The sequence below is a fragment of the Sus scrofa genome, unplaced genomic scaffold, assembly GCF_000003025.6.
Source record: "Sus scrofa isolate TJ Tabasco breed Duroc unplaced genomic scaffold, Sscrofa11.1 Contig1878, whole genome shotgun sequence".
Classification (NCBI taxonomy): domain Eukaryota; kingdom Metazoa; phylum Chordata; class Mammalia; order Artiodactyla; family Suidae; genus Sus; species Sus scrofa.
This window is the reverse complement of record NW_018084968.1, coordinates 1,793,811-1,935,718: the sequence shown is the minus strand read 5'-3', so window position 1 is coordinate 1,935,718 and position 141,908 is coordinate 1,793,811. Positions and strand designations below refer to the sequence as shown.

At 49.6% G+C, this 141,908-nt stretch overlaps 2 protein-coding genes and 1 long non-coding RNA gene across 15 annotated transcripts; all 3 read right to left on the bottom strand.

Annotated features, from left to right (window-relative positions):
- Positions 1-3,695: 3,695 nt before the first annotated feature.
- LOC110258311 lies at positions 3,696-19,219 on the bottom strand. 2 transcript variants are annotated; one of them, XR_002341051.1, is made up of 7 exons: positions 19,054-19,219; positions 8,695-9,170; positions 8,171-8,543; positions 8,007-8,080; positions 7,541-7,634; positions 5,450-6,207; positions 3,696-3,956 (listed from the first exon to the last, which is right to left on the bottom strand). It is a non-coding gene; the product is annotated as an uncharacterized LOC110258311 (long non-coding RNA). The 2 variants fall into 2 exon arrangements; XR_002341052.1 differs by having other exon boundaries at positions 8,695-9,167.
- A 25,023-nt stretch (positions 19,220-44,242) lies between these two features.
- TOM1 (target of myb1 membrane trafficking protein) lies at positions 44,243-85,653 on the bottom strand. 6 transcript variants are annotated; one of them, XR_002341064.1, is made up of 16 exons: positions 85,374-85,554; positions 82,961-83,123; positions 65,653-65,737; positions 64,029-64,107; positions 62,728-62,877; positions 62,286-62,420; positions 62,028-62,174; positions 59,117-59,233; positions 56,600-56,733; positions 54,823-54,856; positions 54,349-54,448; positions 53,537-53,657; positions 49,241-49,316; positions 46,055-47,140; positions 45,165-45,204; positions 44,243-45,081 (listed from the first exon to the last, which is right to left on the bottom strand). XR_002341064.1 is itself a non-coding variant. In XM_021081486.1 (16 exons), exons 1-16 carry the CDS (start codon positions 85,423-85,425, stop codon positions 44,927-44,929), a joined length of 1,539 nt encoding a protein of 512 aa, XP_020937145.1. In that variant the 5' UTR covers positions 85,426-85,610; the 3' UTR covers positions 44,243-44,926. The 6 variants fall into 6 exon arrangements, 4 of the variants coding, with proteins under 4 accessions (XP_020937145.1, XP_020937146.1, XP_020937148.1 ...); XM_021081486.1 differs by lacking the exon at positions 82,961-83,123 and having other exon boundaries at positions 46,055-46,114; positions 47,087-47,140; positions 85,374-85,610; XM_021081487.1 differs by lacking the exon at positions 82,961-83,123 and having other exon boundaries at positions 46,055-46,114; positions 47,102-47,140; positions 85,374-85,610.
- Positions 85,654-88,477: 2,824 nt separating this feature from the next.
- HMGXB4 (HMG-box containing 4) lies at positions 88,478-117,167 on the bottom strand. Of its 7 annotated transcripts, XM_021081482.1 has the most exons (12): positions 116,261-116,362; positions 111,616-111,714; positions 110,827-110,975; positions 110,487-110,565; positions 110,265-110,379; positions 108,747-109,702; positions 98,737-98,818; positions 97,792-97,856; positions 96,148-96,253; positions 95,548-95,717; positions 91,053-91,175; positions 88,478-90,581 (listed from the first exon to the last, which is right to left on the bottom strand). In XM_021081482.1, the coding sequence occupies exons 6-12, from the start codon at positions 109,632-109,634 to the stop codon at positions 90,537-90,539; spliced, it is 1,479 nt and encodes a 492-aa protein (XP_020937141.1). In that variant the 5' UTR covers positions 109,635-109,702; positions 110,265-110,379; positions 110,487-110,565; positions 110,827-110,975; positions 111,616-111,714; positions 116,261-116,362; the 3' UTR covers positions 88,478-90,536. The 7 variants fall into 7 exon arrangements, with proteins under 7 accessions (XP_020937141.1, XP_020937139.1, XP_020937142.1 ...); XM_021081480.1 differs by lacking the exon at positions 110,265-110,379 and having other exon boundaries at positions 116,261-116,385; XM_021081483.1 differs by lacking the exon at positions 111,616-111,714 and having other exon boundaries at positions 116,261-116,365.
- Positions 117,168-141,908: the final 24,741 nt, after the last annotated feature.

Genomic DNA, 141,908 nt, shown 5'->3' with positions numbered 1-141,908 from the left:
TGAAAGCAAGAATATTTCAAGGCGTCAAAGACTGTAAAAATAGGTACAAAATTTATTAGAAACAGTTCCAATGTGTGGGAGAGCACAGATATACAGTCTTAGTCTATTTACCTAAGGCAGAAATAAAGCCGTAATACACACCCCAAGGAGAAGTGAGGGTGCAGGTGTCCCCCTGAATGAGGAGTGTGACAGGGAGGTGATTTCACTTACTTATATAGGACGGTGCTTCTGGGTCTTTGGCTTCCTTTGGCCAGTTACCTTGTTTTATGTTTCACACCTGACCAGGTCTAGGGCCCTCCCCTGATCTGCATGCACATCTTTTGGCCAAGACGGATTGAAAGCATAGCACAGCGAGGAGGTTATCCAGACTTATTATGGCCTGGCACGTCTCCTTTTCTGACGCAGGTCTCTCTGCACATGCGTCGTTGGCATCTCCCTGACCCTGAGGGTAGGGAGTACGGGACTTCTTTGTTCTGTCCAGGCAGGGCTCAGCCTCTCTTTTGACCCTGTCATTACAATTGTTGAACAGTTTACAGAAGACAAGTACCAGTTATTTGCTTTATGCCTGTTGCCTGTTATTTCTGTGTTGAAGCATAGATTGGTGGCTGGTTGTAAAGGTTTATCTTGGAGTCCATCTCTCTCCTGCCTCAAGAAGTGTAAATAAGAGGCTAGTTGCAAAGGTCTATCCTGGAGCCCATCTATCTCCTGCCTCAAGGGGACTCTCCTTTCCTGTAACCCCAGAAAAATAGCTCCGGCATGGAAATGTCTAGAAGGAGTTTAGATCTCTAGTTTTACCACATTGATACTGTTAGGAAGTCCTCATTCCCTGAGGAATTCAGGAGAATTAGCCAGAAACCCAGTCTGGAACTCTCACTTTGGGGAGACCTGTAGCCAGGTAGCCAATTGTCTCCTTTTATCTAAGTAGGTTTGCATTTTCGATGTGGTATTAACAGAGACACAACAGGAGCCATTGGCCAGTACACAGCTCCTTTTTTTTTTTTTTCTGCTAATGTCTGATCTAAAGCAATTTCATTGTCTTAAAAATTAATAATTGCAAGAGGATACCTTGAAACCATGAAGTTGCAGCAACGGCTGTCAGCCAATATTGCTTTAAGAATGGCTATTGGCAGCCCGGATCTGACACAGCTCAGAAAACTCAAGTTCCCAGCAATACAAGGACTTGTCTGAAATCAACAGTCATAATGCCACTTAGCATTACTTTGGGTTTTGTTTTGTTTTATTTCCTTTTGTCTTTTGTCCTTTTAGGGCTGCATCCATGGCATATGGAGGTTCCCAGACTAGGGCTCTAATCAGAGCTGTTGCTGCTGGCCTACACTGGAGCCATAGCAATGCCAGATCCTAGCCGTTTCTGTGATCTACACCACAGCTCACGGCAACCCTGGATCCTTAACCCACTGAGCGAGGCCAGGGATTGAACCCACAACCTCATGGTTCCTAGGCAGATTCATTTCCGCTGAGCCCTGATGGGAACTCCAGCATTACTGTGGTTTTTCAAAAATTTTAAAATATTTTTATTTTTCTATTATAGTCAATTTACAATATTCTATCAATTTCTGCTGTACAGCAAAATGACTCAGTCATATATAAATATATATATATACATTCTTTTTCTCACATTACCTTCATCATGTTCCATCACAAGTGACTAGATGTAGTTCCCTGGGCTGTATGTACAGCAGCACTTAGCATTACTTAGTAGCTGTGGTCTGAACCATGGCAACTCCATTTTGACTTTTTTTTTTTTTTTTTTTGTCTTTTTGCCATTTTCTTGGGCTGCTCCCGTGGCATATGGCGGTTCCCAGGCTAGGGGTCGAATCGGAGTTGTAGCCGCTAGCCCAGGCCCAGAGCCACAGCAACGAAGGATCCGAGCCGCGTTTGCAACCTACACCACAGCTCACGGCAACACCGGATCCTTAACCCACTGAGCAAGGGCAGGGACCGAACCCGCAACCTCATGGTTCCTAGTCGGATTCGTTAACCACTGAGCCACGACGGGAACTCCTCCATTTTGACTTTTAATAGTGTTTTTCCTTAATGTCCCGAGCCGATATCACTGTTAATGATTTTACTGTTTTTCTAGATACGAGGAGATGCAAGAACTAGGCTGATAAAATCATTTCCTAAAAATATCTAACTATCCGAAGATCTGTTCTGCCCCTTTTCCCAGAGCACAGACAGCCTCACTCCTGATCACTGCCCTGAGCTCTTTCAGGGGATGTTGAGGGTGGGCAGCTGCAGGGGCTCATGACGCAATCCACGTAGAGGCGGATGGCAAGTGCCATCTCCAGGTCACAGGGCTCCCCCAGGGTCATACCTTTCACCATAGTTTTGGGCAGCATTTCATGACCATTTTGTCCTCTGTACTAGGACTGCTCATTGCCAGGTCTAGCAAAGAGTTCATTGACAGGCCACAGAATGTGCTATGGCTGGACTAGGCCTTATTAACAGTTGCCAAAAGTCTCTGGACCACCCGTCTACTAGTCTGTTAGGATCCATGAAAATATTCCCTCTTGTTGCTTCTTCCCACAGCAAGAGTCACACCGTTGTAGTCATTGGTCTGGTAAAGAACTGTGTATGTGGGAGTTCTCATTGTGGTGCAGGGGCAACAAATCCGACTAGCAACCATGAGATTTCAGGTTTGATCCCTGGCCTTGCTCAGTGGGTTAAGGATCTGGTGTTGCCACGTGCTGTGTGTGGTGGTGTAGGTCACAGACATGGCTCAGCTCCTGCCTTGCTGTGGCTGTGGTGTAGGCCGGCTGCTGCAGCTCTGATTTAACACCTAGCCTGGGAATCTCCATATGCTGTGAGTATGGCCCTAAAAGGCAACAAGAAACAAACACCGAGACAGTTTTGGCTGAAAGAAAAAAAAAAAAGGGTTTATTGCTTTGCCAGGCAAAGGAGGCCACAGCAAGCTTTGAAGACTGCTTTAATTCTTCCCTGGGAAGAATTGCAGGGAGCTTTATAGTAAAAAGGAGAAGAACAGGCTTTCAGATAGGAATCAGGATTGGGGCAGACATGCATTCTTCTTTCTTTGGGGGAATCGTGGTCATTGACGCTGGCGTCAGGAGGTCTTGGCCTGATCTCGATGGTGGTCTCCTGGGTTATTGCCTAGAATAACAGCACTTGCAAAAAGGGCGAATTGACCAGAGATTGGAACAAACTAGGAAAGTTCCTGAAAAACAATCTTTAACCCACAGGCAATTGTGCTCAGGGTGCTTAAATCTTTAGCTTATGAATGATTGTGTTTAGGGTGCAATTAAGCCAGGGAGAAGCCCAAAGAAGGACGCTAAGCTGTTCAGTTTTAAAGTTTTCATTTCTAAAAGAAGCTTAAGGAATTGTCTGTGTCGTTATGTGTCTCCCTTGAGAGGGACCCAGGACCCTGCCCCGAGGCTGTACTATTGTCTCCTGACTATTCGCCTGGTCTCTGCATCCCCTTCCTTCCCTGCTCAGCAACTGTCTGAACCTGCCCCTTGGAACTCAGGGAAGGTATGGAGGCTGAAGGAGGCCCATTTCCTAAAACCAAGAAATGGGGGACCCAGAAAGGCTGTTGTGCCCAGGAGCCCCACAGAGCCCTGCTCGGTTACAAGTTAAGCACTGAAAATCTGAGGATTCTCTTCACTATAGGCTAGGCCAGGACAACAGACTTCCGTACCTTTTAAGAATCACAAGATCCATTTCCATTCTTTGAAAACGTTTTATTATTAAAATGTCTAGCGAACACAGATATACTGGGGTACCAGCCCTCCCATCCTGGATACCAGGTAGCTTCAGCCTTGGCAGGCATGGGACACATGCCTTGGCAATTTGTGTTGGCTTGTTACACATCCTTGTCAAATCTCAGGGGGTCTTGTGCTGGGGATGGAGGAAGCTCAGACAGCATGGTCGCAGGTAAAAGACCTCCCCAGTTGCTGACACGGGCACAGCGACACAAATCCCTGCATACAAGAGAGGGCCAGTGTGGGCTGCAGGTTCTTGCCACCTCTGATTCTGGTTGCACCCTCTACACCTGCCATGTCGGTGGGCTGGGATCACAGCATGCTGCATGTGCCCATCTGGACAATGCACATGGCGTGGCCATTTAAGGACAGGCTGAGTAATGCGGGGCCAGCGATTAGCCTCCTCCTTGGGCAAGGAGAACCATCGAGAACTTTTCCTCTTTTGGATTCTTGTCCTAAGATAAGGATATAGAGGAGGTTTGGAGGAAAAAGTTGCGAGAAAAAAATTTTTTTTTTTCTTTTGTCTTTTTTGTTGTTGTTGCTATTTCTTGGGCCGCTCCCGCGGCATATGGAGGTTCCCAGGCTAGGGGTCCAATCGGAGCTGTAGCCACCGGCCTATGCCAGAGCCACAGCAATGCGGGATCCGAGCCGCGTCTGCAACCTACACCACAGCTGACGGCAACGCCGGATCGTCAACCCACTTAGCAAGCGCAGGGACCGAACCCGCAACCTCATGGTTCCCAGTCGGATTCATTAACCACTGCGCCACGACGGGAACTCCCGGGTCTATTCTTATAACTCAATCTCTGCCCTCAATAAATTGAGGACTCCTCTCACATTCAGCTCTGGTAATTATTAAGTTCTTTGAGTTAAGTAAGCTGGCTGCTTACCTCTCTAATATAACAGAACCTTCTCTCTGCAGCAGGAGAAAGGCAGGAACTTGGCACACCATGCGGTGCTCTCTATTGTCGGCAACCTCCGCTCTCAAAAGCAATCCAGTCTGGAGCTCCCGCGGTGGCTCAGTGGTTAACGAATCCGATTAGGAACCACGAGGTTGCAGGTTCGATCCCTGGCCTTGCTCAGTGGGTTAAGGATCCAGCTTCGCCGCGAGCTGTGGCGTAGGTCGCAGAGGTGGCTCGGATCCCGTGTTGCTATGGCTCTGCGGAGGTCGGCAGCTACAGCTCCTATTCAACCCCTAGCCTGGGAACCTCCATATGCCACAGGAGCAACCCAAGAAAATGGCAAAAAGACCAAAAAAAAAAAAAAAAAAAAAAAGCATCCCAGTCCAAGACAATATTTATGATTTATATACTGGCTCATACTGTCCCAAACAGAGAAGGTTCTTGGCTTAGCAGTGCCCTGGGTCAGGTATCAGCAAAAAATTGTTTCCAAAGGCTCAGAGAGTAGGTGAAATCTGTTTCTTAGAAACTATTCAACTGCTTTTTATAATGTGAAAACAGCCACAGACAATAGACATAGCACTATAGATGCATAATTAGGCATGGCTCATACCAAAACAGGTGGCAGGCTGGACTGGATCTGCAGGCGCTTATTTGCCAACTACTAGTCTATATCATAATGACTCCATATGCCCGCTCTCTCAGCCTCACCATTGTATGACAGACCTCCTTCGCTTTTCAAGGGAGTGCCAAGAACTGGTGAGAACAGGTGGGAGATGGAGGGTAGGGTGAAGGAAGCAGAAAGAACCTTACATTAACGACCAGGTCCCTGGCATCCATGAGAAGGGAGCCTCCAGCTTTTGTTCCATTCTCCATCAATATCTGACTACAAAAGGGGAAAACAAGTAGCCCCAGATGACCTGAAAACATACATGTCAGGAGCATTAAAAGAGCATCCATAGACAGAGCTGGGGTCCTCAAGGAAATGGGCATTATATATAAGACGAGGATGGAGACCCTAAAACAGACACAAAAGGATCGATGCCAGGGAAAAATGGCCAAAAAAGAAAGACAAGCTGGGGAGAAGGCCAGACATGAAACCCGTGAAGTCCTTTGCAACTTGAAGGGAAAAAGGCATTCCCACTCAAAAATGACTCGTCTTGGGCCACAAAGTTTGGACAGCATCCGTGTGGTCAGCCTTGCTGGGTGGTTCACTTAGAGAAAAGGCTGAGGCCACCACATCGCATTGTACCTGGGGCACAAGTCAGACCTGACAGCATCTTCTAAGAGGACAGCAAAGGTCTATGTCAATACATGTCTTCTGCTTTCTTTGATTTCCTAACACTCCACGCTGGGTTTCAAAGCGGAGACCACAGTTTTCCCACGGCACACTCCCCATTTAGCATCCTTGAAACACTGCTGCTTGCTTTGGGTGATACAGGTAGAAACTGTCTGAAAAATACACCTGGAACATAAGGCAGCCCAGATTCTGAACCATCTGCGGAGGACAGTGGAGATGTGGCAACGATGAGTGGATAGGTATGAAATGAAGGGACATCCTAAGAAACATCCTGAAAATAAAGAAAAATGCTAGCTGAGGGCAGGATGTAACAGAGTGAGCGACTGTAAGAAACAGCAGAGAGATTACTGGGTCTCAGTCCTGTTAAACTTCATCCATCCACAGTCCAACAAAGGGCTCCAGCACCTTCTGCCTGACCTCAGTACTGGAATATCAGACTTACCTTTGATTTTTAGCCCTCTCCGCTCTTCCAAAATAAACTTTCTAGTACTCCTTGGCTTGTTTAACTCCTTCGACTTTAGAAAAGCCCTTCCCTGTATTTTTCCTCACCTTTCAGTAGCTTTTCTACCAAATCCAACGTAGCAGCTGAGCCGTCCATGCACATATATTTACGAAGGCTCTGGCCCCAAGATGGCAAAAGCTATAGTGCCAGTTCTCATGACAAAGAGTCGTTTCTACAAGAAACCCCTTTGTCCCCAGCCCACCCTTGGAGAAACAGACTGCTGTGTTAAAATAGTTGGAAAAACTAAGAATGTTCTTTTCTTTTTTGGTCTTTTTAGGGCTGCACCCAAGGCATATGGAGGTTCCCAGGCTAGGGGTCGAACTGGAGCTGTAGCCACCGGCCTACACCACAGTCACAGTAACTTGGGATCTGTGCCATGTCTGCAAACTACACCACAGCTCGAGGCAACCCCGAATCATTAACCCACTGAGCGAGGCCAGGGATCGAACCTGCAACCTCATGGATACTAGTCAGATTTGTTTCCACTGAGCCACGACGGGAACTCCCCAACAATGTTATTTTCTTTTTTTTTTCTTTTTTTTTTTCGCTATTTCTTGGGCCGCCCCTGCGGCATGTGGAGGTTTCCCAGGCTAGGGGCCGAATTGGAGCTGTAGCTTCCGGCCTACGCCAGAGCCACAACAACGCGGGATCCGAGCCACGTCTGCAACCTACACCACTGATCGTTAACCCACTGAGCAAGGGTAGGGACCAAACCCGCAACCTCATGGTTCTTAGTCGGATTCGTTAACCACTGCGCCACGACGGGAACTCCCAATGTTATTTTCTTATTTCATTTACAACTTCTTAAAAAAAGGCAGGTTCAAAGAACTATTTGTACACAAAAAGTTTTGGTGATATATAAAACCTAAGACTAAATTCCTTTCCCTTTTATCCTTCTAAACATGGGTGTTTTTGTCACTTGATATTTCTTTAAGTTCTGCCCCTAATGAATATACCTTCTCATGCCTCGTCTAATCTCAGGGGAAAAAATTCTAGTTCCCAACTTTCCTGTTCTCTCTCTGGTTCCACTCTCTTGATATTGGGATGGTGTAAGCATGGCCCTTTAGAGCTGCAGTTGGCAGAGATATAGAAAGATACTCACCAGGTGACAGAACCAGTACCTGAGCCAAGTCCCATTAAGGTTTGAGGCTGGATCTCCAGAATTGGAGCTTGGATCTGAAAAAATACACAACATCCTACAGGGGGAAAGTAGATACTTATTTAGGGTCTTGGTAAATATGAACCGCTTAGATCTGATGTTGCTATGGCTGTGGTACAGGCTGGCAGCTGTAGCTCCAGTTAGACCCCTGGCCTGGAAACTTCCATATGCCACAGGTGTGGCTAAAAAAGAAAAAGAAAAGAAAAAACAAAAAACAAAATAACTTTTCTTGGACCACAAGATCCTTTTACAGGATAAAGAGACCTCTTAAAAAAAAAAAAAAAAAAAAAAAAAAAAAAAAAAAAAAAAAGCACATGCAATTTCCCAAGTAACCTACCCCAGAAGATTCCTTTATGAATAAGGGGACTGACCCTAAAGAGATTGTGGTTGAAAGTTGAGGGAACGTCACCTGATGGAATGCCCTGGAGACTGCTGCAAAGCCACCATCCAGTCTTGCTGTCATATACATCAGGCTCAGTCCCTCTATTTAAGAGATTGTGAAATTACTTCTTGCATTTCATTTCCCACTGTTTTTAACTTGGTCTACTCGTTAATTAAATTCTTGAACCTTACCTGCGTTTTCCAAGAATTTTTTCTCAAAACGTATAGCACATCTTTGCAACTCTTCCGGCTCTACAGATAAATGCTGTCTCCAGAGATAACTGGTCAGTGCTTGCACCTGCTTCTCCATATTGGCCATCGAGCTCTCTAGGGACCAAGAATGAAAGCGGAATCACATGCACGCAGGCCCAGTCTACGCTTCTCTAGCCTCCACTTCCCATCGTTACTCATCCAGCAGTAATAACGGCGCGGCATCAACCAACGCTTGCGGCGGGCGCACGAGCGACAACTGCAGGATGCCAGGGTGCCGGCGATGGGGCTTCTTCCCCAGGAAATCGAACTTGTAAACCACCTGGGATACGCCGGGCACGAGGGCAGCGAGCGCCTGCAGACCGGGAAAGAAGAGCTGATTGGGAGGCAGAAAGGATGGCTGTGGACCCTTGCTAAGGGAGGGGCTGCCGAGAGCGCGCCTCCTCGGAGCGCGGCTATTCCCGAGATCCACAGCCTCTCCGAAGGCAGGGAAAGTAGGCACTCACCCTGGGGAGCAACTCCAAGGCCATGGCGCCAACCGCGTAATGTCAACAGACACCCAAGTCCTCTCGCGGTCGCCACGGCGCCTGAAAGAACTGGAAACCTACATTCAGGTGCCAATGACCCGCCGTCTCACTCGCAGCAGCGAACATCCTCCGCGGAGCATCGACACGGAGCCCAATCAGCCAATGAGGAGGGCGAGTGCTTACTAGTAGCCAATAAACAATCGATATGTAAATCACCTTGGAGACAGTTCGTGTCCCTCAGTTCCATCTAACCAGCGGGAAGCGGGGTGGTCTCAACGTTGCGTTGGGATTTGTCCCCGGGTCCAGAAATCGAGAGCGCGAAAGGTAGGGGCGGACTCTGTCCAGGGACGTGGAGAAACGCTTCATAGACAGGCGAGGAGTTTGGGCGTGTGTTAGCTACCTGTGTTCTCTGTTTTTCTTTCTGGAGAACTCTGAAGTCTTGGAGTCTTTGCCTACTTGTGTGAAAAGGAGAGATGAAATAAAAACCAGCACAACATTGTAAATCAACTATCTTTTGAATTTCAAAAAGAAAAAGCACGTTGTCCCCGTTGTGGCACAGCGGAAACGATCTGACTAGCATCCATAAGGATCTGACTAGCATTCATAAGGATGTGGGTTCATCCCTGGTCTCACTCAGTGGGTTAAGGATCAGGCGTTGCCTTCAGCTGTGGTGTAGGTCATAGACGTGGCTTGGATCAGGAGTTGCTGTGGCTGTGGAGTAGGCTGGCAGCTGTAGCTCCATTTGATTGGACCCCTAGCCTGGGAACTTCCACATGCTGCAGGTGCAGCCCTAAAAAGCCAAGCAGAAAACAGGACAAAACAAAAAAACACCCCTGAGCAAGTTTCCTGGTGGCTCAGTAGGTTAAGAATCTGGCACTGGCACTGCAGTGGCTCGGGTCACTGCTGTGGCTCAGGTTCCATCCCTGGCCTGGGAATTTACATATGCCATAGGCATAAGCCAAAAGCAAACCAAAAATACCTAAATAAATCACAATACGTGTCCACTCTTAGTTGGTTGGCATCCCTTTGACTTGTCCCACATGCTTTAGAGCTATAAGCAGCTTCCTATCATTACTCAGCCTTTCCACCAACCGAGGACCACAACCAGGGCCAGACCCCCACAAGGGAACAGAGTTCCCATCCCTGGCTCCTTGTCATCAACCTAAAGGAAACCTTTTGTGTGTTTGTTCATTATGTTTTTAAACATTGCAATTTTTCAAAACTTTCTTAAAATGCTTAGGAGAGTAAAGATCATACGATGTGACAGGGGACAGATGTAAGTGGCTTAGAGCAGACACTCCCCCGTAGGAAAAAATAATGCAAGGAGTATTTCCTTGCGAGGTTGGGGATGGGAGCTGCAACAGCATGTCTACACTGAAGGATATCACTCACTAAGTTAAGCTGTGCTGTCATCTCTGAAATCTGGCAGAAAGGGAAAATAGTGATCATGTGTATAAAATAGGTAAAGGAAAATTCCCACATCCTCATGGATTCTAGTCGGATTGTTTCCACTGGGCCAGGAAGGGAATCCTGAGCAGGCAGTTTTGTTTCACCATCGGTGAGGTATGTAAACTAACATTCCGTTAACACTCTAACCAGAAACAAAGAACAAGGACTTTAAGGAGAACGAGTCCCCACCCTGGCAATCCCATGCGCTTGAAAGAGCTCATCGGGAAAGGCCACTACCACCCAGGGCAACCTTTCAGTTATCAGCTCGCAGGTCGCTGTCCTGAGTAGGGGGAAGAACTGAACTGCTCAGCGGTAGGAGGAAGGTTAACCAAGTGATGGCACCGGTGTAGGATGGCAAACGCTGCGGCCCTAAGTCACACCCCAGGAGAACGTTCACGGGAGTGGGAAAACATTCCCTTTTATATTGCGGAGCCAAAAAAGCAGAACATGAAATTATATGTATCATATGATACATTTGAGTTTTAAATATCATTAGAAAAAAAAATACCAGTTGGAAATGTGCAAATACAAAGAACGTCCTAGGTTGGTTGCCCTAAACTGACCAGATTTTTCCCATATTTCCTATCATTTCTGGATTGAGTATACATGTGCTGCTTCTCTAAGTACAAACAAGGTTTTCAATGTTATTTCTTATTATTAAAATTATTACCCCCTAGGAGTTCCCGTCATGGCTCAGTGGAAACAAATCCAACTAGGATCCATGAGGACACACGTTTGATCCTTGGTCTCGATCAGTGGGTTAAGGATCCGGTGTTGCCATGAGCTGTGGTGTAGGTTGCAGATGCGGCTCAGAGTTGGTGTTGCTGTGGCTGTGGTTGGAGGCCGGCAGCGGCAGCTGTAGCTCGAGGATTCGACCCCCAGCCTGGGAACCTCCATGTGCTTCGGGTGTGGCCCTAAGAAGACTAAAATAAAATAAAATAATTAAATAAAATAAAACATTCTCCCTTTCAATCAGACATTCTGAGGTCCTTTCCAGCCTCACGAGATCCTTTTCTTGCCTAGAAGTTAGGACTCTTCCTGGAGGCAGATGCGTTTGCTAGAGGAATGTTTGGAATCCCAGGGCTGCTCAGAGAATTCTTGACTACTTTTTAGGGGGCCAGCTCCCTTCTTTTCCCCAGGCACCCCTCAGAATAAATGCTTTCCTCTCTACCTAACTGAAATTTTCTCTTTGTTTTTCAAAAGGCTGATTGTGAACACACACCATCTAAGGCCTCTCTCCCCCCCACCGCCCCCGCCACAAGGGCTTTTAAGATATACTCTCTTAGAAAATTGAAATATGCAGCACGAGGATAACTGCAGTTGCCATGCTGTTGGTACATCTCCGTGACTTACTCATTTTATAACTGGAAATTTAGACCTTGTGACTCCCCATATTTTGCCCACCCCTGCCCCCCAATCCTCTAATTTTAATTTTTTTTTTTCGCTTTTTAGGGTCGCACCTGCAGCATTTGGAAGGTCCCAGGCCAGGGGTTGAATCAGAGCTACAGCTGCTGGCCTACACCACAGCCACAGCGATGCGGGATCCAAGCCTCGTCTGCGACCTACACCACAGCTCACGGCAACAGTGGATCCCCAACCCACTGAGCAAGGGCAGGGATCAAATCCACAACCTCACGGATAGTAGTCAGGGTAGGTTTCACTGTGCCACAATGGGAACTCCCATGAAAACCCTCTACTTTTGATCCAAGAGTATTTTTTTCCAAGATAAATCATTATTCACTTCTCTTGGCCTCCTGCCATTCTTCTTATGAGGCAAAGCTTGGTGTCAGGAAGGACACACCATATTAGGAGAGCACAGAGTATCATTCAAAGTCCTGATGTTGTTAAGCTGTGGCAAAACAGGAGGAAAAGGCAAAGAATTCCATCTAGCATCAGATGGGACTGGCAGTGGCTGCTGTTGTTCCTTATGGGAGGCAGGGCAGGTCCTCTCAGTACATTTGCCTACAAAGATGACACTGTTTATCAGGCTCATCTTCGGAAGAGGGAGTAAATGGATCTATATGTACACATGAGAAAGTGGCATCAGGCCCTTTCCGCATTCTTGGGCAGCAATCCAATAGAAACGAATCTCCACTTCCACGGGACTCTGAGGCAAGCAAAGCTTTTTAGTAGAAGAGATAGCTTAGGGAGTTCCCATTGTGGCACAGCAGTAAGGAATCCAACTAGGATCCACGAGGATGCGGGTTCAATCCCTGGCTCTACTCTGTGGGAAGGGGATCTGGCATTGCCGTGAGCTGTGGTGTAGGCCAGCAGCTGTAGCTCCAATTCCACCCCTAGCCTGGAAACTTCCACATGCCGCACCTGCAGCCATAAAAATAAATAAATTAATTAATTTAAAAAATAAAGGCTCCTGGGACGAGAGGAGACAAAAAGCACATGACCCACACATGCTTGAAATCTCCATCCTTTGCTCATCGACCGCATATGCTGATAGAATCAATGACCCCGAGACATATGAAGAGCCTGGAGTCGAATGTGCTTCTTCTCAAGCCTCCTTCCTATGGTGTGACGCCTCTGTACCAGAAATAGCTCCCTAACTTCCATGTAATCCTCTCCCTCCCAATCCCCCTTCCAAAGTCCTGGCAAGAGCACTTGAGTTGAAAGCAGCAGAGAATCAATGACAGGTGGGATGTCTTCTGTTTAAAGGAAGGAGCACAGACAGAATGACCTTCTAAAGGCAGAGCTAAAAAATTTATTTTGCCCTCATTTCAGCAAAATCACTGTTTTTTTTTTTTTGTTTGTTTGTTTTGCTTTTGTTCTTTGCTTTTCAGGGCTGCACCCAAGGCATATGGAAGTTCCCAGGCTAGGGGTTACAGAATCAGAGCTACAGCTGCCGGCCTACACCACAGCCACAGCAATTCAGGATCTGATCTACGTCCATGGCCTACACCACAGCTCACTGCAATGCTGGATCCTTAATCCACTGAGCAAGGCCAGGGATGGAACCCTCATGCTCATGGATCCTAGCTGGGTTCCTTAACCGGTGAGCCACAAAGGGAACTCCACTGTGTTCTTTTTTTTTTTTTTTTTTTGCATTTTTAGGGCCGAACCCATGGCATATGGAGGTTCCCAGGCTAGGAGTCAAATCGGAGTTGTAGCCACAGCCACAGCAATGTCAGATCCGAGCCACGTCTGTGACCTACACCATAGCTCACAGCAATGCCAGATCCTCAACCCCCTGAGTGAGGCCAGGGATGGAACCCGCAACCTCATGGTTCCTAGTCGGATTCATTTCTGCTGCACCACAATGAGAACTCCTGGGTCCTTATAGTCTAGATTTTTGCATAATTTATGTTCTTTGGACAACAATAGATGTCAAATTAGCCAATTTTTCTTGAATAATTGTAGTTATTTTAAAAATGAATTTAATTTGAAAATATTTTGTTCTGTTAAGTCCATAGCAACTGGTATTGTCAGTACAGTTCTTAAAGCAATACTTAGAACAGGTAGTTTTACAGAGCGTGTTCTAACTCCATCATGGGGTTGCATGTGTTAATTGAACATTATCACATCACATATTAAGGATTATTTTAACTGTACTATATAAAGTGCTTTAACGTCTATTGTGATTTTTACCACTTCCTAAAGCAATATCTAAATACACAGAGAATTATAAAAAATTAGTATCAAGTTGACGCATGTTGTCCAAACCTACATATATACACATTTAAGAGGAAAGAGATTGTTGACCATTACAAAATGTGCCTCAGCTGCCATGTACAGTTATTGGGAATATTGTGCTAATTTCTGAGTACCTGCAGACCTGTGCATCGGAACCCAAGGGGTAAAGGAAAATGGGTGCTCGGCCCCGTGATATGTCATGACATGAGAATGCATCCCAGGAGTTCCTGTCGTGGCTCAGCAGTTATAAACACAACGAGGAACATGAGGATGCAGGTTTGATCCCTGGTCTCGCTTGGTGGGTTAAGGATCAGGCGTTGCCTTGAGCTTTGGTGTAGGTCACAGACTTGGCTGGGATCTGGTGGTGCTGTGGCTGTGGCGTAGGCCTGCAGCTGTAGCTCTGATTCGACCCCTGGCCTGGGAACTTCCATATGCTATGGGTGTGGCCCTAAAAATACAAAAAAAAAAAAAAAAATGCATTGCAGTCATGCTCTCTGAAAGAAAGAATTTGGCAAGTTCATCTTTTCATTTACCTACATGCTTCTGCTGCCTCGTCCCTGTACTTGGAAACAGGGTCTGCGTATGTCTCCTCTCCTGGGAGAGGCACAATCTATTAGCAGTCTCGTCATTCAGACCTAGTCACCTTTAAGGATGTGGAAAAGCGTGTCCCTTGGATTAGAGCCATGTCAGTCCCTAAAGCAGAGGTTTAGGCGTATAGGTTGCAGTGGATCCTAAGTGACAGAGGCACTTCTGTTTTCCATAATAAATGCATTATGCACGTGTCTACATCACTTACATATGGGACTTTCCTTAACTCGAGGCCCAGAGAAGGGGCGCCTCGTTCCTGGGGCTCTGGCTGTATCTTCAGCAATTAGACAAAATCCGGCAGGTGCACATAGCAAATTCCTAGTCAGAGCTGTGTCTGATCGAACATTTTTTGAGTGAATTGGATGAGTTCCTGAAAGAGCTATATTGCTGGCTCTCTGGCTATCTTATAGTTAGTGAATTTTTTTTTTTTTTTTTTTTTTTTTTTTAAAGAAGAGTTTAGTCAGAGGACAGATAAGAGAGAGAAAGTTTTCAGGGCAGGAAAAGTTTAGGGTGGTCAGCCAAGAGACGTGTTTAGAAATGTTCTCCAAACAAAGTACAGATGAACTCTCGTGTTGACTGTGTGTGGACCTAAGAAAAATAGTGTCTGCTTGAAGCATGAGGGCCGGGCCCGGCGTTCAGACTGAAAAAAAATCTTGTTTCTTCAGAGATCCAGGGATCAACAGCTCGGGCCTAAGACGGGGACTGGCAGTCCGTGCAACTTCGAAATGAACTGGAGCAGCTTCAAAGCCTGAATGGTGGGTGCGATTGTGGCAAGCCAAATTGGGTGGCTTGAGATAGTATCTATAAATTTTCCCTAATGCTCTCTAGTATGTACTGGGAAAAGTCATTGTCACCAGGGTAGGAAAAAAAGCCCTTTACACAACCATCTATCAGAGGAAACGGGAGAGGCCTCCCTTGTACCAGGGATGCATAGAGATAGAATGAGATCTCAGGCCACGATTTTTGGAGAAAAAGACGTTGCCCTTCACGTTTAGGTCACAGCGGCTTCACCAATGGACAGCAAAGCTGGCTAAGAAGGTTTCAGCGTGGGCATGTCCTTGACCTGTGCTCTGGCAACGCTGGCTTTCCCTCCCCATCTAGAGGTTTAAGGGGAGACGTTCTGGAGAACAGACTTGGCAAATTTCATGGGATAGATGGGATGGACTTTTCTCATGGACGTACAGTATTCCAGACATTTTAGGCATCTACCAAGAAAATAAAGTCTGTACGGTGGAAAATCTTAACTATCTTGGACCTTGCAGCAAGCTTAGGTGGTCTGCTGCCCTCTGGGGCTCGTTGAAATGGATCTTCTTGCTCAAGACACAAGTGCCTCATTCAACAGCAAGGTTGGGCCTGTGGCTCCTTGCTTAAGGGGAGAAAGAAATTTGGCTGTAGCCTTGGTAAGCTGTCAGGAAATGATAACTAAGGTATAAAGAGATAGTTTAAGGTGTTCCTGTCGTGGTTCAGTGGTTAACGAATCTGACTAGGAAGCATGGGGTTGTGGGTTTGATCCCTGGCCTTGCTCAGTGGGTTGATGATCTGGCGTTGCCGTGAGCTGTGGTATAGGTTGCAGACGTGGCTCGGATCCTGTGTTGCTGTGTCTGTGGTGTAGGCTGGTGGCTACAGCTCTGATTAGACCCCTAGCCTGGGAACCTCCATATGCCGCGGGAGTGGCCCTAGAAAAGCCAAAAAGAAAAAAAAAAAAAGAGAGAGATAGTTCAAGACTTGGGGTTGCCAAGGGGGCGGGGAGGGAGTGGGATGGACTGGGAGCTGGGGGTTCGTAGATGCAAACTATTGCATTTGGAGTGGATGAGCAATGAGGTCCTGCTATACAGCACAGGGAACTATATCCAATCACTTGTGATAGAACATGATGGCCGATAATATGAGGAAAAGAGTATATATATGTATGACTGGGTCACTGTGCTGTATAGCAGAAATTGACAGAATATTGTAAATCAACGATAACAGAAAAAATAAAATTCTTTTAAAAACTTGAAAAAGAGAGAGTTTACATTAGAGGATTATAATGAGTGAAATAAATAAACATTGGACACAACCACTATGGAAAGCAGTAGGGAGGGACCACAGAAAACTAAATATAGAATGACCATATGACGCAGCAATCCCACTCTTGGGCATATATCCAGACAAAATTTTCCTTGAAAAAGGCACATGCACCCGTATGTTCACTGCAGCACTATTCACAATAGCCAAGACATGGAAACAACCTAAATGTCCATCGACAGATGAATGGATTAAGAAGATGTGGTACATATACACAATGGAATACTACTCAGCCATAAAAAAGAACAAAATAATGCCATTTGCAGTAACATGGATGGAACCAGAGACTCTCATACTGAGTGAAGGAAGTCAGAAAGAGAAAGACAAATACCCTATGATATCACTTATATCTGGAATCTAATATACGGCACAAATGAACCTTTCCGCAGAATAGAAACTCATGGACTTGGAGAACAGACTTGTGGTTGCCAAGGGGGAGGGAGTGGGATGGACTGGAAATCTGGGGTTAATAGATGCAAGCTATTGCCTTTGGAATGGATAAACAATGAGATCCTGCTGTATAGCACTGGGAACTCTATCTAGTCACTTGTGATGGAGCAAGACGGAGGGTAATATGAGAAAAAGCATGTGTACATGTATGTGTGACTGGGTCCCTTTGCTGTGCTGTAGAAAATTGACAGAACACTGTAAACCAGCTACAATGGAAAAAAATAAAAATCATTAATAATGATTATAATGGAAAAAAAAAAAAACCCATTGGGGAAACTAACCTCACTAGCAAAGAAATACGTGTTAAGACATTAGGACAGAGTTTCTCCTAATAAAATAGCCAGGTTACGTGACTGTTACATACGGTGACAAGGGCATCGTAAATAGGAGTCAACTTTTTGGAGGGCCTTTTGGAGAGCCTAAAGGATTGTTTGTGCCCTTTGGTCCACGGATCTCAATTTTGCTACTCTATAAACATTTAGAGTCCCTTCCATGTGACAGATAACATTCTAGGTAGAGACAGCAGAGGCTGGTGTTGCAAATTGTGGCCTTCAGGGACTGGCCGCCTTCTGGGGGAAAACACACTAATATTCAGATAATAATAATAATGCAGAGGTGAATGGGTTCAATCCCTGGCCTCACTCAGTGGGTTAAGGATCCAGCATTGTCGCAAGCTGTGCCGTAGGTCATAGACAGAGCATGGCTCTGGTGTGGCTGTGGCTTGGGCTGGCACCTGCAGCTTTGATTTGACACCTAGCCTCAATGCCGTGGGTGCGGCCCTAAAAAGAAAGAGAGCAAAAAACATAAAGAATTTGCCTGGGAGTTCCCCCTGTGGCACAGTGGGTTAAGGACCTGACATGTAGGTTGCAGCTGCAGCTCAGATTTGATCCCTGGCCTGGGAACTTCCAAATGCCACCAGTGCAGAAAGAAAGAAAAAAAGAAAAAGAAATTTTCCAGAAATGCCATGTATATTTAGGGAAATTGTACTTCTTTCCAGGTCTTTGCAAGCTCTTTTATAGACGGGGGGTGGACAGTGAGCTAAGGTTGCCCAACAGGACTTCATCTCCTTCCTGTTCACCAGGGACAGCTCTGGTGGACTCGTGGTGGGTCACTCATTGATCTCTAGTTCTTGGGGGCCTTTACTAAACTGAGACAAAAAGAATCCACTTTTTGGGGGGAGGTGCACAGGTGTGCCATGTGGAAGTTCCCAGGCTAGGGGTTGAATCGGAGCTGCAGCTGCCGACCTACACCACAGCCACAGCAATGCAAGATTTGAGCTCAGTCTGCGACCCACACCTCAGCTTGAGGCAACACCGAATCCTTAACCCACGGAGCAAGACCAGGGATTGAACCCGTATCCTTGTGGATATTGGTCAGGTTGGTTTCTGCTGAGCCACAAGAGGAACTCTGAAAGAATCCACTTTGAACATACTTCTTTACTCATAGAATCAGAACAGACAGAAATAAATGGTCACAAGAATTACTTCTTTCATTAACTCCATGAAAAATATGAGCAGCTGTTCTAGCATGTGTCCTAGAAACACTTCCATGATAATGAGACTATAGAGCCTGCTTGGTTTAGCCTCTTTTCTGAACAGAATTGATTAAATATGGCCAAATCTTTGATCTTGGGCTTCATTTTTCTGGGGTTTTTAATTCTGTGAAAGCATTTTTTTTCCAGATAGTATTTTTCAGCTTAAATCTTGAGATATAGCTGTTTGTAAAAATATGAAATGTATACAACTGGTGGGAAGGGAGGGTACTGGAGTTAGGAGGACACAGATAAATATCTAAGATGTTAATTGTTATGTGTTTATGTTAATGTGATGAATAAACAGTGCTTCAAATCTATGATTTCGTATGTTTGATTCCTTAGAACAAAACTGTGTCAAAAACTGAGGTGATCAAAAGGAAATATGGGAGTTCCCTTGTGGCTATCGGGTTAAGGATCTGGTGGTATCACTGCTGTGACTTGGGTCATTTCTATGGCACGGGTTTGATCCCTGGCCTGGGAACTTCCACATGCCATGGGTGCAGCCAAAAAGAAGAAAAGGAAATATGAGCAAATACTACAGATGGGTGGGAGCTATGGTGCAGAATGTCTGGTGTCAGGGAAACCCTGAGACACACAATCAGGCTTACCTGGGTCCACATCTTAATTTTCCGGTGTCTCAGATTGAGCCCTTCCACCTGTTTCTTTCTTTCTTCCTTTCTTTCTCTCTTTCTTTCTTTTTTGATCTTTAGGGCCACACCTGCAGCATATGGAGGTTCCCAGGTTAGGGGTCCAATCAGAGCTATAGCTGTCGGCCTACCCCACAACCACAGCAACGCCAGATCTGGGCCAGGTCTGTAACCTACAGAGACCTAAAAAGATAAATAAAATAAAATAAGATAAAATAAAAAGACAGATCGGAGTTTGAGTCACAGCTCTTCTGTTCACGACCTCATGACCTTAGTCAGGGAGCTTGCCTTCCCTTTTCTGACAGGGAAACATTTGATTATTTTTTTCTTTTTTCTTTTTAGGGCCACATCCACTATACATGGAGGTTCCCAGGCTAGGGGTCCAATCGGAGTTACAGCTGCCGGCCTGAACCACAGCCACAGCAACGTGGGATCCAAGCCGAGTCTGTGACCGACACCACAGCTCACGGCAACGCCAGATCCTTACTGCATTGAGCAAGGCTGGGGATCGAACCCGCGATCTCATGGTTCCTAGTTGGATTTGTTTCTACTGCACCACAAGGGAACTCCATGGTAAAATTCTTTATGGCTACACGGCCATCCTAAGTCTGATGGTTCATCATGTTGGATATTGAGCACAGGGGAAAATACTAGGAAAGCTAGAAAGTATAGAGAATGGTACCTACTGGGAGTGTCCGTTGTGGGTCATCAGGTTAAGAACTTGACTGGTATCCATGAGGATGTGGGTTGGATCCCTGGCCCTGGGAACTTCCATATGCCATGGTTGTGGCCAAAACAAAAAACCAAAACCAAAACCAAAGAGTTACAGAGGCTGGCAAGTTCTGAGATCTCTAGAGTGAGTCTGCAAGCTAGTGACCCAGGAGAGCTGGTGATACAGTTCCAGTCTGAAGGGAGGCAGGCTTGAGACACAGGAAGAGCCGAGAGGAAGGGCCGAGTTGGAGGCAGAAGGCAGGAAAAATTAATGTCCCAGTTTGAAGGCCATACAGTCAGGAGAATTCTCTCTTATTTGGGGGAAAGGATCAGCTTTTTGTTCTATTCAGGCCTTCAAGTGATTGGATGAGACCCATCCGCATTGGGGAAAGCAATTAGTTTTACTCAGTGTACAAATTTAAATATTAATTTCATCTGAAACCACACTCAGTGTTAAAGTGAATATCTAGGCGCCCCATGACCCAGTCAAGTTGACACAAAATTGGGAGTTCCCATTATGGCACAGCGGACACGAGTCTGACTAGTACCCATGAGGATGTGGGTTCGATCCCTGGCCTCACTTAGTGGGTCGGGGATCCGGTGTTGCTGTGAGCTGTGGTGTGGGTTGCAGAAACGGCTCAGATCCTGTGATGCTGTGGTTGTGGTGTAGACTGGCAGCTGCAGCTCCAATTCAATTCCTAGCCTGGGAACTTCCATATGATGCCCTAAAAAAAAAAAAAGAGTTCCCATTGTGGTGCGGTGGAAACGAATCTGACTAGGATTCATGAAGATGCAGGTTCGATCCCTGGCCTTGCTCAGTGGGTTAAGGATCCAGCTTTGCCACGAGCTGTGATGTAGGTCACAGACACGGCTCAGATCTGGTGTTGCTGTGGCTGTGGTGTAGGCTGGCAGCCATAGCTCCAATTAGACCCCTAGCCTGGGAATCTCCATGTGCTGCAGGTGAGGCTCTAAAAGGCAATAAAGGAAAAAAAAAAAAAAAAAAAAACCACGCAAAATAAATAAATAAAACAATAAAACGACTCAAAATTAACCATCATATAAACATACATATATGTATACATAATACAATCATTTGATTTCAGATAAACAAGCTACTTCTGGATTTAGGCATAATCTTTTAAGAAAGTCAGGAATCTGGAGTTCCCGTTGTGGCGCAGTGGTTAACGAATCCGACTAGGAACCATGAGGTTGCGGGTTCGGTCCCTGCCCTTGCTCAGTGGGTTAACGATCCGGCGTTGCTGTGAGCTGTGGTGTAGGTTGCAGACGTGGCTCGGATCCCGAGTTGCTGTGGCTCTGGCGTAAGCTAGCAGCTACAGCTCCGATTAGACCCCTAGCCTGGGAACCTCCATATGCCGCGGGAGCGGCCCAAGAAATAGCAAAAAAAAAGACAAAATAAAAAAAATTTTTAAAAAAAGTCAGGAATCTAATATCCAGCACAAATGAACATCTCCTCAGAAAAGAAAATCATGCACTTGGAGAAAAGACTCGTGTCTGCCTGATGGGAGGGGGAGGGAGTGGGAGGGATCGGGAGCTTGGGCTTATCAGGCACAACCTAGAAGAGATTTACAAGGAGATCCTGCTGAGTAGCATTGAGAACTGTCTAGATACTCATGTTGCAACAGAACCAGGGTGGGGAAAAAAAATGTAATTGTAATGTATACATGTAGGGATGACTTGATCCCCTTGCTGTACAGTGGGAAAAAAATAAAATAAAATAAAATAAAATGGAACAATCCCTTTTGAAAAAAAAATAAATAAAGATGATAAACTAAAAAAAAAAAAAAAAGAAAGTCAGAGTTACATAGTAGAAAAATTCAGAAACATGGATTGCATCTTCTGTAGACCTTCCTCTACACACACACACACACACACACACACACACACACACACACACACACACACACACATACACCCTACTCCTTTGTCAGGAATTCAGAGAATTGCAAGAGTCTGAGTTGGAAGGAACTTGGACTTTTGTTCCAGGTCCTTTAACAGCTGGGGACTAGAATGCTGGAGGGATTTATTTAGCGGACACAGAAAGGTAGAGCTCGAACTGGGAATTACACACACGGCTCCTTGCTTCGAAGCTTCCGTGAGGTCTGCGTGCAACCTGCAGAGCTCGCCAGGAGAACGTGCAGAGCCGAGGTCGTGGGTTGGAGGGAGGAGCTTAAACCGAATGCAGAGGAGGAAGGAAGGCAGGACAAAGTGAGCTCGTGGAGTGAGGACTTGGAGGAGGGAGGAAGATGGGACAGCCGGAGAACACGAAGTCCTGACGATCGGGAGTCTGGGGAAGGAGGGACCGGACACCAGGGGAAGTGAGACCGAGACGCCCGACTCTCCCTCCGCTCTCCCAGGACAGAGACCATGCCTCAGCTGTGGATCATCTTCCTACTCACTCCTGGACAAGACTGTCTTCTTCCAGGCCAAGGCCTCTGTAAATCTCAATCAACGCTTGGGCTCCATCACTAGGAGTCAGAGGGCGCTTCTTGCACTTGAAGTAAAACCCCCGACCTCCCGTGGGGTAGATGCTCCAGGCTCGACAGCGACAGGCACCGTTGATCACTTCCCTCTTCCTTTCCGGGGCTGATCTGGGAATGGGGCTTGCATTCACAGAAACAAGGGTGACGCAAGACTGAACCGCTGGGGCCAGCGAAGTAAAGATCTGGCATTGCCCCAGCTGTGGTGTAGGTCACAGCTGTGGCTGGATTTGACCCCTGGCCCGGGAACGTCCATCTGCCTTCGGTGTGGCCAAAAAAAGAAAGAAAGAAACAAGGCTGAAAAGCACGGTGAGATCAGAGCTGGTATCCTCAAGACTGTCATGGCCAGCTGCAGGCTGGTCTCTGAGACACCACTGTCCCCTAGCTCTTTCAGGACCCCTTTTTATTCATCAATTAATTAATTAATTTTCTTTTGAGGGTCACACTTGCGGCTCCCAGGCTGGGGTCAAATCAGAGACCGGCGCATCAGCCACAGCAATGCCAGATCCAAGCCACGTCTGCCATCAACGACCCAGCTCATGGCAACGCTGGATCCTTAACCCACTGAGTGAGTCCAGGGATGGACCCTGCATCCTCACGGATACTAGTCTGGTTCTTAACTCTCTGAGCCACAAATGGGAACTCCTCCTGACCCACCCAACCCCAGCCCCCATTTTAAAATGCTACGGGTAGCTTCTCCTTCCTGCTCATTGCTCTAACCATCTACACAACTTACACACACACACACACACACACACACACACATGCAGAATGTTTACTGTCTCGCCCTCTTTTTTGCCTGCTGTATTCTCTGATGACGCCCACATATCTTTAACAGTGTCCCACATATAGGTACTCAAGAAATGTTTGCTGAATAAGGCTCCTCAAGTCATTTGCCACTGCACCGTATTCTTGAGATGTCAAGGTCACTGATTTAGGCTCCATGACAGCCCTTACCAGCTGCTTGTGCAACTGAAGCTCCACACTGGTCCCTAGTAGGTCAAGTACTGGTAATCCAATCCCTTTTATCTATGGGGAATCCGCACGCTCCGCGGACCCGGCTCCGGCCTCTTTCAGGGCCTCTGCAGGGGCTGAGGGCCCTGGGCAGCAAAGCGGAACCACGTGTAGATGCGCCTTCCTGCCAGCAGAGGGCAGGAGCTGCTCCAAAATTTGGGGCTGGGCTGGGGCCTGGCCAGTTTTCTGGACTGGTTTTCCCTCTCCCTTGTACTCGCCGTCTTCCTGGGCGGTTCGGAAAGAAACAGGGGGCCCGGGGAGTCAGCGAGTTCTTGGGAGGGCGCGCGTGTGATGATGAGGTGATGGGCATCTATTCGGAAATGCCATGCTCGCGCCCTGGGGTGATGCTCTTCAGGCTCCCAGACTGGCCTCTGAACGCGTCGCTCTATTAGAATTTCGATGGCGCTGACCCTGAGCCCCGAGGGACCCGGCCAACAACGTTTTCCTTTGGGTCTCTCCCCCCACCCCAAACCTCTGCCACTTCGGGGGCAGCTCACGCGCACCTGAGAGGGGTCTGGAGGCTCTACCCGGAGGGCCTCCGCTTCCTGCTTCCTTCGTAGACACAAACACCAGAGATGCAAGCACAGCCCAGGAACCAGGCACTGCCAGGAGAGGAGGGGGCGAGCTGGGGCGACCCCACCGGTCCCTCTCCGCACCTTCGCTCTCCCGGGCGGGGTTCCCACGGCCGCCTTAGCCGGCAGGGGGTGTTGCGCCACCTGGACCCCTCGGGCCGAGTGGGACCAGAAGTTTTACCTCCTGGTTCTTAGGGATGGCTTTGAACGTTCCAGAGCCTCTTTTAATCACCGAGGAAAACCTCAGGATAATAAGCTAAGAGGCTTCGAGTAATGAGCACCTACTGTGTACCACGAAGGCGGCTGGTGTGCAGAAGAAGGGGGGGTTGTCTTGGGCATTCTGCTTCCCAGAGGTGGGGGTTTTGAGGTCGTGTCTATGCTGCATCACCAAGGTATTTTATTTCATAATTTCATTGTTTAAACTTTCTATTACCAGAGAGCCTCTTCCCTACTCGATTGAGAAAGGGCTTCAGTGAAGGAGTCTGACTTTTTCCTTTAGTATATGTCCAGATGCATTTTACACATGTAAATGGCAGATGTGAATTCAAACATTAAGAAAGCAAATTGGAGTTCCCATTGTGGCTCGGTGGTTAACGCATCTGACTAGAAACCATGAGGTTGCAGGTTTGATCCCTGGCCTCCATCAGTGGGTTAAGGATCCCGTGCTGCCCTGAGCTGTGGCGTAGGCCGGCGGCTACAGCTCGGATTAGACCCCTAGCCTGGGAATCTCCATGTGCCGTGGGAGCGGCCCTAGAAAAGACAAAAAAAAAAAAAAAAGAGCGAATCTAGTAAGAAGTAAGTCTTGTCTTATGGGCCTAAATTTTAATTTCCAGGCGCAATAATTATTCAGCTTTTTGTATACTTTTACAGTCTTTATATATTTGTGTATGTTTACACCTTTGTAAGTTTGTTGACGTGTGGGTAGATAGACTGCGAGTGTTTATCTCCTCTTTTTTTCTCCCAAACAATGGCAACTTTTTTTTTTTTTTTTTTCCTTTTTAGGGCCGCACTCACGGCATATGGAGGTTCCCAGGCTAGGGGTCGAATCAGAGCTACAGCTGCCGGCCTACACCGCAGCCACAGCCACGCCAGATCCGAGCCACGTCTGCAACTTAAACTACAGCTCACAGATGGATCCTTAACCCACTGAGCGAGGTCAGGGATTGAACCTGCAACCTCATGGTTCCTAGTTGGATTCATTTCCGCTGTACCACGACCGGTGACATTTTATATGTAGGGTTCTATGCTGACAATATATCTGGAAGACAAACAAAGATACCAGGATAGATATCTTATTTTTATATCACTCTGAACATATTATAGAGGAAATGGAAAGATCCCATTTGCAAAAGCAATGTCTTTATTCAAAGCGACCCTCACAATAGTCCATAAGGCAGGTATGATTATCCACATTTTTGAGATTATATCAAGGTCCAGAGACTCACAAAGCAGTAGCAGGTAGAAGCAGAGCCATGGGCGACTCCCTCAAAGCGTGAGGATCTCCTGTATTGTAGGCGGCTTCTTCGAGGGGGGCAGGATGCTGAGAAGGGTTAGAGGTAAATTTCACCCATTCAGGTTGCCTCTAAGTCTCGTGTCTTAGGATGGGCATATGGGCATAACGCAGGCTGGAATACCTGCTTTATCAGAGTTTTATTTCCTTGGTAATACTATTGTTTCCTTAATAAAAAGGATGTATGGAACGGGCGTCTCCATTCTAATGGTTTCCTTACCTTTTACGCCCTCAAGGACCCCTGTCCTTCTTCCTTCATGCAGATGCTTTGGTTATAAACAGAGGTAAAAAAAAAAATCGTTTCGTAGTTCCCATTGTTAAGACCTCAACTGGTATCCATGAGGAAGTGGTTCGATCCCTGGCTTCACTCAGTGGGGTAGGGATTGGCATTGCTGCAAACTGCAGTGTAGGCCTGCAGCGGCAGCTCTGATCAACTTTTCATGTGCCCCAAGTTCGGCCCTAAAAAGCAAAAAGCAAAAACAAAAAACCCTCAAAAATTACTTTTGCCATTTTATTATTATTATTATTATTTTGTCTTTTTTGCTATTTCTTGGGCCGCTCCCACGGCATATGGAGCTTCCCAGGCTAGGCATCCATCTGGCCTACGCCAGAGACACAGCAACGCAGGAGCTGAGCCAGGTCTGTGACCTACACCACAGCTCACGGCAACGCCGGATCGTTAACCCACTGAGCAAGGGCAGGGATCGAACCCACAACCTCATGGTTCCTAGTCGGATTCGTTAACCACTGCCCCACGACGGGAACTCCCACTTTTGCCATTTTAATTGATCACTTATGTACGTATATAATGTATATTCTATGTATGGTTATCATGAGATCCTCTTGAGTTCCTGAGCTAAAGGGTTTTACCACAGCGTAGATACTTGCTGTTCAGCTGTTTCATTAGCCTCCACCATTCATCCCTTTTATTTATTTATTTATTTATTGTCTTTTTGCCATTTCTTGGGCTGCTCCTGCGGCATATGGAGGTTCCCAGGCTAGGGGTCGAATCGGAGCTGTAGCCACCAGCCTACACCACAGCCACAGCAATGCGGGATCCGAGCCTCGTCTGCGACCTACCCCACAGCTCACGGCAATGCCAGATCCTTAACCTACAGAGCAAGGCCAGGGATTGAACCTGCAACCTCATGGTTCCTAGTCAGATTTGTTAACCACTGCGCCACGACGGGAACTCCTATCATCCTTAATATGGGTAAATAGATGCTTCTTGTGGTGTTTGCAAATTCATATAGTTTGCTACTCAGAGCCTAGGAAACCATTTATCAACGTGTGGCCCAAGGACCCGGATGGCTGCAAGGAGATAAATTCTGCCAACAATCTGAATGAATTGGCGAGTAGATTCTCCATAAATCAAGCCTCTGGATGAGAATGCAGCCTGGCCAATACCCTGACTGCAGCCTTGTGAGACCTTGGGTGAAGGACCCAGAGAAACTGGGCCTGGATTTCTGACCCACAAAAACTGTGAAATAAAAATTATATGTTGTTTTTAAGCTGCTAAGTTTGCGGTAATCACTTAGGCAAAAATTAAACATTGATGCGATCCATGTGTCTTCATTTGTTTAAAAATTTTACTTAGCAGGAGTTCCTGACATGAGTCAGCAGAAACTAATCTGACTAGTATCCATGAGGACACAGGTTCTATCTCCGGCTGGCCTCGCTCAGGGGGTTAAGGATTTGGCGTTGCCGTGAGCTGTGGTGGAGGGCACAGATGTGGTTCGATCTGGCATGGCTGTGGCTGTGGAGTAGGTTGGCAGCTATGGCTCCAATTTGACCCCTAGTCTGGGAAGTTCCACATGCCTTGGGGGCAGCCCTAAAAAGGCACTAACTAACTAACTAAATAAATAAAAATTTTACTTAGCATCTGCTTGGTGCTGGGTACTATTCTAGGCACAAATGATAGAGCAATAAACTGAGGCTTTTAATTGTGGGTCTCGGCCAAAACCTTTGATTATTTCTCCCTTCACTGACTGGGAAAATGCTGCAGTGACAGATGGGTCAGTTGGAGGCACTCAGGTGATGACTGGGTCAAGTTAGCACAGGCTTATGCTGAGATAGAGATGCATGATTGCAAATGTCCATAGTTGGACTTGTCTTGAGCTGCCAAGGCAAATGGCACTTCTGCTCCCTCTCACCTTGGAATAGCCTCAATACTGAGACATGATGCATTTCCATCATAAGATTCTGAAGTCAGGATCAGTTAAAGTGAGTCCCAAACGCCAGGCTGGGGACAGGTTATGAAAGAATCACCTGAAGAAAGATTTGGAAGTGCTGATTCCTGAGCGCCCAAACTCTGCAGGTTTCTCTCTCTCTATTTTCTCTTTAGGGCCGCACCAGTGGTATATGGAAGTTTCCAGGCTAGGAGTCGAATTGGAGCTGCAGCTGCCAGCCTACGCCACAGCCACAGCAACACGGGATCTGAGCCACATGTGCGACCTACACCACAGCTGGTGGCAACGCTGGATTCTTAACCCACTGAGTGAGGCCAGGGATCCCCCGTCCTCATGGAGACTAGTGGGCAGAGGTGGCAAATTTAAATTTAAGCGCTGCCTGTGCTTGCCCTGTAATTTTCGCCCACCACCCCCGACCCTGAGACAAAATCTGTGGTGCACAAGAGGATGAGGCAGGGGTTTTGGGGGGAATGATGGGAATGGGTTCCCAGAGAAGAGGCAGAAGTTTCAGAAGCAGGAAATGAGAGCAAGGGGGTGGCCTGTGGGACTGCGGGCTCCCCCACCAGAGATGCCTCGGGGGCATGGGCTGGGGGCTTTGCGTTTGAAAATCCAAGGACAAGATGCTCCTATATAATTCAAGAAGTTAGGGTGCCAGGGAGACAACACTAGGTTACATATCATTTTAAATAATAATAAAAGGAGTTCCTGCTGTGGCGCAACAGGGATTGGTGTTGCAACAGGATGCAGGTTTGATCCCCTGTGGATTAGAGGATCCAGAGCTGTCACAGCAGCTTGGACTCCTTGGCCCCGTGTGGTGGCCAGAAGGGGTGGGGGAAAAAAAGGCACATCTTTAGGCCAAAAGGGTTTCTTGCATTTTTGATTGTGAGTTTTGATAGAAGAGCAGCATGACTGGGTCAAAGCATAAATTTTTTTTTTCAGGCTTCTGGAATTTTTTTTACCCGACTATAGGTCAAACCAAGTTATTGCTTTTTAAAATTTTGAATATTTCCCACATTCTCTAGAGTACAATATGACTTTTATTATTAGGGCGGAGGGACAGGGGGTTTGCTTTAGTTAGTCTGAGTGACAGCCTGGGCGAAGGACCACCTCAGTGTCTTGCAAGGCTGGAGTAAAGGCAGCGAGGGGTCCGGGACCCACCCCTCTAAGGAAAGGAGAAGAGACCCTGGGGCTCCAGGAAGAAGCCTGTGATGCTGCGCCCAGGGGAGGGAGGAGACTTTTCATTTGGCACAACTTTGCCCTTGGGCAGCTGGGTATATGCATATGATGTCGGTGTGAGTCAGTGCTATGCGGGGACGCGGTGGGGTGGTGGGGAAGGCGGCAGGGCATGGAAGAGAAGCTTGGGGGTGGTTGTCTTGAAGGTGGTGAAAGGGTTCTCCTCCCCCACGCCTCCTCCTTCTGCCCGGAGTTCTGCTCTGTGAGAAGGGGAAGCAGAATTGGCTGAAAAGGCAGATCTGTGCCCCTGTGGATCTGGGGTGAAGTTCAAGGTAGCCTTCTGTAATAGGGAAGAACAAATCTCACTCCATATTGGATCTGTTTCTTTTACTCGAACGTGTTCTATTCCTTTGCTACAAGTTAGGAGTATTGCCTCCAGCCTGAAATAAACAGGAATGCTCATTCCTAGCACTTTGACCTTTAAAGGTATAACACTTTCTCATTCATATAGAGATAAAAAGTTGCAGCACAGAGAATAACATTTATCTTGATGGAGGGTTACGGAAATATCATGACCTGACCTAGGTGGAGAAACTGCAAGAAGAACAGATTCCAGCACCAAGAAGTTTGCAACAACCAGGAGTTCCCGGTGTGGCTTAGAAGGTTGAGGACCTGACCTTGTCTCTGCGAGGATGTGGAGTCCATCCCTGACTTGGCTCAGAGGGTGAAGGATCTGGCATTGCCACAAACTGCAGCATAGGTCACAGATGTGGCATGGATTCAGTGTTGCCCTGGCTGTGGCGCAGGCTGCACCTGCTGCTCCAATTCTATTCCTGGCCCCGAACTTCCAAACTGAGCCGGGATCCCCGACTCTAAAACCCAGAGAAGCGCTGGGTGATCAGACTTGTGCAACTCGCCTTCCTCCCCTCTCCTCTCCCTGTTGTTGTGAAAACATTTCAGACGCTCCCCAAAGCTGAACAAAACAGCGAGTGAGCACAGCACACCCCACCCTCCCTGAGGTCACACACAGGCGACATTTTGCTGCTTTTGTTTCTCTCCTTCCTTTTCCCCTTAACCAGCAGACCTCGGAGATATTTGCAGGTTTGGTTCCAGACCCCCACAATAAAGTGAAGATCGAGATAAAGCCAGTCACAAGAATTTGGGGGTTGTCCCAGTGCATATAAAATTTATACTGGTGGAGTTCCCGTTGTGGCGCAGTGAAAACAAATCTGACTCATATCCATGAGGATGCAGTTTTGATCCCTGACCTTGCTCAGTGGGTCGGGGATTTGGCATTGTGGTGAGCTGCGGTGTAGGTCACAGATGCAGCTCAGATCCTTAGGTGCTGTGGCTGTGGTGTAGGCTGGCAGCTGCAGCTGTGATTCAGCCCCTATCCTGGGAACTTCCGTATGCTTCGGGTGCAGCCCTAAAAAGCAAAAAAAAAAAAACCAAAAAACAAAAAACAAAAATAAAAAAAAACCCAGTTGTATTGGTACTACATGGTAATCTGTATGTGCAATAGCATTATGTCTAAAAAAAAAAAAAAAAAAAATTCAGAGTTCCCGTTGAGGTTCAGTGGTTAACGAATCTGACTAGGATCCATGAGGATGCGGGTTCGACCCCTGGCCTTGCTCAGTGGGTTAAGGACCCAGCCTTGCTGTGAGCCGTGGTGTAGGTCACAGACACGGCTCAGAATTGGCGTTGCAGTGGCTGTGGTGTAGGCCGGCAGCTGTAACTCTGATTAGACCCCTAGCCTGGGAACCTCCATATGCTGTGGGTGCGGCCCTAAAGAGCAAATAAATAAATTAAAAAAAAAAAGCCAATGTATTTACCTTAATTTAAAAATACTTTAAAAATAGTTTATCATTAAAAAATGCAAACCATTCTGTGACAACACAAGGTTGCCACAAACCTTCAATTTGTTTTTTAAAAAAATGCAGTATCTGCAATTACAAGAAAAAGAGGTATGCTCGTATTTTTTTCCAGCCCCGCGTGAAAGGAAGTTGCAGACATTATGACTCTCCACCCGCGGGAGCAAGGGCTCACGCTCATCATCACACTAAAAAAAGTGACCGCTGACTCCAATGATGTCCCTGGAACCGGCTCTTGAAAAGATGCTCCCCTTCCCTGCAACCCGGTCCAGACCCACACCTTCCTTTTGGTGTCATGTCTTTTCAGCGTCTTTTGTGACTTTAATTTGTGAAGAGTTGTTGTGAAGAGTCGGGTCAGTTGTCTTGAAGATGTTCTGTGTTCTAGATTTGTTCTTTTTTATTTATATATTCATTTCTTAAAATTTATTTTTTGGGAGTTCCCTTCGTGGCTCAGTGGTTAGCGGATCCGACTAGGAACCATGAGGTTGCGGGTTCGATCCCTGGCCTTGCTCAGTGGGTTAAGGATCCAGTGTTGCCACGTGCTGTGGTGTAGGTAAAGACACGGCTCGGATCCCGAGTTGCTGTGGCTGTGGTGTAGGCCAGTGGCTACAGCTCCAATTCGACCCCTAGCCTGGGAACCTCCATATGCCGCAGGAGCGGCCCAAGAAATGGCAAAAAGACCCCCCCCCAAAAAAAAATATATATATATATTTATTTATTTCCCCCAACACACTTTTTTTTCCCCACTGTATAGCATGGGGACCCAGTTACACATACATGTATACATAATTTTTTCTCCCATTGTCATGCTGCGTTGTAAGTATCTAGACATAGTTCTCAGTGCTACACAGCAGGATCTCATGGTTAATCCATTCCAAAAGTAGATTTGTTCTTTTATCTCATGATTAGATTCTGGCTAAGCATTTTTTGCAAGAATAGCGTAAGGTTATGTGAAACCTCCTCATAAGGTAAATAAGGAAACTGAGACCCACCTGGTCGGTGGTGAGTTTAGATGCTTTTTTTTTTTTTTTTTTGGCTGTACCCGTGGCTTGGGGAAGTTCCTGGGCCAGGGATCGAATCTGTGCCACTGTAGTAACCAGAGCCACTGCAGGGACAGCACCAGATCCTTAACCCACTGAGCACAAGGGAACTCGTAGATGTGTTTTACTACCAGATTTTTTTTTTCTTTTTAGGTCCACACCATGGCATACGGAAGTTTCTGGGCTAGGGGTTGAATAGGAGCTGTAATCCTCAAGGATCCTAACTAGTCAAGTTCATTACCAATGAGCCACAGGGGGAGCTCCTATTACCAGATATTTAAACTGCCTTTATCAGGCCTATGACTAATTACGTAGGACAAAAATAGCCTTGCTGAACAAAGGGAAACAGGATTTATTAATATACACGATGCTGTTCCCTCCTTACAAAGTCTGGCGGTTAAATGAACCTTGACCTGGCTTTGCGTCCCATTAGTAATAAGCCGTGTGACTTGGCCAGATTTTTAACTGTTTTGGGGTCTCAGTTTTCTTATCCATAAAATGAGGGTAATAATAGTTCCTTTCTCCTAACCTGTGTAAAATGAAATCATCTATGTCCACATAGTTTGCATTGTGCCCGGCTTGTTGTAATTGCTCAATAAAAAAGTAATGATTTCCATGGATCTGTTTTTCCTTTTTCTGTCTCTTTAGGGCTGTACCTGAAGCATGTGGAAGTTCCTGGGCTAGGGGGTCAAATCAGAGCTGCAGCTGCTGGCCTATGTCTCAGCCGCAGCAGCACGGGATCCAAGCCTCGACCGCAACCTACACCACCGCTCATGGCAATGCAAGATCCTTAACCCACTGAGCGGGATCAGGGATCGAACCTGCATCCTCATGCACATGAGTCAGGTTCTTTTTTTTTTTTTTCTTTTTTGTCTTTTTTTGCTATTTCTTGGGCCGCTCCCGCGGCATATGGAGGTTCCCAGGCTAGGGGTCGAATCGGAGCTGCAGCCTCCAGCCTACACCAGAGCCACAGCAACGTGGGATCCAAGCGGCGTCTGCAACCTACACCACAGCTCACGGCAACGCCGGATCGTTAACCCACTGAGCAAGGGCAGGGACCGAACCCGAAACCCCATGGTTCCTAGTCAGATTCGTTAACCACTGCGCCACGACAGGAACTCCTGAGTCAGGTTCTTAATCCACTGAGCCACAACGAAGACTCCCATGACTATGTTTTTCTAATTGTGATTTTTGACAAATAAGAGGGCCCTGGCCCCATCCCCTGCCTCCTTCCCTGAAGAGGGTAAGCAGGAGGGAGGGGGAGGAGGGAAGAAATTGAACTTGAACTTGAGGCAGCCCACACAGGGAGACCCAGAGGGACAGGGGTTGTGTCAAGGTATGAGGACTGCATCTCATTCGTCTGTGTCCCCAGGAGACACCTGCCCTCCGCCCTGGACAGAGTGCCTCACCCTGACAGGCCGAGCCACCAGGGACCCACCGGCTCCCTTCCCTGCACAGGCGAGCCCACCTTGCTGCACATGCAGCAGAGCCACTCTGGAGCTTCTTTGGAGGAAGGGAGTGGGTGCTGGGTGAGTCTAGATCTTTCTGGTCCCAGATGAGTTCCTTCCTGGGAAAGTCACTTACCCTCTGGGCCTCATCAAACTCCTCTGTGACACAGTTGTTGGATCAGATCAGAAATCCTGAACTCGGAGGCCTCCAGGGGCCCGGCAGGCAGTGCGAGGGAGGGGGCGATGCTTGGGGAGGGGGACTGTGGCCAGTTAAGGCCCCCGTGCCTTGTCCAAAGGGGCAGGTGGAACTGGAGCTCTAACCAACTCTTGCCATGTGAGACATCCTCTTTTATTATCTATTTATTTATGAAAGAGAAATGAGAAATTTCATTATTATTTTGCACATGCCCGCGGCATGCGGAACTGCCCAGGCCAGGGATCATACCCATGCCCGCAGCAGCAACCCAGTGCCCCAGTGGTGACAAAGAGAGATCATTCACTGCTAGGCCACTTTTTAAATTTTTTTTAACTTAAATTGTTTCATTTTTAAAGGTTTTACTGAAGTATAGTTGTTTACAAACTCCATGTTTTTTAAACATTGGCAATAAATACAATTGGGAAAAAAAAAAAAAAAACAGCCCTCTACAAGGCTTGGCAAGGCCCAGGAGCTGCCCGCGAGAGCCCTCTGGGTTGGCTGGGTTTTCCGTTCCCTCCTGTTCTCCGTCCCATTCGCCGATTGTTTGGTGGGTCTGTGGTTCCTGGGGGTGGGGGGCAGGTGGATTCAGGATGAAATTCCAGAGACAGTGATTTCTGCCTCCTGTCCTTGGGCATCTTCCCGTGCTGTCCTGTTGTCACTCCACATTCCCAGGAGGCCACAGGCTGCTCCCCATGAACCTTCCGCGTGCTGAGCGCTAAGGGTCCAGTGTCAGCTTGTGCTGCTGTCGTCACTGTACCCAGGTGAGGTCCTCAGGGATGGAGCATCTTGGTCCAGCCCTGAAGGAGTTTAGAGCTGGGCCAAGTTTTGTTTTTTTTTTTTTTTTTTTTCCTTTCACAACCACACCTGTGACATATGGAAGTTCCCAGGCTAGGGGTTGAATCGGAGCTGCAGTTGCCAGTCTACACCACAGCCATGGCAATGCTGGATCTGAGCGGCTTCTGCTACCTACAATGCAGCTTATGGCAATGCCAGGTCCTTAACCCACTGAGCGAGGCCAGGAATCGAACCCACATCCCCATGGATACTAGTTGGGATCTTAACCCACTGAGCCACAGTGGGAACTCCCAAGGCCGGGCCAGGTCACATGGAGACAAGAGCCCGGTGGGTTTTTTAACAAAAAAAGAAAAGAAAATCTGGCTGCTCCTGAGAGTCGGGAGGACAAGGGCTGACTTATCTCTTGACGCAACCTCCGAAGCACCTAGCACACACTGGCCCGTGGCAGGAGAGAGTCACAGTGACCAGAGTCCTTCCAGGGACAGAGGCAGGACTTGAAGCTGGGAAGGCTGAGCCCAGATTTCTGAGCTGGGGGGACAAGACTGAATGAAAGCAGATCAGGATCAAAGAGGGTGGGATGCGCCTAAGAGTTTGCCTTGACTGTCAATTAGATTTTTTTTAGAGTAATTTTTTTTTTTTTTTTGGCTTTTTAGGACCGCACCTGTGGCATATGGAGGTTCCCAGGCTAGGGGTCTAATCGGACTACAGCTGCCAGCCTACATCACAGCCACAGCCACATCAGATGCAAGCCACATCTGCCACCTGCACCACAGTTCGTGGCAACGCTGGGTCCTTAACCCACTGAGCGAGGCCAGGGATCAAACCCGCATCCTCATAGAGACAATGTCAGGTCCTTAACCCACTGAGCCACACAGGGAACTTCTTTAACCATTTTTAAGTGTATCTTTTGGTGGCATTAAGTCCATTCACGTTATGGGGCAACCATCACCACCATCCATTTCCAGAATATTTTTATCATCACAAACTGGTAACCTGGTACGCATCGAATAATATACCAATGAGATTGGATGGCATCATGGCTGGGTCAGTGTCGGGGGTCTGGCCAGGTGAAATGGGCTTCTGTGGGAGGTGGTGGGTGTCCCATCACTGGAGGTGAGCAAGCCACAACTGGGTGTCAGAGACAGGGATTGGCTGGATGGCAGGAGCCTATAACGCCGTACTCATTTTTGCCAGGTTTCTGTCAGAAGATGAGACAAAAAGCCTGTTGCTAACTGGGGTGAGAGGTTTTGCTGTGCGGGTTTTTGGTGTGTCCCAGGGGATATGATTTGACCTAGAGTTTACCTGTGTGGAGAACAGGTACTGAGTAACGTCTGATAATGAGGCTCCATCATCCCTCACGTAATCCACAGTCTGGTTGGGCCAGTCTGGGTCCAGCCCCCAGGCGTGGTGAGTTCATTTCTGCTCCTGTCCTTGCCAACACCACTGGTTGTCCACTCAGCAGCCACCCAACTCCCGCTCTGGAACAGAACCTAGTCTGTTTGGAATTCAAATGCAAACACACTTGGGAACGGTGTGCCTGGTGCCAGGATATGAATCATGAGTGTCCTCAGGCGTGGACTCTGAGCCGTCTTGTGGCTCTTCCATCCCCCTTTGCGAGTGCACCCCTGGAGGTCAATTCCAAGCATGGATGAATGACCTGGTCAGTAGTTCAGGAGTGGCTTGTCTGAGCTGAGCCCTGAAGTTACTCAGGGGTGGGGCAGGGCATTGGCGGTTGGGTGGGACAGTTCTAGAGGGAACAGCATGTGCAAAGGCCCGGGGGTCAGGGTGTGAAACTTCCGAGGTGAGAAAGCCAGTCCGTGTGTCAGGAGCTCAGAGAATCTGGAGAGTGTGGCAGGGCACAGACCCCGGGGGGCCTTGGAGGCTGGGCTTTCTCACCTCGGAAGTTTCACACCCTGACCCCCGGGGCCTTTAACCCGAGCATGAGTGAAGGGTTCTTAGGTGTGTGTGGTGGGGTTTGGGGGTTTGGGGTTGGAAAACACAGTCAGATCCACCTTTTGAAAATCATTCTGGCTGCCTGTGAGGAAGTCACTGGGGGGCGGGGAGGGCCAGTGTGAGGCTTTAACCCCCTGACTTTATGTGGAGTAAAAGTTCAAAATCCTCCAACATTTCAGGGATCCCTGGATGCTTGTATTTGCCACTTCCCCTGCTGATCTTGCTGAGTGGCTTTCACTTAGTTCTGTGCTGACTCAGACGTGAAACTTCACTCCTTCTCCATTTCCCAAAACTCTACTCTTGACAAACACTTGTAAGCAGAACATAGAGATCTTGGGGTCACAGAGAGGGATGACCTCAGCTTCCCCACAGGGGATGCTTTACATGGCCTCCTAGGTCTGACCTTCCAGGAGTTTTGGGGATACGCTCTTCCCTCCCCCCTCTCCCAGCCCCGCACTTCCTCTCTAGATCTTCCCCCAACCTTTGCAGGGTGAACCCTGGCTCCCCCCACCGCCCCCTGTCATCTCCGGGCGCCCCCTCCTCTCCCAGGGGACCTTGGAACTGTAGGTCGCGTCTCCCTCTGACACACAAAGCAATTCCGCTCTCCCAAGCTCCCCCAGCTTGCAGATCCCAAGTCCCTGTTCACAAATCTGACCGTGACATTGGTTCATTTTCTCTGCCCTCTGCCTTCCACCAAGCCCGGCCTCCCATTTGCAGCCTTTGTGACACCTCTGGCAGTTTTGCTAACTTACTTTCTTTCGGCTGTGCCCATGGCCTATGGATGTTCCCAGGCCGGGGTTTGAACCCATGCCACAGCAGTGACAACACCAGATCCCTAACTGCTCAGCCACCAGGCTAATCTTCTTGTTACTTTTAAGCATGAAAAGGTCCAGTCTCAAAGTTCAATCTCACATCTCCTATCTGCCCCTGGGCTTGGCTCCCAAGGCCTTGCTGGAGGGACTTGGAGGGCATGGGCGAAGGTGAGGGTGAAGGCTGAGGCCCGTGGGAGCCTGGTGGAGGCCCTGGCCCTCGGTGAGCACAGCTGTCCTTAGCTCCTGCCCCTTTGCTGGAGGTGGGGTGGGGAGGGGTCGGGGCTGCCCCACACAGCGGGTGGGCCCACTGGACAAACTGGCTGTGCAGTTAGTTCCCAAGGTCGAGGGGCCAGGGCACTTCTGGCTGGAATGAGAAGCTGCCTCGGTATGTGACGCAGTCTGATTATGACGCACAAAAGGTAAAGAATTAACTTCTCCATGCATTGCAAACTATTGTGTAGACTCAACACCAAGACCACCCAAAAAAGTGCAAATCCACGCCCCGGGGAAACAGTGATGAAAGAGGTCCTGGGTGAGAAAAGGTTTACACCCTGCAGGCCAGTGGGTCTCTGAGGTTTAACATTCTGTGGGGGCCGGCGGGGTGTGGAGGGGCCAGGAGGTGTTTCCTCGCTGGGTTCTGCCACAGATTTGCTGTGTGGCTTTGGCCAAGGCTCTGCACCACTCTGGGCCTGAGAAGGGACCCTGTCCTGTCCCACCCGGCAGCCCCCTCCCTGCAGGTGACCAGGAAGCTCCTGCTCACCAGGCCTCGAGCCACACTCACACTTACCTGTGCAAGCCTGTGCGTACACACGCACAGGCGCACACACACACAGAGCGATGTTTCTAGCTCCACAGCAGCCCAAGGCATGACCCCAGTATCAGACTACAATGCACCTCATCTGAACCCCACCCCACTCCACCAGAACCCCTTCTTCCTAGAAAAAGAGGGCCCAGTGAAGCCAGTCCAACTCCCCAGCTGTGTGACCGTGGATTGAGCAGCTGACATTTCTAAGACTCATGTCTTTCTTTCATAAAGTGGAGATACTTTTTCTCTTTCTTTTTTTTTTGGGGGGCGCACCCCCAGCATATGGAAGTTCCCAGGCTTGGGGTCCAACCGGCAGCGCCACAGCCACAGCAACGCCAGTGGCATCTTTGACCTGCGCTGCAGCTTTGTGGCAACACTAGATCCTTAACTCACGGATCGAGGCCAGGGGTCGAACCCACATCCTCATGGTTACTTAAGTCGGGTTCTTAACTCGTTGAGCCACAGTGGGGACGCCAAGATGCCTTTCCTTTCCATCTCAGGAGCAGCAGGGTCTGATCATCAGCAACCCCCCACCCCCGGGCAGGAGCCCTCCTCCTCCTCCTCCTCAGTGGACCACGGCTTCCCCTTTCCAGGGGCTGTCCTGGGGCTGGGCTTGGCGGCAATTGCAAAGATGATCCCAGCTTGGGTTTCACTTCTTTCCTCCCCATGAGGCCACCAGCTCCACCTCCCGAGGCCATCAGCTCCCCAGCAGGCAGCTGCTATACTGGCCAGGAGGCCCCAGGGCCTTGTGACTCACAGTCCTCCCCCCCACCGCCCCCCAAACCTGTCCTGCAGGTGTTTTCTCACTCCTGTGGGTCCTGGAGCGGGAGAAGAACCCTGGCGCCCCAGGGTACCACCTCTGTTATTAGGATTTCTGTCTTTCCCCCTCCCTTCTTTTTTTTTTTTTAGGGCTGCACCTATAGCATATGGAGGTTCCCAGGTGAGGTGCTGAATAGGAGCTTCAGCTGCTGCGACAGGGACCTGAGCCTCATCTGCGACCTACACCGCAGCTCACGGCAACGCCGGATCCTTAACCCACTGAGTGAGGCCAGGGATCAAACCCGCATCCTCATGGATACTAGTCGGGTTCATAACCCACGGAGCCCCAACGGGAACTCCCCTATTATTACGAGTTCTTGCATCGCATTTCTTTTTTTCCCCCGGGGGAGAAATATAGAATCTGGGGCTTGAGGCAGCAGGACAGCAGAGTGAGAAGCCTCAGGAGAACTTAATTCAATCTCCTTGGGTAACAGTTGGGGAAACTGAGGCCCAGGGAGAGGAAAGGACTTACCTCCAATCCAGCTGTAAATCAGTGGCTGTGTGGCCAGAAGCTGCGTCTGCTGACCCCCAGCCAGTGCTGGGGCCTCCATAGCCCTTGGTCTGACAAATGCCAGCCCCCCACGCGCTGGCCTCCCCCAGTCCTGCTGGGGGCTGCCCTTCTCCAGGCCACACTGAACTTGGAGCTTCCCCGGACTGTGCTCTGGGCAGGGAGGCAGGCCGCCTCCTTTTCTGGGCTGCTGTGTCCCTGTTTGGGATCCCGCTGTGACACTGACCTACTGGGGATTTGGAACTTTGGTGCTCAGGTCTGTGAGCTTCTCCCCTCTGTCGACCAAGGCTGGAGGTGCAGCCTCGGCATGGAGCCGGCCTGGACTGTGGGGGGAGGATGGGTAGAGGCTGGCCTAGGGCAGGGGCGGGGAGGGACCAAGGGGAGAAGAGGGGGCCAGGGGAGAAGAGGGGGCCAGGGGACCTGTTGCACACCCCCCCCCGGCAGGGGGAGAATGCTAAGTGCATCCTGCCATCTCACTGCCTTGGCTCTGCTCTGGAACATGGCAGGTGACAGTGGGGACAGAGACAGTGCCTGGCCCAGGCTCTAGGTGCCTGTGGCCCAAGGATGGATCAAACCACCCTCAAATCCCCACCGGGGGTGGGGACAGGGGCCCGCAGGTGGTTCTTACACCAAGTCACCCCCCTGCAGAACCTGTGTGCATCAGGGGTGATGCTATCCCAGGATGGGGTCCCCAGGTGTGCCCTGGGGGATGGCCAGAGAGATGTTTGTCTATCTGACCTCTATGGACTGAATTGTGTCTCCCTCAAATTCATCTGTTGATAGTCCTAACCTCAAAGATGCCAGAACATGTGGCTGTATTTGCAGATACAGTCATTTCATTTTTGTTTTTTTGACCGCACCCTAGGCATACGGAGTTCCAAGGCCAGGGATTGAATCTGAGCTGAAGCTTCGACCTACAGCACAGCTGTGGTAACCCTGGATCACTAACCACTGCACCAGGCTGGGGATCGAACTCACACCGCTGCAGTGACATGAGCTGCTGCAGTCAGATTTTTTTTTTTTTTTTTTTTTGTCTTTTTAGGGCCACACCCAAGACATGAAAAGTTCCCAGGCTAGGGGTTGAATTACAGCTGTAGCTGCTGGCCTATGCCACAGCCATAGCAATGCAAGATCTGAGCCTTGTCCGCAACCTGTACCACAGCTCATGGCCACGCTGGATCCCTGACCCACTGAGCGAGGCCAGGGATGGAACCTGCATCCTCATGAATACTAGTTGGGTTTGTTACTGCTGAGCCACGAGAGGAACTCCCTGTAGTCAGAGTTTTTTTTTTTCTTTTGGCTTTTTAGAGCCGCACCTGCAGCACATGGAGGTTCCCAGGCTAGGGGTCAAATCGGAGCTACAGCTGCCAGCCTGTGCCACAGCCACAGCCACGCCATCTCTGAGCCACATCTGTGACCTGCACCAGATCTTCGACCCACTGAGCGAGGCCAGGGATTGAACCTGCATCCTCACGGATTCCGGTCAGGTTAGTTAACCATTGAGCCACAAGGGAACTCCGCTGCAGTCAGATTCTTAACCCACAGCACCGCAGTGGGAACTCCTAGAGAAAGGGTCTTCACAGAGGAAATCAAGGTAAAACGAGGTGGTGCGGGCACGTCCTAATCCAGTCTGGCTGGTGTAAGGAGAGGAGATTAGGATCCAGACACGCACGGAAGACCATGTGAGCACGTGGGGAGACGACGGCCATCTGCAAACCAAGGACAGAGGCCTGTGGGCACCTTCGCCTCTGGGCCCCAGAATTGTGAGACAGTGCGCCCTGCTGTCTGAGCCCCCAGTCTGCCGTCCACTGCGATGGCAGCCTTTGTGGACGAATACACTGACCCACGATTTTTGTGGTGCTTTCTGAGGCAAGAGGCAGGCAGGGTTTGTTCAGAGGAGCAAATACCAGAATTTGCACAAAATCTAGATGGTTTGAGGGGACAATGGGACTCAGACGTCACTTCAGAGAGGCTTTTACTCTGACCACACTTATTTTTTGTTTTCTTTTTCGGGCCACACCTGTGGCAAATGGAAGTTCCCAGGCTAGGGGTCTAATTGGAGCTGCAGGTGCCGGCCTACCCCACAGCCACAGCAACGCGAGATCTGAGCATCATCTGTGACCCACGCCGCAGCCTGAGGCAATGCCAGATCCTTAACCCACCAAGCAAGGCCAGGGATTGAACCTGTATCAAGTTCTTAACCCACTGAGCCACACCGGGAACTCCTGAAGGTCCTTAGAGCGAAGCCTCCTCCTCCGCTCCAGTCCTGCATAATTGGTCCAAAGCCATTGATGGGACCAGGTAAGGCAGGTAGCAGCCTTGAGGTGGGGCTGGGTTGCAGTGGCCCAGGTGGGGTGTTGCAGCCTGTGCTGGGGAGAAGGGGGCCTGAGCGGGGGCTCTGGGGTCCATGCAGGGATGCTGGGACCCAAACAAGGTGAGGACACCTGTAGGGCTGGGGCTGCTGCTGTTAAGGACTCACAGGGAACGGGAAAAACCAGAAGGAATCTCAGGTGTCGGGTTGTCATTTGAGTTACTGGGGTAAACTTGGGCTTTTCTGCATATACAGGTAGAACTAGAAATACGTGTGGATTTGAACCCTGTCCGCTGAACAGGACCACAGGAATGCGTACACTTGGTGCTTCGTAGGAGGCACTCACAGCTTCAGGGGGTCAGAGGGCCAGGGCTCTGTGATGCCCACCCAGAGCTCCCTTTTTGCCAGCCTTCCAGCTGGTCAACTCGGTGGTGCTGGCCTCGTGGCCCTGGCCCACGCAGCGCTGCTGCCCTCTCGTGGTCACTGTGGGTCACTGCCCGAGCCAGAGTCCCCCCTGGAGGGGGTGGGCGGGGTGGGGGTGGGGATGGTAGGGGCAGGGAGGGCTTCTGGGAGGGCCCACGGTGAGTCACCAGTGGCTGGTCCAGGACCCCTGGGCAGGTCCTATCTCACTGCCATTGCTGAGATGGAGGCACCATGGCTCCACTCACGGGCAGCGTCCAGATGTCAGGACTGAGGTTGCCTGGGGGTCAGCGAGCAGCCTTGAGAGCTGGGAAGCCAACACCAGGGGTTAAGCTGGGGTCTCTGAAATTACCCAGGAATCAGGGCAGCACACTCCCTGTCTGGGTGTCTGCAGCAGAGGATCTTCTGGGTGGAAGGGTGCCATCCTTGACGATATGTTTGGACTATTTCCTTGACTGGTCCTCACAGTTAACCCTCATGACAACCCTGTGAGGCAGCAGCTGCTATTAGCATTCAGAGGTGAGAAAAACTGAGGCACAGAGAGGGTAAGCAATTTGTCTAAGGTCACACAGCTCAGAAAGGCTGCACCAAGAGCTGCTGCTGTATGACAACTGGAGAGGTTGGATGTTTTGGGATTGGGGGTGTGGGGTCAGGGTCCAGGCCTAGGGTGGGGTCTGGTGGGTCAGGGAAGCCTGGAGGGAGTGGAGGATGGAAGCTCTGCCAAGAGGTTTCCAGGCAGCTCTGGTCAGTGCTTTCCCCAGGTTCCAAGGACTGCCTCTTGGGCTCCCACTCCACTGCCCACCTGCCTGGCTCCGATCAACACCCTCCCCCGCTCCCCTGGCTGGGTGCCATTTCCGAAGCAGCTGGACCCAGCAAGAGCCACAGGGTGCCTGGTTAATCCCGACCTGGGGCCAAAGCCCAAGGCCCCCCACCTGCAGCTGGTTTATGTGGGGCTCCGTGACTTCCTGCCACTGTGGAGTGACAGGCCCAGGGCCTGTGGCCTCAGACACTGCCTGGTGCCAGTTAACCCAGCCTGGCCAGCGCTGGTGGCTCCTGCCAGTGCTCTCTTGCTATCCCTCTGAAGGAGGGGTCCTTGAGGCGGGGCTGTCCGGTGCTGCCCCCCCGCCCCAGGGGAGCGGCACAGGGGTCACTGCCCAGTAACCAGGGGGGACTGGACCACGTCCAGATAACGCTGGATACCTTGTTAAAACTGGAGCCTTCCCGTTACCCGGGCAAACACACAGCTGCTTTATACAGGACGTGGGAGGGAACCTTCATTTGGACATGCTGAGCTGGCTGTGACTGATGGGTGAGGACCCAGGGCGCCTGCGTCTCCTCCAAAGCTGTCAGGCCAGGCTGATGGCTGCTCCCCACAGGGGCAGAAAGAAAAACAGTCGTCAGCGTCAGGCCTGGCTCCACTGTAGACTCTGACTCTCGGCCTGGACGATAAGCGCCTCCTTCCCAGTGAGGGGACAAGGCTACGGTCCCATCGCACCTGTCCCCAAGCTGCTTTTCTTGCTCCGACTCCACGTGGAGGGCTGGCTCCAGGCCACACCTCAGAAGGCAGGTGCGCCCGGCCACTCGAGGGAGCAGGTGGTGCTCAGAGACTGGGAGGCCCTGCTCCAGGCCCGGGCCCCCTGGACCCAGGCATTCAAACGTCCGCTCTCCTCCGCCGGCTCACCTTTTGCACAGGGCAACCGCTGCAGCCCCACAGCGGCCCCTTCCCTTCCACTGCCTGAGGCAGTGGCCCTTGGGAAGCCTGGTGTGGAGGTTCCAGACTGGAAAAGGCGGTTCCCCCAGACCCGGGGCTCCCGAGCTGCTGTGGAGATAAGCGCTGACACCTGCCCCTGAGCCGTGGCCCAGCACCTTGAACCGTGAGCCACGCACATCATCCAAACTGAGCACCAGTGTTGCCGTCTGAAAAATGGGGACAATGCGTGGGTGCCTCAGGAAGTGCCTGGCACGTGATAAATGACTGCACCTCTGCCTCTGCTTCACAGCTGGGTGGCTCACCTGACCCACTGTCGGACTCAGCCTTTGTAAAACGAGATGCAACTCTGCTTTGCCCAGGGTTGTGGTGCCAATTCTATGAGCCCACGTATAGCTTGGGAGAATACCTGGCACCTGGGCCTGGCATGGGATGGCCGGTCCCCTCCCTGTAGGCTCACGGCCCCACCAAGCCGACACCGTCCCCAGGTGCTCCCTCCCTGGGGTCCCACGTTACTGCTGCTGGGCAGAAGCGGTCCCCGGGGGGACAGTAGTGTGAGGTGCCTACGAGGGAGAGGCGTCACTCCCTTGTGCCCATCTTTTCCACGATATGCCTTTTTCGGTGAGCAATGGGGCCTCTTGGCGGGCAACTCGGGGCTGGAGCTGCGCTGTGGCCGGGGGCCCAGTCCCGTCTGCAGACGCCGTCTCCTGGACGGCCCCCAGCCCAGCCCAAAGTAGTCCCTGCCCCTGGCGAGACCAAGAGGTCACTTCCTCCTGGAGACTGAACACCACTGCTAGCAGGCTGCTTTTCTACTTTTAATCGGGGGTACAAAGGGCACCTCTCCCAGTACAAGAGGGTCAACCAACAGCTGGGTGGGCCCAGTGCCCGGTGGAGGCCTGCGCGGGAGGAAGAGAGAAAGGATGGAGGGAAGGGCGTGGAGGTCGTGGGTGACATGGGTGCGCCAGGCACCCCCGCAGCCTCCCCCTGCGGCCGGGGGCTGGTGGGGCCTCCCTTCACCACAGCACACCCCCGGCCCTCCGCAGTGGCCAAAGCCTTTGGGCCCCAAGGCTGCGACAGAAGCATCTGCGGTCTCCAACCTCAGGCTGGGCCTTAACTGGCAGTGAGGGCTCTGAAGGGGGCTCCTCTGGGGATGGGTCACCATGGCCGGGGCAGTCACACTGGGGCAACCACGAGGCCAGCCTGTCTGTGCCGGGGCCTCCAGCTTTCCAGCAAAGTTGTAGTGGTTGGTGGGGGTGGGGAAGGAGGCAGGCGTGGCCAGGATCCAGCATAGAACTGACTCGCGCTCTCAACTTGTCCAGCTGCCCCCTGTACCCCCAGGCAGCACAGCCCAAACCTCAAAGGGGAGAGAAGAGGGCGCAACAAGCCACCCCCAAAGCAGCGAACACCAAAGGAGGAAGAGGCCCCAGCCACGCAGTGTGGGAACAGCGGGGGCCCGGGCTCCAGGACGCCAGGCCCCACACTCATAAGGCAAACAGCATGTCCTCGTCCTTCTCCTGCGCCTTCTTTCGAGGGACGGTGCCAGATGGGGGACCCGGGGGCCCCTCGGCCGAGGGGCTGGAGAGGTTGGGCAAACGGTCGGCCACTTTGGCCCGTTCTTCCAGGAACTTGTCGAATTCTAGAGGAACGAGAGGGAGGCTGGGGGTGGGCTCCAAGTCTGGAGGGGGGCAGGGTGGGGGCGGAAAGGGCTGGGGCTGCTACCTTCACTGGTGACGCCCTTGGGCTCCTCGGCATCATTGCCCTGAGAAGCAGAAGGAGGCAGGTTAGCTGTGGGCCAGGGTGGGGCTCAGCCTGCAGACCAGAGGGGCCCAGACCCCGGCCCCACCCCTTCCTGAGCCACCTGGCCTTGGATGTCACCTGACCTCTCTGAGCCTCGGCTTTCAGCTGGGTGGCACTCACGGGGCTGTCGGGGAGACCTGCTGGCCGTGTGCCGAGCACAGGGTGTGGTGCCCACTGGGCCCTCAATGACCCTTCCCTCCAGTGCCTAGAGGGATGGGCAGACTCGCCCCATGATGGACAAGCTGACACCCGAGACCGAGGCCACGCGTGCTTGGGCTGGGGGCTGGGGTGGGGGTAAGCCTTCCTCCACCAGACACAACGGACACTCTCCTGACCATGGGCAGAAGCGTGGCCTTGCCGCTTGCAGAAGGCAGCCTCTGGGCCTGGAAGCGCCCAGGCATTTGGTCCTCAGTGCCCACAGGTAGGTGGTGATGGCAGACGCGGGGCTCTGCAGACCGCCGGGCGCGCCTGCCTCCTCCAGGCACCGCACCCCTCGCAGCTGCCTGTCAGTGTCCTGCTCTGCAAGTGGGGCTGCAGCGTGTCTCCCGGGGCCACTGCAGGTGTCCCCTGCTGCCCTCAGTCCACCCGTCCTGCCCACAGCGGAACCCGGGGTTGGTGGTGGCAGGCTCGGGGAAGAAAGGCTCCAGCAGCTGTGGGGGGGTGGGCCGGGCCCAGTGTCCTGGGGGGGTGGGGGACACACTCCCGGCTGCTGAGGTGTCCTCCGTGCATGCTCTCTGCTCCCCCTGCCCCCCAACTTCCTCGTGATTAAAGTGGGCTTCCTGCCAGGTGGGTGAGGGGCAGGCCTGACTCACCACGTCCGTGGACAGCCACTGCTCGATGTCCTCCATGAGGCAGGCCTGGGTGACAGGGATCTGGGGGGGAGAACAGTGCACTGGACCAGAGGGAGGCCCCACCAGCCCAGGGCCCACCGGCTGAGGCCCCGCGCAGTCACCTGCCTCGCGAGCCCCTGACACAGTAACACTCAAGGCCCAGGGAGCGGCCAGCTGGCAAGGCTGGGGCAGGGGGGCGACTGCAGTGCCACTGCACCCCTGCAGACTCAAGAGTTTATGGTGGGAGGGGGCAGAGATGGGCTGGAGCTGAGGGAGGTGCCGGGACCACCAGCCTGGTGGGTCCAGGGGGCTGCGGTTCTGCGGGTACATTTCACCGGGGGTAAAAAAGATACGAGTTCTGCCACCGAGGCTGAGGGTTGGACTGGGGCAGGGCTGGGGTCTCGAGATGCATCTTGAGTGGGAGGATCCTGCTGGAGGCTCTGGGCACAGACTCCGGGGTCAGAAAGCTGGCGCAGTGCTGGCCTGCGACTTTGCGCAGGTTGCTAAACTCCCCGAACCCTCGCCTCGCTCACTGCAACGGGTGATGCTACCTACCGTCCAGGCTGCTGTGAGAATTAAAGGAGATGAGGGAGGCAGAGAGCTTAGCACAGCGCCTGGCACAGCTTAGATGCCCAGGAAACGCCAGTTACCACTTAGCTACTTTGGGAAACAGAGGGAGAACGAGTCCTTCTCCAACCAAAGCCAGGTCAGTCCCCAAGCTCTGTCCTCGGCAGGCAGCGAGGACCCCGGTGGGCGGCAGGAGCGCCCAGAGAAGAGGCAGGAGCTGATTCCCCAGCAGCACCAGCAGCAAGTTCCCAGCGCTGCCCAGCTCCCTATGCGGACACTCAGCCCAGATCCAGGCCAGCCCCGGTCACCTCCCAGCTGCCAGAGCTGCACGGCCGTGGAAGCAAGGGCCGGGGAGCGGGGCTGGGCGCCCTGATGCCCCTCGCTCTCCTCGGGTCTGATGGACAGCACCGCCGGGGTGGCCCTGCGCGGGTGCCCAGCCCCTCTCACCATGCCTTGTCTCACCATCCAGTCACTGAGGCTCTTCTCACTGCCGCCTCCCACCTGGGTGAGAGAGGGTCACGCTGAGGGTGGTGGGAAGGCCAGGGCCAAGTGGCCAAGGCTGGCCTCCGCCTTTGGAGCTGTGCTGGGGTGTGGGTGTGTGCGCGCGCACATGTGCCCACACCTGTGCAGGGGTGATGGCCCATGAAAGGGGACAGGAAGCAGCACAGGCTGTCTCCCTGTGGGGACACCAGGGCTGTAGACGGGTGGGGCAAAGCTTCCTCCACCTCTTTACCCCAAGGAGCCCAGAGGCTGGCCCCAGCAACCCCGAGACGGCGGAGTGGGCCACCATCAGCCCCGCTGGCCCTCGGGATTCTGGCGGGCACTGGGTTTTGGAACATCGCTAGACTGGGTCCTCTCACGTTTATCAACAGGCAGACAGACCCCCGGGGCCCTGGCTCGTAGCCCATCACGCCGTGACTGCCTCCCTGCTGGACGGACCCTGCACGGGGCCTGGCAGATACTGCCCAGCATCCCCACGCCCCAGGACTCATCAACCCTGGGGGGCAAACACTGGCTGGCCACAGAGTGGGCACTAGATTCCGCCCTGTGTACTGCTGCCAGGAGTCACGTTCTGACAGCCGGAAGGGAGAAAGCCTTACCCGCCGGCCAGAGAAAAGCACCTTGGGAGCAGATGTTTGTGACCCGATTTTAAGGACGTCATACCCTGAGCTGGTGGAAGTTGCTTACGTCTCTGCAGGTGTCGCAGAGAGAATGTATTGGCACCTGCTTTTCTGCAGGCAGAGGTGTGATTCCTCCCTGTGGCTTATTGCGAGGTGGGCAGAAGCCAGGACACCTGCAGCCCCTGAGTCCCTGTGTCCCCCTGGGCAAGCGCACGTCCCCGGGCCCAAGTGCCCTCCTGTGTAGCAGGAAGGGGCTGGCTGTGCAGTCGGCGCTGCCCAGGGAGGCCAGGTGGGGTGGGAGAGAGGCACTCTGCACGGGCTTCCAGAGTGTCTGGATTCATCTGGATCTCTGGAGCCAAAACGACAGCCCTCAGGAAAGAAAGGCCGAGAGGGGAGGACCTCGGCCCCTCCCAGCTTTGCGGGCCACCCTGGGCTCTCATTACCAGCACTGGCATCAGAGCCAGACAGACCAACAGCTTCGAGACGGTGAGCAAAGGACCTCAACCCTAAGCCCAGTGATCTCCTCTGTCAGTGGGTAACCATGCCAAGGTACCGTGGAGGCTAAGTCCTGTGCCACGTGCCAGGCACTGCAGCACGATGTGACCTCTGTGGTCGCACTAAGCCCCTCTGCCCCTAGTTTTCTCATTTTGAAAGGGGCCACCCCAAAGGTTTGTGTGATGACCCCAAAGGTCTGTGTAAGTGGGGCTGGGTACAGTGAAAGACAAAAACGATGGGGGCGCCGAGGCCCAGGCAGCGGTCCTTCGCTGCTCCTGCCTCCACAGCACCCCCTGTTCTGACATGGGGGTGATTCCTGAGATGCTGGGGATGCCTTTGGGGTGGCTGAGAACCCTTCCCGCACCTCCTGCCTCACTTCCCGCTCTGGCAGACTGGGTGGCTTCCACGGCCTCCAGACGGCTCTCCCCGCTCCCGTGCTGGGGCCTTCTGATGTCCCCCTGTGCTCAGGCCCGCCCCGGGCTCCTCCCAGCGGCCAGTCCCGCCCCAGCCCCGCAGCCCTGTGCTGTCCCCAGCCCTTGTCACTGCCCCTGTCTTTCCCACTGCAGGTCCTGCAGTTTCTAAGCACCTCCCAAGGAGCTGCTCGGCCCACTTGCTCGGACAGAAATTCTCTGACTGCAAGTTGTCCCGTAACAAACTCCGAGGTGCCAAGACTGTGCATGGGGCTCCTGCCGAGGGGAGGGGTCACCCACAGAGCATGCTCAGTACGGGTGTGTGGCTGACACTTAGTACACAGTCAGCAGTTTAAACGGACAAAAATGCCGCCCGTGGATGCCACCCTGTGGTTTCGGGGTCTGTTCCCCTGTCCCCCCTGCCCACACGCCTGCAGAGAACGGGTCTCTAGGAGGCGGTGGGGCCCGACACTGAGCTATTCTGAACGCCTGTAGGCACTGCTATACCCAATTGGGGGCCGGTGGGCAAGCGTGCCCTGGCCTTCCCTCCGGATAGGCTCCCAGGCCCCGCTTACCGCGCCAGTGCTCTGCTGCCGGGCATCCAGGGCTCCAGCCAGGCCGTCTGTTGCTTGGGGGGCTTCATATTTTACCCTGAAACACAAGAGGCCACCACGGCCATCACATGCCATGACCAGGCACGCCACAGCTGCTGTGAGGACGGAGGGGGCTGGGTGGGACACGCTGGACTCCCATCCCGTGTGGACTTGGTGGGTGGGGGCGGCGCAGGCCCCGGGAAGGGTGCCGACCCCTGCAGGCTGGCCCGGGGATGGTAGAAAGGGTCTCCTTTCCTGCCTCCGGGACCTGGGATCAGAGATGAAGCTGCCTGACAGGTAGAGCAGGGCTGGGGAAGCGAGGGAGGGCGCCGGGGCCAAAGACCCCGAACAAGATCATCGGCCTCCGAGGACCAGCACTGGCCACACTGCAGGGAGGAGAGAGTGCCAGTGACCCTGCGCTCGTGGGGAAGTCACACCCAGACCCCCTTCCGGGTCATTCCCGTTCCATAATCGCAGAACTCGTGGTTCTGTGTAAGTTTGCGTTTGAATGAGGGATCGCCCTTTTGCTGCCGAGAAGCAGCGTGCAGGCGTCCCTCTGTGGCTCAGCCAGTTAAGAACCCAACTAGTACCCATGAGGATTTGGGTTTGATCTCTGGCCTCACTCAGTGGGTTAATGATCCTGCACAGCTGAGAGCTATGGTGTAGGTCACAGAGGCAGCTCAGACCCACACTGCTGTGGCTGTGATGTAGGCCGGCAGCTGTAGCTCTGATTTGACCCCTAGCCTGGGAACTTCCATTTGCCACAGGTGCGGCTCTAAAGACAGACAGACAGACGGACGGACAGAAAAGCAGCATGCAGACCGTGGGTGATGGGAATTCTGAACCCTCTTGGGGAGGCTAGTGGTGGGCAGATGGGAAGGCAAGACCCGAAACTTCCGGGCAGACGAGGAGAGGGAAGGAGGCATCGGTCGGGTTTGAGGTGAAGTCGTGGGCAAGTGAGAGAATAACCAGGAGCAGGAGGGAAAGCTGTGCTGTGAGGCCGCCGGGTGACTCTCCCGGTTGCTGCTAGAGGGACGTCCAGGGAGACTGGGCCTGTGGCTCTGGTGTTGGGAAAGGGTGGTCGTTCCCACCCTGCACGGCGGCAGAGAGGAGGTAAGGCTGGGGCAGTCCTGGAGGCAGAGATGACAGCCTCGGAATTCCAGCCTCACAGCGGGGAAAGCCCTGCGTGGTCCGGGAAAGAGGGAGCCTCCCTGGGGACCGGGAGCTCCTCATGCTCTGCTGAAGCCAGCGCTGGTCCAGCTCGAGGCCTTGGCAACTGGGACCACAGCATTCAATGCTTGCCATGCTGATCTGCCCTCCCGCGAACCAGGCAGCCGGCAGCCTGGGGCTTAAAGGGGGTTCTGGGATAAATCCCCCAAATTCCCAGGCAGGCTTTTTTTTTTTTTTAGGGCCACACCTATGGCACATGGAAGTTCCCAGGTTACTGCTGAATCAGAGCTGCAGCTGCCTGCGTACATACGCCACAGCCACAGCAACGCAGGATCCGAGCCGCATCTATGACCTATGCCGAAGCTTGCAGCAACACTGGATCCTTAACCCACTGAATGAGGTCAGGGATCGAACCCACATCCTCGTGAATACTAGTTGGATTCTTAACCCACTGAGCCACAATGGGAACTCTCCAGGCAGCACTGAAGGGCTGCCTTCCGTTTCTCCCGCAGAATGTGAAGTTAGCCAGAACAGCTCCGTCATCAGCGAGTCCCTTCACACGCCTTGATCAACGCAAGTGGGCTGGAGCCATCCTGACAGCTCGGCAGTGGGCGGGGTGCTCACACCCTCCTGGACAGCAGCTTGGTACCCCTGGTTAATCCGGGCAATGAGAGCTGGCGAGGAGGAGGGGATGCTGAAGCCTGAGCGATGCATCCTGTCTTGAGAGGGCCCGCTCACTCCAGGATGGAAGCCACCGTGCACCAAAGATGTGACAGGTGTGCTTTGGGAACAGGCAGAGTGGGGCACATCCGGCCTGGAACACACAGAAACTGACGCTGCCCTTCACTCAAAGGAACCACACGTTCCTTCCTAATTACTCCCTGCCACCTTGACTTTTCTGTCTCTCATTTTCATGCTCACACACAGCCCCAAGGTCAAAGCTCGGCCTTCCTGGGGCTGTGCCTGTAGCAGTGGAGCCCATGTGATGCTCACGGGGCTGTGATCCTGTGCCCAGTGGAGGGAGGAGGGCCCGCTCCTCAGATGGTCCCGGTGAGGCTGGTGGGGGAGGGTGACCCTCTCAGTGCCTGGAGAAGACAGAGGCCCTGGGGAGAGACTGGAGCATGGAAGAGGTCCAGGGAGAGCATCGTGCTTCTGGCCAAACCTGCCTGGCTAAGGTGTCCCTGAACTGGCCTGCCCTGATGCCCCTACGGCTCTCCTTGGCATCCCAGGTAGAAGAGCCTGGTCAGCTGGAGAGGCTGTGATTGTGCAGGTCCATTGGTGGGGGTGTGGGGCCAGAAGCTAGACACTCGATTAACAGAAGAGGCCTCAGAGGGTTCAAGAGCCTCAGGGGACAGGGCAAGGACGGGAGTCCAAAGGCCAGCCAGGTGACCCAGATTAGAAGATCTGGCTGAAGCATAGAGAGGGCCAGCTAAGCAGCCTAGGACAGCAGAGAGGATCCTGAGGCTCGGCCACACTCCTGTCCCCGTTCAGCATTTTCTTTTTTCTTTTTTTTTGTCTTTTTGCTTTTTCTTGAGCCACTCCCGTGGCACATGGAGATTCCCGGGCTAGGGGTCTAATCGGAGCCGAGCTGCCAGCCTACGCCAGAGCCACAGTAACGCGGGATCCGAGCCGCGTCTGCAACGTACACCACAGCTCACGGCAATGCCGGATCCTTAACCCACAGAGCAAGGCCACGGATTGAACCGCAACCTCATGGTTCCTAGTTGGATTCGTTAACCACTGTGCCACGATGGGAACTCTGCCATTGGGCATTTTCTGCTGGGGTGGACACCATTCCCCAGGAAGGGCCTGCGGAAGGACCTACACCCTGAGATGGTACACGATGCCCTTGGCCCCGGCCTCTCACACTCTCCCCTGCCTCTCACCCTCTGCACGTGCTGTTCCATGGCCTGAAACGGCCACCTTGACCTCCCCACAGCCCCGCTGTGAGTGGCCCCACCCTGAGTTCCCTCCGCAGAGCTGCGTGCCCCTCCTCCGTGTCTGCAGAGCCAGGCACATGGTCCAGGACAGCACCAGCCGCTGCCCAGCAGTGGTCTGCGTGCTTGTGACCCTCCCCGGGAGGCTGTGGGCCCTAGAGGGCAAGCTCAGGGGCGCTCTCACTGGCCCTCGGGGCCCTGCTCTCCAGAGGAGTGACAGTGCGGCAGCAAACCTCAGCCAGGCTGGTGGGCCAGGTGCCAGGGCTCCCTGAGGGGCCGCTCTCCTGGCTGCAAGTCCCACCAGACTCGTCAGCCTCTAGCCCCTAACTCCATGGCAACCGCGAGCACCTGGGCCTGGGAGTACTTACCTTGCCCTAGACCAGACACGCGGCTCAGCGCAGGGCTGGCCAGGCCAGTGTGGAGGGGGCACCCCCGGGCCCTTTGGAGGCCCATCAACAGTTTCCAGAGACACCAGAATGACCGCTAGGGAGCCAGGGGACCTGCTGGGAAGGTCTCTTAATCCAGAGCTTTCCTCGGCTGTACAGCCTGGTTGCCCTGGGGTTATAAGCAAAGGGCTGACAACACCCCCGAGTGCACTACCCGCCGCCACCAGCCTGTACGGAGCAGTCCTGGGAGTTCCAGGCCAGGAGCCGGCCCTGGTAGACACTCAGCCATGTGCCTAGGCGGCTGAAAGCATCTCCCTGAGAACGGACAGTCCCAGGGAAGAAGAGAGCCCCAGCTCCAGCGCACAGCAGTAGGCTCAGGTGCGGCAATAAGGGCATCTCTGGAAACTGAGCCCTGGCACAGAACAGTGGAAATGACTGGACCAGCCCCCAAGGGCTTGGTACACGGTGTGCAGTTGGGCTGGGGACAATGGGCTCCCAACCCGGCACCATCAAACACTAGCTGCCTGACCCGGACGAACACCCCAGCCTCTCAGTGCCTCCACTTCCTTGTCTGATCGGATTATGTAAGACGCTGGCACCCGGTCAGTCATCGACGTCCCTCCCCCGTCCATCCCCGCCCCACTGGGCTCCCAGAACCCTGCACGGCTGACGTGGGGTCTGGACCTCTACCATCCTGATGGGGTGCAGGTGGGGGGGCTGGTGTGTCCGCCAACAAACTGGGTTCAGGGGCCTGCAGGGGCCCAGGGCAGGGTCCGGCCACTCACTCTTTGCGCTGGTCTGCCAGTGAGCTGCCCCGCGTCAATGCGAACATGTCAAACTCGTCTTCCAGTCGGCCAGAGGCCTCCAGAGACTGCAGGCCAGCCCTCACGCTGCTGGAGCCCAGGTCTGCGGGGACAGAAGAGCGTGTGAAGGGTCTGCCTGGCTGGCCTTGGGCACGGAGCCGTGGCCGAGGTGTTCCCTGCCGGACCCAGGTTGGTTCTGCGTGGGCTGGAGCAGGGAAGGGTGGGGCATACGGATGGGGCAGGCCACCTGCTGGCTGAGGGACTTGGGGCAGGTCACTTCCTCTCTCCCAATTACTTCTGAGGGCTTGGCATGAAGCAGGCAGCCAATGACGCTAACTAATCAATGATGGTGACGATGGCTAACCTGTACCAGGAACGCGCCTTGGGCCTGGAGCTGGTCTAACCGGTGCACACATAAGCTTATTCAAGCCTCATGATGGCCTGTGAGCAGGGCCCACTGCTGCCCTGTTACAGAGGAGCAAAGGGGCCCTGGATGTCAAGGGTACAGGCCCAAATTTGCCCTGATGATTCAGGCCAAGGAGAATTCAGAATCGAGGGGAATCGTACAGAATTTCTGAGATCTGAAGGGGGTTCGGGGCTGGAGGCTATGAGGGAGGGTCTCCCGTGCTTTGTCCCTGCTGCTCAGCTTTGTAGCAAGATGCAGCTTGGGACCCCGGCGAGGTGGGGTCTGGGCTGACATTCTGCTGTGGGCACTCTAGCTCTGGCCGTGTAAGGGGAGGTCCCCCCAGAACTGCAGGGGCACCAGGGCCCCACTCCCCCGACGCCGCACTTACTCATTCCCGCCAGCTGGGACGAGAGGCTGCCATTGGCCGCTGGGTCGGGGCCCATGTCGATCAGGTCAGCTGCTGCCTCGGGCTCGGCCTCGCCTGGGGCCTGGGGGGAGGGGAGAGGCCCTGTCACCCTCCCTCCTGTGGTCTCATGCCCTGCTGCCCTGAGGCACTGGCACCTGCGTTCTTTGCCTGGGGATCTGTTCCCAGGGCCCTGGCAGCAGCTATGATTGGGAGTCAGAGAGGTTTTCTCCCTCCTCTTGGCTTCTAGCTCAGCGGGACCCTCTGGGAGGTTCAGAAGGACCCTGGGGCATCAGCTGGGGGCAGAACCTAATTTACCTTAAAGGGACAGTGATAGAAAAAGTTGGAAGGAGGCTTCTCTAAGAGCCTGGCTAAGAAGGCACATCCTGGCCAGGATCCCTGGGGAGGGAAGTGAGCACCGCCCTCCTTCTCCCCATGAACACGGAGGAGAAGCCTTACCTTGGTGCTCTGGCCTGTGCGGAACCGTTCAAACCTGCGAGACAGAGAAGGCGCGAATCAAGGAGACAGACTAGGAGGCCCCTTGCAGAGCCCGGCCAGGGCCCTTCCCGCCGCAGGTCTCAAAACCAACAGAGTGGTCACGGATAGGGGGGCCACAGGGGCTGGTCTGCCCTGGACGCTTCCGGTTTGTCCCCAGGGGAGTACCGGCAGGGCCCCACTTTCACTTCCAAGTGTCCCTGTGAGATGCTCAGTCATCTGGTCACCTGAGTCACCAGCAGCATTAAACAAACAACAGGAAGAGACCAGAATGGAAAAGGAAGTGGGAGGCACACACACAGCAAAGGCAAGTAGTTTTTTGGGACTTGTCTGGTAACACACTCACACTGTGTGTGTGGTGTGTGTGGCTAAAGTGGTGTAAGGAAGACAGGTCTTACACTGCTTTCTGGAGCCCCATAAAGCACCCTAGACACCAAGGGGCTGGACTTGGAGGTCCTCAGCTGGGATCTGTTCCCATCCCAGGCCTGTCCCTCACTGTGGGAGCTCGGCTAAGCTGCATCACTTCTGAATGCCAGCCTCCTGTCTATTAATAAGGGGGTGACAGGGGAACCTGCCTGCCAGGTGCGAGGATCAAGCAAAGACACCGAGGAGTGACCAGAAACTGGAAACCACCAGGCAGAGGCTCGGCCCGACGACTGTGGGGGTCAGAGGGGTCCCCGATAGGGCCCTTGGGACACCTCCCAGCCTACACCTCGAATGGCAGGGACTCTTAGTTCCCCTGAGCGGGCGAGCAGGAGCGGGCGAGCAGGAGTGGCCGGGCAGACGTGGCCTGCAGCAGCCCTGCCCCCTCACCTGACTCAGAATCAGCCAGCAGGTGCCTGATGATGGATAAAGATACAAAATGACCCGGGGCTGGAGGTGGCTGGCATAAGTAAGGTCCTGTGCAGACAGCCTGCCTGCCGAATGCCTTCAGGTGTACCTGCACGGCCCTCGGTTACCCACAGGGAAGCATGAGCTTCGTTTCAAGGACACACAGGAAGCATGGGGGACGTGTCGCTGGCTCAGCACTTCTCCCCTCCTTTGTAACACCACCTAAGTGCTCCTCTGGGGAGTGCTCCCCCCCCCACCAATCCTGGGGGTACTGTCGTCAGGGGCCTCTTCCCTCTGACACCTGTGGGCACAATGGAGCGGAGCCAATCAGAGTTCCTCCTGGGGAGCTGACTCTGGGACAGAATGACACCTGTGGGCACGCCTTTGGAGTCCCTATACTGATGGTGACACCCTGGGGCCGTGGTCCAGGAGTTTCTGCTCTGGGATCTGTCTTTTCCACCTCGTTGGGAGGCCTGACTGTTTTACTCTTCTTTGGACCCTGAAAGCTATAGCTGTTCAATAAAGCCTATTCTCCTAACGACTTCTTTTCCGGCTTAAGTTTGCCAGAAGCGCTTTGTGTAGCTCGCAGTCAAAGAGGCCTCATTAAGTCAAGTCACTCGTGCAACGCCCCGGAGCCGGGCAGCGAAGGGCTGAGCAGGGACAGGCCAGGCCTGTCTGGCTCTGGGCCCACATTCTCAGCCATCCCTGCTGCCAGCCCTGGGGCTGGATCCGGGGACACGGGTGGCAGGAGGTGGGGGTGGAGGGCTGGGCCTTCCCATCCACGCTGGACGAGGACAGCTGAGGGCATGCATGTGTGTGGGGCGGCCGGCTTGGTGTCTGGGGGAGACGAGAGAAGGGAGGAGGGTGGGGGGAGGCGGGGGGGCCGGGGCGGGGCGGGCAGCAGGGCTACCGTTCATGGCGCAGGAACACGTTGTTGAGATTGTCGTTGATGATGAGCAGCTCCTCGGTCAGCTGCTCGTTGGCGATGCGCGGGATGAGCTCTAGGACCCGCTGCTGCATGGCCCGGCATGTCCGGTTGAGCTCCTGCCAGGGAGGGGGGTGACACAACCATGGCTGCTGGACCCAGAGCGAGGCCGTCACACCTGGACGCCCGGCCCTGGGCACACCTTGGGGCAGAGAGATTTCCCAACTGGGCTTGGAGATGCACAGAGCAGCTCTTGCGGTTCTATGGATGAGCACCGGCATCTCTATGCTGGTGTTTGGCACACAGGACACGACCAACCAGGCTGAGGGTCTGCCGGGCTCTGCAGACCTCGCTTGACGCTTGGCTGCCATCTCTGCTTCAAGGAAAAATCAGACAGCAAGATGCCTGGCGGAACACCTGCCGCCTCTCTGGGTGCACCGAGGTCTTATGTGACCCAAGCATAAAAAATGAACTGGATGACTCCAACTATTAGCCACAATCCCCTACTCTGAACTTTTGCCTCATTATTTTTTTTATTTTTATTTTTTGTATTTTTAGGGCTGCACCCTCGGCATATGGAGGTTCCCAGGCTAGGGGTCTAATCAGAGCTGCAACCACCGGCCTATGCTGCAGCCACAGCAACGCCAGATCTGAGCCGTGTCTGCGACCTACACCCCAGCTCACGGCAACGCTGGATCCTTAACCCACGGAGTGAGGCCAGAGATGGAATCTGTGTCCTCATGGATACTAGTCAGATTCGTTTCCTCTGAGCCACAACGGGAACTCCACTGATTTTTTAAGGCTTTTTATTTTGTAATAATTTTAAGATTACAGACAAGTTGCCAAGATAAAAGAGCACAGGGTTCTTGTAACCCTTTACCCAGCTTCTTCTTTAGTTTGGCAGTTGTCACAATTAAGACATTAACGTGGCTACAATGTTATCAACTAACTACAGACTTTATTCTTGTTTCTCCAGTTTTCCCACTAATGTCCTTTTTCTCTCTGTTCCAGGGCCCTGGCCTGCATTTGGTCACCAGGTTGCTCACTGACTTTTAATCAGTTAGTGTCATGTGTTTAAACTTGTCTGGGAAAACAAAACACAAAAGACAAACCAACAAAAAAGGAGACGCCGAAGTGTGAGAGCGTTTCATTCGTAAGATTGCTTCCTTCCTCCAGCGCCTGGGTCACGGGCGCGGGTCCCAGCAGAAGGCTGTCAGGCACTGCTGCCTGTGCCACACGCCGGCACGTTTCTCCTGGCATCACGAAGGCCACCGCCTCTGGTTCTTTTCAGACCCTGCTGCCCAGCCCTCCTGGGGGACTTCCCACATCCAGTGCCCCACCCCGTTTCCAGGACCAGAAACTCTTCGGCTTAGTTCCCACTTCCATGCCTAATCTTCTCGAGAGCAGATGAGCTCTGGGTTCAAATCCTGGCTCTGCTGCTGAGACCAGCCCTATGACCCTGGGCACAGCGCGTGGCCTCCCTCTGCCTCAGTCTGCTGACCTGGACATGGGAATAATGAGGACACAGCTCGTGACGGGACAGTGAGGGCTAAGTAAGCCAATGTCCATCACGTGTCCACATCAGAGCCTGGCACACGGGATGTGCTCAAGCGTGTCCCTGTGTCACCCCTGCCTGCCAGCCTGAGTCCCCACATCGCTCACACCTGCGTGGCCCTGGCACTACAGCAATCCTGCCGCTTCCTGGCTCACTCCAGCTCCTGCTGTTTGCTCTGCATATGCTTATGTTGACTCAACTCTGAGTAACTCTGTGTTACCTCTCCCTGTATGGGAAGGACCCCAGAACAGGAACACTGGGTCAGCTCGGCTGCGCCCAGGGTCAGAAAGCTGAGCACCTGGCGGGAGCGTGAGGCCCTGCAGGGACAACACAAAATGCAACCATCACACCAAGCGAACCTCAGGGCTCAGCGGACTCCTGGGCCCCAGGGGGACCCAGCTTTCTTGGTGTCTCTACGAACTGACCTCCACGGGGAGGGTGCCTTTCCCCACCTACAGCCCCTTCTGCTCCAGCTCCCCCGTGCCAGGGAAGGGCAGTGGGGACATGACGTGACACACGGGAGCACCAGCCCGCAGATCCCATCTGCCGGGCTCCCCGAGACCCACACGGAACACTCGCAGCTGCCTGCTAAGCTCCGTGTTCTGAAAGGTGGCAACCTCACCTCCCGGCTTTTCCTCAACACCATCTGTTGGGAGCTATTTGGAACCAGGCACAGGGAGGGAGGTGTTTCGCATGCCGAGCCTTCTTTAATTCTCATTTATTTCTCACGTCCACTAGTACCATAAAAAGCAAACTTCTAGGTGAGGGAACTGAGGCAAGAGGGGCTATTCTGTTCAAATCACCATGTGGCAGAGCCCCGAGGTCCAATCTGAAGGCGTCCGAGGTGTTAGCAGCCCCCAGTGTGACCAAGAAGCCGAGCGCCAGCCAGGGACCTGCAGGGAGTGGGGGGGCGGGGAGGCCGAGCCCCGGGGGCGGCTGCCACGCACCTGTAGCAGCTCCAGGTCCGCAGGCTCTGCCTGGTTGGGGACCAGCTCCGTCAGCATCTCCGACATCACCCTGACGTTCCCGTTCACCATCTCCAGCTCGCTGCGCAGCTTCCCGATCTGCAACACACAGTGGGCCCTGCTGGGAGAGGCAGCGGCCGGAGCCCCTGCCGCTCAGGGGACAGAGCCCGGCTCCACAGCCTGCCCTGCCGGCACCCCCTCTAGGCTCCCAGGCCACAGCCCTGCGCCAAGAAGCCCATGGTGGGCTTGCTCCCACCCCCACAGCCCCCTCACAGAGGTGCTACCAACCGTGACCATCTCCGCACTGCGGCGGCCGCTGGGAAGAAAGACGCCGCGGGTGGATGTGGCCCTGAGCGCGGCTGGAGGGCTCCAGCCTCTCCCGGGTGCACCGGCCTAACGAGGCCCTGGAGGGCTGCTCCCCCGAGGGGAGAGGAGGCGGCCCCAGGTTCCAGGCCCTCTTGTCTTGCTCCTGGTTTGCTTGGATGGCCCAGACTCTCCCAAGGAGTCCCAGGGCTGCCCCCGGCCCTGAGAATGAAGCTCAGATGGAGCACTTTTTTTTTTTTTTTTTTTTTTGTCTTTTTGCCTTTTCTAGGGCCACTCCCGTGGCATATGGAGGTTCCCAGGCTAAGGGTCGAATCGGAGCTGTAGTCGCCGGCCTACGCCAGAGCCACAGCAACGTGGGATCCGAGCCACGTCTGCAACCTACACCACAGCTCACAGAAACGCCGGATCCTTAACCCACTGAGCAAGGCCAGGGATCGAACCCGTAACCTCATGGTTCCTAGTCGGATTCGATAACCACTGCGCCACGACGGGAACTCCAGATGGAGCACTTGTTGAAGGGACGTGGGCAGGTTTTCAGTGACCAAAGTGGTCCAGGTCTCGGCTTGGGGAATGGCTGGAAATCAAGTCTCGGGGTCTCAGGGGAGGTGGTGCAAGGTCACTGGAGCGGCGTCTCTGCTGTGGGCTCTGCGGGGTGGTTAGCGTCCTCAAGGGCCACCTGTGCGCTGTGCGTGTCCCAGGAAGGCATCAGCTGGATGTTTCCCAAGCCTGATCTGGCTGAAGAACGCTCTGATCACAGGCTATCTTGTGGGTTTCAGATTCAGCATTTTAAACTGGGTGACCTCGGTGATCTCAGAGTCGGCGTCACCATATAAATTCACGGCACCTGTGACAGCGGCTGCCATTCTGACCACTTACTCAGGGCCAAGCACTTAATGTGTGTTGCTTCTTAACCTTGACCGCAGTCTCACGAGGCAGATATCACTACCCAGCCTTTGCAGACAAGAGGGCGGCATGTAGACGCTGCTAGTCCATCCCCTGTGGTTTGGCAGTCCCTTCAGAGCCGAGAACCGTTTGGTATGTTTGGCCTGTTTAACGAACACTCTTGGTAGAAGGGAGGGGGAAAAATGTCTGATTACAAGCCCAGCGTGTCCAGGTCAGATGGGACCTAATTACAGCGGAGTGCTGCCTGGAAGCCTTGACATGTCCCAGGGGACAAAAGGGGACTCTGAAATTATGACTCAGTCTTATTTGGCAAGAACCTTCTTCCATTAGACATAATCAGAGTCTTAATCCACACAGATGGTAGACTCGAGGCAAACTTGCCCAAATCATAGGTAAGATTAGTTTTGAATCATGGGACATTTAAAAAAAATTTTTTTTTTTAGGTTGTGCCTGCAGCATGCGGAAGTTCCTGAGCTAGGGATCAAACCTGTGCCACAGCAGTACCAGTGTCAGGTCCTTAACCCCTAGGCCACTAGGGAACTCACAGATTTTACAATTTTTACGCACTTTTCATTATGGGTCCAGTTAGGAAAGCTTTTCTAGTAACTGGTAACTCTGGGGGCTGATTTTATACTTGTTATAAGATATCAAAGCATAGAGGTTTCTCTATAAATAGGTCAGGGTGTGAAGTGATTTGTGAAACACCTCAAAGTAGGCATCCCCAGAGTGCATGGGCCTCAACCCACTTTCGGCTCGTCACCAAGTGCTTTCAGCCAGTGGGCAGGGCGCTCGCCCCGGCTGCAGGCGGGAGAGGCTGCAGGACTGGCTGCCTGGGTGAGGACGGCAGTCCTTCAGTGCTGCTTACGGGGCAAGAAAACCCACCCTTGTCTGGGCGCCAGAATCTTCCATGATACCTCAAACTTTCTTGGGGCTTCATGGGGGAGTGTCTTGGTGTCAGGTAAGAGTTTAAGAAAATACTTTTGGGGGAGTTCCCGTCGTAGCGCAGTGGTTAACGAATCTGACTAGGAACCATGAGGTTGCGGGTTTGGTCCCTGGCCTTGCTCAGTGGGTTAAGGATCCAGCGTTGCCATGACCTGTGGTCTAGGTTGCAGACACGGCTTGGATCCTGCGTTGCTGTGACTCTGGCGTAGGCCAGCAGCTACAGCTCCGGTTGGACCCCTAGCCTGGGAACCTCCATATGCCGTGGGAGCGGCCCAAGAAATGGCAAAAAGACAAAAAATTAAAAAAGAAAAAAAAAGAAAATACTTTTGTTCAGATGTTTTAGAACTGTTTCTAGCCAGAACCTCTGTTGGAATGAAATCTTACGGGAGCCTGTGAGCAAACCACAGCAAGAGTGTGGAGCTGCTGCGGCGAGGGGCGCCTCCTCTTCTGGCGCTGCCCGCAGGGCTCCACGGAGGGCAGCCCGGAGGAGGGCCCAGGTGCACGACGGAGCCTACCTGGAGTCAGACAGACCTGAGCTCGAATCCCAGCTCTGCCTCTGCTGAGCTGTGTGGCTCTGGGCAAGTGAATTCATCTCTCTGAGCCTCACCTCCCGAAGAGGAAGGATGATCTGCGCGCCCAGTGGGGCATCTCCACACTGACGGGGGTCCCTCCCTGACATGTGGGGAGGGGCCAGGCCCACGTCCTGCCCCACGTGGCTGTTTACCTGCTCAGGGGTGGGCGCTATGGGTGTGTCGCTGGGGAGCAGGGCTGAGGTGGGCAGAGGGACGGTGTGCTGGCTGGAGTCCCCTCGATGACTGGCGTCGGTGCCCGCAGAATTCTGTCCTGATGGTGTCTCTGAGTTGAACACGGTCTAGAGGGCAGAAAGCTGGGTCAGCGAGTGAGGCTGGGAGGTGGGGCCAGGAAGCAGCCGCAGAACGCCTTCTGGGGGTGACACCCGCCGCCCCTGCCCGCTGCTCCTCACCCTCTGGGGCGTGTGGATGGGTGACAGCATGTCCAGGTCGGTCATGGGGAACTCCAGGCCCTTCCTGCGCAGGTCCTCATAGACGGCCACCACACCTGTCAAGTCAGGCGAGCTGCGGAACGCGTCAGCCCAGGACTGAGAGGGGACAAGGGGACATGGCCGGTAACCACCGCTCACCAGCTGCCCTGCCAGCCTGCCTACCCCCTATCCCCGCTCCCCACCCCCGGGGAGCAGAAACTCCTTCCCAGAAGTGCTGGTCCTTCGGCAGCATCACCTGACAGCTCCCGCCCACCCCCAGCCAGGCTCTCCGCCGACAAGCCTCCCTGATTCGGAAGCCCCGTCGGCAGACAAGCAAGACGCGCCCAAGGGAGACACGGGAACGAACGAGACAGCGGCAGTGGTCGGGCACCTGCCCCCCGGCCGCCCCGGCGCCCCTGCTCACCTGGATGAGGTTGAGCACCTTGTCGTGCACGATGGTGGGCGGGTTGTTCTTGGGCAGGATGGTCCTCACCAGCACGCCCTCCACGAAGTCCTGGCTGGCCACCAGCACATGGAAGCGGTGCCCGCAGTTCTTGACGCAGGTTTCCAAGACCTAAAGGCCGGGCGGTGCCCGTGAGTGCCCGGCAGGGGAGGAGGGGGCGCCAAGGACCCCATGCTCACACGCCACCTATGTGTCTGCAGGGACGTGGCCGGACATGGGGGCTGGTGGCCGGGGTGGGGGCTGGGGTGGGCAGAGGGCAGAGTGCGGCTGGAGGGCCCTGGCTGAGCAGCCCCTGATGCCCACAGGATCCTGTCCTGATGCCATCTCTGAGCCGAATACAGTCCAGAGGGGAGGCGGCTCTCCAGGTGGAAACCAGAGAACTTTGGGTCAAATGGTGACCTTGCGGCCCGGGAGAAAGGCACTCGACTTCCCTTCCACCTCTGTCCCTACTTTCTGGCAGGGGCTGCTTTTGATTTTCAGTTAGTGGATGGATCCAGGTGTAAGTGTGGCCGTGGGCGAGGCTGACACAGAGCGCCTGTCCCCACTCCTCAGCCAAACCCACCCGCTCCTGCCTGTCCCGGCCTGCTGTGGGCAAGGACTCTCCTCAGCCTCTCATATTTGTTTTGCATTCTTCTTTTTTTTAAGGGCTGCACCTGCAGCACACGGAAGTTCCCAGGCTAGGGGTCGAATCAGAGCTACAGCTGCTGGCCTACACCACAGCCACAGCCACGCCAGATCCGAGCCGTGTCTGTGACTTATGCCGCAGCTTGTGGCAATGCAGGATCCTTAACCCACTGAGGGAGGCCAGGGATCGAACCTGCTTCCTCATGGATACCAGTCAGGTTCTTAATCTGCTAAGCCACAATGGGAACCCTGTTTCACATTCATTTTTTAGGGCCAACTGGCCTAAGTGGCAATTGTTACCCAGCTTGGCCTGCCAGGTTCTCTGCACCCCCGAGGCCTGAGTGCTCTGAGCTCTGTGTCACCCATCAGGACCTCTGCCCAGGTGCCCCGTGACGGGTCCTGGAGGGACGTGGGCCTCGATGTCTCTGCTCCCCACTCCAGAAGGTCGGTGAGAACCTTTCCCCATCGCCTCTCCTGCCACTCCGTGTTGGCCAGCTCTAGGCAGGACAGTACTTTGCCCACAGATCTTTCTTTCCCAATACTGGAGGAGGAGCCCAGGGTGGCAGGGGGTCCTGCGGGGCATGGCGAGGCTTCCGCTGGAGCATGTCCCGCCGTGGACGGAGGGGTGGGGCACTCACCGTGAGAGCCAACATCACCTCGTGGAAGTTCTTATTCCCCACGATTCTCTTCTTCACTGCTCGGAAGGCATCCTTGGGGCTGGGCGGAAGGACAAGAGGAAGGATAGACGGAGGGAGGAAGCCTCCTTATCCACCGGGGAGGCTGCCTGCCTAAGGTCGGGAGGCACTGCCAATTGGGAGTCGCTCTCGCAGACTCTCTCCCTGCGCATCCAGGTTCCAAGCACATCAGGCACTTCCTGCCCCGCCCAAATCCTCTTGGCAGAGATTCTCTGGACACCTTGCACCGGAATCCCCTTCGGGGGGAGGCGTGCGTGTTTGTTAAAAATGCAGAACCCTGGACCTGTCTCTAGACCCCCTGAAGCCAGCTCTCCTGGGATCTGCCTGCTTCTGTGCCCCAGGCTTGACTGCACACGGAAGGTTCAGCACCAACAGGCTGTAGGCACAGGGTTCCAGGGTGGGTTCCAGTCCTCTACCCACCCTGCTCCCACTCAGGCCTCATTAGGCACCACTGTGCTGGCACCAGGCTGGGTGCTGGGACACATGGAGGCCCTGCTTCCAGGATGCCATGTCCCGGGGAGCCCCACTTAAGGGAAGGAAACACGCAGGTCCCACGGAAAGAGCGAGTGAGAGTGAGTGTGCATGCGGATGGGTACAGGGGTGTGTTAGGGGGTCGGGAGAGGCGGCTCTGCAGCTGAGCATGAAGAATGGGATGGAGCCAGCCTCGGGCAGCACGGGAAGTGGTTTCTGCAGAGGCAGGAGCCTGGATAAGGGCCTGGGTGGGGAGGAAATGACAGGAGGCCAACGAGTCTGTGGGAAGGTGGAGGGAGGGGCTGAAGTGGCTTTGCAGTCACGGCAGGAGGCGGGGCCAGGCAGGCTGTGCCCCTCAGCCCGGTACAGGGAACCCACGTTGTCCTGACTATTTTGGCCTAAAAGCCTTTATGCCCCAACTTCTATATCTACTGGTAGAAGCCCTGCTGAAACCTGCCTAACCCAGGACACTTCCCCTGTCCTCCATCTCCCCTGCACAGGGACCCGGGGGTGGGGGGGTTGTGCTGCTCAGTTAGAGAGGTCGCCCCCTAGAGGCCAGGGGTGGCATCCTCTCCCAGGCTCTGCCTCCCCAGAACCCAGAGCCCTGCAGGCACTCCAGCAACTTTCTAGGCTGGTGCGTGTCTGATTGGCCTGACCTGCCATCTGCTAGGCACCTGACCTGCCATCTGCTAGGTTGCTAGTGCCAAATCCATCGAGGGCAAGTCAAGAGAGGTGGGAACCCTGACACGGGCCCCCCAACAGGAGTGAAGGCGGCAGGCAAGGCTTTTTGGAAAGAGACTCGCTTGTGGGTGGGTGGATGGAGATGACACACAGGGCGAAGGACCATGGCCCCTGACGGGCTAGCACCCTGCCCCAGAGGTGCCGCCCTGGGGACGTCCTAGGAAGAGCCAGTCGTTGTGGTGCTGCTGCTGCTGGGTGAGCAGCCCCCAAGGCCAGCTGGCCGGCCACACACACGGCATCTCTGGGCCGCTCGCTCATCCAATGAGACAGTCGGACTGGGTGGCGGTTCTGCAATGTCTCGGGCGTGCTGCGGTGGCCGCCCGCCTGCGTCCCCACCTCTCCCTCCAGTCCTTACCCCTCCTCGGTCTCGTTGATGATGTCGCAAATCTCCATGTTGAGCGCCCAGTCCTCGCTCTGCAGGGAGCCATCTGTAGCTTTCTCTGAGGAAGAGAAACCACAGTCACACAGGTGTGTGGGGCCCAAGACGGACAAACCCGGGGATGGTGGTGGGGAGGACAGTGGGTGCTTTCTGGGCACCCGAGATGGGCCGGGTACCGTGTAAAGGTGTCACCTTCATCCTCCCATTTTGTCACTTGTTTCTTACAGCAGCCATGCAAGGCTGGGGGGAAGCCACAGCTGCGTCTGCCACATGGACGAGCAGGGACAGGGGTTCAGTGGGCCTGGCCTTCGAGTGCTTGTTTTTTTCTTTTTTTCAGACCACACCTGTGGCATGTGGACGTTGCCAGGCTAGGGGTTGAAGTGGAGCTGCAGCTGCCAGCCTACGCCACAGCCACAGCGAGACAGAATGGGAACTGAAGACCTACCGAAGACCTACACCACGGCTCATGGCAACACCGGATTCTTAACCCCTTGAACGAGGCCAGGGATTGAACCGGCATCCTTTTGGATGCTAGACAGGTTCAGAACCTACTGAGCCACAAAGGGAGCTCCCTGGTTTTTTTTTTGTTTTTGTTTTTGTTTTTTGCCGCACCCACGGCATGTGCAAGTTCCTGGGCCAGGGATTGAACCCGAGCCACAGTTGTGACCTGTGTCATAGCTGCAGCAACACCAGATCCTTAAGCCACTGTGCCCCCAGGGAACTTCCGTCAGAGTGCTTGTTTTTGACACGACAATACAGAGACGGGGTTTGTTTTACATTTGCAGACATATGTTCCTTTTTGACTTTTTAATTATCTTCTGACTTGGAAACCATTCACATGGTTCAAAACTCCCAAAGAGGCATAGAATGGAGAGTAAACCTACCTGCCTCCCCCCCTCCCAGCTCCCCCCTCCCAGAGGCCCCCACTTGTCACCAGTTTCCTCTCAAATCTCCTGGAGACATTCGTTACCTCCAAAGCCAAGGACATGAGGTAGTTTAAATCCCTACTCTGTTACCAGCAGGAGGCCTGGCACTGGCCGTCCCCTTTGAGCCAACTTGTCTGTAGACAGGTGGACGGACACCCAGCCGCCCTACAGAACCGCCCTGGGGAGTCTGATGATGCAAACCAGGCATCTGCACGGTACTTGGTGCAAAACGGTGCTCAGTAAGTGGTGGCGGGTCTTTTTTCTTTTTTTAATAGAGGTGAAAATCAATTATCTTTTTAGGGCCACATCCAAAGCATATGGATGTTCCAAGGCCAGGGGTCGAATTGGAGCCGCAGTACCAGCCTACGCCACAGCTGCAGCAATGTTGGAGCCAAGCCACCTCTGCGACCTGTGCCATAGCTTACAGCAATGCCACGTCCTTAACCCACTAAGCGAGGCCAAGGATGGAACCCAAACCCTCATGGATACTAGTTGTGTTCATTACCAGTGAGCCACAACAGGAACTCCCTAAAAGTAACCACTTTAAAGTGTGCAGCTCAGTGGCACTCCGTGCGTTCATGGTGCTGGGCGACCGTGCTACCTGGCTCAGGCTGTGCTCATTCTGACGGCGAGGTCTCTAGGCTAGGAGTCCGCTACGGGTTCCTCTAGGCCTGTCCAGGCCACAGTCAGCGACCCCTGGTTGGAGATCTGCTCGGTGCAGGGTCTGGGGCGGCTGCTGTTCGTTACTCTAGTGTGAGAGGCGGTGGGTGAACGGTGAACACGGGGACAGGATGTGCCAGGACGCTCAGAAAGTGCCCTCCCAGCCTTTGCTCCGGCCGGTCTCCTTGACCTCCGCACCTCCTAGATCCATCCTCACGCAGCCCCGGCTTTAGGACAAGTTCCAGCAGAGTGCAGAGACCATTTTGTCCCCTGTGGTCTGTTAGGCACAGGCCTGCATGTTTGCCATCGCTCAGGCTGTGTGACGAGACAGGACGTGGCCAGAGTTCAGGGTGCACGAGGGAGACCCTTGGTGTCCTGACTCAGGACACTGGCCAAGCTCCCCCTGGTCATGGTTGTGTCCTTAGAGCTCACACCTGCGGCCTCAGCACACCTGCAGGCACAGCGCTGTGGGCCACGGGCGCGTCCCAGGAGCCTCAATGGCCTGGTGCACAGAGCCCATCATTCCACGCGATGGTGCGAGGGCAGGTCCACACCCTGCCCCGTGCACGGGCTGGCTGAGGCTCAGGGAGGCCAGGGACCCCTTGCTGTCGCACAGCTACTGACGTGCCAGGCCTGCTCTAGGCACTGGGATGCACTCTGGACAGAGGGACATGGTCCCCACCCTGTGGCGCCTGGAGGGGCCGAGCTCTGAGCCAGGCCCCCCAGAACAGAGGGGACAGACTCCGCGGGACTGGGCAGGGCCTTGGCCAGCCCATGCTGTAGGGCAGAGCCTGGGATGGGTCGGCACAATCAGCGGCTCCCGAAAACAGTGGCTTCTGTGACCTTGATTTTGAAACTGGCCTGACTTCAGTTCCACCCTGGATCCCCCATGGGTCCTGAGGGCTGGACACACTCCAGGCAGCTGAGGCATCCAGGTACCGACCCAGCAGCAGGTTGGGTTGCTCTGCTCCCTGGGCTACGCCTGGGAGGGGATGAAGAAGGGCTCCCTTTAAAAGAGTGAAAGACAGGAGTTCCCGTTGTGGCGCAGTGGTTAACGAATCCGACTAGGAACCATAAGGTTGCCGGTTCGGTCCCTGACCTTGCTCAGTGGGTTAACGATCCGGCGTTGCCGTGAGCTGTGGTGTAGGTTGCAGACGCGGCTCGGATCCCGCGTTGCTGTGGCTCTGGCGTAGGCTGGCAGCTACAGCTCCGATTCAACCCCTAGCCTGGGAACCTCCATATGCTGCGGGAGCGGCCCAAGAAATAGCACCAAAAAAAAAAAAAAAAAAAAAGAGTGAAAGACAGACTCGTTCATCCCACAATTGCGTCCCAGGTGTGGCTTCTCTGTGCCAGACTTCCCACCCCGGGGGACACACACACCCACTCAACCACATACGAAGAACCAAAGAGAGCTGGACAAGTGCCCCTCTGAGTGCAGGGGGCCTGGCCCTACTTCGGAGGGGCAGGGGGACAGTGGCTGCTCAACCATGTAGAACCGTGCCTGCTTTGGTAGTCATGGTTCAGTGACAACCCCCCCCCAACACTGCACCCCTGGCACGAAGGCCGGAAGGTTTGTCAGGATGGTTCCGACTGCCTCAAATGGGCCCCCCAGTCCTGCCAACCCCAGCTCCCAATGTTCCAGCCTGTCTGTTCCCTTCCCACCGTGCCCTCTGCCACTGCCCCCGCTGGGCACAGGCCGTCCCTCAGCCACGGCGTCAGCTCTTCAGGCCTTGCTCCCCCAATCCCTTCTCCACGCTGACCCAAAGCCAACTTTCTGAAGCTTGGGAGGGACTGTGTTCCTCCTGCACCCAAATCCCTTCAAAGGCTCCCTAGCCACCTGCTGCCGGGCCCAGAGGCCCTTCCGCAACGGCAATACCTTAACCTCCCAAGCTGTACGCTAGGGAACACCAAGCACCGTTAGCTGCTTATATAAAGGTGGCTTAATCCTCACACCCAGGCCCCTCCATCACAGCTGTGTCCCTGGCTTCGGACCCTCACGTGACCAATAAGTCACAAGGCGTGGAGAGGTCACATGGAGGTGAGGGAGGGATGGCCTGGTCTCCCATCGGGGGTCAGGGAGCCCTGCTTTCCCAGAAGGATCCGTCTGACCATGCAGGCCACCTGCCCCCTCCTCCTGGACCCCCGGCTCCACCAGCAGGCTTCTCAGGGACTCCTCCGTCACATGCCCTTGTGACATCCCCCAGTGACCGCTGAACACAACTGGCACCTCCCTTCCCCTGGGGGAGAGTGGCAAGGATTTAGAAGGATTATGACCATTTTGGTTCTTTTATTTATTTATTTTTTGGCTGTGCCCGTGGCATGTGGAAGTTCCTGGACCAGGGATTGAACCTGAGCCACAGCAATGACAATGCTGGATCCCTAACCTCTAGGCCACTAGGGAACTGGAATTATGATGGTTTTGGAAAGTCAAGTGGGCTATTAGGCAGACAGCTGGGATATTTATAAGTAAGAGGAAAGTTACCCCAAGGGACCAAGGTGGCTGCAGCAGGACCCCTGGAGCATGAGTCTGATGCCAACCTAAGCACAGACGGCAAGGTCTTTTTTCTCCTTTTAATTTTTTTTTTGGTCTTTTTTTGATCTTTTTAGGGCCACACCTGTGGCACAGGAAGGTTCTCAGGCTAGGGGTCTAATTGGAGCTGTTGCCTCTGGCCTACGCCAGAGCCACAGCAACACCAGATCCAAGCCACGTCTGTGACTTGCACAACAGCTCATGGCAATGCCGGATCCTCAACCCACTAACCAAGGCCAGGGATAGAACCTGCTACCTCATGGTTCCTAGTCGGATTTGTTTCTGCTGCGCCACAACAGAAATTCCTTTCTTTCCCCCTGTTCTTTTCTTTTTTTAGGGCTACGCCCACGGCATATGTAAGTTCCTGGGCTAGGGGTTGAAGCAGAGCTGCAGCTGCCAGCCTACACCACAGCCACAGCAATGCGGGATCCGAGCTGCATCTGTGACCTATGCCACAGCTCATGGCAATGCTGGATCCTTAGCCCACTGAGCGAGGCCAGGGATCGAATCTGTGTCCTCATGGACACTATGTTGGGTTCTTAACCCGCTGAGCCATAATGGGAACTCCTGGCAAGGTCTTTAGTTTTCAGTGCCAGCCGTGGGCAGAGCCATTCAGAGGATGGAGTATTTTGGAGGGAGAAGGGGGCGCTTCTGTCCGTCTAAATGGGGCGGTGGGGGGGGGGAGGGAAGAGGCCGGAGAGGCCCGAGAGCCACCTGAGCGATCCTGGAGAAGTAGGGCGTGCCCAGACCCCTCTCAGGTCTCGGCGTAGACCGCAAGGCTGGGCAGAGACTTCCTTCATAAAGATGTCCAGTGGCAGGCGTGCTCAATTAAGAACAGAAATTTAAAGCCACGGGTATCTGAGGATATGCGTTTTGTTTTTGGTTTTAACCACAGAAGTGAACTCAGCTGGCTATTTTAAGAAGGGGGAATAAAAACACTGACAACGGTTCCCAGGTCCAAAAGAATGACGGCTGACCTCCCGAGCTCTGGGCTGGTGGCAGTAACCTCGGAGGCCCTGGGTGGCAGTGGCTCTGCCCTTGTCCCCACCTCCTGAAGAAGCCAAGCCCTGCAAACTGCCTGCCGTTGTCCAGGGCTGGCAGGGGGTGGATGGGGGCCTCTAGGCACCCATCTGTCTGCTCTGCAGTCTGTCCTCTCCGTGTGGGGCTGGTGTGGACACAGCCAGGGTGGTGGCACGGCTTTTGGGGGCGGGGGGACGAGTCTGGCCCCACATCTGAACTTGGAGACCAGGGCCAAGATCCGGGCCGGGGCCTCGGTTTCCTCCTCTGCGAAACCGGGAGGAGCCCGCCTCCCTCACAGGCCTCGAGGCTTTTCAGCCAGAGGGGAGGGCGACAGGTAACTGCCAAGCGCCGTGACCGTGACTTGGGCCGAGGACAGGAATGAGTGGCCACCAGAGACGCTCCCGAGCCAGGCCCCTGGCGCAGCCCGTTCGTCCTCCAGGGCACCCCGAGTACCTGGAGAGCCCCCACCTTGGCCGTGGGGGTGGCCCTGCTTTGCAGGAGGCCATTTCTGCAGGTGCTCAGGGGACCCGAGGTCGGTGTGGGTGTGAGCCACACCCAGCAGCTCCTGCCCAGGTCGGCCCCCCGGGGGAGCAGCCTAGAGCCTTCTCCCCGCCACCCTGCGTTCGGGCACCGAGTCCTGAGGGTTCCGGCTGCTCCGGGTACCTCGGAGCTGTCTACCTCATCATCACAGTGACAGCTCTGGTTCCGGCCCAGCCCTTCCCCACTCTCCCCTTCCAACAGGAATCTGAGCAGCACTGTTCCCTGTCTCAATGTCGTCCATGACCCCCCCACCACCCAGGGGTCAAGACCTGGACCTCAGCAGGGGCGGAGAGGGACACTGGCTCGGCCTTGATGTGCTGTATACTCCCTTCCTCTGCGGCCTGTGCTCTCCTGTGTCCGGGCTTCCACCTGGGATGCCCGGTTCTCAGTTGACAACCAGACCCCCCCCCCCGCCCCCAACCCCGAACTTGCTGGGCTCTCAGATGCACCAAGCACGGGCTCGGCACTTCACACCAGCTCGGCTACCCCCACCACATCCAGGGCAGAGGATGGATAAACTGAGGGGCACAGAGAGGCCAGTGGCTTGGCCATGGTCACACAGCTTGTATGCTGAGAGTGGAGATCAGAATCCAAAGAGGTCTGGTTCCCCGGTCTGTACTTAACCACCAGGTTATGTGCCTCTCACACACACTGAACGCGCGTCCTCCAGGCCCCGGGAGACGTGGCAGAACAAACCCACCCGGTGCCACCCTCAGGACGCCTACAGTCCACAGGGAGGCCACAGTGACCTGACAAAAGGCAAAAATGCCACGAGAAAAACAAGCAGGCGCTGGGCAGTACCAGGGGGTGAGATTCGGATATGCCCACGGGAGCCCAGCGTCAGCCCTGCAATGCTGCCTCTGACAGGGTCAACTGTGCCAGCCTGCATCGTGCACTGCGGTGGTAATACCGTGGACAACAGTGACAGGTGACCAGCCTTCACTGATGTCAGCCTGGGCAGGACGCCGCATGTACCTCCTCTCTTGTCACCCCCTAGAGCCCCCACTGCGTGTGGGGGCAGTCGACACCCACGCCGTGAAGTGGAGGCAAAGGAGATGCAGAGCTGGCCTGGGGGGGCTCTGGGCCGGGTGCTCTCAAGACCTCTGCCCCCGTCTGCCTTGGGTGGACTCTCAGCGCTGGGGACATTTCTGTCTCACTGGGGCCCATTCTCTGGTTGGGACGGGAGCAGAGGTTCGTCCAGCATCTACAGAAGGGCTGGCTGAAGCCCCAGGCCACCTCAGCGCTCCAACTCAGCACTGAGCACCTGTCCCCACCCTGCCCCGGGAACATTCCTGGTGTTTCACTGACCCTACGCTCCCTCTTCCACTCTTGAGCGCCTCTGACATTGGGATGTTTCTCCAAACGACCTGTCAGAGCTCAGCTGGCAGTTTCTTCTTTCTCGATTCAATGAAGCATGGTTTGCAAATCGCAAAGAACTGTCTTTAAGGCGAAGGCCAACGGCAGCCCTAGTTCCACCCTGACTATGACCTCGTTCAGGCAGGGCTCACCGACCCAGGGGACAGGGACAGAATGGCAGGTAGCTGACCATGACCAAGTGAGCAGGGACATGACACGCCAGCTCCAGCCAGAGGCTCCTCTTCCCACGACCGGTGCCCCCGCAAGGGTCCTTTCATTCAGACCACATGCAACTCTGCAGTGTAACAGCCACCAACTAATACCACTCAAAGGAACCACGGTGACCCTTTGGGGAGACGTCCTTCTGGTCTAGAAGATTTCCTTTTTTACTGCTCAGGCTTCAAAAAACAAAATTTTCAAAAAAAATTTTTTAAAAATGTATAAGGCTATGGTGCTTATGGCTTGTTTTTAAGTAAGAGTCCTATTCTGTACCTTTTGAGATGCGCTGAAGTACTTATGAATGAAATGATAGGATGTTTGGAATCTGCTGTGAGCAGCGCGCACCCCTCCGTGCCCCTCCCCTCCCCTCCCAACCCACCACCTGCCTCCAGCCCTTGCCCGGCGCCCCTTTATCCCATCTGCCCCCGCAACTGCCTGCCAGATGCCCTCTTCCTGCCCATCTAGTCTCCCTCCCACGACACGCTCTGAGCAGCTGCTGTTTGAGGAGCCTGTGCCAGGTGCCAGGCGCTGGAGAGGCAAAGAAGAAGAACAGAGTCCCTGTCCCTGGGGACAGGGACAGTGCGAACAGCTGGACAGACGTGTTCAGTGCAAAATGACAAGTGCCGGGACTGAGGTCAGTCCAGGGTGCTGGGGGCGCCGGAGGAAGGGTCGGCACCTGCAGGGCCCGGGAAGGCTTCAACAACGAGGAGGTGCCGTCTGAGCTGCGCACAGAGCGGCCAGGCTGAGGAAGGCCGGGGAGGGACGTTCTGGTGGAGGAGGAGCACGCGCTGAACAGATGAATCAAGGATGAGAAACTGAGGATGGCGCGTAGGGGAGGAGAGAAGACGGCCTTGAGGGTCCGTCTAAAGGACTGGGGAGAAGGGAAATCAGGGAGGGAGAAGAGGCAGGGTGAGACCTGGAAGACGGAGGAGCCTGCAGGAGGCTGGGGTCCAGGAGGGAGTGGGGGGGCCGGAGGAGGAGGAGGAGGAGGAGGAGGAGGAGGAGGAGGAGGAGGGAAACGATGCCGAGAGCTCGGCAGACCAATCCTGGAAGCTGGACAGAGGGAATCAGGCATAGACCCCCCCCAGCCACTCCTCCCTGCCCCCACCAAAGCAGACATCTCACCCCCATGGGCCAGCACCCAGCCCTGATCCCCGGGGTGCATGGGGTGTCTGCGGGGCTGAGGAGGGGAGGGGAGGGGAGAGCCTTATTCCAGGCTCCTTCCTGTTTCTCTTCTGGGCACCAGCATGGGAGAAAAAGTGCCTGGAGGTTGGGCCGGGGGGCCATATGCTCAGGACACAAAGCCTACGTGCTCAGGACGTTGAAAGAGAGCACGGGAAAGACCCTGCTGAGCTGTCCAAGCAACCCCGACACTGTCCAGCTTCAACTTCTTGCCAGGGGAGCCCAGTGCCCGGGCAGGTCTCCTATCTGTCTTGCAGCCATTGCACCCCGAAGCCTGGAGGCAGAATGGGGTGTGGAGACCCGGCCTTCTTCCAGCTTCCCACTCCCTGCGGGGTCTGCCCTGACCCCCGGAGGCCTTCCCCTCCACAGGCTGGGCCAACAGCATTTGGCATGGACCACAGCTATAAGCTCTATTCAGTGATAAAATAATTCTGTAGTATTTACTTCTTTTGTTTCTTTGTCTCTCCCATTAGGCTGCGAGCTCAAGGGTGGAGATTACAGCTCATGAGTCATCGAATGCTCTACACCAGACAAACAGGACCGGGCCTGTGAAAAACCTGCTGTACGTGTTTGATGAATGACTGAATGAAGGATGAGGCCATATTCCCCAGGACAATAAACCCTCAGAGCACTTTAAGTGAAACACTCCCGCTCTTGGGTCCTCTTGGCTCCCTAGGAGAGGTTAGGTAGAAATCCCAACCTTTCTTCCACTCAGCAGGCCTAGGAATAATTTCAAAAAGGATCACGTCCCTCCCTAATGGGACCTGCGCGCTACCATCCTCAGTTCCTGGGACCGCTCCGCACTGGACGTGACCTCACCCTTCCCATCGACGCCCTTGGGACAAGGCCAGCGTGCTGTCCATGCGGCACGCGCTGTGGGAACACACCCACCTGCCCACGTTGGATACGGTGTTTGTGTTAATTCACCCTGAACATGTTAGATGTGTACCAACTCTACTGCATGGAGCTGACTCCAGCCGATTCTGTGAAAAGACACTCTCCGCTGGCCACGCTGTTCAGTCTCTCCTGCAGCTAGAAGAGGCCCTGTGACCCAGCTCTGAGGCATAAAAGGAATTCGCTTCCCCAGCGGCTCCTGGGGATGGTTTTGCTCTCCTGATAACAGAGGCAGGGCGGCGCGTACCTTCCCCTGTGCTTTCTGTTAAGCGGGGACAAGCGGGAGGAGGAAACCAATACCCTAAAGGGGGGCGGCGGGGGGGGGGAGAAGAAATACACAAAAGCACCCTTATGAGCAAACTCATCCCAGATGGACCCTGGACCCAGACATTTTCACTCCAAAGGCAACCCGGCAGGTATCTTTTATTTCTAAGGTAACTGGCACAACAATGTAAATCAACTATAATTTAAAAATGTAAAAAAAAAATAATTCTAAGGGGAAGCATGGGGTGGACAAGTTAGGAGAGTGGGATCTGGACACAGGCAAAGCCCACTTCAAGTCCTGACCTGAGCATTCATTAGCTGTGTGACTCCGAATAAATTCCTTAACCTCTCTGTGCCCTAGTTCCTCCCTGCAGAACAGAGATAACCAAAGCACTCACCTTCCAAGGCTGTGTGAGCAGGAAATGACAAGATGCATTTCAGGGGCTTTGTGTCCCACCAAGCACAACAGCCAGCACCAAGACAAAAACATCAACCCCCCAAGACACTGAAAATTTCAAGCATTCCCAGGAAATAGATTTTTAAATCACATATATGCAGAAGTCCTTTTTTTTTTTTTTTTTTTTTTTCTCTCCTGGCCAGCAAACTGCCCTGAAGGCTACTTTCCCAATGAACTGCTCTTTCCAGACCTAGCATGGAAAGTTCCATCAGTTTCCTAAGTTGCTGAGCCACCCTTCCTCAAAACCCTGGCTGCCTCTCCTCTACCATTTGGTAACCACAGGCCACAAGACGAACTCCAAAATATCTTACAGAAGGCTAGCTTCTGCAACCCATAATTTTAAAGCTGCTATAACAAACGACAGTACCCATATGAAGAAAGTTAGATGAAGGAGGGCTTTAAAAAACTATCCTGGGAAGAAGGAGCAAGGCTGTGAAAGCAGAGGCTTGAAGTGGATGGTGGTCAAGGTGTATAAGACATTTCTTTTTTTAAATTTTTATTTATTTATTTACTATTTTTAGGGCCACATATGGAGGTTCCCAGGCTAGGGGTCAAATTGGAGCTACAGCTGCAGGCCTACGCCACAGCCACAGCAACACCAGATCCATGCCGGTCTGCGACGTATACCACAGCTTCCGGCAATGCCGGATCCTTAACCCACTGAGTGAGGCCGGGGATCAAACCCACAACCTCATGGTTCCTAGTTGGATTTGTTTCTGCTGCACCATAAAGGGAACTCCACTTTCCTTTTTTTTAAAAAAACCTATCTATCTGTCTGTCTGTCTACTGGGACATTTAAGAGATTGCTCATGCCATCGTGGAGGCTTGGCAAGTTTAAAGTCTGCAAGATAGGCTGGCAGGCTGAAGATCCAGAGAACAGATGCAGCTCAAGTCCAAAGGTGGTTTGAACCAGCAGAATTCCCTCTTCTGGGGAGGCCCATCTTTCTTCTAGTGAGACCTTCAACTGATTGGACAAGGCCCACCCACACTATGGAGGGAAATCTGCTTTTCTCAAAGTCTGACTTAAATGTTAATTTCATCTAAAAAAAATAACCTTCACAGAAACATCTAGAATAATGGGGCTTTTTTGGTCTTTTTTAGGACCAAACCGTGACACATGGAAGTTCCCAGGCAGGGTGTTGAATTGGAGCTGCAGCTGCTGGCCTAGGCCACAACCACAGCAATGCGGGATCCAAGCTGCATCTGTGACCTATGCCGTAGCTTGCAGCAATGCCTGATCTTTAACCCACTGAGCAAGGCCAGGGATTGTACCTGGATCCTCATGGATACTAGTTGGGTTCTTAACCTGCTGAGCCACAATGGGAACTCCCTAGAATAATGTTTGGCTAAATATCTGGGTACCATGGCCTGGCCAAGTTGATACATGAATTTAACTGTACCAAGGGTTTAATCCTGCATCAATGCAAACAAGTTCCATTCGAACAGGGGGAACGCCTCTGTCTGGTTTCAGCCTACTTGGCCTGGCCAGCTCCTCCTCCCTTGGCTCCTTCCTTCCCTTCTCTACCTCCCCCATCAGAAGCAAAGCCCAGTTCCTCCCCATGGGACCTGCGCAGCTGTCTGGTCTCCCTGGCATTTTTCAGTGCTCTGTCTAGTGCCAAGTTACTGGCGTCCGTGGAGGCAAGGCCCCTGAACCCAGATCTTCTGATGCAGGATCTAAGCTCTGACCCTATTCAGATCACTTACATCCGAGGAACCAAAACGTGCCACCTGGGGTCACACGAGGCGGGCTCACAGGGCCAATCTAAAGACATTTTTACAGCTGCCTCTTTAATGTAGAGTAGAAGGGAAAAAACACAAACTAGCTCATCAAAGTCATGATTTCAGGACATCACTACAGAGGATAAGGTCAAATTTTAAAAGATGAGCCAACAAAAGGAAAACACTATGAAAATGAAACTAGAGGTGGTACATGAAGGGCAGGCAGACGTCTGGAGACCGCTAGTCTAGACCGAGACCTCCTTGGTAAGGAGCTAAAGAGTTAACTTGTCCTGAATCCCCCTGCTTCTCATGGGGTGATGGCCCCCAAGCTAATAAGAAGACACTGAGGGTTTTTGTTTTTTGTTTTTCTCAAACCAGAAGGGCGGAAATCCGGGACTTTACTCTTGTTTCTTGGAGCTCAGGGAGGGAACAAAACCTATTCACCAGTTCCATCTGTAGGGTCAGGCAAAGGCTTTAATTCCCAAGCCGGAATCGGCCCCACCCCAGAGCCTGAAACCTGACCCGTCTGTGAATGTGGCTGCTGCCCAGCCAGGGACTGCTCATTCCCAGTGACACCAAGACCAGACAGAGGCTGCGCTGGAGCCAGAGCCCTGGGTGGGCACCTTGCTCCACCATGAACTCAGACTATGCCCCAGGAAGGATGATAACACAGGGTGAAAAGAAAATCACAATAGCTACTAACAATTATGGACAATTACTATTTGGCGAGCACGGGCCAAGTGCTTCACAACAACCTTTCTAGCAGCAATGCAGCAATCCCAACTGATACGTGCTATTATCATCCTTATTTTATGGAAAGGAAACTGGAGAACAGAGAGGTTAAGTGACCTGCTGCAGGTAACAAAGCAGGTGAAGGATAACCCAGGACTCAGACTACCTGGTCTGACCTAGGAGCTCATTCTGGACGCCTTACTTTGTACCACGTGGCCAGGTGACCCAAAGCCCTTTCTAGACATTAGTCCCTGTTATTCTCAAGACAGAAATTTGGGCTTCTAACCTGGTACCAGCACTAGGATCAAGCAACCGGAGCTTCCAGACATAAGGGCTCCCCAGGACACACAATGAGAAGTGGTAGGGATTCTGACTCGGGGTCCAGGGCTGGAGTATCCTCAAGCATCTCTGATGGGGGTGCTCTTGAGACCCCACTTTAAAGAACAATGCCCTCCATCATTCTGCCCCTGGCCAGCCGGTCTGGCCCAGAGATCAGCAAACTCTAAACTCACATGCCAAATGCACCCTGCTTTTATATGGCCCCAAAGCTAATGGTCTCCACCTCTTTTTTTTGTTGTTGTTGCTTTTTAGGGCCATACCTGTGGCTTATGGAGGTTCCCAGGCTAGAGGTCCAATCGGAACTACAGCTGCTGGCCTGTACCACAGCCACAGCCACATTAGATGCGAGCTGTGCTGCAACCTGTACCACAGCTCACAGCAACACCAGAACCTTAACCCACTGAATGAGGCCAGGGATCGAACCAGCGACCTCAAGTTCCTAGGTGGATTCATTCCCACTACGCCACGATGGGAACTCCTAATGGTCTTTACATTTTTATTAAAAAATTTTTAATTAAAAAATTTTTTTTTGTCTTTTATCTTTTTAGAGCCACACCTGTGGCACATGGAGGTTCCGAGGCTAGGGGTCTAATAGGAGCTGTAGCTGCCGGCCTACGCCAGAGCCATGGCAACACCAGATCTGAGCCGCACCTGCGACTTACACCACAGCTCACAGCAACGCCGGATCCCTAACCCACTGCGCGAGGCCAGGGATCCAACCCGCAACCTCATGGTTCCTAGTTGGATTTGTTTCTGTTGCGCCATGACGGGAACTCCTAAAAACTTTCTTATAGTTGATTTCCAATGTTCTGTCAATTTCTGCTGTACAGCAAAGTGACCCACTTTTACGCTCTCGCACACACACACACGCACACACAGGCACACGCACACATTCTTTTTCTCACATTATCTCCATCATGTTCCATCACAAGTGACTAGATACAGTTCCCAGCAGGAGCTCATTGCTTCTCCTCTCCAAATGCTATAGTTCGCATCTACTTACCCCTGCTCTTTACATTTTTAAATGGTTGAAAAAAAGAATCCAAAGAAGAACATTTCATGACATGCAAAAATTACGCATAACTCAGATTTCAGGGTCTGTAAATAGAGTTTGACTGGACCAGTCAGGCCCCTTCACTGACTTCCTGTCTGGCTGCTTTTGTGCTCTGATGGCAGAGTAGCTGCCCACAACACTGAAAATACCTACTATCTTGCCCTTTAAGGAAGAAGTTTACAGATCCTGGTCTACCCTGCCCAGCCACGCAGGAATCCTCCCTCCCCCGCGACCTCTGTTTCACACCTCCAGTGACGGGAAGCTCACGAGGGGAGAAGGGCGCCGGGACCGGCTGCTGGCACTGGCCCGACCCCTCCCGCGGCAGCCCGCTCCCCGCTTTGAGCGCTCCTCCGAAAGGGCCATCCCATTCTTCCCTCCGGTGTCAGTCCGTCTCTGTCCTCACTCATCCTCTCAAGGTTTGATCCTCTGGGAAACAGAGGGAGCAAGTGGCACCTCTGGGTTACAGGTTAGGGGAGGGCGGCGGCGAAGGAACGTGACATAGTTAGTAGTGGAACTGGAGCAGGACTCGGAGCTCCAGCCGCCCAGCCTGGTGTCCCCTGACAACACTGCCTGAGTATCCAGTCTGGTTTTCACTCATCGGTCCCCACGTGGTGCCCCCAGAGGTCCCGAGGTGTTCTCTCCCTGCTCGTGCCTGTGGCCTCTTATCGACGATGCCTTCTGGCGGCCTCCTGGCTTGGCCTTCGTGGATCTAAGGGTGGCTCTCCCTGACCTTTCACCTCTCCTGTCCACCCCTCAGTCTTAGGCTCTGGGCTCTTCTCCCATCACATCTGGCCCGCCCCGCCTCCCCCAACTCCTGGGGGGGGGCGTGCATGGGGGGCTGTTCCCCAGGCGCTGCCTGCATTTACTCTCTGTCTTTTGCAGCTCGCTCTCAGGGGGTCAGGTATGTCTCAGCTCAAAGTGCTAGGGGTGAGCTGACACCAGAAGCGGAAAATGAGATTCTTGGCTCGCCCTCTGACCTCTCTCTATAAAACCCAGGCAGTTCAATCTGTCCTCAGAGAATACTTGGAAAGGGTTTGAAAATCCTTGGAAGAAGAGGGCTACGTCAATACCAGCTACCACTCGCTCTCTGGGATCCTTTCAGCCACAGGCTGTGCCAGCGGGAAGCTCTCCTAATAGATAAGGGTAAGTGGACAAAAATGTCATTTGCCATGTCAGGCACAAAGGCAACTGTGGCCATCAAGCTCAGCCACTGCAGCCCCTGAGGGGAAATCAGAAAAGAGAAAAACAGGATACGGGCCCTAGATAGTTAAGATGGCTATCAAAGGAATGATTTCAAAAGGCACAGGCTCTTGAATCTTCCCATACAGGGAAAAGCACTGAAATCATTAACTTGAGACGCCTGTTTTCTTGTGATTAGCATTAATCTTTTGATGTTCAGCTACATGGGGCAAAACACCTCTGTATCCTGGCTCCTTCCTTACCTCTTTATGTTTTTTTCATTTTTTATTTTTTTGCTTTTTAGGGCCGCACCCATGGCACACGGAGGTTCCCAGGCTAAGGGTCTAATCTGAGCCACAGCTGCCGGCCTACACCACAGCTCATGGCAATGCTGGATCCTTAACCCACTGAGTGAGGCCAGGGATTGAACCTGCAACCTCATGGTTCCTAGTGGGATTTGTTTCTGCTGCGCCACGACGGGAACTCCTCCCTTACCTCTTTAGAACAGACCCTCGAGCCACCTGCTAGTCAGGCTATGGTCCTTGGTAAGCTCCTCGGATAAAACATAATTGTCAACGTTTAGGTTGTGTATTTTTTTCTTTTCAGTCGACAGGTGAGTGACCTGGGAATGTGCACAGACCTAGATGTGTGTCATAATCAGAAAAGCTAGTGTGTGGATCCAACAGAACTGTATTAGTTGGAGGGTTGGGTGGCTGCAAATTCCAGCTAAGCGATGATCAGCCAGAGGCAGGGTGGTGAGAGTGCCAGAGAGGACCTGGGGTCTGCAGCCAGAGACACTTGGGTCTGGGGCCCGACCCTAATGGGCTGGGCAACTTTGGGAAGGAATAGTTTCCTCCTCACTTACTTTTAGTGACATGGGAGAAAAATAGCAAAATTTTGTAGGGTTGAAACCGAATCCCACTAAACCTGAGCTCTTTTGCCGAGTTTATGCTTAGCCTCTGCCTAAAGCTTCCATTCCCACACCTGTTCCCCCTCCAGACTGGAGAGCATCAAAGAAAGGCGGGGACTGAAACGGAGCAGGGTCTTCCAAGGCCCTTCCGGGTACAAAAGCTTCTCTGTGTTCCCTGTTTCTCGTTTGTAGGAAAAAAGGTTTCAGCCGCCTAGACCCTCCCTGAGTTCCAAAGGGCAGAGTCAAACAGCTACTAATTAGGGAAGGGAGGGGACACAGAACAAAGGAAAAGCAGTCAAGAAATAATAGTGCAGCAAGAAGGCAGACTCCTAGTTCCTCTTCAGGAGCCTGAACCCTCAGATCCACATCTCTGGGTTCTCACAGGAGCTGGGGCCCCGGCCAGGTGGAGGAGCACAAGCCCGCAGACCCCAGCCGGGACGGAACCAGAAGGCTGAGGACTGAGATTCCTGGAGCACCGCCCTGTACCCTCCCCACCAACCAGTCCGAGGAAGGTCACACACCCTGCAGCCCTCCCCTCCCCGCAATTTTGCCTTTAAAAACTCTTCCCGGAAAACCAGTGGGGAGTTTCAGAGCTTTTGAGCATGAGCAGCCCGCTCTCCTGGCTTGGCCCTTGCAACAAGCCCTTCTCTGCTCCAAGCTCCTCTACGTTTTGCTGTGTTTAGCCTTACCGTGCGTCAGGCACATGAACTTGAGTTGGACAACAGGGCTGGGATACCAGCATGGCACCTGGCTTTGCTCACACACGGTTCCTTTCTTTCTCCTTCCTTCCCTCCTACTATGTGCCAGGTGCCATGCGAAGTGCCAAGGGGCTGGATCTAAGGTCCGGCACCTGTTCTCAGGAAGTCTGGTCCAGCAGGGGAGACACGCCCAACCACTAACAGTGAGACGGCACTTTATTAGTGTGATGACGGTGGAAATAACAAAAGTGATAATGGTGTTTGCTGCCCACTCACAGCAGGCCGGGCCCTCTCCAGGGAGCTCTTACTTCGCTCTCTCAGCCATCCTGAGACGTGGATATGGTTACAACCACCCTTCCACCCAGGAAGAAGCAGAGGCTCGAAGCCCAAAGGCAGAGAGCCAAGAATCCTATGGAGCGAGGCTGATGGGAGGGCATGAAAGCAATGGCTGGGTCTGAAGAGGACAGAGGAGCCCTCAGCGAGGAGGTGATGACGCCTGGGCTTTGAAGGATGCACACCGGAGCAGGCATTGCAGGCAGAGAGAGCAGCAAGCACAAAGAGGGTGTGTGGGGGTGGCTGGAGACTTCGAGTCAAGTGACACTCACCCCTGCTTAGCACCATGAGGATCCACAGTGCTCAGGGTTCTACTCTCAACAGGGGGTGCCGGCAGGGTTGAGAAGAGATTATTTCGTCCCTGCAGTTTACGGAAGTCCAGGCAGCTGATACTAGGTCAATAGTAATCACAAGCAATCAAGGCTGGCGTTGCGTCTTTATCCAAAAAAAAAAGAAAGAAAAAAGAGCAAAAGCATGCAAAGGAGTACTGAGGGCATAACTCAAATGGTAGACATTTTTCATTTCTACTTTTAGAGCCTCTTCAGCTTTGGTTCATATTTCAGTGGCTTTGGGGCATTCAGATCAGCGTTTCCATCATTTCATTGGGGTCTTGGGTGAGTCCTGGCCTCCACCTTCCCTCTCGGGACCTCAGGCTCCTGAGTGAAATGAAGGGGACGGGCTAGAACCAAGGTTTTCAACGTGTGGTTTTTCAATCCAGTGGCTGCCTCAGACCTACAGAGTCACATACTCTGGAGGTGGGGCTCAGCCTTCACTGCTTTAACTAGACTTCCCAGTGGATTCTGAGGAAAGCCTGGGGTCAGAAGAGCCCCAGGGTAAGGACTGTTCCTGCAGTAAGACTTGTTCTGTGCTTTAAGGTATGACGAATTAGTACCATGCTCTTTGGACTGAGTATTTCTTGCCCAAGACAGGTAACCTTTCAGGGTAAAAAGAGGAGCTGCTTTCTTTTGACAACCTAAAGCAGGGAGTACAAGTGAGCTTTGCTATAAAAAGCCTCAGGAATATGTGGCTGACTATCATGAAGTCTCGATTTTGGGGAGGGAGGGTAGGGGGATAAGAACCCTGGAACTTGGCACATGATGAAAGCAGGAGTATCTGCAGTTGCAAAAATAACAATGAGGGAAGAGCTGCCTTCTCTTTTCTGTTTCAAAACAATGACTCACTGGGGTGAGTAGTAGGTGCGGCGGGCAAGTGGTCCTGAGGTGGCAGCTTCCCCTCTCTGGTCCAGGAGCTTCCTGGTGTGTAAATTCTTGACCTTCAGGCTCCTCTTGAAGACATTTGATTACAAAACCTCAGAAGAGCCACAAACGGCCACGGGGGCAATTTCAACATAGCTGGGTTAACAGAATGAAGTGAGGTTTGGTTTCCATGTAAAAGAAAGTCTTGCCTCAAAGATCCAATCTTCCCGGTCTGGACTCAAGGCTAAAGACCATCAAGAAGATGGAGAGTTTCACAGTACTGCCGCGGTTTCTTCATGCAACGAGGCACGCCCAGACTATCCTGGAGAAGTGTCAGCTGTTCGGGTGATGGCCTGTAGGCCCTCCCTGCATTGGTGCGCAGGAATGAATAGCCAAGACCGAGTGGCCAGCCATTTCCAGGAATTCCTGCCCCTCATTTGGTGGTTTCTCAGTTACAATGATAATAAATATTACTTTTTTTTAAAATAGCATCGGTCACGTGCCAGGCAGTGTTCTAAGTACTTTACATGTATTAACGAGTTTAATTTACATAGCAATCCGTGGGGACCATTATTATCCCCTCATCACAGGTGAGGAAACCTCCGTACACAGATGCAACGTCACAAACTAGTAAGTCTCCCGTCAACAGGAGGCCAGAGAATCAGGAGATCTGAGTGTGCCTGTGTCTCAGCCAGAGAGCTTGGCCTTCCCCTCTACTGAGAAATGAAGGAGGCCGAATCAGGTGGTTCCTAAAATCACTCTAAGCTCAGAGTCTGCGGGTCTATGCGGACCATCTGACGCCGGCCGGCGAGCGAGGCCAAGGCAGGCACGTTCCGAGGCTTTGCTTTCAAAGGCCTGGCCTCTTGGCGGAGCGGGTTCCCCAGCGTCTACCCTGGGCCCAAAGGAAGCAGGGCTCTCCGCCGCCCCCCCTGCTCAAGTTGCCCGCCTAAACGCCCCCCCACCCCCGCCCCCGCGCCCTGGTCCTGGGAAAAGGGACTTCCAGCTCTTCTCAGGAATCCGTGTTCGCAGCGCCTGGAGCGCCAGGAAGGAGACGGCGAGAGCCCACCCGGCTGACGCGAGTAGGGGAAGCAACAGGGGAACAGTGGAGGGACCCAAAGGCTGTAAAACCACGCAGTCCCTTTAACCCCCTAAACTTTCTCCCTGGATTCGCGACCCCAACAACCTCACATTGGCCAAGACACGGAGGCCCTGACCCGCCTTCTCTCTTTACCTATTGGCTGCCGTGGGCATTCATCACAAGCCAAGGCTCCCTAATGGACCGCAGCTTTTGTCAATCAAAGTAGGCGGGAGAAGGGGCGGGGCCAGGTTCGGGACAGACAGGCCAGCCTCGCTAGCCTCGCCAGCCTCGTTCTCCTCCTTCCCCACCCAGCCTCCTTCTGGGGTGTGACTGGGGACCTGGAGGCACCCCGGGGGGCAAGGGACGGGCGCGGAGCCCTGCTTTGAGGCTGGGCGGAGCCCTGGGACTCACCGATGCGCTGTCCCACCGGAGAGCTGAACGGGTTCCCCAGGAGAAAGTCCATTGCCGCGGCTGCCGCTGCCACCAAGCCGGGGAATCAGCTGACAGCAACCGCCAGCGCCGCCGACCCGTCACGTGACGCGCTGGACGGTCCTCGGGGAGGCGCGGGTGGGGCGGGGCAGAAGGAGCCAGGAGCGCTGCCGCAGGCCCCGCCCCTGACGAGGAGGGTCGGTCGGCTCCCGAAGGCGGAGGGCGATGACCTCACTGCGGCTTCCTCGGCGTCGGCGGACGTCACGCACCACGTAGGGCGGCTGCGGGTCTTGAGACGTGTGTCCCCCTAAGCCACGCCCTCCATTTTTTTTCTGAGTTTAGGGGCGTGGTCCTTTGATCTCAACAGACCCGGAAAACCCAGCCTCAGACCCGGGAAATGGCTTGTGTGAGGTTACCCAGCAAGCTGAGCCCATAGCCTTTGCTTTTAGTCTCAGCCCCTTAGGACCTCATTATGACTACACAACCACCGCTGGGGTTGACAGCCTCTCTGGCCTGTGGTCTCCCTGCCCTGAGAAGACTCTTCTCTTCGAGGTCTCCTGGCTGCAAGACGTATCTTGCTTGCAGCCCAGATTCCCTTACTTCTCAAATGGGAGGCAAGGGCCAGGGGTTTGTGACGCCTTGACACCGAGAGCCAACTCAAAGAATTGCAGCTGGGGATGGGCTAGAGCTCAGGGTGGCAGAAAGCACACAGATGTCAGGAGTGGGTCCTGGAACCCATCTCTGTCATTCATTTACTGTGTGATTCAAACAGCAAGCTTCCATTTTCTCTGGATTCTGCAATTAGATCAAGGACTCAACTCTTTTTTTTAGGTCACAGGCTCCTTTGAGAAATGTGGAAAGCAGTGGAGCCTTTCAGAAGAAAAAAAGGCAGAGAGATACGATTTGATCTCTGGGTTTCCAAGGTCCCTGAGGTACAGCAGTGTACCCCAAACCAAAAATCTCAAAGGCTTTTCCCAGCTTTGTAATTCTAATATCTTCTTCAGCCTTCTTGTGTGCCATGTTTCAGCTATATTGCCTACTCATTAGATATCTGAACTACAGGTTATGTTTGTTTGTTTTTCCCCTTCTAATGATAGGCACTCCAAAAGATACAATAACTACTGCTTTGGTAGTCCGGGCTACGGCAGGGTGCTTTAGTATTTATTGAGCATGATATTTGTGAATTCTAAGTTTGAAAGGCTAGTAAGCTGCACACATTTCTGATGATAGAGAACCTATAGAGGTTAATCTGTTTGAGCAGACATCATTACTGTACAATACAAAACCTTTACAGAGATACTCCTGTGCTCTGATGCTCCATGAGGGCACGGAGGCTGTGTCTATCCCAGCCACTGGCATCTAGCGCAATGACTAACACGTGAAAATTTCAATCAGTCTCTCAGTAATGGTATTTGGACTATAAGGGGGAATGTACATTTACGATGAACTTCATGTCAGGTAGCTTTCATGTTTTTGTTTCATTTAGGTGTACTGCTTGGGTGTATAGAATATTTAGCATGAATTTCCTTTGGATCCTTCCATTAACAAGTTTTAACATCCCCCTGTTGGGTGGTGATTTACCAGAAGTACTTGCCTTCTTGAATCACTCTGGTTTAAAATGATTATGGGCAGATATTGGCTTTACTGCCGAGAATGAAACAGCCATACATCCTTCATGGTAAAAAACAAAACAAAACAGAAACAACCCACGTGCCCTCTAACAGGGAGTGAAATCATATTAACTCCATGCAAACAGAATGCTGGATGGCTATTAAATTAGAAGTGGAAGTGTGTGGACTTCACAATAAAATGGATAGGAATGTAAATGGCAAACATTAAGTGCAGTACAAAACCAATTAAAACTGTTTTAAAAATGTTTGCTAACAGGGAACAACCTCATTTAGTAAAAAAATCTGTTTTAATTTTTCTCCTTTTAAATGTTTTAGCAATATAATATCAAATGCCTTCCTGAGGATAAAAATATTTAAGTCCCTTAAGAACGACATATTGCATAAATGTAATTAATCGATTATATCCTTTAAATATTTTTAGACAACAACAACAAAAAAATCAAGATACTTTGCCTCCAAAATTCAAAGACAATAGTATGACCAGAAAAATGAGGTCTGTGTAGTAAAATCCAACTAGGGCAAAAGGACATTTGAACAACAGAAAGGTCTCATAGATTTCCTACAACCACATTTGCTCAGGACTGCAGAGAATGGAGGATTCTGATGAATTACATATACAATTTAACTTGGAAAGTGGCTTTTGGGTCAGCTGTACCATTGTGCTTATTCTGGCTTTGCCATTTACTAGCTGTATAAACTTAGGAAAACTTTATGTTTCTGCCTCTGTCTCCTCATTTGTAAAGAGCGATAATACTCATGAGGCTTTGGGGAGGATTAAGTGAGATAAAACATGCAAATCATTCTAGTCATTCATTCGGCACTATGGCGGTCTCTTTCTGGCGGCTTCTCCCTAGGAAGCGAGTCCTTCAATCAATCATAATACTGCACTGTGACTATTAACACTTCGTGTTTGCGCTGAGGTTTTTACCTTGAAAGGTCACGTCTCATATATTGAATGTTCACAGTATCACTAAACATTCATGTTAGGCTGGCTGGCTGCAAGGTTCGAGACAGGGAAGTGACATTACCACTACTTTACAGATGGGACTTCAGATGCTTATGAGGATTAAGTGATTTATCCAGCGCAGAATCAACCACCAAGTCAGGACAGTACCGAAGCGCAGGATCCGGATGTGACTTTTATACAAGACTGATAAATATTTCTTGAGTTGGGGCAATACTGTAATGTACATACAATTTCATTTGCCAATGAATAGAGCTACTGCCAGAGCCACTGGGTTTGTAATTTGCAAAAGCGAGACAATGAGACTCCATAACACAAAGAGAGAGAGACACAGAGAAGATGTGGGAAGATGGCTATGATCAGAAACTTGACCTCTACTCCTGACAGGTTTCCTTTTTAAGAAAATGATGGTAGGCTGGAGTGTGAAAACCAGTTTTAAAATTTCATAGCAACTCTGGTTAGCAACAGGGAAAAGATAGCTGACACTGGACTACAAATATTAAAAATGTGATTTTTAATAATATAAGTACAAAATTTTGTTTCTTTATACAACTGTAATGGGATTTGGATCAAACCGCTAGAATTTATTTAAAAAACAAAATAAAACAATGATATAAAAACTGCAAGAAGGTCTGAATCCAAAGTTTTTCCTCTAATAGTACCAAATACCACAAGGAACAGATTATTATACAAATGTGTACAAATTTTAAATACAAATACAATAGGGTTGGATTGTAAAGGAAAACAAACGAAAAAGCAGGTCCTCATCAGGATTTCACTGATGTGCACAAATGACAATGGTAGGACTGACTTCTTTTTTTGTACTAGTCCATGTCCTCAAGGCTCTTCCTGGATACCCTGTGTCAGACAGGAACCTGACATGGGATCAGAGGAGGCGGTGTGGCACAGGTTCTAATGCACAAGACCAAACCGAGATTTCTGCTCTTCTTGATTTTGGTTCCCAAACATTCCTGTTTCCCCCAATTAAATCTCAAAACTGCTCTGAGGTGAGAAAGGCATTCAGTAACCAGAATCCCTTTAAGAAACACAGCCCTGTGACCACACCGGTGGGAAGGAAGCAATGAAATCGGATGCAGGCTGGCTGATGTATCGTGATGCTGCAGTGCTCTGACCAGGCCACGGGAAGAAAGCAGTTACCTCAGAGCTGAGTTGTGACGTGGAACCTCACACTCAATGTATAAACAACCCTTAAGCGCTCAACTGTCTTCTTTGCATCTAGGAAGCAAGAGTCTGGTTCTTTGGAAATAAGGGCATCTGGGAATGGTTACGTTCCTTTTTATTTTACTTTCTTGACATTATTGAATTATAAAGAATTTGAATCCCAACATAATGATTCCTTTTTGAGGCATGATACCTTAAAGTATAGATGATTTGGAGTTTCCAGAGGAGACCAGAGGAAGGAAGGAAGGAAGGAAGGAAGAAAAGACAAATCTGTATCTTCCACATGCTGTTGCTGGTGGAGGCTCTTGTTTTTAAATTATATATACAGAAATTTACAGGATAAATTAAAATCTAAGAGTTTAAGAGTTAAATACACATAATTAAAACACACATTCACACGCGCACATAAATAAACCTACATGAGAATAGAGTACTTTTTTTTTCGTTTTTTGCAATTTGCTCACGTGTGGAATGCAGAACGCTGTGTATCTGCCCAGCAGGGAAGCCAATGAGATGAACCCAAGAATCAGGCTGGGCAAAGTTCACCTTCCACAACACCAAGCAACTAAGCAGCAGAACTGTGAGCTAAGCTAACACTGCCAACGGAAGACACCAGCGCTTAGTTCTGCAGACCAGATGGTCTGGGTCAGCTAACAATATATGCCGTTCAACTGGTGGCACTGACAGCTTTACCCTCTCCAGGGCTCACAGAACGCCTTGGCCCCTACTATGGCTGCCAACGGTACCAGTAATTACAATACATTTTGAGACATGGACACCGGTACAGCAGGAATTGGAATGAAGCCTGTACTAAGTTCACTTAGGCCATCACAATAACCATTAAGATGGGGACGATGGTATCACCTCCCACCTAGGTCACTTCAAGTTGAAAAGCTTTGTACTTTCAGTAAACTGACGTCTTCCCATATTCTTTCCCATTACATGTCAGACGGTAAGACACAGGTAAGGCAAATGGTCAGTGATGGGTCTGGAGGTACAACTGAGTTTGGAAAAAAATCACATTTTAGCTGTCTGTAAAGCGATGCACTCAGCATCCAGAACAAGCCCCCAGCCCCCAAGTTACATTGATTTTTAAGGCAGATTTATCCACCACAGGAAAGAAAGACTCCCAAGCCCATACTCATGCCAAGGTTTCCTCTTGGCTAAACCTCTGCCATCTCATAAAATTACTAAAAGCAAAGTATAGTCCTATGTATATATTGTACATTATATATATATGTATGTATATGCATATATATAAAAATTTAAAACCTACACCCAGAGGCCAGTGAAGGAATCTGGAACAGTCACATACACACAAGCCGGCAGCAGGGTAGGATAAGGTTTCTGTCCCGGGAGTCTTTGCTGTCACAGTCCAGGCATGATGTAAGCAATGTTGTCTAGTGTGTTTGACTGCAAAACAAGGGAAAAGGGTCACTTGAAGGGTACCTTGCTTTAATTCCCTGAGGCATTTCTTTGTTCAGGGGAGAGAGATGAGAAAGAAAAACAACAGTTAGAGAAAATGGGGGAGTGAAGCGGGCATCCTGTTGTCTGTCATGCTCGGAACTTTTCTGCTGACTCCCCCATGAATCCTAGGAAAACAGAGGCAGAAGGCTATTTGATGGTAGAAGAGCAAATAGGAAGCAGAGGAGTTGCCTTAAAGGCTAGAATGCTTCTCTCCAAAGGAGAGGACTTAGGAAGTGGCGTGTTTGCTGTTTCACTGCATTCAGCCGTCAGCAGCATGTTCCGTGGGCCGAGAGCTGAAGGCAGTGCTTCACCCAGGACGCTTTATGACAGGCTCATTAAGGCTGGGTCTCCCTGACTCCCAAGGGGTCTGCCCCACCCCCCGCCGGCCTCCACTCCAAGAAAACAAGGACAACTCACCAAGACCTGTTTGGGGCAGCCATTCAGCTCAGGTAGTTGTGTGGTGAGACACGCCAAGGGGCCAAGCGCACAGATGATGGAATCCAGAAGCACAGACAAACTGCCGGACACAGCCACCATGCCCTGAAAGGCAGAGCGTTAAGGAGAGGGGGCTGTAACTCGAATCGCACAGCGGAGGCTCCCGCCCACTTCTGGGTGCCATCTCCTCACGTGGTTCCTTAAGTCTTGGGCAGTTCTCTGAAACTTGTGGCAGACATGGGTGGTATCTGCTTTGATGACTTGACACATTCGCAGGTTTCCCTTCTATATCCCTAATCATTTTACCCTCTGTGTGGCCTTGGGTTAGTCGCTGAAGAATAGTGAAAAGGAAAAAGGCCTCACCATGTCCAGAGCTGCTGGGAAGATGTGTGGAGACCATGTACGCAAGTCTTTTTCTTGTAACTCCACAGCTATAGCTCAAATGTGCTCCCTCTGAGAATTCCACAGCCTCCCCACTAACATTCAATATGAACAACACACATGCACTTCTCCACATTACATGGCTTTCTGAGAGCTGATGATATCGCTTCTCTGTTCTTTTTGAAATTTAACATCTTGTACAATTCATATTGTCTTTATCTCTGTAGTTCAAAGAGGTAAGTCAGACTGCTTACAGCAAATACTGCCCAGCTCCGGTATAACCTTCTTCAGTGAGAAATACTGAGGGGATATGTCACCTAGGGAGACTGCAGAGCAAAGCCCCTCAAAGAACGAGCTCTGGGCTCAAGATGCTGTATTCAGAACCTGGCCATCCCACGCACCAAGAGGGGCAAGCTGCTCTCTATGCCATGCTTCTAAAATAGAGCACTAATGGCACCTGTAGCACAAAGGGAATTAAGTGAGATAACACACAGGAGGGACTCAGGTACGTGGTGAGCGCTCGGAAAGCATCACTAGTGGTCACTATGATTACCAACATCTCCACCTCCAAAACTGCATTTCTGGCTGGCTGCTAGGTCTTTCATTTTGGATGTTTTATATATATACATATTTGTCTTTTTAGGGTCACACTTGAGGCATATGGAGGTTCCCAGCCTAGGGGTCTAATCAGAGCTGTAGCCACTGGCCTACACCACAGCCACAGCAACGTGGGATTTGAGCTGTGTCTGCGACCTATACCACAGCTCCCAGCAACTCCTGATCCTTAACCCACTGAGTGAGGCCAGGGATCGAACCTGCATCCTCATGGGTACTAGTCAGATTCATTTCCGCTGAGTCACGATGGGAACTCCCATTTTGGATATTTCATAATCTCAACATGCTGTAAAGAGAAATAACCTACCCTTCCTCCTAGATCCCTTCCTCTGCTCAAGAGCCACTATTCACCATTCATACAACTGCCTAGTCTCAAAGCCCTGCCACCACTGCCTCTCCTTCCCCTTGTTCTCCTTGCCCAACATCTCCCCTCACTTCCAAGGCAGGTGGTAAAGCAAAGGGTTAAGAGCATGGACCTTGAGGTCATGCCACCAAGTCCAAGGCTCTGTTTCAGCTCTTGGGGGCTAAACTCCAAAGCAAGTTCCTCAACTTCTCTAAGTCTGTTTTTCTCTCTGTAAAATAAGAGGACACAAATTCTGCTTCACAAAATTGGAGTGTGAATTAAAGAATCCATGTACAGCACTCTGAACCAAAGTTGGCTGAGAGCGCATTCAACAAAAGATAGCAATTAGTGATATTGTCTTTTTAGGCATATGGAAGTTCCCAGGCTAGGGTTGAATAACTGCAGCTGTAGCCGCTGGCCTACATCACAGCCACAGCAACTCAGAATCCGAGCCACATCTGCGATCTACACCACAGCTCCTGGCAATGCCTGATCCTTAACCCACTGAGCGAGGCCAGGGATTGAACCTGCACCCTCATGGATGCTAGTCAGATTCGTTTCCGCTAAGCCACAACGGGAACTCCCCCCTCTTGAATGTGGACTATGCCCTTAATATTCAGCCTTCCTCCAACCATACGCAATGGATGTTCTAGTTTTTCACCATTTTAGCAATAAGACCCTTTGAAAATAAATCCTTAAGTGGAACCCCAATAAATATAAAACAGCTAAAAGACCTGGCTAAGTGGGAATGGGGGTCTAGGGCTCCATGGGGCCTCTTTTTACCCATCTCTGCAGAAGACCCCGAGTTTGAGAAACAGAGGGGCCCTGTTTCCCTGGTTTAAAATGTCTCTCTCCAACATCTCTGCGACATGAAGTCCTGCTTATCCTTCAAGGTCTTGTTCGAACCCCTCCTCCCTTTCGCAGACTCTCCCTAACCCTCTGTTCTTGAACTCTGCTCTGACTGCTTCAGGTAGCACAGGACAGCAGATGAGGGCAGGCTGAGAAGTGGGACAAGCTGGGCTCTGTCACAAGTAGTTACATCAATCTGAAATAACAGCCATTTCACTGGGCCTCAGGTGTTCACTCTTTCAATGAGCAAAGTGTAAAACAATGTTCCTTGGAGTGCAGTACACTTACTAACTTCAGGCGGCATGGGGGTGAGCATTAACTATTTGATATACATCCATTTGTGGTATCAAGGGTTATCACTGTGAAAGCATGGACACATTTATTTAAATAATTATGTAAGGTAAATCGTAGTATAAGTGGTATGTGGAAATTGCAAAATTGTGAGGATACAGATAAATGATTAAAGGCTGAGGAAAAGAGGAGAGGGAAGGGGGAATCAGTGCTGATATGTACAGGGTTTCTTTTAGGGGTAATGAAAATGTTCTGGAATGAGACAGTAGTAATGGAGCCACAATCTATGAATATACTAAAATCCACTAAATGCTCCACTTTAAAAGGGTAAACTTTATGTGAACTGTATCTCAATAAGACTGTTAGGTTAAAAACAAGTGGACTAGAGATTCTGCAACATTCTTTCCCCCACTCCCCTGCTCAAAACCTATACAAACTCTGTCACAGCAATTGCTCACAGAAGCTGGCTTGTTTCATTTGCTAATTTTGTATCTATTCTATCTTTCCTATTACACTGTAAGTTTCCTGAGGATAGGAAACCATCAGGAAGCTATGCAGATTTCCTACTTCCCCCAATTTCTTGGCAACCTTTAATATTCAAAGTTTAAACAGAGCAGACAGAGCATTAATGTTAACTGTTAAACTGGAATAACTGCTTAACTAAATGGAAATGTCAGGGAAAATCTGGAACGTGGAAGGAGAATGAAACAAATCATTTTTAATTTTAACTTTTTTAGGAAACATAAGAATGTCGAAATATGAAAAATAAATAAGGAGCCCAGAATACTTATTCTGGAAATATCTACATCCATTCAAATGTCTGAGCCTAAAAGAAAGTGGTTGTTTTGATACCTACTAAATTTTTAGAAACTAGCTAAAGAACTGAGATAAAGCTTCATTTCTTGAGGCCTTTGGCATTCTGTTTGTTGAATAATTCAACTTCGATGTAGAAGCAAGGGAAGAGCTTTATATTCCTACAATTTCTCAGCTTAAAAATGGCTTTAGTAACTTAGACTGATTTCTTTGCTGAAACATTGTTAGGACCCAGTGGAAATCTGAAATACTACACTACTGAGTTAGCCAAGGGGCAACATGATTAAAAATTGAATATGATAATAGAAATGGAACATGACAGCTTTGCAGGTTAAGTGATTTTGAAATTGAAGCTTAAAAGGACAAAGATCTCCTTAGGGTACACAGTCCTATACAATTCAAGTGCAGAGTAATGATGAGCTTGAGAACCTCAATCTCCCCATTTGCTACCTATTTTCAAAGCGAGGAACTTTTAATCCCCTGTATAATCTGTCTATTCAAAGCCTTGCTGGAGATGCACAGAAAAATTCAAACTCTCTTAGAAGTAAAAATGATCAAAGCATCCATGGGATTTGTACTCGTTTTTCCACTGCATTTTTAAAAAATAAAAATGAATTACAGGGTTATATGTCAATTATACCTCAACAGAACTGGGGGAAAAAAGCTATAGGGGAGTCTAACTTCCTTTTTTTTTTTTGGGTCTTTTTGCCTTTTCTCAGGCCACTCCTGCGGCATATGGAGGTTCCCAGGCTAGGGGTCCAAACAGAGCTGTAGCCACTGGCCTACGCCAGAGCCACAGCAACGAGGGATCCAAGCCACGTCTGCAACCTACACCACAGCTCATGGCAATGCTGGATCCTTAACCCGATGAGCAAGGCCAGGGATCAAACCCGCAACCTCATGGTTCCTAGTCAGATTCGTTAACCACTGAGCCATGACGGGAACTCCGAGTCTAACTTCCTTTTGTGCGACTGCCTCAATAGGATGGTACTAGCGTAAACTTTGAGAGCCAGTAGGTAGAGTCCAGATCGCCAGCTGTTTCTATTACCATCTGTCTTCGTTATCACTGTCTCCTGAGCACCTGGCATAATCTGGCATACAGTAGTTGCTCAATGAATGCATCTGGAATGAGTAAATGGAGTCAAATTCTATCACCACTGGAGCCATGCTGCTGACAGTCCTCACCTCAGTCTCCTGCAGGCGGTGTCCAATGAGGCTCAGAGACTCTCCCAACAGCTGCAGATGAGCAGCCACGTCGATGGGCTCTGTCTCAGGGGCTTTGGCTGGCGAGGCAGGCAACAGCATGGTGGTGGGTGGGGATTTCTTCTGGGGTGACAGTACTCCTGCAGCGGAAGCTGAGAACAGACAAAACAGAGATAAAGCTTGCCCATGGCCTTGACCACAAAAATGTTTTTCCTGATTTTCCCTTTTGATGAGCTCTACCAGAGATTAACAAAACTGGATCGTGGGGCAAATCTGTTTTTGTATGGCCTGTGAGCTAAGAATGATTTCGGATTTTTAAATGGTTGTTGTAGGAAAAACAAAGACTATGTGCCAGAGAATGCATATGGCCTCAGATTTAAATATTTTCTCTCTGGCCTGTTACAGACAAGCTTGCTGATTTACATTTTCTAAATTTCCTGGGCAACCATTAATATTCAGTAATAGAATCTGGATATCAGGATCTGCTTCGAATACAGCTACTCTTCCAACTTCCTATTAAGAAAAGCAAGATTCATGGGCTCTAGGGAAGGAATGAAAAGAGGAGAGGGATGTGGTCACTACCTTTCATTTTCATGGAGCCTTCTGAGCTGGAGGCTTTTCTTTTCACAGTTGTAGCTTCTGCTTTGTTCTGTTTGTGTTGCAGATACTGAGCCTTCTGCTTCCAAATCTACAATCAGATCAGGGCAAAAATAAGTTTAAAAGCGGAAAAGAGTAAAAGGGAAAGCAGTCCTGGAAGAGGAGAACGAAGAAAAGAAAAGGAACAGGGGAGAGGAGCAGACAGCGGGTTAACATTAACTTTTAGACTAGAGGGGCACTGAACAGGCTTCAGACAGCAGCGGCACTAATATCTTAGTAGAGGGCCACCAACATCCCTCAGTGCTAATGGTCAGATGGCAGCACCGATTCTGAGGTCACTCCAAGTCGAAATGTAAAATCACAGAGGAAACAACTGGCTCAGCCTAATGTCCAGGGGTTTAAATATTTCTTCTAAATTAAAAAAATATATATATTTCTTCTGACCTGCTGGCTCGCAACACTGATAGCAGGATAAAAATGAAATGGAAAACAAAAACTTATTTGGGTAAAAATTATATGTTGTTTCACCCAGATGAACTGTACCTTAAAGCAAGACGGTAATTCTAATTCCTGCACCACCTTTACATCATCTTTTTTTTTTTTTTTGCCTTTTCTAGGGCCGCTCCCACGGCATATGGAGGTTCCCAGGCTAGGGGGCGAATCGGAGCTGTAACTGCCAGCCTACGCCTCAGCCACAGCAATGCAGGATCTGAGCTGCGTCTGTGGCCTACGCCACAGCTCACGGCAACGCCGGATCCTTAACCCACTGAGCAAGGCCAGGGATCGAACCCACAACCTCATGGTTCCTAGTCGGATTTGTTAACCACTGCACCACAACGGGAACTCCACCTTCATATCATCTTAAAGTGACTATGAATGATACAGATATGACTACTCATCACTGGCTTATTAGCTTTTTGATATGAAGGCGTATTAGTTGGTGATGGTTGAGGAGAATGATGATGGGGAACCTACTTACCCAGTAAACACTGTTCCATGCTTTATTATTTGCTGTGACTATGAAGTGGACCACTTTCTTCCGTTCTCACACTAGGACTGACCAGTAGGTGTTAGTAGTAGACTTTAGATTCTCTCTTCCTTTTTTTCTTTAAGGCCGCACCCCTGGCACATGGAAGTTCCCAGGCTACAGGTCGGATCAGAGCTGCAGCTGCCGGCCTACACCACAGCCACAGCAATGCCAGACCTGACACATGTGCAACCTACACTTTGGCTCACAGCAATGCTGGATATTTTAAGCCATTTAGCAAGGCCAGGGATTGAACCTGCATTCTCATGGATACTAGTTGGGTTCACTGCTGCTGAGTCACAATGGGAACTCCTAGATTCTCTTTTAACACAAATCATTGCTCAAATTAGATCATCCTGTGGCTAAATGGAAGGCTGTTGGGAAAAATTAGATGAAGTAAGGAGAGACAGTCTCTCTGCGACAGAATCCTCGCCTGAGTGAACCGGCACCAATCAGTTCGCTGCCCTCTGCTAGCTCATTTTCCACTGACTTGAAATTTTTTTCCTCCTACTTTCAGGGTTGTTTGGGATGGTCTATAGGAGAATTATATACTTTGAAAGGCATAAAGCAATGAAAACATGCCCATAATAAAGTGTACTTACCAGTTTGTCCTTTTCTGGCAACTGTTTCCACACCTCAGCCAGTTTTTTACTAAGTTCCCCAAAGTCTGCCATAAAAGAGTAAAAACAAACAAATAAACTCAATAAAGGTTTAACCATAAATACATAAAATGGAAGTCTGATAAGAGCAAAAACTGGGAAAAGGGTTTTGAAGATCAGATTTAAATAGCACAAGATTCTTTCAGAAAACTAAACCAAAGCCCATTAACTTTCCCTGATTCTTTTCTAGAACGAAGGGGCTGTTCTGGTGTCATGAGACAGGCTCAAATTCTCACACGTCTACTCTCTAAGGATGTATTCCTTAAGCATCTTTATGGTGTCTTTTAATTTGATCCCACAAAGCAGCGCTTATCGACTTAGGTTAAAGAAAACAAGTTACATAGAATTTGATAAAAGATGTTAGATTTTTACCAAGTTTCTGAGAGCGTGGAAAGAAAGTGGAATTTCCCTAGAGCAGCTCAGATGTGATCTTCCAGATGCGTAATGCTGTGTTTCCACGTGAACAGCGAGTGCATTCCTGCCTTACGTGGCGTGCCTCACCGCAACGCTGGTGACAGGGCCGGGAGGCTAGTTTCACACACTGGGTGAGTGAGACTCGTAGAGGTTACATGACGGGTCCAAGGTTACATGACGGGTCCAAGGTTCAGACCCATCTGAACAATATGTGAGCTCACTCTTAAACAAGGGCAGTTTAAGGATTCCTGTGGAATCTTGGAAGTAGAACACTGCATATTTATGTGCTGTGCTTTATGGCTGGGGTGAACGAAGACACAAATCTAAAATGACTTGCACAGCTGAGGAAAGAAATGAGTTTGGAGTTCTTTTCAAGCTTGGGAAGAAGTGTGCCTGCTGACCGACTGAATGAACTGCACTGCTTCGGAGACACAAAGGGGAAGTAAAAAAACGAAAGATGAGAAATGTTCTTACCTATGCCTGGATGGTCAGCCACAATGGTCACGCGGTACTCTTTACAGAACACCTGGTAGGCTGACATGTTCTTCTTTTTTGGCTAAGCACCACAGAAAAACACAACAGGACAGGACTTAATTAGAACACAAAGTTGAGTAACCCTGCCTCTGTGGGAACAAAACAGAAAAGGTACCTGCACTTTTTCATCAAGAGATCTAAACTACCAACTGGCTTTCCTAAACAGGATAACTGATTTTTAAGCTGTGTTACTTATGACTTAGAGATAAGTATCAATTTTACTTTTAGAATGTAAAAACCACATGCTAACTTATTCTTGGGTTTTTCAGGCTGTTGGAGGTACTTATTTGCAAAGCCCCTCATTCTTCCCACATACAATCCCATGGTACATATTTCTGTTAGAATTAAACACTAGGAAAATCTTTCTCTCTCTTAGGTTGTCTTTTTCTTTTCTTTTTTTTTTTGCCTTTTTAGGGCCGCACCCAAGGCATATGGAAGTTCCCAGGCTAGTGGTCAAATTGGAACTGTAGATGCTGGCCTACACAACCACAGTAACGTAGGATCTTAGCTGCATCTGTGACCTACACCACAGCTCGAGGCAGTGCCGGATCCTTAACCTACTGATCGAGGCCAGGGACTGGACTTGCATCCTCATGGGTATCAGTTGGGTTCGTTACCACTGAGCCACGATGGGAACTACAGGTTGTCTATTTTTTATCTTCTGTAAAAGAACCACATAAGTTCTCTTTACTTTGGGGCCAGAAAGTCCAGAGCCAAATTTATGTTCATACTGTTCCTCTGGTTTTTATTTCCAGTCTTATAATTTTCCTGATCCTGCTTTGACTGTCACTTGTAGTTTCTCATTACTTTATTATTCACATCCTTGTGGTCCAAGGTGAGAAGTAAATAAATAACTGAAGATGATTCACTGGTAGTTAATATAAGACAAACCTCTTTCACTTCAAGAAACTGCTTGAAGTATGTTATTCTTCACTGTATTCTGACAATTCCAAAAGCAAGGTATGATTTTTGAGAAACAAAAACCAAATATGCCTTTAAAGTCAGGTCAATGAGTGATATATAAACAAAAGATTATATGTTACTGTGCATTCCATTTTACAATTATCCATAGACTGAGGGAAAAAATTAAGTTTTCCTACCTGAAAAGGGGCATCACATGGCACCCGTCCAAACCTCTCATTTTGAGGATGAGAAAAAGGAAATTCAGAAAAATAGTGATTGCCTGGGTGCCACAGTTATGCCAGTTGTACACTAGAATGGCTACAATCCAGGAAGCCTGACTTCCAGGGCTACCGCAGTATAGGCCAAAGGAAAAAAAAATATGTTGCTTCCTTATAGAAAAAGTTACTATTTCAAACCTCATCTGTAAGTATCAAAATAGGATGGTCGGCCCTTCATCTCCTCCTCTGCTTTTCTGGCCCTGCAGTTATTACAGTGACATAACCATTTGGTGCTTTAAAAGCTACTGGGAACTTCTGTTTGCCTCCTGGGTCATACTTTATGGCCCAAACAAACCAACAAACAACGTCATCCTGTCTCGTGACATCAGAGTTGCTTTTTTTTTTTGGCTTTTTAGGGCCTCACACATGGCACATGGAGGCTCCCAGGCTAGGGGTCTAATTGGAGCTACAGCTGCCGGTCTATGCCCACAGCCACAGCAACATCAGATTCGAGCCTCGTCTGCGACCTACACCACAGCTCACGGCAATGCCAGATTCCTAACCTACTGATTAAGCCCAGGGATCAAACCCGCAACCTCATGGTTCCTAGTGGGATTCATTTCCACTGCGCCATGATGGGAACTCCTGCCATCTTGTTTTCAACTGAGCCTGCTCCCACACACTCTGCTCACCTGACTTGGTTCCTAATGATGTTTCATAAGAATACTTCGACAAAGGACAAAGACTAGCTAAAGACTAGTGATGGCTTTGACTTTAATTCCAAAAGGAATTCTGACTGAAACACCTTCCAAAGTAACTGCTTTGAATGAGATAGCACTTCTTTGGACATAAAATTATGGCATGTTTGTTATAAATTTAGCTTCAAAATTTTTAGACTCATCTTTTAAAACAGCTTCTCCACAGGCCTTACATTTGGCCATATTATAAAACTTGCGAGGAGCTTTAGCAATGCGTTCTCAACTATAAGACTGTGAAGGGTTAATGCTCTCTATTCCACGAGACTATCTACAGCTATAGCATAAAATTAAAAATACCTTTACAAAATTAACAACTCTTTATTTTATTTTATTTTTTTGTCTTTTTGCTATTTCTTGGGCCGCTCCCACGGCATATGGAGGTTCCCAGGCTAGGGGTCTAATCGGAGCCGTAGCCACCGGCCTACGCCAGAGCCACAGCAACGCAGGATCCAAGCCACGTCTGCAACCTACACCACAGCTCACGGCAACGCCGGATCGTTAACCCACTGAGCAAGGGCAGGGACCGAACCCGCAACCTCATGGTTCCAAGTCAGATTCGTTAACCACTGCGCCATGACGAGAACTCCAACAACAACTCTTAATATGTTATATCCAAATCTATACACTGATGAAAGGAGTTCTTCTCACAGTTCTTATAAAGGACTTTATTCTATTCAATTATGTATAAATAATCTGCATTTATTGAGTATCTGTACTGGGTACGGTGAGTAGTTAAGAGGGTGAGCTTCTGGAGCCCAGATCTTGTTCTAAGGCAGGTTAGCAGCATAAAACAGCATAAAACCTAAGAAATTTAAAGTTTAAAGGCCCATCATCTTTTCTCAGCTTCAAATTACACTAACTATTTGATCCTAAATAGAATACATAAGACTTGGATAGTTCTTCTGAAATGTGACAGTAAAAGCATTTCAGTGGCAAAGAAGGAAAAGCAGAGATTGAAAAGGAGACTGCAAAGGAAACAAACAAACAAAAAATAATCCATCAAAGTAGTCTGTCATTCAATTCACAAAAGATGTTTATTGATCATCCACTATGTGCCAGGCATTGGGAATATAGTCAAAAACCAGACACATAATCTAACAGATGAGAGATAAATATGTCATAAGAAAATCCAACAATATAACAGGGAAAGTACTGGGTGTTACAGGAACATGTAATAGGAGTGCCTCACTTAATTAGGGAGTCAAAGAAAGTCTCTGGAGGAAGCTGGGTAGAATCAGCCACGTGAGTGGTTAAGAGTGTTCTAGGCAGAGGGAACACCATGTGGTAACACTCATCAGGGAGGGAGGAGCTGATGTTGGAGGAGCAGGAAGTGCTCACTGATGGAGCCTTGTCACCTGGACTAAAGAGTATGGATTTTAAGGGACAGGAGCAATTTAAGTATTTTGAGCAGAAAGCCACATGATCAGGTTGCACTTTAGGGCCACAGAGAATAGACTGGAGAAGAGCAGGAGCGGAGGAGGCAGAAAGCCCACTGGAGGAGGCTGCTGCAGGAGCACCCAGGGTGGGGATGATGAAGGCCTACAGCCAGGACTGTGGGGTTGGAGAAAAGTAGGTAAACTGAAGAGAGGGAGAAGTGACATGATTTATCAGAGATAACTGGCAAAATGGAAAGAGCCTGGGCTGGGCGGGCTGGCAGAACTAGGTTAGAATCCCGACCACACTGTGCAACTAGTTACACAAGCTACTTCAGTTCCCTGAGCTTGAGTTTCCCTGTAAGTGAAAACTGGATAATACCATGTGCTCAAAGGCGGAAATTAATCAGTGCTTGGCCCTTCGGTGGGTACTCAGTCACGCTGCTTCTGCAGTGGGCAGGACTCCAAGATGGCGCCCAAGACGTCTGCCCTTGACTGTGGGCAGGACTGGTGAATACGATGGGACCTCACTCCCATGATCATGTTATGTTACATGGCAAAAGGGAATTTGCAGATGTAATTAAGGTCCCTAAGGAAGCTGAATCTGAGTGAATCAAAAAGGAGCTTATCTTGAGTGGCCCTGACCTTATCCTGTGAGCCCTTAAAAGAGGTAAGATCCAACAGCAGATACTCTCCTGCTGGCCTTGAACTTGAAGACAAGTTGTCAGGAAGGAACTGAATGCTGTCAACAACCTGGAAGAGGACTTTTAGCCTCAGATGAGAATCCAATACTGGCCAACATCTGGATTCAGTCTTGTGAGAGACGGAGGAGAGAACCCAGCTGAACCCCATCTGGACTTCTGATCTACCTTTGTGGCTCAGCAGTAACAAACCTGACTAGTATCCATGAGGACACAGGTTCGATCCCTGGCCCCGTTCAGTGGGTTAAGGATCCAGCATTGCTGTGAGCTGTGGTATAGGTCACAGATGCAGCTCAGGTCCCGTGTTGCTGCGGCTGTGGTGTAGGCTGGCAGCTGCAGCTCTGATTTGACCCCTAGCCTGGGAACTTCCATATGCTGCAGGTGTGGCCCTACAAAGACAAAACAACAACAACAAAAATCCAATGAGATAATAAATGGATTTTTTTTTTCGTCATACCTGGGGCGTGCGGAAATTCCCAGGCCAGGAATCAAACCTGAGTCACAGCCGTGACAATGTCAGATCCTTAACCCACTAGGCCACCAGAGAACTCCAGAAGTTGTTTTAAACTGCTTAATTTGCGGTAATTTGTTATGCCACAATAGAAAATTCTTTTCTATTCCCTCTGTATTTTTCAAAAGAGAAGTTGTGATACCCAAAAAGCCAATGCAAGATTTTTAAAAAACAGAATTTCCGGTGAAGAAGGACAGGGTGAAATCATTTGACCTAAACCAGAAAAAGAAGAGAGCAGCAAGACCTTTATTTTAAACATTTCACTTAAATAGTAAAGGTCCTATTTTTAGTGTTCTTCTGGTGAAGCCAGTCCCATTCAGAGATGTTACAGAAGTGAGTTGCGAGTGCTGCATGTCCTTTATTAATTTAATAGCAGCCTCGTAACTCAAATGCTCTAAGTGCTCTAATCCTTTCCAATTCCCCTTTACTGGGTCCAAGACAAAATGAAGCGGCACTGCAAAGACATGAGTTCACGTAGGTTCTGTATTTGGCCATGAGAGGGAGAAAGGGAGATATGGATTGATTAGTCTGGGTAATTCTGCTCTAAGAATCAATTCCTGGGAGTGAGTGTGACAGCGGAAATTGCTGAGAGTTCCTACATGTCTCCCTCAGTCTGTGCAACTCCTTACCCCAGTGATTCTGACGTCTGGAGCTCACATACTTAAAAAAATAACGTATACCAATAACTTCATCTGGTGAAGAGAAAAATCCAGCTGCAGTGGGCTGGCACGTTGGCCTTCATCATGGAGCCTTCCTAAGGGATCTTCAAGGGCAACTAACAATTTTCACCTTATATGTTGACCTTAGAAGCTAACCATTGTGCTCTAAGATGCAACTCCAGCCTGTGAATCCAAAGTTTGCAATTCAAATTTAAGGGTTAAATTTTTTTCCAGGGCATAGATATTTTTCTAAATTAATAGTCAGAAATAACACAAATAACAGGTGATCTCTAGACATACAGAACATTTACACATGACTCTAAATGCAAGGCCAGTAATTCCCCCCTTGAATCTCTGAGACAAGAAAACATATATGACAAGTGAATCACTGTGGTTACATCTGGAATAACATGGGCTCTCCTTTAACAAAATGTCAATATTATAAAAACTTAGTTACTTTACTATTAGTGGCAAGTGACTTGCAACAAAACTTGCAACAAATCCACTTAATGTGATTCACAAGGTTGTAATCTTACAGCCAGAGCCTTCTTTTAAGTGTCTGATGACACAGGTCACATCAAGACCTTCCAAGGCAAAATTTTTTAATGTGTTGTATAAAGCAGTCACACTTAACTTTTTTCTTTTCTTTTTTTTTAAGGGCTGCACCTGCGGCATATGGAAGTTCCTGGGCTAGAGGTCAAATCAGAGCTGCAGCTGCCAGCCTGCACCACTGCCAGCCTGCACCACAGCCACAGTAACACCACACCTGAGCCACATCACAACCTATGCTGCAGCTTATGGCAACACCGGATCCTTAAGCCACTGAGTGAGGCCAGGGATTGCACGTGCATCCTCATGGATGCTACTAGTTGGGTTCTTAAAGCGCTGAGCCACAATGGGAACTCCACACTTAACTCTTAGATCATAGAAATTTTTGAGAAAGCCTGGTAACAATCCTTCTTCGAGCCCATATATAACTCAAGTTTAAGAACCTATTTAAAAGGATAACACATATGGGGGTTAAGGCAAAAAATAATCTATGAAGCTTAAAAATAAAACTTGGCTTTCTTACGATAACAAGAACCCAATCTCTTCATTGATATTCATACTGTGTAGGAGACACTGTTATCAAAGCTTTACCTGTAGAAACTCATCCAACCATCCCAATGACTCTATGAGGTGGTAAGTTCCATTATTACTGCCATTTTATTTTATTTCATTTGCTTTTTAGGGCCGCATACAAGGCATATGGAGGTTCCCAGGCTAGGGGTCCAATTGGAGCTAAAGCTGCTGGCCTACACCACAGCCACAGCCACAGCAGATCCGAGCCGCATCTGCAACCTACACCACAGCTCATGGCCATGCAGGATCTTTAACCCACTGAGCGAGGCCAGGAATTGAACCTGCAACCTCATGGTCAGATTCGTTTCCACTGCGCCAAGAGGGGAACTCCTATTACTGCCATTTTAAAGAAGAGAAACTGAGATCCAATGATTACTACGGAGTGTCAGGGCTACCGTCTGAACTCACTTTATTGATATCCCTTAATCTGTTTTGGCTAGAGGAAAGCATGCCGGGGAGGTAAGATTTTCACACCAAAGCTTTTCTTTTCTTTTCTTTTCGGCCTTGCCCACAACATGCAGAAGTTCCCCACCCAGGGATCCAACCTACACCACAGCTGTAACCAGAGCCACAGCAGTTGACAATGCCAGATCCTTAACTTGCTGAGCCACAAGGGAACTCCCAAAGCTTTTCTTTTAACCATTCTGAATGGAAATCTATTTCTGTTCTCTCTCATAATACACTACTGAATATAATTTAAACATTCTTTCTGATAGTGGAAAGAGCATGGATGCCGCAGTCAGAAAAAGCTGGGTTCAAATTCCTGTTCTGCCGCTAAACAGGTATGTGTCCTAGGGGAGGTTATTTCACTTCTTTGAGCTTATTTCTTTGAAATGGCAATGGTCATACCACACCTCACAGGTTCTTGTGGAAATTCACCAATAAATCATAGATAAAGAATAATTCCATTAGTATAGCTCTTGTTATTACTACTGTAATTTACTAATGCCCCCTTCCTGGAAGGCAGGCCTTCCCGCCTTCCACACCGTTACTTCTAACCTTCTGCTGGCTGGTCTTGGAACACCCTGTGCCTTCACATGCGTTTTTGGTCCCCAACTGAAATGCCCACTCCTCCTTTCCCCCTGATAGTTTCTATTTGGCCTTAAGATTCCGTTCCGGTGCTGCCCCCCCCCGAAAGCTTCTCAGACTCAGTCCTCAGCACTCTGCACACGTCTCTGCTGAGGTTCGACATACTGAACACTTTCCAACCCCTCTTACTACACCCAGAGCTCTTGGAGAGCAGACCCTGTATCTTACTCAACTTTGTATATGAGATGAACTCAGCACCTGATGAGTGCCTGGCATAGTCTAAGTGCAGAATAAATGTACCGAATGCAGAACAAAGACTCAGAATTGTGTGTGAAAAGGACAGTGTGCGCCGTCAGTTGTATTACCTCCTCTGCTTTTCACAACACCCTTGTAGGTAAAGCAGGCTGGGTTCTAGTTCACTGTTCTGTGAAGAAAAGAGCAGGGTCGGAGTGGCCCTGTGACTCGCCTCCCCGGCCAGCGTTCCTTCCCCCAGTGCCCAGGAAGTTTCCTCCAAGGCGCTGGAGGAAGCTCGCTCTGTGACATCTACTTTTGCTCCTTAGAGACCCTGCTTTCTTCCTGGTTAACTGCTTTCCAAATAGGTGCTAACTGCAGAGTCTGCTTCCTAAAAGGTGGGCGTTAACATTAAAAAGCAGAAGAAAACAGAAACACAACCATAAAAGAATAGCTTCTTAGTCTAATATGTTAAGCCAGTGATTGAAAAGAAGATTTTACAAAGATGTTTTCAAGTGTAGTTTACGCTTCCCAAGAACTCAAGATGCAAGGCGCAGTCACCAGAACAGCAGCTATTTACTGAGCGAGCCATCCCTGTGCTAAGCACGCTACATGTGCCACCTAATTTAGTCTCAGTCCCCCCATTTCACAGGTGAGCAGAGGAGCGAGGAGGCACTCTCAAGAGAACAACGCTGGTAAGTAGCAACCAGAACAAGAACCCAAGTCTGCCGAACTGAGTCCAAGCTTCTGGCCACTCCGTTACATCTGTACGTCTCAAGAGGACAAACCTCGGATTCCAGCCCACCACATCAGTTTCCCTCACCCCACTTCCAGCTTTTTTTTCTTCTTTTTCTTTTTTTCTTTTTAGGGCTTCACCTGTGGTATATGGAGGTTCCCAGGTTGGGGTCTAATTGGAGCTAAAGCTGCCAGCCTACGCCACAGCCACAGCAATGCAGGATCCAAGCCACGTCTGCAACCTACACCACAGCTCATGGCAATACCAGATCCTTAACCCACTGAGTGAGGCCAGGGATCAAATGTGCAACCTCATGGTTACTAGTCGGATTCGTTTCTGCTGAGCCACAATGGGAACTCCACCCCACTTTCAGTTTTTGTCAAAGATGTACTGTGGCACTGGGTAACCAACTCTTAAAAGTTCTAGAAAGGAATGTGCTACAGTGGAAAGAGTATAGGCTTGGGGTTTAAGAAACCTCTATTAAAATTCTGGCTCTGTGTCTTTTTTTCTCAGCTTCTCTTTCTGTCCAAGGGGGCTAATAATACCTATCAGACAGGATCACCACGTGTGCAAAAAAGCCTGGGAGAGCTTGGCACATGGTGGGCTCTCAAGAGATGGTACTTCATAATTTGTACCACTTATTGCTGTTGTACCTCAGGTTCAGTTTTACCAGAGAGAGAATTTATGTAATGCCATGACAAGTCCAGTTATGACTCAGAATTTAATTTATTAGCAACAGCAATGTCTGAGTGTATGAGGCATTAGGCCACAGGGCCAGTATTTGTTGGCTTAGAGGAAATGAGAACATTCTGGAAACAGGGAGATAAGTGAAGGCATGGCTCTGAAGCAGCAACATCACAGATCTTATTTATTTATTTATTTTTGCTTTTTAGGGCTGCACCCATGCCATAGAGAGATCCCCAGGCAAGGGGTCCAATCGGAGCTATATAGCTGCTGGCCTACACCACAGCCACAGCAATGCAGACTCTGAGCCACATCTGCGATCTACACCACAGCTCCTGGCAATGCCAGATCCTTAACCCACTAAGCGAGGCCAGGGATCGAATCTGCAACCTCATGGTTCCTAGTTGGATTCATTTCTGTTGTGCCACGATGGGAACTCCTGTATCTTTTTTTTTTCCCCCCTTTTTTTCCTGGCCTTGCTGGTGCATGCAGAGGTTCCTGGGCCACAGCAGCAACCTGAGCTGCTGCAGTGACAACAATGGATCCTTAACCTGCTGAGCCACAAGGGAACACCTGATTTTTTCTCTTTCTACTATTCTGAATTTTTAAATTTCTTAAAAAAAAACAAAAAAAAAAAACCTTGGATCTATTTTTCAAGATGAACACACAGAATGAGTACCTACCTGCTCTCTCAACTTCCCCAGGCAGACAGCGCTGCTGAGTGAAAGAAACTGGGTTTGGCTCCTTCTATGAATTCTAAGGGCCCGTCAGAATAAGCCTCGGTATTGCTAAACCTAAGCTTGGCACAGTGGGAGAACAACTCTATCAAGAAAACCCATGAATAATTAAGATTGCTCCTATTTTTGCACCATTGCCACTATTTTATCCCTTCCATCATTCCAGCGGCTTTACCTTGCTACACTCCCAAGGGTTTGCCCCAGCTGCTTAATTCCAAGTCCACTCACCACTGCCAGGGAAAAGCCTGCTTTAGCTCTTAGCTCATCATACTTTAAAAGACGCCTTACCTTTTCTCCTCTCTCTCTGTCTTTGTCCTTCTCCTCTCTTTTCTTTTTTTTCTCACTGTGTCCATCTGCCTGGAGGCCAGGAAGTGGCAGGGGAGGGGCGGCTGCGCCAGTGTAAGGGAGGCTGGGAGGGGGGGCAGGGGGCGCTGGGACCTCTCCCACTGCCGTGGCGGGGAGCCCTGAACTCCTCTTAGACTTGGAGTGTCGCTTCTCTTTATGCTTCTCCTTGTCCTTCTTCTTTTTGCTCTTCTTCGACTTCTTCTTCTTCTTGATTTCCCGGTAGGAATCATCGATCACCAGCTCCCCCGCCTCTAGCTCCCCACCAGAGGAGGAGTCGGATTCTACCAGAATAGGTTCGAGCCCCGAAAGATCAAGGTTAGCACTGTGGGATTCTGGGAATTGGGAGGCATCGGGCCCACAGCCTTCAGGGCCAGGAGACGAGCGTGGGTCTGAGGAGGATCTGTGCTTCTTCCGGGCCGTTTTTAGAAAGCTCTGTAATTCATGTCCTAGGAGTAAAGCACCTTGCTCATCCCGAGCTGACTTCTTAGAGGATTTTTTCACAGTCGCCTGTTGAGAGGGGTACTGAAAAGACTCCTCGTCAAGCGAGCTGCTTCCCTTCTCCTTTGGTGAGAGAATAAGTTTCATCTTCAACCCATCGGGCTCACGAAGGGTCAGTGTCTCTGTGTTCACATAGAGCGGCTTCATTTTTTTGGATCTGTGGGAACCCCCGTCCTCCAGAGACAGGTCCCCACTGCCTCCGCTTACTTTCTTCCTGTGGTGTTCCTTTTTACTCTCCGAATGGCTTGAGGAACTAGACGACTTTTCTCCCGTCTTTTTGGAGGGCTTGGTGCTTGTTGCCAGAGGCGAAGTGATCGCTTTCAGCAGGTCCATTGCTGTATCAGCAGACTGAGGGCTAGACTTTTTCTTTTTCTTCTGTGACGACTCCAAAGACGAAATATCTAGAAATAATCAAGAGAAGTACTGTCCATATGACAAAGCGATGTCCAACAAGTTTCCTCTTTCACCAGAAACACCCAACTAAGATGAGGAAGAGGCTAACAGGAAATGATTTGAGGGGACACCCTTCAACTGATTCCTAACATTCAGAGAAGATGCCCACGTGCTTCTCGGCTTGGTAGATTCTGCCTCGGACCCTGGAGACCGTTCTTGCCACTAAAGTTGTTTTTCTTCACTGAGTCTTCACAAGCAACCAAAGAGAGTATACCCAGAAGACTGGACCATAGCTGCGGGACTACGAGTAGATACAATTTAGATACACTGAAGACAGAGCATCATCTGTTTCTGCGTTCAGGACAAATCCAGTCTAGGAAAGAGTTAGTCTCGTCAGCTATGTGCATAACACAGCTAAGAAAAACTGGTCTTGTGAGTGGATAGGCGCTGGATTGAGAAGTAACCCACAGGTGCAGGCCAGAGGGCCCAGGACTACACATGGCAAAAGGGATGCTAGATAACAATGGGCACAAGATAAGTGGATGATTGGGGGGAGAAGGAACCTGGTACCTGGTGTATCACAAATGAAGACTGTTCTTCTATGCTGAATCCTCCAAAATACCAGCCCTCCACCTCTCTCCTCCTTCACACTGGTTTATCGGCACTCAGAACAAGAACCACTGTCCTGTTAAATAGGCCACTGAGTCAGCAACATCTGGATCCCTTTCCCCTACCCCGACTCCAAGAACCAGTGATGTGCTTCTCCCGCCTGCGGCCCTCTCCCGTCCTCACCTCCATAGTAGAAATCATCGGAGGAGTGCTTCCTCTTCTTCTTGTGCGTGTCCGTCCCCAAGAAGTAAAGTTCACTATCCTAGAATTAAAGAGGAAGAAGAATTGACCAACGAATAAGAGGATGAGGCAAAGGCAGTTTGGAACCAATCTTGGTTTTTTTTTTTTTTTTGGATGATTTTTGACTTTGTAAAATAAAGTAAAACACAGGAAATAACAAAAATAGATGTGAATGGTGTTTATTTTTCTTCTTAAATCTTTTTCAAAGAAACTTCTTTAAATATTAAAAACTATGATATGAAAATAGTTTAAAATTTTCCTAATTCCAATGTTTAGAATTTACCTTTAACTTCTTCTTGGAAGAATTCCTGACCTGAGCAGCGATTTCTTCCTCTTCCCTTAAAAAATCTTTGTAAGAACGTTTCTTTTCTCGTTGGCTTCGGCCAGCAGCTAGCCCTATGTCCTCAAAGCTGTGGTCACCATCAAAGCAGTCTGAGAAGCACAGGTTCATTTGGGAAAGGAAAGGAGAAAGTCATGTAAGTCACAACCAAATCGCCACGTGTGTAATGTAACAGTCCCTCCATTTCCAAATTAGAATAACGTTATTTGAGAAGTCCACTGGAATACAGGCTAGATCCAAGGGGACAAGAATGTGTCTTGATGACTTGGCTGCAAATATAAGAATCAAACCTGAAGAAACAACGCCTCCATGCTATGCACAGGCCCAAGGTGCCTCCTCAGACTTGGTTTCTGAGTTGTGATTTGGCAGGTGGATACAGACTTGCAGAGGTAAGGCTGAAAGTAAGGATGCATGTGCTGGGCTGCTCTGTGGGCGTCCTCGGTGTGACTCCCATCCCCAGACTCCTGCACACTGGAGCTGGCGAGGACCACGAGTGCTGCTGGGGATCACCCCGAGACTAGAGACTTAGGGTTCGGACTCTCGTGTTGGAACCCTGTCCTGGTTTTCGTTTCCACGGGCCCAGTCTGGGGATGACGTGGAGTTTTACTAGCGCTCTGGAGCATCACTTGCGAGGCCAGGCTGTGATGGCCAGTCCTGGTCTCTACGTCCATGGGCTGCAAGGATTGAAGAGGACACCCCCTTTGGAATGCTTCTCAGGTTAAGGGGTCATACCTTCTTTCTTCACGGAGTCATCATAAGCCATGGCGGTCCTGCAGGGCCTTTGAGAATGGGTCACTGTGTCCAGGCTCCTTCCCGTCTACAGGACCAGGTCTGGGAAACAAAGAAGGAAAACCCTCCTGTAATGCGAAATCACTGTGGAGAAGCAACCTTCCAGGTGGAAATGCGCAGTGATCCAAGGGCAGACTGGAAGGGCAGCAAGAAATAAAGGCGTGTCTTGTCACCTCCTCCTTCTGTTTGTAAATACACTGGGGTTGAAATGGCAGGAAGTGCGCTAGGCTTAATTTGTTTTGATTCATGAATTAAAGCTCTCGTTTGGGGAAGTATTTAAAATACCTCCCCTATTAAAAAAATACCTCCAAATTCATGAGATTTTCTGAAATGCCAATGGACTGACAAGACTGAGACGGTGAAAACCAACATTAAGCCAGAGGGACAGGTTCAACCAGTTACAGAATGCACAGATAAAGCAGGATGCAGAGGAAGATAGATTATACCACACATTCTAGGCCACAAAATCCAACCATCAGAATTGGTGACAGGCTAAAATCCATTGTATTACAGTTTAAACAGAAATGATGAGAGCGTTATAGGGACATTAAAGATCTTGAGAGCAGATTTTTTAAATATGCATTTTTTGTTGGGCTCACTGAATTTGCTCAAAATCATGGAAGTATAAAAGTTGGCACACTTCTTATATTAGTTGCCCATAAAACAGCTTTCGACACTATCAAGCCTTTCTTAAAGTCTAAGGGGAAAATAAGGAGGAACTGCTACTTGTCCACTGGTGATAAAATTTTTATCATTGTGAAAAAGATTTTCACTAATTTGAAGAATTACTGTAACTTAAATGTTCCAAATACTGTCTTAAATTTGTTAACTTCACTTTTTTGGCATTCAAACTTAGAGGTCCATTTTGACTTTGAAGATGACAAGCCATAAGCTGCAAAGGCAAAGCTCTTCAAATACTTTTAGGCCAATGTCACAATTCCTGCAGGAAGTCTCTGCAGGAAATTTCAAAATTATACACTAAATGTAATGAAAACGTCCTCCTCCAGTAGTGAAATGCTTAAAAATTGATGACTGGTTATTTACTTAAATTTTATTTCACCTTCATCACTATAAGCACTAATCACTATGGGGCTTAGAAATGCTGAAGGACACGTCAGCAGACTGCCAATCCCTTCAGGAAGTGGTGTATGTATGGGGAGAGAGAAGATGGGACACAAGAATTACATTTAAAATAAACCGAAAGAAGAAAGACCTACTTATACAGGTCAGGTAAGACACAACGAATGCACAGCAATGACTAAATTGAAAATAAAGAAGTATTACCAAGAGTCAGAAATAGAAATAAGCATTTCTCCACTTCCTTAAGAAATGGAATGAACAATGCACTTGGTCAAGGTAAGAGAAGCCAGACTAAAGTGAAGAAATAAAATGAACTGATTATTTCACAGGTAATTGGAGGACTGCCTGCTCTAAGGGCTTCACAGGAAATGAAGGGGGCTACAGATAAGGTCAGGTCGCATATAGAAACATGAAGAGGCGAAATACATAACACAGCCAGGGCTTCATGTTCCAGCATTAGGCGTGAAACTTTCTTGAATAGAAATTACTGTCATCCCCTTTCCCCTCAAGTGGTGCAACTCCAGGAGAGGTTAGAGAAGCGGGAACATCATAGGGAATTACATCCCTTCATCTGAAAACGGCCCATCCGCACACTGACAGGACAGCAGCGGGTGTATTAGAAGAGGATACGGACCCCATTAATTTTCATAGGCCGATAATGCCAGGAAACACCACAACTTGAGATCAAGTTAAATGTTTTCTAGCCAAATGGATTTTGGCAAAGAACATTTGAGAAATAATGGGGAAAAAGTCTTAAATATTCAAAATCAACAATGTGGCCACTAATCCTCTGTTAACAACAACAAAATGCTCTTCTGTGTGAAGTAAAAGCAGGTCCTGAGACAAAGGCTTCCCTTTGGCAACATCAAAACGAACATAAAACAGAGCTGAACAGCTAACCGTCAGAATAGGAATAAGTACCTCTTAAGGCAGTACGAGAAAGAAAACAATGATGTCACTTACTGGACTGTGAAAAAGTGCTCACGGTCTCATAACTGACTGCTCTGAAAAACAACCAGTGGATGAAAAAAATTGTAAGCGCACACGGAAAATCAGGAGCTGATCCTCAGAGGCACAGAGCAGCACAGAAAACATGTGCTAGTGTTAGCATGAAGTCTTAGAATTAGACCTGCTACGATTTAATTTTTATACAGACACTGGAGAGCAATTGATAAATTACAAGATTAAATAACCTACAGTAAAAAAAAAAAAAAAAGAACAGGGCCTAATGGCAAATCCAACTCAATAAAGAATTGGGACAGCCAAGAGCTTAAAAAAGCTAAAATTAAACACAATGGACTCACTCACAGCTTGGGCAGAATGATGGACCCTGAACTTCTGGGTTCTTTAAAATTGGGATATTTTTGCGGCCCAGGGATTGGTTTTGGTTGCTGACTCATAGAAGAAAGATGAAACCAGATAAAGAAGCCTCAAGCAACAGTGTGGAAGAAAGGCAGAGTTAGGGCAACATTTATATAAGATCAGATGACTCCCCTGATACTCCTTCCAGGCCTTCAATGTTGTCCATGATAAATTCAGAGTTCAGGGCTAGGCAGCAGATTGTGAAGATCAATGAAAACGAAAAAATATTAGGCTGGATATTCACCTTAGAAAACCAAGGCCAGAATTACATTAAACGTTGGCAAATGTAAGACAGGTTTTTAAAGCTCATTCTCCTGAAATCCATCCTTTTGGAGTTTATAGAATTCAATGTTGTCAGCTTCGAGAGGCAGGGAATAATTTTACCATTGTGTTCCTCTTAGTGTGCTAAGAAATGACAACATAAATGGAAATTCATTCTTGAATGTTGTTTATGGAAGAAACATGCCATCATAAAAACGTGTCCTTGGAAAGGTGGAAATTATTAAATGGCTCTTTGGGGACTCTTCTTCAGGAGATGAAAAAGGGGAGGCAGAGTTGCTCTTGCATTTGTAGATTAAATATGTGCGTTAAGTCCAGTCTTTCCTTTCGAGATTATCAAAGTAACCAGGGAAAAATCTAAAATCATCAGATATGGTGCTTTGTTATTTTGAAAGTCCAAATTATAAATGCTGAAAAAAAAAAAAAAAGTTTCAGATGATTTTCTGAGGTCATCTGAGCCCCAGCAATCACTAGCAAGCTTCTTCATCCCACGATGTAAGTTGTGTATTGTACAAGATGGAACAAAGTAAGCCACGGAAAACCCGGCAGTAAGTGAAATCCTGACACCCAGGTCCAGCCGGGGAAGAGAGCCTTGTTCAAGATTCCGCGTCCTCTTCTTCCAGCACTCCTTTTAGGAGCTCAAACTGCCAGTCAGTGCCGGGAAAAGGAAGATGCACATCCAGCTGTTGCCAGTTTCTGAATGGTTGTTGCTGCTGTTACTTCTAGTTTGGGAGCAGGGGATGTTGTCTCAATTTCGTCCAGATTTCCTCCAATCTCAGAACCTGGGGATTCTGAATTCTTGCCATTTCCTTCTCCAAGAACCTACCTATGCAGCACTCACAGCCCCTGCCAGCTCTGGAAACTGCAGAAATCCCGACAGCCTGGGATGGGGATTGAATCCTCTCATTGCAGTGCAATTGAGCGGAACCACGACCACCACACAGATCGGCTGACAACACACATTTCCCAAAAACCAGCGGTACAAATTTTGACAAGCCTGGTCCATTCAACAGGCTGGCTCTACTTTGGAGTCGGTTTTTCATTTATTCTTCTATGGGGGAAGTATAATCAGCCACCAGTTTAGCCATCAGGAAGCAGGGAGAGAAAGGTTTCTCCTTCTCTGCCTGATAGAAAAATAAGGGAAATCTACAAAGTAACAGCTTTGAGGGGAAATGGGCCTGGATGGAGAAGATCCCACTAGGAAGGCACTTCAAACTGGGTCGCACGTCAAGAGTACACACTACACCGGGTTACTGCTACCAAGAGCCCCCAGGGTCACCATTTTTGTGGTCCCCACGGCGAACCAACGGGATTCTCCCGGCAGTTTTGCAGCAACAGCTAGTTCTACAAAACTGTGCGAAGAGGAAAAGAAGAAAGCTCCTTGCATCCTCTGCTGCCAGCCGCGGCCCCGGCCCTCCCGTCGCCCCGGCCCCCTCGCCCCTTGACAGCCCGAGGAGCCCGCGACCCGGGTCCCGAGATGCCCGGCGGCCCCGACCCGGGTTCCCGCGTCCCGGCGGCTCCCGGCGCCCCCGAGGGCGGAGACGGCCGGGCAGGGGGAGGGGCGGCCTCGGCCCGCAGGCCCCCGGGGCGGCCGCACGCCCCCTCCCGGCCCCGCTGCTTTCCCGCCTTCCCCATTTGAACAGCTCCCGCCCGCCTTCCTCCTTAGCCCGCTCCAGCCCCTTCCCGGGGGCGGACTGCAGCCGCTACTCCAGTCCCCGGCTCGGCCCCTGGGCTAGGCCGCGACAGGCCCGGGGCGCCCTCGGGACGGTGTCGCGGGCCAGAGGCGGCGGGTAGCGGCAGGGCTGGGCCGCTGCCGCCTGGGAGTGGGGGCCCAGCTCGGCCTCGTGGGGGCTCCGCTCGCCGCTACCTTCACTCGGTTCGCCCGGATCCCGCCTCAGCGCCGCCGACCGCCGCCATGTTGGAGAAGGAGAGAAAAGCGCGAGCGGCCAGGGAGCCTCAGTCGAGCCCAGAGCGCAGACTCCGCTCGGGAAGGGGAATCCCGCTGGCGCAAGAGCGCCGAGCGCATCGAATGAAGCGCTGGGCTTGCGGAGCTCGGGAGCTCGTCTGTGTGGAGAGTTTGCTCTGTGCCAGGCTTGGGCTTGGAGCTTTACGGACATAATAGCATTTGATCCTTACTGCATCCTTGTGAGGTAGGTTTTGTCACATTTTACAGATGAGAAAGGTTCAGAGGGAAGGTTTAAATGACTTGGCCAAGGATACACAGGTAGTTGAAGTGGGAGGTAGGATACTTCTCCCGTCTTCTGGTTCTCAATGAAGTGCTTTTTTTCAAAATACTCCGCTGTTTTCCTCAAGATATTTTTATACACTCGGTACTGTCTTTGCAAAACTTAGACCAGGAAGATTAATAGCAGTCTGGAATTTAGCATCTAGGTTGGGTGTCTGGTATATTTGGGGTGAGGTGGCAGAACTCATCTTTATAACTGTGCACTGAAAAATAATTTGCATGGCAGATAATCTGCATTTCTCCCCGTAAATTATTTGCATTTAAAAGTTAAACAGTCTGTAGAGAAATGAAGAGATGCTACTACACACAGGAGAGAAGGTTTCATTGTTGTTTCGTTGTTTCTATTTTGCTCTGGAGAATTTAGACCAATGGGTAGATGTTACAGTGTGTAGCTCTTGGTTCAGTGTGAAGATGAATTCAGTCTTCCTGCACAGTTCAATTATGTTTGGCTACTTTGTGAGGTAGTGAGCTCCCTGTTGCCAGAGGAGTCCAAGCAGAAGCTAGTGTCCTAGTTTCTGTAGAGGAGAGAGGTTGGAGATATAGGATGGCTTCTAAAGTTGTGGAACCCATGAAACTCTGCAAAACTATGTGTTTGTGCATTTATGTATTTTTCTGGGGTTTAGATCCCATCAAAGATTAAGAATCCTATCCCAGTAGGCTTTCCATTCCAGAATTAGATGAATGCTTGAAGATGATATAGTCATACTGCTCCCTTTATGGACTTACAAATTGAGACTGAGGAGCAAGGGGATTTGTCTCAGCCCACACTGCCAATTAGTGATCATTGGACTCCTGGTTCAGCGATATTTTTTCCATATTATGCTCTCTCTTCCTCTGCACTGAGTAGATCAGATTGTTTAATCACTGCTCTTCCAACTGTGAAATGCTGAGGTGTTAAAACATATGAGATGGAGTTGTCGACTATATTCCCAAAATATAAATGCAAATAATAATAATAATAAAACTAGTATCATGACCTTCTCCTCAGTCGCCATCCTGCTGACTAAAATGATTGGCAATGTAATTATTGCCATCAATGCCATTACAAAAGGTATAGGATTGCACAGATGGGACACCTTGCCTGACGTTAGGCTTCCCTGCCAGGTATTTAAGAGCCTCAAGAATGTATTTCTTTCTTGTTCTTCCGTATTGGGGGGGGAAGTTTTTAGTTCTAGGTGACAGAAGCCCAATTCAAAGTAGCTCACCAGGAAAGGAGAATTTATTGGCTGATATTATTGAAATGTCCAGGACCTTCAGGTGTGGCTGGGATCCAAGGAGGGAGTCAGATTGGTCTCTGGACATCTCTCTTTGGTGCTTTCTTCTGAGTTGGCTTTATTCTCAGGGCCCCCCGTGGTACCTTCAGCAGACTCCAGGCTTTTTTATCTTTATGGCTAACAGTGTTCCTGGAGAGGAAGTTTCTTTTTCCTAATTCTCTTGATAGACATTATGGGATTGACTCTTCTTCCCTGAATCGGACCATGTGTCCACACAGAAAGCAGTCAGTGTGAGCAAAGGCATTGGCTAAATTAGGTCCCATCCTCCCACAAAAAGTAGGGCAGGAGGAACCTCAAAGAAGATCAGGGGTTATTGACAGAAGGGTGAATGGGTGCTAGGTGGGCAAAAACAAAGTCCGCTTAACTGTTCCACCAGCTTGGACCCAAATGCCTCCTGAGTCCCATTTATCCCATTCCTTCTTTTATCTCACCTGAGGATGGGCATATCAAGTTATTGCTCATCTTAAACCTCCTGTAGACCTGAGGTTGGATTGCTCCTCTGTCTGCCTTCTCTATTAAGTCGGTCTTAGTCTTGTATCACTGCACGGTGCATTTATTCATTCCTCGAACACATATTTATTGAAAACACAGCATGGGTCAGGCACTATCCTAAATGTTGGGCCAAGAACAGTGAACAAAACTGAGAGTCTTTGACCCCCTAGAGCTTATATTCTAATTGGATTGGGGAGCAGAGCATAAATAAATAGGTACCATGTAAGATGATGATTAAAGGTGGAGAAAAGTACCCGGAAGAGGTACCAGAAGAGGGTAGAGGTGGCAGGAATTGTTATCTGAAATAGTCATCAGGGGAGGCTTCTCTGATGAGGTGTACACTGGCAGCTAGCTCAGCCAGAAGTAAGTTGGTGTGGGAGCCAGGAGCTCATAGCTCCTAGAATGGATACTGATGGGGAAATATTCTCTATGGAATGTTTTATCATGGTTCTTTTGTTTCTGAAACTTGGAGAGGGGGGTTCCCATTGTGGTGCAGTGGTTAACGAATCCGACTACGAACCATGAGGTTGCGGGTTTGATCCCTGACCTTGCTCAGTGGGTTAAGGATCCGGCATTGCCGTGAGCTGTGGTGTAGGTCGCAGATGCGGCTTGGATCCCACGTTGCTGTGGCTCTTGCGTAGGCTGGCAGCTACAACTCTGATTAGACCCCTAGCCTGGGAACCTCCATATGCCGCGGGAGCGGCCCCAGAAGAGGCAAAAAAAAAGAAAAAAAAGAAACTTGGAGAGAGAGAGAAAAGAGGACCTGCTTGGTAGCCTGAGTCTGAGAGGGACTTGTTCATGGTGGGCTTCGTGAGTGAGAATGCCTTGTTCCATGATGAGTGGAAGATGGCATCTGAGATGTGTGAAGATTGGGTGCTTCCTGGAGCTGCTGCCGTTCTCTGGCCCACTTGACCCAAGTAAAACTGCCCGTGCAGGCAGGTAGCAGGTGGTGGCCCATCAAGTTGTGCTTGATTTGGTCATTTTCTGTTTCAGACCATTTTTCTGTACTTTGCCCTTTCCAGCTCTGTTTTAAGCGGCTTCTTTGTGCTAGACCTGACAGGCAGTGCAGTGATGGATGGTACAGTAGTCAGGGCCCTTTAAAATATTATTGAAGAATAGTTGATTTACAATGTTGTGTTAATTTCTGCTGTAAAACCAAGTAACTCAGTATATATACACATACACGCGTGTGCATGTATATATGTGTGTGTGTGTGTATGTATATATGTACTCTTTTCATGTTTTTCCATTTGGTTTATCACTGGGTATTGAATATAGTTCCCTGTGCTATATGGTAGGACCTTGCCGTTTATCCATCCTGTAGATAAGTTTGCATCTGCTAATCCCAAACTCTCAATCCTTTTCTCCCTCACTCCCTCCCCCTTGGCAACCACACGTCTGTTCTCTGTATCTGTCTATGTTTTTGTTTTGTAGATATGTTCATTTGCGTCATATTTTAGACTTCACACATATAAGTGATATCAAGGGGTATTTGTCTTTTTTTCTGACTTACTTTGCCTAGTATAATAATCTCTAGGTCCATCCATGTTGCTATAAATGCCATTCTTTCATTCTTTTTAATGGCTGAGCAATAGTCCATTGTGTGTGTGTGTGTGTGTGTGTGTGTGTGTGTATTTATATATCACATCTTCTTTATCCATTTATCTGTCAACGGACATTTAGGTTGTTTCCACGTCTTGGCTATTGTAACAAAGTGCTATTGTAAATAGTGCTGCCGTGAACATAGGGGTGCATGTATCTTTTCAAACTATAGTTTTGTCTGGGAACTTGTGCATGCCCAGGAGTGGGATTGCAGGATTATATGGCAAATCTGTTTTTAGTTTTTTGAGGCACCTCCATACTGTTTTCCACAGGGGTTGTACCAATTTACATTCCCACCAACAGTGTAGAGGGTTCTCTTTTCTCCACACTTTCTCCAGCATTTGTTATATGTAGACATTTTAATGTTGGCCATTCTAGTCAGTGCCCTTTTGACTGGGAATGATGGGACCTAATTAAAACTACATTAAGAGGCAAGAATTTTTTGGATATGACATCAAAAGCACAAACAACAAGAGGAAAAAAATAGTTAAGTGAGACTACATCAAACTAAAATGCTTCTGAATAGCAAAAGAAATAATCAATAATATGAAAAGGCAACCAATGGAGTGGGTGAAAATATTTGCAAATGATATATCTAATAAGAGGTTAATATGCAAAATATATAAAGAACCTCCACAAGTCAGTAGCAAAAAACCAAACAATCCAGTTAAAAACTAGGCAGAGGAACTGTCTAGATATATGAATGGCCAACACGTATATGAAAAGTTGCTTAACATCACTAATTATCATGGAAATGGAAGTCAAAACTACAATGAAAAATCATATCCTGTTAGAATGGCTATCATCAAAATGACAAGAAATAACAAGTGTTGGCAAGGATGTAGAGAAAAGGGAACCCTCATGCACTGTTGGTGGGAATGTAAATTGGTGCAGTTCACTATGGAAAACAGTATGAAGATTCTTCAAAATATTAAAAGTAGGAGTTCCCTGGTGGCTCATCAAGTTAAGGACCTGGCATTGTTGCTGCTGTGGCTCTGGTTACTTCTGTGGTGCAGGTTCGATCCCTGGCCTGGGAACTTGTGCATGCTGTGAGTGTGGCCAAAAAAAAAAATTAAAAATAGAACTACCATATGTGATCCAGCAATCTCATTTCTGGGTATTTATCCCAAGAAAGGGAAAAAGGATCTCAAACAGTATTCGCAATAGCCAAGACATAGAGACAACCTATGGGTCCATCAAAGGATGAATGGATGAAGAAGGTGTGGTATATATATATACAGTGGAATATTATTCATGTATGAGAAAGAAGGAAATTCTGCCATTTATGACAACATGGATGGACTTCAAGGATATTATGCTAAATGAGGAATTTCCACCATAGCACAGCAGGTTAAGGATCTGGTGTCTGAGGCGGCATGGGTTTGATCCCCAGCCTGGCGTGGTGGGTTAAGGATCCAGAGTTGCTGCGGCTATGGCTCAGATTCTATCCCTGGCCCAGGAACTTCCTTATGCCATGGGTGCAGCCAAAAAAATAAAAGGATAATATTCTAAATGAAATGTGCGATAGAGAAAGACAAACACTGTATGGTATAACTTCTATGTGAAATCTAAAAAAGTCAAACCCATAGAAACAGAGAGTAGGCGGTATTTACCAGGGACTTCATGGTTGGGAAGATATTGATCAAAGGGTATAAACTTTCAACTGAAAAATGAATGCATTCTGGAAATACCTCCATACTGTTTTCCATAGTGGTTGTACAGTATGGGAATACTTCAGAAAACTAAATATAGAACAACCATATGACCCAGCAATCCCACTCTTGGCATATACCTGGACAAAAATTTCACTGAAAAAGATACATACACCTGTATGTTCATTGCAGCACTATTCACAATAGCCAAGACATGGAAACAACCTGAATGTCCATCACAGATGAATGCATTAAGAAGATGTGGTATATATGAACAATGGATTACTACTTAGCCCTAAAAACAACAAAATAATGCCACTTGCAGCAACATGGATGGAGCTAGTGACTCTCATCCTGAGTGAAGTAAGTCAGAAAGAAAAAGACAAATACCATATGATATCACTTATATCTGGAATCTAATATATGGCACAAATGAACCTTTCCACAGAAAAGAAACTCATGGACTTGGAGAACAGACTTGTGGTTGCCAAAGGGGAGGGAGTGGGATGGACCGGGATTTGGGGTTAATAGATGCAAACTATTACATTTGCAGTGGATAAGCAATGAGATCCTGCTGCGAAGCACAGGGAACTATATCTAGTCACTTGTGATGGAACATGATGGAGGATAATGTGAGAAAAAGAATGTATATATATATATGTGTGTGTGTGTGTAACCATGGGGGATATGTATATATATCACTTTGCTGTACAGCAGAAGTCGACAGAACATTGTAAATCAACTGTAAGAAAAAATAAAACTCTTAAAAAAGGAAATGCAACAGATTTTGTATATTGACTTTGTGTCCTGCAACCTAGCTGCGTTCATGTATTATTTATAATAGTTTTTTTAGTGGAATCTTTAGGGTTTTCTATATATAAAATCATGTCCTCTGCAAATAATGATGGTACTTCTTCCTTTCCAAATGGGATGTATTTTTTTTTCTTGCCTAATTTTCTTGCCTTCTGAATAGGAGTGGTGACAGTGGGCATCTGTGTTTTGTTACTGATCTGAGAGGGATAGCGCACAGTTTTTCACCATTGAATGTGCTCTCAGCTCTGGTTTTGTCACATACGGCTTTTAATATTTGAGGTGCATCCTTTCTGTTCCTTTAAGTGTAAGGTTAGATCGTTTGAGATTTTAGTATCACTTGGTATCACTTTTGCTGTATCCCATAGATTTTGGTAGGTCATATTTTCATTTTGTTTTTTGTTTTTTGTTTTTGTCTTTTTAGGGCCACACCCGCAGCACATGGAAGTTCCCAGGCTAGGGGTTGAATCATAGCTACATCTGCTGGCCTACACCACAGCCAGAGTAACGCAGGATCTGAGCTGCATCTTCAACCTACACGACAGCTCATGGCAACGATGGATCCTTAATCCACTGAGCGAGCCCAGGGATCAAACCCGCATCCTCATGGTTACTAGTTGGGTCTGTTAATGCTGAGCCACAATGGGAACTCCCTTTTCTGTGTATTTCTGTCTGCCATTTTGGTTTGGTGGTTTTCTATATTTTTCTCAATTTCCCTTTTTTTTTTCTTTTTCACTCTTTTACATCTCCGCTCTATGTTTATGTTCTGTGGTTACCCAGAGGTTTGTGTAACTATCTCATAAAGTATCCTTTTTCAGTTGATTGCATCTTATCTTCATTTACTTTCATGAGTTCTGTCCTTTCCTCTTATCCTTTTATGTTTTTGTTGTCTTGAGTTATCTCTTCTTATGTTGTGAGTTTATTACCAAACTGAGATAGTTATAGTTGTTTTCCTGCTTTCTTTTTTCTCCCTTTAATCTTTATACTATAATAGAGTGTTAAAAAAATCTATAAAATCTGATAGAGTTGCAGTTTTCTGGTTCTGTGTACTTACCCCCTTGCTCAAAGTTTTGTGTATTTTGGCTGCTTTGTTTCTGGTAGAAGAGCTCCTTTCACTTATCTCCTATAAGGCAGATCTGGTGTGAATAAACTCCCTCAGCTTTTTTTTTCTTTTTTGGGGTCCGAGAATGTCTTTCTTTTTCCTTGATATCTGAATGATAACTTTTCTGGATAGAATATTCTTGGGTGATGGTTTTTAATCTTTCAGTGTTTTCATTTCATTTTATTTCATTTTATTTTATTTTATTTCATTTCATTTCATTTCATTTTATTTTATTTTATGGCTGCACCCTCAGCATATGGAAGTTCCCAGGCTAGGAGTTGAATTGGAGCTATAGCTGCTGGCCTAGGCCACAGCCACAAGCAACGCTAGATCTGAGCTGTGTCTGTGACCTACATCACATCTCATGGCAACACCAGATCCTTAACCCATTGAACGAGGCTAGGGATTGAACCCATGTCCTCATGGATACTAGTTAGGTTTGTTTTCGCTGAGTCACAGTGGGAACTCCTCTTTCATTGTTTTTAGAATGTCATTTTATTCCCCCCTAGCTTGTAGGGTTTCTGCTAAGAAATAAGCTGATAGCCTAGGGGGTGTTCCTTTATAGGTTACCATTCTTTTTTCTCTGGCTGCCTTGAAAATTCTTTCTTTGTCATTGACTTTGGAAAATTTTTTTTTTTTCTTTTTAGGGCTACACCCAGGGCATATAGAAGTTCCCAAGCCAGGGGTTGAATCAGAGTTACAGCAGCTGGCCTACACCACAGCCAAAGCAGCAGAGTATCCCAGCTGCATCTGAGACCTACACCACAGCTCATGGCAACGTTGGATCCTTAGCCCACTGAGCGAGGCCAGGGGTCAAACCTGCATCCTCATGGATCCTAGTTGGGTTCGTTAATCTCTGAGCCAGGAAAGGAACTCTGACTGTTGGCAATTTTAATATTATGTGTCTTGGAGAAGGTCTTTTTGCATTGAGGTAATTAGGTATTCTCTTAGCTTCATTGACTTGTGTATCCAGTTCCTTCCCCAGGTTTGGGAAGTTTTCAGCTATTATTTCTTTCTTTCTTTCTTTTTTTTTGTCTTTTTGCCTTTTCTAGGGCCGCTTCCCGCCACACATGGAGGTTCCCAGGCTAGGGGTCGAATCGGGGCTGTAGCCACCGGCCTACGCCAGAGTCACAGCAACGCAGGATCCGAGCTGCATCTTCGACCTACACCACAGCTCACAGCAACGCCAGATCCCTAACCCACTGAGCAAGGCCAGGGATCGAACCTGCAACCTCATGGTTCCTAGTTGGATTCATTAACCACTGCGCCACGGTGGGAACTCCTCAGCTATTATTTCTTTAAATAACCTCTCTGCTCCCTTTTCCTTTTCTTCTCCTTCTGGGATACCCATTATCCTCATGTTGCCCTTTGGAAAAGAGTGGAAGAGCTCTTGTAGGATTTCCTCACTTTTAAAATGTCTTATTTTTGTTTTCTTTCTGCTTGCATCATTTTTAGATTTCTATCTTTGAGCTCACTAATTATTTTTTCGATATAGTCTGCTTTATTTTGAGTGCTTTCTAATGCATTATTTAGCTCATTCATGATGTCCTTCAGCACCAGTTTGCTTGGTTCTTTTTTAGAATTTCAGTCTCTTTGGTAGAATATTCCTTCTAGTCATTAATTTTATTCCTGAGCTCATTAAAAGTTTTTCCTGTGTTTTCTTGTATCTCATGGAGTTTCCTTCTGACAGCTTTTCTGAATTCTCTGTCAGTTAGATGACAATATGTTGTGACTCTAAGTTTAGTGTCTGGAGAATTGTCATTTTCTTTTTGCGTAGCATTACTGTAGTTCTTCATGTTGTTTGATGAATTATTCCTCTGCCAATATTGAAAGATAGGTTAGGAGTTTCTTTTGTTTCCAGTTGGTGTCCCTCTCATACACATTTTTGGTTTTTCATTTTTCTTTTCTTTTTCCTTTTGCTTTTTAAGGCCACACCCACGGCATGTGGAAGTTCCCAGGCTAGGGGTCCAATGGGAGTTACACCAACATACACCACAGCCACAGCAACACGGGGTCTAAGCCAAGTCTGAAACATATACCACAGCTCACAGTAATGCTGGATACCCTACCCACTGAAAGAAAAAAGTCAACCTAGGATTCTATACCCAGAAAAAATATCTTTCAAATGAAGATATAACTGATAAAAAGATATAAAATGGAAACAATTTTAGAAGCTGAAAGATTTCATTACCACCAGATCTTCACAAGAATGTTAAAGGCATTCCTTCAGATGGAAAGGATATGATCCCAGATGGAAATCCTATCAGCATAAAGGGATAAATAGCACTGAGAGTGGTAACTATATGTATAAATATGAAAGCCTTGTTTTCTTTGAAATCTCTTTAAGGGAAAATTGGCTTTTTAAAGCAAAAATAGTCACAATGAATTGAGGGTTTTTAAAAATGTGTAGAATAAAATGTATGAGGACAATATTACAAAGGTCAAGAGAGGTAAAAAACAAAGCAAAGTGATGCAAGATCTTTATAGTATATATGAAGTGGTAAGTATCACTTGAAGATACACTGAGATAAATTAAAGATGTAGAGTATAAATCCCGAAGCAGTCACAAAAAAAAAAAAACCACACAACTCAACAAAGAATTATAGCTAATAAGCCAAAGAAGGAGATAAAGGGAAATCATAAAAATGCTTAATTAATCCAAAAGAAGGCAGAAAAAGGGAGGAAGGGAAAAAGTAAGGATGGGAGAAACAGAAAGCAAGAAGCAAGATGGTAGATTGAAACCAACTATATCAATAATCACATTAAATGGAATGGCCAGAACAACACAAATAAAAGAAATTGTCAGACTTGAAAAAAAAAACCACCCACCTATATGCTGCTTTTAAGAAGCCCACCTTAAATAAATAGTACAAATTAGTTAAAAGAAACATATGGGGAAAGTATGGTGTTGTAGATTAAATGTGTTCCCCCTGCCCCAGTTCCATATGTTGAAACCTAATCCCCAATGTGATGGTATTTGGAAGTAGGACCTTTGGGAGTTTAATAAGGTCATGAGGGTGTAGCCTTCATGAATGGGATTAGTGCCTTTGTAGAAAGAGACATGGGAGAGCTTGCTGCTTCTATCTTGTTCGGCTCTCTGCCGTGAAAGGATACAATGAGAAAATGGCCATCTGCAAGCCAGAAAGTGGGTTCTCGCTGGACACTGGATCTGCCAGTACTTTGATCTTGGACTTCTTGCCTCCACAACTGTGAGAAATGAATGTTTGTTGTTTCAGCCATTCAGTCTATGGTATTTTGCAACAGCAGCCTGAGAAGATTAAGACATATTCTAAAGAAAGCTGAGGTGGCTTTATTTATTTTAGACAAAGTAGGTTTCAGAGTAAAGAATATTACCAGAGAGAAAGACAGTATGATTCACAATGATAAGTACTCAGTCAACTCATTAAGAAGACATAACAATCTTAAATATTTATGATTCGATAACGGAGCTTTGTAATACATGAAGCAAAAGCTGATAGAACTGAAGGAGAAATAGACAAACACACAATTATAACCAGAGATTTCAAACCTGTCTCAATAACTGGTAGAATAGGAAGACAGAAAATCAGTAATGCAACTAAAGACTTGAACAGCATGTTAGTTGGCCTGATTGATATTTGTAGAACATTCTGCTCAATAACAATACATGCTTTATAAGGGCGCCTGGAACATTTACCAAGATAGTCTGTACAGTGAGCCATAAAGAAAGTCTTAATATCAAAGAGGATTCAAGTCGTATAAAGTATGTTCTCTAACCACAGTGGAATTAAAATAGAAATCAATACCACTGAAACACTTGGAAAATCCCCAAGTATCTAGAGGTGAGATAACATGCTTCCAAATCATGCCTACGTCCAAAAATAAGTAAAAGGGAAATTAGAAAATATTTTGAATTGAATTAAAATCAAAATAAAATGAATCAAAATTGGTGGAATGCAGCTAAAGTAGGGCTTAGGGGAAAATTTATAGCACTAAAATACATTTGTCTGCAAAAGACAGGTCTCAATTTCCAACCAATGATATCAACTTTCACTTTAAGAAACTAGGGAAAAAAAGAGCTATCCCAGTCCATAAGACATAGTTTAATGACTTTAAACTGCAGAGGGAAGAGATCGGAGTCTTCCTTCCTCTTCCTATGACTACACATAGGTAAAAAACGCAAATGGGAGAGATGACGTCCCATTACTTTCCAGTCCATCTCTACATTGCTTAGGACCATCTTTCTGTGACATTAAGAATCTCCTCTATTCCCACGTGCCCCCAAACCTTCTCCCAGTCTTTCTCACTGGCCAATCTGGGACAATTTGAGCATGAAAATAAACAATGGTGGTAACAAATCACCACCCCTGAATAAGGTAAGACTCATTGAGTCCACTGATTAATGTAAACAAGTAAATAAAAAAATGTGTGGGAGAGAAAGTACATCTTATGGAGAAAAGCCAATTAACAGAAACAGTACTTAGACAATCACTACTTGGCAACTCTCATTTGGTAACTGACTCAGGTGGGGGCAGCAAAGGATGCTGATAAGGTGGGTGAAGTCTGAGGAGTAATGGGATAGTTACATGGTCTCACACCAGCTCTCCATGAGATAATTATTAATTACAAAGGAGAAACCAGGAGCATTGCTGGAACAACCTGGCAGATGCCACTTTAGCTAGATGGTCAAAGTGAACATCCCCAGCGGCGGGACAAATTGACATCTTGTGCTTCCCGATTGGAGTTACTGAGAAAAAAACATAATTCTTGTTTTTTTTTTTTCCAAAGATGCATAACTCAAACCTATTTATGAGGAAACATCAGCCAAACCCCAAATGAAGGCTCTTCTACAATATTACTAACCTGTTCTCTTTTTATTTTGTTTTGTTTTTTGGTCACTCCCCTTGGCATATGAAAGTGCTTGGGCCAGAGATCAAATCCAAGCTGGAGCTGTGACCTACACCACAGCTGCAGCAATGCTGGATCCTTAACTTACTGGCTCAATCCCAGGCCAGGGATCAAACCTGAGCCCCAACAGCAACCCAAGCCACTGCAGTCGGATTCTTAACCTACCGTGCCACAACAGGAACTCCTAGCTCATATTCTTTTGCTTTTTTTTTTTCCTTTTTATGGCCATGTCGGCAGCATATGGAAACTCCCAGGCTAGGGGTCGAATTGGAGCTGCAGCTGCCAGCCTATGCCACAGTCACAGCAATGCCAGATCCAAGCTGCATCTGTGACCTACACAACGGTTTGTGGTGAAGCCTGATCCTTAACGCAGTGAGTGAGGCAAGGGATCAAACCTACATCCTCATGGATAGTCAGGTTCTTAACCCACTGAGCCACAACAGGAGCTCTATAGCCATACTCTTTAAAAAGTCAATGCCAGGGAAATCTCAGTACCTCCTTCTCAATTTTGTTGTAAACCTAAAATAGCTCAAAAAAAAAAAAAAAAAAAGAGAGAGAGAGAGTCTTAAAAAGTACTTACTGTCATGCATGTATGCTCGTGTGCACAAGATTGAGAAACTGGCCCAGATTCATGAGGGCTAAAAAGACACGCCAAGTGAGTGACATATGTGATCCAGGATTTCTTTTGTAGAGATGACATGATTGGGACAATTGGTGAAATTGAAATAAGGATCTTGGAGTAGATAATAATATTCTCTTATGTTAATTGCTTGAATTTGATAACTGAACTGTGATTCTATAAGAGCATGTCCTTGTTTTTTTTTTTTGAAATACCCACTGAAGATTTGAGGACACAGGAGCCTCCAGTTTGCCCTTTATTCTAGATGCTGGAGAAGACATTGCACACACATCTTCAAGAGGGAGAAAGATACAGCACACCTGTACATGTGCTTATGTGGGGGACTTGGGTGGAGGGAACATGAGAATTCTTTGCACTCTTCTTGCAACTTTTTTCTAAATCTGAAATTTTGTCACAGTCTACTCAGGAGAAAAGACAGCTCTCACTCAGCTTCAAACATTTCACACCCTCTCCAATTGCTCATGTGCATGGTAGCTTTTTCTAAGGCCTGTGATGGCCCGTGAGATAGAGAAATGCTGGGGGTGGGACATAAATAAGCTCCCGCCCCATTCTCCTGAGGCCTGCAGGGTCGTGCTTGAGATACACCCCTCAATGCCCCCCCTCCCTCCCCACAGTGTAACTGGAGCTGGGTGGCTTCCTTGAGGGCACAGTCAAGGTGATTTCTTTAGAAGAGTTGATTCACAAGCAGAAGCAGGGAATTCCCTTTGTGGGTCAGCTTTGTGGCTCAGCAGAAATGAATCTGACTAGTATCCATGAGGATGCAGGTTCGATCCCTGGCCTTGCTCAGTGGGTTAAGGTTCGGGCGTCGCCATGAGCTATGGTTTGGTTTGAAGACGTGGCTCGGATCCTGCATTGCTGCGGCTGTGGTGTAGGCTGGCTGTGACAGCTCCAATTCAGCTCCCAGTCTGGGAACTTCCATATGCTGTACTTGTGGCCCTAAAAAGCAAAAAAAAAAAAAAGGAAAGAAACGTGTGTCAGTGCATTTTCCTTAAAAAATAATGTAAGCAATGAGGTCCTACTGTATACAGCACAGGGAACTATATGCAATCTCTGATGGAACATGATGGAAGATAGTGTGAGAAAAAGAATGTACATTTTTGTATGACTGGGTCATTATTTGGTACAGCAGAAATTGACAGAACATTGTAAGTCAACTATACTTCAATAATAATAATGAAACATACACATTAAACTGCCCTTTGTATAAAGCACTTATGTATGTGTGAGTCATCTTTCTTAATCCCTAGAATTACCCTCCAAAGCAAACAGTTTAATTGTATTCAGATACATTTTTAATTAATTAATTAATTTATTTATTTTTTGCTTTTTAGGGCCGCACCTGCAGCATATGGAAGTTCCAGGGCTGGGGTCAAATTGGAGCTACAGCTGCTGGTCTACATCACAGCCACAGCAACACCTTAACCCACTGAGCGAGGCCAGGGATCAAACCCACATCCTCATGGATGCTAGTCGGGTTCGTTACCGCTGAGCCAGGACGGGAACTCCCCTCCTATTCAAATACATCTTATTTATGGGAAAGGAAACTGAAGCCCAGAAGAGTAAAGTTATTTGCCTCAAATCCAGCTACAAGTAGCTGTACATCTATATGCTGGTCTCGGAGCCTCTAGTAATTATTACACAATGCTGGGGTTGGAAGGTGGGGCTGCAAGTTTCTGATGAGAAACTTCTGGGAAGCCCAGGGCCCAAATGGCTTTCCTCCCCATTTCCACCAGAGGGCACTGCCGACTCAGTTTAGAAGCATGCACTGTCCCTCCCTCTCAGAGTGGTCAGGGTAGGAATTGCTAACAAGCCAAAAAAGCTTAAGCTTCATGGTCTCTCACTTGCACCGTCCCCCTTCTACTTTTGTGACCAACTTTGCATTCATAATTTTGTATTATTTTTCCAAAAGAGGACTCTCTGGATAAGCTTCAGACTTCGTAAATCTGTATTCACTATGGCTCATGCAAATGCTTTAAACTCAGGGCTGGGAGTTTTGGGACATGGATACTTTTGGGGGGCATAGGGATAACATTCCATGGCATGTGGCATCCCCTCCTTCGGGCTGTGAGCTCCTGGAGAGCCGGGCTCTGCCCTCTTTGGCCTTGATTCCTGATCCATAACCCGTAGTAAGCGGTCCATATGTTTGTTGAGTGAATAAATGAGGGGCAAACATCTGCCAGTGTCACTGCTTTTATCTTTTCCTCTTTGAGTCTCAGTGTTGCAACTTCAGAGGTGGGGGGCTGTGGTCTAAAATCCATCTAGCTTCTCTCCCTATCATTTTTTCTTCTCTGCTGCCTCTCCTTTGACCTTTTTTTATTTTTTATTTTTTATTTTATTTTTTTGTCTTTTTGCTATTTCTTGGGCCGCTCCCGTGGCATATGGAGGTTCCCATGCTAGGGGTCGAATCGGAGCTGTAGCCACCGGCCTACGCCAGAGCCACAGCAACGCGGGATCCGAGCCACGTCTGCAACCTACACCACAGCTCACAGCAATGCCGGATCGTTAACCCACTGAGCAAGGGCAGGGACCGAACCCGCAACCTCATGGTTCCTAGTCGGATTCGTTAACCACTGCGCCACGACGGGAACTCCATCCTTTGACCTTTTAATTTCTTTATTTCTGCCCCCTCCTACCTGTGCTCCTAGCCTGGGCCTTAACATGGCCAGAGCCCCCTTGGTTCTTCTAACACCCTTGGGGGAGTTCTTAAGTCCTCAGCGGGGTGTGGTTTTCTGGGTTTCTGTGTCTGAGGAACCAGTGTTCCCTTCTGGGGGAACCCAGATGGAGACAGAGCCCTAATCTTTGTAAGTGATTTTCTTGCAGTTGGCTTGGGAGGGAGAGGGTGTAGCAGGAAAGGAACCAATGCAGCCCCACCCCACCCCCCAGTTCAAGGCTCCCTTCTCTAATGCATCCCTTTAAATTTAAGTACTGGAGTTCAGAGTTCCTGTGGCCTGGCAGTAACCAACCTAACTAGTATCCATGAGGACGTGGGTTCAATCCCTGGCTTTGCTCAATGGGTTAAGGATCTGGTGTTGCCGTGAGCTGTGGTGTAGGTCGCAGATGCAGCTTGGATCCTGGGTTGCTGGGGAGGTATTTCACTTTTCAGGCTCTGTGATAGAGGGAGACAGGGAAAAGGCAGATGCAAATGGCTTAGGGGAGCTAGTCCCAGCATCTGCTACCTCATCTCACTGCAGCAGCCCCCTGACTGAGCTTTCTGTCTCCTTCCTCACCAGAGTGTTCCATTGACAACAGGTCTGTCTTAGGGATGGAAGAAACCATTATATCCAGCAAATCAGTTCCAGTACAAATGGTAGCAGTAATTGCCATGGCAAATATCTATCAGATGTGTACTAATATGCCGAACATTCAGGGCTTGGGAGCTATAATTCTAAAAGCTCCTTTGCTATTGTCTCTGCTGTCCCTCTAATCCTGGCTTGGGAAGAGTTGTCCCTTCCTTGGCTCTGGAGGAGAACTGGTGGTTCTCATGGCTCCACTCGTCCGCTGAGGTGAGAGAAACCCCTGTGGTCACTTTAAGGTACAGAACTGAACCTTGGTTCAGAAATTGGAACTTATAGTCCAGTCTTTTAGTACTTCAGTGTGTTTCCAGGGCAAGATGCCACCCACCTCCCAATCCAGCTGGAGCCAACTGCAGACAGGGCTCTGCCCTCTCTTTTCCACAGGGCAGTGCCACTTCTGACTCCCCTGGGGCTGTGGAAAGAGGGAGGGAAAGGGGTCAGGAAAGGTATTTGCCTGGTCATGTCATCACATGCCTTCCAGATCCTTGGACGGGCAGATGGAGCTGACTTTCTCTACTAGGCACCGGATGGATTTTTTGGCGTTCCCCCTGCTGCCCTCAGCTCCCCTGGATGCTGCTGCCCCATCAGCTCTGGCTTTTCCCCACCATCTACTCCCACAGACACTTGCAGTGGGTAAGCATCTCCTGACTGCAAACCCTGTGTCCTTTCCCAGAGGCAGACCCTGAGACAGACCTTGGTGTCCATGCGGTTTATGAAGAAGATGCTCCCCGGAGAAACCTGTAAGCAAGTTGGGAAAGGAGGGTGGGAAAGGGAAAGAAGCCAAGCAAACTGAAGCCTTTAGGTGAAGCCCCAGCATCAGTCTGATTCCGTGGAAAGCTCTGGAGTGGATATTAGATCTCAGCATGCATCCCTGCTCGGAGCAAGGTTGCAGTCACCGGGCTTTCATTGTTGAGAGCTGTCCCCACCTGGTGGGGAAGGACTGCAGAGTTGCAAAGCCACGCCAGTAGTCTGAGGGCAGGTTTCCAAAGAGAATTTGCAAGTGTTGCCTTTAGAAGCAAAGCACCTGGAAGCTTCCAGATGAGCATACAGGACAGGTAAGAGCCATCTAAGAGAAGGTGAGAGGGGCACCAGCAGTGTTCCCAGTATCATCCCTACTAGCCTGGTTTTATTTTATTTCCCAAGCTGGTTTCTCTTTTCTTTTTCCTTTCTTTTTTGGGCCATGCCCATGGCATATGGAAGTTTCTGGGCTAAGGGTCAAATCAGGGCTTGATTTGGAGCTGCAACTGCAGGTCTACACCACAGCCACAGCATCCCTGGATCCAAGCCGCATCTGCAACCTACACCACAGCTCATGGCAATGCCAGATCCTTAACCCACTGAGCAAGGCCAGGGATCGAACTTGCATCCTCATGGATACTCGTTGGGTTCTTAACCCCCCGCTGAGCCGCCACGGGAACTCCCCCAATTTGGTTTCTAGCAATCAGCCCTCTTGTTGACCCTCATATCTCAAATCTTACTGGCATTTGATTTCTAAAACTCCCTTTTGGAGAGGCTAAACCCAATTGCCGTGGAGGAAGAGCTGGAGTGCGTTCTGTCTGCCTGAGACCACGCCCACCTCCGCCCTCCCCTCCACATCCTCCCCACTCATCACTATTCGCATAAACTTGGACATAACACTTTGTGCATTTCCATAATGCTGTCAGCTGCCCATACAGCATCGAGAATATACTCTCCCATTTTAGAGTGCTGGTAACTCAATTTATAGCAATTTATTCCACAAAAGCAGACAGTAACTCATCTGGCAAGAGGGGGGAAGAAAACCCTTACCAACACAGTACTGTCTCTGCACTGGAAATCCAAATGGTAATGCATGGAATAGATTACAGCGAGTAATAAGCTTGGTCGGTGGACGTGTGAGCTGAGTTAAACGTCTTTTAAGTAAATCTCAGCGTGAGTTATTTGTTCACTCAGATGTGCACACATGGAGACAGAGAGAGGCTGTGTGGATGGGCGGCATCCGCTGTAACTTTCATTATTCCACACTGAGGTTCTTTGTTAATAACCGCAGTCAGAAGGGCTGCCGCTTTTCTGATCGCTGTGATAGGTGGCTCCCAGTGTGAGGGGGAGGCATTCCTTCATTCACTCGTTCATTTGTTCGTTTATTCCCCAAGCCTCTGTGTGGTCCAGGAGACACCAGGCATTGGCCTGGGCGTTGGAGGCACAGAGACATCTGACAAGATCCTGGCCCCTGTAGAGTGCAGGTTCTGGTGCGATCAGGCGAGCGATTGGTCAAGGTCACGGGCTCTGGAATCAGACTGCAGAGTTTGAGTCTGGGCTGGGCCACTTGGGCACGGTGCTTGCCATTGGTTTTCCTCATTCATAAAACAGATGGGAATAGTGCCTCCCTGAAAGTGGATGGGAAGATTAAATGACACGTGCATGGCCGAGTGCCTGGTGACCAGAAGTGCTCAATAAACGTTTCTTGTGGCTGTCATGACACCTGACATCTGCACAGGACCAGCTTGAGTAGGGTCAGGGAGGTTTTGATGGAGTGGGTGATGCTTGTTCAGAGATTTGAGTGGGGCAGGTGCCTCTAAGCCAGGAAAGGGACCCAAGTTCAGTGAACTAGGATGAGCAAAGTTCAGAGTCACGGGCAGGTGGCTGGGCATATCAGGAAGGTACCAGTGTCTGTCTTAGTCTGCTGGGGCTTCCAGAACAATGGACGACAGACTGGTGGCCTGAGCAAGAGACTATTACCTTCTTTCTCTCTCTCTTTTTTTATTTTTAAAATTAATTTAAAAAATTAAATATAGCTGATTTACAATGTTGTGTCAATTTTTGCTGAATAGCAAAGTGACCCTTTCATACATATATATATGTACATTCCTTTTCTTTCTTTCTTTCTTTCTTTTTTTTTTTTTTTTGTCTTTCTGCCATTTCTAGGGCCGCCGCTCCTGAGGCATATGGAGGTTCCCAGGCTAGGGGTCTAATCGGAGCTGTAGCCGCCGGCCTACGCCAGAGCCACAGCAATGTGGGTCTGCAACCTACACCACAGCTCGTGGCAATGCTGGATCCTTAACCCACTGAGCAAGGCCAGGGATTGAACCTGCATCCTCATGGTTCCTAGTCGGATTCATTAACCACTGAGCCATGATGGGAATTCCTGATTTGGTTTCTTTATGAGAGCTCTTTTCCTGGCTTGCAGATGGCTGCTTTCTTGCCATATCTTCACTCTTTACATGGTCTTTTCTCTTCAGGGAGAGGGAGAGAGAGAGGAAGAAAGAGAGAGGTATTGAGGTACCAATCCTCGGTGTCTTTTCCTCTGCTGATAAGGACACTAACTGTATAGGATTAGGGCCCCACCCTTATGACCTCCGTTAACTTTCATTACCTCCCTAAAGGCCTCATCTCCAAATATAGTCACATTGGAGGGTCAGGGCTTCAACATATGATTTTTGAAGAACACAGATTTTCAGTCCATAGCAGAGTTGTTGGAAAACTGGATCTAAGAATCGTGCTTCTCTGTTCACAGGCATTGTGCCTTTGGGATCTAGAAACTTAGGCCGATTATGACTGACTCTTGGGACTTTTGTATGCATTGATTCAGGTAATATTTTGCTTTGAAGTGACAAAAAAATGTTGAAAGCTGTGGTTCCTTTGTGGAGTGGTGGAGCAGGATTTGACTCCCAGAAGGAGGAGAACAATGCAAGGGCAAGAGTATTTTTGGTGCCCGCTAGCGGAGAAATTGCCCAACCCAGCGGCCCACTGAGCCACCAAGCCTGCGTGTGTGCAGCAAATCTCACTTCCATTGCACATGCATCTGAGACTTCCTCTCCTGCTGCTTTGGACCACCCATACTGCATGAGCCACTGGGGCCTTTTGTATCACAAAGCATCACAAGATGCTGTCCATGTCACTGCCAGTCAGAACCACACAACGAAGCTCATTGGCCCTTCCTCTGATCAGTACATCCTGCCCCCTCCCTTAACAATGGCATGAATAAAACAGAAAGGCAATTGGGAGACTCTAACCAGACCAGACAACAAGCTGACTGTAGATCAGTGAACCTCAGGAGTGACTTTTAAGTTTCCAGTATGTCAAGCTACGTCTGTGGGATTCTCATTTTGCATACAACTGGCATCTCAAAGATACCATTGCCGATTGACTCATGTTAGGGCCTCTGATGATGTTAAAAACATCGTAACTCCTGTAAATTGTGGGTCACGTTTTGTTCTCAACAGGAATCTCATGCAACGAACGATCAGTCCAGAATCCAAAAGTAATTGAACACGCAATTTAATTTCTTACTGCAGTCCTCTTGAGGTGAAGACAAAGGGAACTGGCATTAAAAGGCAGGGCGAAACCTCTTAATCCTCCTTTATCCTTGGTTCTCGTCCTCTTCATGTCTCCCACACCATAGAGCTCCCTCCCTCCACATCCTCCCAGCTATAATAGCACTCTTATTTTTGTCCCCTCCCACCCTCTTCCACGACTCATTTATTTATTTATTCAATTAAATAAAGAGAGAATCTCTCTCTCTCTTTCTCTCTCTTTTTTTGGGCTGCAGCAGGTGGAAGTTCCCAGACCAGGGATCAAACCCATGCCACAGCTGTGACCAGAGCCACATCAGTGACAACACCTTAACCTGCTGAGCCCCCAGGGAACTCCTGTATGGAGTCTCCCTTATGCGCCAAGTTCTGAATATAATGGCCAACGAGAGGCACATAGTTCCTACTGCCTCACATTTACATCCCCCCTGCCCCAGCCTTTTCCAGTTCTCTGTCTACCACTCTCACTGTCATCTCTCACTTGGATGACATCAGTGGCCTTGATTTCTGTCCCTCTTCCACTCTTGCCCTGTGGATCTGCTGCTCACACTGCCTGTCTGGGGTCTCGTCTCCCAAGTCTTCCCTTCAGCGCCCCTCCCTCTCTCCATCCCTCCCTCCCTCCATCTCTCTTTGTTGAGAGATAATTAAGATTGCATTCCTTGATAGCCAATGTTTAGTATCTTTTCCATTCTCCCTAGAAGATCCCTAGAAGTCACTAATCCTACATGAAATTGGTAACTGGGAAAGGAGCACCAAGACAAGAAAAAAGATCTTCTATTTGGAAGGAAGCTTAGAGGTTATGTGCTCTAATGTCTGGGGGTCTAGATTGAAAAGACCCCTTCTGCAATATTCTTGGAATCACCCAGACCCTGCCTTGGCTGATCCCGTGTATCATCTTCAAGGGTAGTTACCTTCCTGTGCTGCTCCTTATAATGACCCAGCACCTGGAACAGGAGGGGCTTGGTAAATAATTGTTGATATTCGGATAAACGGGGAACTTCTTCAGCAGATGAGGACCTTTCCCCAAGAAAGTTCTTGATGTTGAGCCCAGATCGTCTTTCCCATCTCATAGCCCTGTGATTCCGAGGGCTCCCCGCACACAGCAAAGCCATCCTTTCCGAGATCGTTTCTAAGACAGTTTCTGTGGGTTCTCTTTAAGAATGGCTTTTGGTGCTTATTTCTGAGCCATATAAAGGAATTGCGCTAGTGCTTTGTCTTAATATTAGTGTCCTGGAGTCTTTTCTGTATTGAGATTTGCAACAATCCTGTGTTTAGACCAAAGGAGACTCAGAGAGTGAGGGAGAGCATGGCTGGGTTGCAGAAATCACTTAGTAAGTGAAAGCTCTTCTAGGACTCATCTCTCTCCGATCAATAGATTGAAATTGGGTGTATAGACTTTTTAAATTTATTTATTTATTCAACCATTCATTTATGTATTCAACAGACATTTATTTAGCACTTACCATGTGCAAAACCCTGTGTCAGTCACCAGATACTGAGATGAATGAGAAATCTCTTTTTCTCAAGAAAAGTTTAGCCTGGTGGGGAAATCAAACATGAAGATAAATAATTCCAGTACCTTGTGATACATACTGTAATAATCATGTGGACAGGCACAGTGGGAGCACCAGAGAAGGACCGTCCATTCTGCACAGCAGATGGTGTCAGGGAAGTCCTCACGGAAGACTGGACACTTGAACTGCATTTTGGAGGTAGACCAGATGGATAGATGGCATTGAGGCAGGTGATGGAAGAAACCCACCAGGTAAGGGTGTAGAAAATGCAAAGGCTTGTGGGGGGGCATGAAGGAGCATGGTCTCTTTGGGGAACTAGGTGTGTTTGGGGGATGGCAGGGTTAGAGCATATGTGTAGGAAAGCAGCAGGATGGAGAGGGAGACGGGGACAGACCTTTGAGGACAGCCTTGTCAACCTCTCAGAGCCACTCGGATATTCTCAGCACAATTTCGCTCAATCCTCTGTGTTCAACGTGGAGTTTTGGGCTTTATGGAGGTCATCAAAGGGTAGCCAGGTTTTAAAAAAATAATTATGAAAAACTCGAACATTCTCAAAAGTGGAGCTATAGTACAGTGAACTGTTATCTATTCACCAATAATTCCATGCTTTCACTACATTTGCCCCATGCATTCTTTTTTCCCTCCCCCCCACTGAAATATCTGAAAGCAAACCTGTGCCACTGTGGCATTTCATCCCCCGTACTTTATTATGTGTTTCTAAAAAAGTGGTCATTTTCCTGTATAGAATCACAATGGTATTAGCACACCTTACAAAGCTAAGACTGTTTTCTTCATATTCTCTAATATATAGTTTATAATCAGAATTTCCCAAGTGCCTTAGAAGTATTTTATAGGGGGTTGTTTGACTCAGAATCCAGGTGAGGGGGGTGGGGAGGATTTTAATCTGAATTCAAACAATTCATGTATCCATAAGGATGGTGTGGGCAGGCTGTATGATGCCCCAGTTGTTGTGGGCAGGCTGTATGATGCCCCAGTAACGCCCACCTCCTGGGGGTCGTGCCCGAGTCTAAACCCTTCTGTGTGAGTGTGCAGGACCTGTGACTTGCTTCTACGCATGGACTATGGCAAAGGTGGAGGCTTCTGTGATAGATTATGGAGGATGCTAACTTATGCGGTATTCAAGGATCCTCCCTCTCACTGGCTTTGAGGAAACCAGCTGCTGCATTGTGAGCGGCCCTTTGAAGACCCCACATGGCAGGGAACTGAGGGCAGCTTCCAGCCAACAACCAGCAGGGAACCAAGTCTTGAAATAGCCAGAGTCCTTTCGGATGAGACCCCAGGTCCAGCAGACACCTTGCCTGCAGCCTCTTAAGGGGCCCTGAAGCATAAAACCCAGTTATGTTGTGCTGGAGTCCTGGCCTCCAGAAACTGAGATAATACTTTTTTTTTTTTTTTTTTTTTTTTTTGCCCCTCCTGTGGCATTTGGATATTCCCAAGCCAGAGATTGAACCTGTGCCACAGCAGTGACAATGCTGGATCCTTAACCTGCTGTGCAACCAGGGAACTCCTATGTTGTTGTTTAAAATGGGTAAGTTTGTGGTAATTTTAGGCAGCAATAGATAACTAATATAGATGTATTTGGCTGCTCTAGTAATAGAAAACCCAACTACCAGTGGCTTAAAGTGAAGGAGATTAATTGTTTGCTTAAAAGGGAATTAGGTAGTTACAGGGCTGTTTCACCAGCTGAGTAGTGTCATCAGGGACCCAGATCTCTCTATCTTTTTGCTCTGTCAAGTGTTTTTGTGTGTTGGGTAATATCTTTTATCACCATGGCAGTGTGGGTGCCTCAGCTTCAAGGATCATGTGCTACTGCAATGACCAAGTGCCAAGGAAGAGGGTCTCTCTCTCTCTCTCTCTCTCTCTCTCTCTCTCTTTCTCTCTCTTTCTATCTCTGGCTACACCCACAGCATAGAGAAGTTCCCAGGCCAAGAATGGAACCTGAGCCACAATAGTGACAATACCACATCCTTAACCTACTGAGCCACCAGGGAACTCAGGGTGTCTCTCCCTATTAGAGAGAAATATCTTTTCCAGAAGCACCTGGTTGTCTTCTCTGAGCATCTTATTTTCTGGAAGTGGGTGAAATGCCCTTTCTTGGACTTAGTATCTGGCAAAGGGAAATAAGATTATACAATAGTTTGGACTAATTGGTCATGGTTTATCTGCTGAGCTGGGCACTTTGTTCATCTGAAGTGGTATTTTATTACTAAAGGAGAAGGGAGGAATAGCACCTAGACAGACTGTGGTTGGTATCTGCCAGAGCAATACTGCACACCAGCAGGGGGATGCATATGACCTTTTCACACATTGAACTTGCACATCAGGCCTCTTCCTTCAGCCTGGCGGGAGCTAAAATGGACTCTCCCTCTGGCTGACAGCTGCAGCCACCACTATATTGTCTTGTAATGAATTTGAGGATAATAGACACCCAATGGTCAGACCCAGGATCTTTTTTGAACATGTGTTTTCTAACTAAAAAAAAAAGAGACAATGCACGCGCATTATAAGAGGACTGTGCATCACCATGTGATGAGTCAGTAGGTGTCAAAATCTGATTCTGTCATTATCTTTGATTTTAAATTGGACTATAACCTCTGTGAATCGAAGCTTCAGTTGTTTCAGCTGTAAAATGCAGATAATAGTGTCTACTTCATAGGGGTGTTGTGAAAATTAAACAAAAAAGCAGTGCCTATTGTATAGTGAGTACTTCCTATATCAGTTGCTTCCTGTATCAGTTAGGTGCCTGCCAAAGTAATGCTGAGTAACACACAGCCCCAAACTTACTCAAAGGCAGCGATGATCATTTTCTTCTCTGGCTGGGTTCCTGTGGGTTTGCTGTGGTTCTGCTGGTTTCTTCCAGACTTGGTTGAGCTTGACTTCAGATTCCTGTCTGCTCTATGTGCCTCTGTTCTGAGACCTGCATCTACTGAGGGCATCCACTTTTTGGGCAATGACGGAGCCCAAGAAGCCAAGCCAAACCATAAAAGTTCATTTACTGTCTCGGCCCTCTTCTTATCTGCTCTGCATTCCACTGGCCACAAGGCATGATCAAATCCAAAATCAATGAAATGGGGGGACAAACAATGAAACAGACCTCTCCAGTCTACTGGACCCCAGGTTCAGGAAGGAGGTAATAAAAATGTTGAAAGAATTAACAAAGGCTATGGATAGAAGTGCAGATTACTGTTACAAGGAACTAGAAGCTATAAAGAGGAGCCAATCAAAATTAGGCAGCTCAATTGCCAAGATGAAAACTGAGCTAAAGACAATAGATAGCAAACTAAACAATGCAGAAGAACTAATATGTGATCTGCAAGATAGAATAATGGAAATCATGAGATCAGAACAGCAGACAGGAAGACAAATGAAAAAAATGAAAGCAACATATGAGACCTATGGGATAATATCAAACGTTCCAATCTATGCATAATAGGGATCCCAGAAGAAGAAGAGAGAAGGGGATATAAAATATATTTGAGGAGTTCCCATTGTGGCTCAGTGGTAATGAACCTGACTAGTGTCCATAAGAACGTGGATTCGATCCCTGACCTCACGCAGTGGGTTAAGGATCCTGCATTGCTCTAGCTGTGGTGTAGGGCAGCAGGTACAGTTCTGATTTGACTCCTAGCCTGGGAACTTCCATATGCCATGGGTGCAGCCCTAAAAAGAGACAAAAGACAAAAAAAAAAAAAAA

Bases quoted from the DNA above. Each gene is read 5' to 3' on its own strand.
- HMGXB4 (XM_021081479.1), bottom strand. From the start codon at position 116,510: ATGTCCGTAAAGCTCCAAGCCCAAGCCTGGCACAGAGCAAACTCTCCA. The intron at 109,703-110,486 runs GTGAGGACGGGA...GATTATTTCTAG, and splicing joins CGATGATTTCTACTATGGAG to ATATTTCGTCTTTGGAGTCG. The intron at 97,857-98,736 runs GTAAGAACATTT...CTTTTATGGCAG, and splicing joins GGCTGACCATCCAGGCATAG to ACTTTGGGGAACTTAGTAAA.
- TOM1 (XM_021081486.1), bottom strand. From the start codon at position 85,425: ATGGACTTTCTCCTGGGGAACCCGTTCAGCTCTCCGGTGGGACAGCGC. The intron at 59,234-62,027 runs GTAAACAGCCAC...TGTGTGTTGCAG, and splicing joins TAGCGCCCACCCCTGAGCAG to ATCGGGAAGCTGCGCAGCGA. The intron at 47,141-49,240 runs GTAAGCGGGGCC...TCTCTCACCCAG, and splicing joins GGCAGCAGAGCACTGGCGCG to GTGGGAGGCGGCAGTGAGAA.